The sequence below is a fragment of the Myotis daubentonii genome, chromosome 4, assembly GCF_963259705.1.
Source record: "Myotis daubentonii chromosome 4, mMyoDau2.1, whole genome shotgun sequence".
Lineage (NCBI taxonomy): Eukaryota > Metazoa > Chordata > Mammalia > Chiroptera > Vespertilionidae > Myotis > Myotis daubentonii.
This window is the reverse complement of record NC_081843.1, coordinates 102,501,925-102,646,103: the sequence shown is the minus strand read 5'-3', so window position 1 is coordinate 102,646,103 and position 144,179 is coordinate 102,501,925.

Here is a 144,179-nt window from a genome sequence, read left to right as displayed (position 1 = left end):
ATGATTAAACATAAAACAACTCGTAGTTGGTTCCTGGAGATTTTGGTGGATGGTGTCTTCTTTTAAAAAGTAACTCTTTTGAATAGTAATTTTCTGTCAAATTACCAATTTCGTCTCCTCCCCGCAGAGCAATTTAATAAGAGAGGCAGCACACGGCAGTGTTGACTTAGGTGCTGCAACATAAATTAGCTGTGAATGTCTAACTCACACTCCTGTTTATTAAATCTTTTCTTCAGACATTCCTTTTAGCTGAGATTTAAATAATGGAGAAGAGAAGAAATCCCATGGAAGTTTCATGGTCATCAGCATCCTCATCATCAAATGTTTCTAAGCACATCACAAAATTAAGAAGATAAAATTCCTTCTTCGTAAACGTAGTCTGGAAAGAGGTAAGTCTAAAGACGAAACATCCAGAATAAAGTTTACAAATAAAGTAAAGTTTTAAAGAATAATTTCAGCCCGAGTTGGTTTGGCTCAGTGGCTAGAGCGTCGGCCTGTGGACTGAAGGGTCCCGGGTTCAATTCTGGTCAAGGGCACATGCCCAGGTTGCAGGCTCGATCCCCAGTAGGGGCATTCGGGAGGCAGCCAATCAATGGTTCTCTCTCATCATTGATGTTTCTATCTCTTTCTCCCTCTCCCTTCCTCTCTGAAATCAATACAAATATATATTTTTAAAAAGAATATTTCAGTAAAGAAATATTGTGGAAATGTTTGAAGGTAAACATTACATTCAAGATGTATCAAAGTTGTATAATTGACAAATCAGTAGCAATTTTTAGGAACAGGTTTGACACTTATATTGAGTAAAAATAAATAAAACTATAGATAGTAGCAAAGACTAGATTTTATTTTCCCCTGAGGATCAGTCACACATATTGCATCTCCTGGATTTTTAAAGTAAGGTGCACAAAGGCTAAAAATGATCTTTTTGTTTTTCTTTCCATATCTTTGAGAAGGAGGTTTGTTAGGAAATATTACTTCAATTTTTGGTGTTAGTATGTTGATGTCATCACAAGATATATAGTGACATAAAACTAGATCACAAATTTGGGATTTTCAATTTGAAGGAATGAGTCACTCATGTGGGGATCCAAATGTAGTAAAAGCTTCAACAGCTAGAATTTACATCATACCAAAATATGATGTCATTTAGAACATTGGTCTTCAAGGACTTTTCCCATCTTAATTCCAATAAGCAGGAGGAAAACAAAGATAATTTATATATTTCCTAGTACCCTTGAATATTAATTTTGAAAAACTGTCCAATTTATGACTCTCATGTTCATATCTATTTAACCCATTATTCAAAAACACCTCCATAACTCATATTAAACAATAAGATTAGTGTTATCAATTCTGGCCAGTTTTGTTATTGCTTAGCTATGTGCACATTTTATTTCTTCATGTCGTGATTACCTCTTAATTCCTCTGGATTTGACTCTATTTCATGAAGCAAAATTAAGTTATTCCAGGCACAAGAGTTAATGGGGTCATTCTTCCACAAAGTCTGGAAAACTTAGTTAATATACAGGTTTCTGTATGTAGCACTGCCCTCTACTGGGTAAAGAAAAATCTGATGTCATTAATGGATTTCTAATTACTTAAGAGTAGGTTGGTAGAGAATATATGGAAAAAATAATCCAAATTTAACTACCCTGACATTTTTTAAGTTGAAGGAGCTGGAAAATATTATCAAAAAATATTAGAATCTTTGACATCTTTGTATAGACATTTTTACTTCTTTATATTCTTGTTTTGAACAAATAGATTCTTTGGTTTGACTGAGATCCTTAGATCCCTTTGGGGCTTAAACATATGAAAGATAACTGGTGCCTTGTATTATAAACTACCTATGTAATGATTAAATTAAAGCCAGTTTGGCATTAATTTCAAGAATTATTTATTTGAGCTGGTGCTCAGGAGGCAGGGAGAGAATACCTTTTGTTTATAACTTTATTTTGTGCAGAACTTCAGTTCTATTATGATCAGCATACTGGTACATTTGGATGGTGATAAAATATTGGTTGCTTTTAGATATCCTTTCTGTAAGATATCAGTGAGGGCCTGTGGAATATATTTCTTTTTTTCTCCTTATTCTGTTTCAATGTAGGGCAGAAGTATTAGAAATTAATACCATACCTGATTATGTTAATTACCTTTCAATCCAAAAGACAAATGCTCAATACCAGTATCAGTGTGCTCATAAACATAAATTCTAAGTAATATTGAATAACTAAGTTTTCCAGACTTTGTGGAAGAATGACCCCATTAACTCTTGTGCCTGAAATAACTTAATTTTGCTTCATGACATAGAATCATGAAGAAATAGTTGCATCAATAAGTTTTAAAACATGATTTGGACCAAACTGGGAGAAATTATGGTCAGCATTTTATGGGAGAACATTGAAAGGTGGCATGTAACACTTATGCAAGATATTTTTCTATATACTTTTAGTGATGTAAAATCTAATGAAGTTCATGTCTTTATCAATATCACATATAATATTCATATATGGTTGTCTCAACCAAACTTTCTGAAGATACAGAATGGCAGTCAGTTCTATATCATATTCCCTTTACAGGCACCTAAAATGATATTCTATGGTAATTGATAGGTATACAACACATTTTTAAAAACTAGTTGAACTAAGATAGAATTGACACCCTCTTGTGAAAACTGAGGATACAACATAGATATCCTCCATCTAAGAGCAAAGGAGCACCTTAGGGCGTGGCCAAGATTCTTGAATTTTAACAAGAATCATTATAAATAACTAGAATGAGGAGCACCTTTTGAAAGAATTACAGTTATATCATCTGGTCAGGAGTTGTGAAAGTATCACCCTTTGGAGGACAATGAGATGTTTGTTTAAACTCTTGCATTTTGAAATCTCATCGCATGGCTTTCTGTTGTCATTGAGAAATGAAAGTGAAACTTAGCTCAAATATGTTTGTCTAAATTTTATGGCAAGTGATTTATGAATGGCAATGCATTGATGTATTTATCTTTTCCTCTAAATTCTCAGTAAGTCTTTTACTCTCCACCCATATATTTAAAGATTCATTGTCTGATCCAGCTGGATTTTCCTAGAAATTATCTTAGTACATAAAAAAGTATTCAGCAATATTCCTGAATAAATGAATATCAGCAACTGCCATTATAATATGCTGATTTAGATGAGAAAAGGAATATTGATTCAGTATTAACAAGAAATCTCATGAATAAACTTGTAATCTATGAGATTTAGCTTTCTAAATTTAAATTGTATTTATGTGAATGATTATCATCCAAAACTCTTAAAAGTAATTACATCAATTCTTCTCAGAAAGAAAATATCATTATTATTGAGAGATACCATCAAAATAATCTCTTCTAAAATTGTAATTTGTATTTTAATTTGTTATATAAATAAAGGATAGCAGAATTAATTAACTTTTTTGAATAGAAAAATAAATAGTGTAGGCACAATGGCACATCGTCTAGTAGCTTGGACTTAGAAGACAGACACTCTGGAATCCAATCTCGGCAAGTGTAATAACCATGTGACTTCAGACAAGCAAATTAAACTTCTCAAATTTCAATTTCTCAACTGAAAACAGGGATACTAATATTGCCTACTTCATAGTATCATTGTGAACTCATATATCAAGTACTTAGACTAGCAACTAGCAAATGCTATCTATTATCTACAATAATAATATAATTATCATTACTGGTACAGTAGACTGCCTTCCCAGTAGTGAGAATTTAGCATTAATTGGCTTAGTAGGCACTTCTTTGTGGCACATATGTCTATCTGGTATAAATAACAGTTTGTTTCATTATTAACTAGATATGAATTATGAAGAATGTATCCCAGGGCTTTAATGACATCATTTACGCTTCTAATTAAGAAAAGTTGTATTGTAGCTTTTCAAGCATCTAAATTTTTATTGCTGTGTTTCTCCTTTGTCAAGCTTCTGTTCAGTGCATCTCAGGATTTTGAAATTCTCAACAATGATGTTTCACTGCCTCCCATTATGACTGACATTACCCATGGCCAAATGGAAAATCTGGAAGAACCAACTACTTGTGCACTATTAATACTTAAATAAAAACTTTTCCATAACATTATAAAGTACAATTAAACTGAAGTAATGTTTAAGATAGACTTAGATACATATTAGAGAACAAATTTTAAGGTTGACATTATATAAAGACCTCATATGAAATCATACATTAAATTATATTTATTCAAATAGTAATGATCTTCAATTTGATATTTTTAATTATCACCCAAGGATATGCTTATTTATTTATATATAGAGAGAGATAGGGGACACACAGAGAGAGAAACATGGATGTGAGAGAGAAACATCCACCTGTTGCCTCTTACGTGCGCCCCAGCCAAGGACCTAACCCAAAATCTAGTTATGTGCCCTGACTGGGAATGGAACAGCAACCTTTTGGTGTACAGGATGCTACTCCAACCACCCAGCCAGGACTTGAGATTTTTTTTTTTAAAAAAATTACTAACCTTATTTATATCAAATGCAAACTTTATCAATTCTTAAAAAAATTAAAGTTTTTCTAAGAACCAAGAACCTAACATTCCATTGTATGTACTTAGAGAAACCTGAGGGGGTGACTTTGTTTGTCCCATGCAAGCATACAGGTATCTTTCTCCTGATAGAAGGCAGCTGTTAGCTGATATGGCGAATGAGAGTTCACCCCTGAGGCTCACTGCGCTGGGCCTGCTGAATCTGGATTCTAATGCCTGGACCTCCACCCTCTGCACTGAGTCTGCACCGAGAACACTCCACAGCCATGTCTTCCTTTCACATTCTCAACCTTTCCTTTGCTTTTCCATTCCTTCTCTTTGCTTCTTATTGTGTTTCTTGGCAAATTGCAGCTACCTTCCTAGTCCCAATATGTTGAGACTTTGGCCATTTCACTGGTTGATTATGTAAGTCGGCAGGATGAATTCTCCTCAGCCAGCAAAGCCCAGGGAACTGGACTTCTGGCTGAGAGGCCTGTGAGGTGGTGCGTCCTCACAGGGAATGGCCAGTCACCTAGATGGCATTTTCTGTCTCATTGCAGCTTTCACCAGAAAGGTGGTCCCCTGGAAGGAAGATCCCTTGGCTATTGTTACAGAAAAATGGAGGTGGAGGGCAAGGGGTAAGTTCTTTATTCTCTTCATCTTCCCCCACATGATTTAATTTTCCACATTGTTCTGAGGCATAGGTATTGCAGATGCGTTTGCATTTTAGACTCCACATATGGGATTTTTGGAAGAAAGTAGTTTGAGGATGTGAAGCCTGATAAAAAGAGACCCAGGGACTTGTAGAAAGCTGGAGTAGATGTAAAAATGGGTGCAGGAGCCTGTGGTTTCCCAACACTCACCTTACAACTGCGTAGGCATCTGCTTCAGACATCCCAGCAGGTTCTATCTCTCAACAGTGGTACCTATGTTATTTCTTGTTCTCACTCTTCATATTGTCCTAATTTATATGCTTCTTTAAAAATATATATTTGTTTTGATTTCAGAAAGAAAGGGAGAGGGAGAGGGAAAGACAGATAGAAACATCAATGATGAGAGAAAATCATTGATTGGCTGCCTCCTACATGTCCCACACTGGGGACCGAGCCTGCAACCTGGGCTTGTGCCCTGACTGGGAATTGAACTGTGACCTCTTGGTTCATAGGTCGATGCTCAACCACTGAGCCATGCGGCTGGGCTACATGCTTCTTGATAGGAAATTACTCTTTTCTTTCTCTACGGCCTAATAGTATAGATTTCATAAGCTGTCAGCTCAATATTTTGTTGGTAGCATTTCATCTGGAAAACTTAAAATATCATTCCCCTCCCCCCAAAAAGAATAATTTATTTTGAAGTGGAGAATAAATATGTATCTTTGTGAAGTTGTTACAGAAATCAATATTAATAAATAAAATACAGCAATCGAAGGCATGTTCCTTCAAGAAACTGAATGATAATTCTCTAACTTTATTTCCTCAAGCCTTTCTCTACTACACAAATTGGAGAGCATATAAAATTTAGGTCAATTTACCTTCTGCTCACCAGGAATACAATTGCAAAGTTCTGTAACTTACAGAAAAAAACACACTTTCATATTTTCTTTAGGAATCTCTCAATTATAAACTTTTATACTTTCCAATTTGTGGTTGGAATCTCATTTTCTTTTTGTGTGATTTGAATATTTCCTCTGCTCTACAATTTATTTTCAAAAAAAGTTTTGGAAACAAAAGTTATATAAATATTTATAAGTAACATTACCAGTTTAAAGTATGTCTAACTAAGTAGTCACTACTTATCTCTCTATACAAAAGAGTAAAATGCAAATTGGCGGAACAACCAGAATGACTGCTTCACCAGTTGCTATGAGGCACACTGACCACCTTTTGGTCCTTCCCTCTGGCCAGCAGGCTCTGATCCCCCGATGGCGAAGGGGGACCTAGGGGTGGGTGGCGGTGGCTGCTGGCAGCTGGGGAAGATGGCCCTGATGATAGGCCAGGCCTAGGGACCATACCCGCGCACAAATTTCGTGCGCCAGGCCTCTAGTAAAAGTAATAAGAAAAGACAACTGTCACTTAGAAAAATACTAATATTTACAGCTTCATTATTATTAAATAAATTTTATTGGTTTAGACACCTCACATTTTCATTCAGCTACTCCTACAAAATGTTTTTGATTCAAACCATAGAAAGTGGAATTATTGTTCCAGTTTCATTGTATCATATTTTCAGACAAAAAAGAAGGAATATATTTGAAACACATCTAATTTTTTTAAAATACATTTTTATTGATTTCATTGAGGAAGGAAGAGGGAGAGAGAGAGAAGCATTCATGATGAGAGAGAATCATGGATTGGCTGCCTCCTGCAAGAGCTCCATTGGGGATTGAGCCCACAACCTGGACATGTGCCCTTGACCAGAATCGAACCTGGGACCTTTCAGTTCACAGGCTGATGCTCTATCCACTGAGATAAACTGACTAGGGCAAAACACATCTAATTTTATGTCTCCATTTATAAGATTAAAATGTCCATAAATATTAAAGCTTTTATATCCTGATATGGAATCTTATTTATTTTTTTGGTAATAAATACAGGTATTAAATGTTTTTAACAATAATGTTGGCTATTTTATACTAAAATGACTTTCTTAGCTGAAAAATAAGAACTCAGGTTAAACAATAATAAAGCTGTGAGCAATATAGAGTGACTGCTTGGGTATTCTAACTTTACAGCTTGTTTTGAATATGTTGGTGGGAAAGGTGTAATAAGTTTGAGATGTAATTTTTAATTTTGAGCAAGAAAGTGACAAATTACATGACCAGCTATGTCTCAGGCTTTTGCAAGAACATCCATTAAATAACACCAATAATTTTGATCTTAGAGCATTTTCTCATGAAATTGGAAGTTACGTTTAAAGTTTTCTTAAGTATAAATTTCATTCAAGTTATTATTTTGTTATTTCACCAAGAAAAATTGATTAAAAGAATGATCGATGGGATAAAAACGCAGTTTCACTTTAAGTTTTTTTAAAAATTGGGCAAGTATAAATGTGCTCTAATTGGCTACTCTGCAACTTCTCATTTATTTAGAGGACATGAAACGATAAACACATTTTCATTATTTACACCAAACCAAGATTTGCTCTACGTACCTTTAAATATTTAATCACAATGTTACTCTTCCTTGTGATATAATTGTGGACAATTTACAGAAATAGAAAGATTATCTTGTAAAAAATGACTTTTCCGAATTTTGGACAGTCAGGTTTAATTTAGGTATAATAATGATAATGTTTAGATTTATTAAACCTGCATTTAAAAAGTAATGTTAATAGGTATTTAAGGAAAATATAATTTTTACAATATATTTGGTGAACATTCAATTCAACAAAAGTAAGTCCTGGCTGGTGTGGCTCAGTTGGTGGGCTTCATCCCGTGCATGAAAGGTTGCTGGTTTGATTCCTGGTCAGGGCACATGCCTGGGTTTCAGGCTCCATCCCCAGTAGGGGGTATGTAGGAGGCAACCTATGTTTCACTCTCACATCAATGTTTCTCTCTCCCTCTCTCTCTCTCCCTTTCCTCTTCCTCTCTCTCCAGAAGAATCAATAAAAATATTTCAAAAACATTCAACAAAAGCTAACCAGCTTATTTACTGCATATATTTGTTTCACATATATTGCAGTGGAGCAAATTATTTCAAAGGTAGTTTAAAACAATACAAACTTGGTATTTTACATTTCTGGAGGTCGGAGGTTCTGCACGGGTCTCACTGGGCTAAAATCAAAGTGTCAGCAGGGCTATGTTCCTTCTGGAGGCTCCAAGGGAGAATTCACTCTGTGTTCCCAAGCTTCCTGGCATCCCACCTGCATTTTAGGGCACCTGCCTCTTCCTTCATCGTTAAAGGCAGGGTAGCAGGCAGGGAATCTTTTTCCAACGTCAAACCCCTTTCTACTTTCGCCTCTGCTTTAAAGGATCTTTGTGATTACCTTCAGCCCACCTGGGCAAGCCAGGACAATCTCTTTATTTTATGCTCAGCTGATTAGCAAGTCTAATGTTATCTACAACTGCAATTTCCCTTGCTCTCCAAGTAGCGTTCTCATAAACTCCAGGAATTAGTGTGTGGATATTTTATAGGGCCTTTACTAGTAAACAATTAGCTATTTTAATATGTTGTAATGATTTTTGTGCATTTTTGTGGGATGATTAGGTTATGTAATGCTTTTTTAAAAATTAAATTTATTGGGATGGCATTGGTCAACATGGACATGTTGGTTTCAGGTGTGGGTTTCTATGTTACAAGATTGGAATATTGCACCCTGTGCCTACCACCCAAAGTCAAATCTTCTCTTGTCTCCTTATATTAGGATCTCCTTCCCCCTCATCGCCTTCCCTCTGGCAACCACCACACCGCTGTTTGTGTCCATGTTTCATATCCCACATATGAGTGAAATCATAGGATTCTTGGGTTTTTCTGACCGACTTATTTTACTTAGCATAATGCTCTCAAGGTTCAGAGAGGACTGGATAAAGATGTGATACATGTAATGTTTATTAAGAATGTTTAACAAGAAAAGCTGACTTTTTCCCCTTCTCCTTTCTATACTTTTCTCCTTTTTCAAAAATAGTGTTGCCTTTTGAGACTTTCAGAAAAGTTGAGTCAAATCAATGTATCCTGTGTTCCAGATTTTCATCTGCTTTGTAGAAGAAAGCCCGCCGCCTTCATGAACAGGGCTCGCTGGGCAATTCCTCCCTAGTCATTCACTCACAAGATTTTCTCTGAACGCTGCTCTAGTCCAGCTTCCCTAGAAGCAGAGCTTGAGATGCTGATTCTCTTCTAAGTGATGTTCTGAGGGAGCGCTCTCAGAGGGCGGATGAGGGCAGTGCAACAGCTTAGCCAGAGGAGCTAGGCAAGAATGTGGTCTCAGCTGGAGGCTGGCTTCGCTCTAATCCCACAGAGCTCTGAACCTGACCGAAGGGCTCCTTATCCTACCTTGGTTGGTGCAGGGTGAGCAGATATGTGTACTGCGTGTCAGTCACCATTGGCCAAGCTCTACATGTGATGAGTGTGCAGCCTCTGAGGTGAGGGAGAGAAACCCCTTAGGTAAGGCGGCTGTTATCAGCCAACACTCACTGCAGGGAAATAACCTAATCAGTTCCATTGGATTCGACGCGGAAGGCTGGGGTGGAACAGATTTGGTGAGCTGGGCTGGGGACACAGTAGGTGTCACAGTATACTAGTACTTAAGCTCCTATCTAAAATATGCAGATTCAATTTAATACATTTGATGAACTGCAAATATGTACATATGTGTAATTGACAGAGAAACTACTGGGGTTATATTAAGTTTCCTAGGAAATGAAAAACAAAAGCAGATATCATAAAAAAAGAATTCCTACTTTAGATTTTTGGATTACCTAAGCTGTTTACCCTTGACATCAAGATACTGCATCTTGTGGAGAATCAATTTAAGGCCCTGAAAAGCACCAGCTACATTAAAAATTAAAAGTATCAGCATTCTAAGATTTTACCACTCCTTCCTGCTCACCCAGAAAGTTAATGAAATGTGGCAGCCTAGACATCTCAATAATGAATTAATTCTACATTAAGGATTAGCTGCGCGTGTTTCTAAAATTTATCAAACAAGGAGCAATTTGATAAAGGGGAAAAACATTTCATCTGAAGTTCAAAGGACCGAGTTTGAGCTCTGTTTCTGGAATTTATAAACTTGGCAAGTGAGTAAGCCTTGGTTTCTTCATCATTAATTAGAGGTAAGAATAACTGTGTTATCTTGCTCAATGTCCAATACTTTATAATAGTAGACATGATAAAAATGATTCTTCTAGACCAGTGATGGCGAACCTTTTGAGCTCGGCGTGTCAGCATTTTGAAAAACCCTAACTTAACTCTGGTGCCGTGTGACATACAGAAATTTTTTGACATTTGCAATCATAGTAAAACAAAGACTTATATTTTTGATATTTATTTTATATATTTAAATGCCATTTAACAAAGAAAAATCAACCAAAAAAATGAGTTCGCGTGTCATAGGTTCGCCATCGCTGTAGACCATATAAATTGATTTTTAAGAGAGAGGAAGGGAGAGGAAAAGAGAAAGAGAAACATTGATGTGAGAGTGAAACATGGATAGGCTGCCTCCTGGATGCCTTCTGCATGGAGTCGAAACCAGGCGTGTGCCCTAACTGGCAATCAAACAGGTGACCTCTAGGTGCCAGGGGAGATGCTCAACCAACTGAGCCACAGCAGGCAGGGCAGAAATGTTTCATTTTAACATATTTACTTTCCACAAAATGCCAAAGCATTTTATTTAAATATAGTACTTTTTAGTTACTAAAATATTGAGAACTCATTCATTTATTTGAATTTTATCTGAACTTTAGCAAGTACTGTTTGCAAGGTTGGCCCTTGACTGACATGTGAGAATTTGTATTTCTGGAGGGTTCTCACAATTCTCTAATAAGAATGATTCACTGGCCTAAACTGTTTATACAAATAATTGATTTATGCCAAAGGCCTGCTTTCTTTCTCAGAGTGTAATCATTTCATACATGCTGGGAAGATCATGTCTACAGGAACAACTCAAATACAAACCATGGGCACTGAGTTTGCCATGCACTTCCCTGGCAGGCAGCATTCCACATGTATCCTCAGAACTTGCTGTTGGGGGAATGAATCTCATCCTGTGAGACTCCACTGACTGAGGACTCTTGAAAGATTTGCCTGGTTTCCTCTAGACATCGCTGTATGCACCTTTTCTCTTTGCTGATTTTGCTTTATATCTTTTTGCTGTAATAAGTTACTGTTGTGAGTATGACTATATTCTGAGTCCTGGGGTCCTCCAAGAAAACCATTAACCTGGGAGGAGGGTTGGTCTTGGGGACCCCTGGCACAGCCCAAAATAATTTTTTATCTTAATAGCAGTGGGGTTGCCCAGCCAGTGTGGTTCAGTGATTGAGTGTTGACCAATGAACCAGGAGGTATGGTTCCATTCCCAGTCAGGGCACAAGCCTAGGCTGGTGTGGGCTCGATCCCCTCTGGGCATGCAGGAGGCAGCCTATCAAGGATTCTCTCTCATCATGGATGTTTCTATCTCTCTCCTTTCCCTTCCTCTCTCTGAAATTAATAAAGACATAAAAAAATAGGAGGGTGGTTTATGTGAGTGTATTAATTTATCAAAACTGATTGAATGGAAAACTCAAGAGCTGTGTATTACACTCTAAATTATCATGTGGAGAAAATGATCAATAAAAATATGATATTATGTTGGATGTTAATTTTTAGTTGTGTGCTCCATCAAAGGAAGAACTGTGGTGACATGACAAGGACAGCGCAACTGCGAAGAATTACAAAGACAGGTCATTGCTTCCTCTGTAGAATAACTGAAGTAGCTCTGGAAGGGACCTCTGCCATTTTTCAACCCAACCAAAGCATGGAAACGATAGCATTCTGGCAGTCCCCAGAGACTTGCGATTCTATGCGGCCCTGTGATTATTCAGAAAAACACTTAGCGCTACATTTGATTAAAAGGAATTTTCAAACTTTTTAGTTTTTAGGTGAAGAGAAGAGGGCTTAGGGATTGAAAGACATGGCCTGATTTGATTCAGACTTTCCCACTACTTTTCCAGCTGCCAGATGTTGGCATGTTGTCCCAGGCAAGCCAACCTTTCAAGTGGACTGGGCCTTGGTATCCCATGGGGAGCTATTTAGCTTTGTGGCATGAGATTCTTCTTCACAAATACTAAATTAAACTAAGAGACTATTTAGGATAGGCTGCACAAGAGTTTATACTAATAGGGATTTCAGTGGGACACAAAAAGGTTCTATCATCAAAGAAAACGGGAGTCTTTGCTGCAGCAATTCTCAGAGACAGCAGTGTGTTGGTATGAAACATGACCATTCAAGACAGAGAAAATAATTTAGTGTTTACCAAACCTTATTTGTAGATAAAACATTTCCCCCCCAGGAAATATTTCTCAAGTACAGAGTTATGTGGGTCCTGTTTGGACTATTTTTCTTGAAGAAAGATAACACATTCTGAAAGGAAAAAATAATTGGCCTTATTTCTGGTGTTATTAAAACTCAAAGCCTAAAATACATCATGTACATTTGAATAAAATGTTATATACTGAACTTAACAGTTACATAATAAAATTAGTATGCAAATTATTATGGTGAATTTTGTGCATTAAAAATTAGAAAGTTGAGTTAGTGCTCAATTAGAAAATTTATATTTATTGTTGAAAGTAAAACAGGTGTCCCCTTTTTCTCCCCATTGACTCCTTCTAGCCTGTTCCCTTCCCCTACCCCAGGCCTTCACCACACTATTGTCTATGTCCATGGGTTATACATATATGCATATATAAGTTATTTGGTTAGTCTCCTCCCACACACCCACCACCCACCTCTGCATTCCCTCTGAGATTCATTAGTGCTAACTTAAAAAAAATTTTTTTTTAGTACTCACCAGAGGACACATTTTTATTGATTTTAGAGAGAGATAGAGGAAGGGAGGGAGGGAGAGAGAGAGAGAGAGAGAGAAACATTGATCAGTTGCCTCCTGTACTCTCCCTGATCAGGGATCAAACCTGCAAACTGGTTATGTGCCCTAACCAGGAATCAAACCCGTGACACTTCAGTAAATAGGACAAAGCTGAGCCACACTGGCCAGGGCAAGTGCTAACTTTTAAAGTTAAGCAAAGGAATTGAGACTCTAAATTGTAATACAGAGTTGATTTTTCATTTTACTGATTTGTCTTAGGTTTAACAGTGAAGGGTAGAGGTAGGTTTTGGTAGTCCTGGAAACTTCTCTTTGGTGTGTATGGTTTAATGAGGAATATGCAGGTGTCAAATGGGTAACAATTAAGAGGTCTTTTCCTGCTGTCTTTGCTTAATTAGGCTGGTACATCCAGATGTTATCTACTGGTATGTAAGGAGTTTTACACACTACTGAGGAAGAACATGAATTTTACAGCATTTCTTAAGTGATGATTTTAATTTAAACCAGCTCCCTCCAACCCCACCAAATTGTTGTATAGAACATTGTTTCAGTATTTTACCAAATGGAAACCTCTAGAACCCAATCATTTTGTATAAACCCACATAAAAATTTATTAATCTAAAAACCAGCTCATCATCCATTATATCAATGGATGTTTGAACAAGACTCATGAAAATTCAGAGTTAGTGTTGTATATTAGACAAACAGAATAAATCGAGAAAAATAATTTTTTCTTCCTCAGAAAGCATCAAAAGTTAGTAAGAAATGACAGTACAGTCTACATTAGAAATGTAGTAACTTAGAGATGTCCTGCAAAGTAATGGCTGTAAACTACCATGTCTTAACATCATATGTTAGTCTTATGATCTTCGATGATCCCATGATAAAAGGAAACGGACCACATAACTTTTAAGCACATTGCTTATTTATGACACAGTGTATATTTTGAGCATAGTATTATCACAAATCTACTTTAATAATCATATTTATGTAATTCCTAAAGTTTCAAAGATGTATAGTTTTCATATTTTATTACTGCTTTTTAACTTTCAAAAAATAAGTTTACATAAATTTTCATGAAGGCGAGAGCTGTGGATTTCCAGGGATTTATAGAATGATTATGTCAGTGGATTTTAATGATCACAAAAAGGGGACGTGATGTGTAAAATTACCAAAATGTACCAATTTGGAGCTCACAGAAAACCATGCAATCTATGATATATGTTCAATTTACTAGTTCTTTCTAGAAACATGCAGATGCGTGTGACACAGTCATTGGCTTCATCTTTTTTTTTTTTTTTTTTTTTTTTTTAAATATATTTTATTGATTTTTTACAGAGAGGAAGGGAGAGAGATAGGGAGTTAGAAACATCGATGAGAGAGAATCATCGATCAGCTGCCTCCTGCACATCTCCTACTGGGGATGTGCCCGCAACCCAGGTACATGCCCTTGACCGGAATCGAACCTGGGACCTTTCAGTCCGCAGGCCAACGCTCTATCCACTGAGCCAAACCGGTTTCGGCGGCTTCATCTTTAAGGAATTGAAATACCTGAAGCTGATGATCCAGACACTGCCTAGGCAATGCTTAACTCCATTTAATAATTATGCATTGAGAAGTGATTATGTAATTTAGCAATTATGGAAATTAAGCTATCTTAATGATGAGACAGGTGATAGATGACTTTGGGTGACAGACTCATTACTGCCTAGCTTATAACTGCCTGTAGACAGCACAAATTTTCAACATGATACTCATCAGCTTCTTTTCCAAGCAATGAAACTTGCAATATACTTCTGCAGTTGGTTAGACATAAATTGAAACCCCACATGAGAAGGTAGACATAATCTCTCATTGCTTCTCAATACGGAAATAAGCTTGTATTCTTGTGAGAGAAACTCTTTCATCCAACATTCCATTTATTTGATAAGTTACAGTGATATCTATGGGCCTGCGATAGCCTGTCTGCTGCTTGGTGAAAACATCTCTACTACCTATTGGATGTGTAAGTCCTGGAGGTACTAGTCACTGCATGGGAAATGTACAAGATTACTGCTACCCAATAACCAGATTAGAGTTCTCTTCTGCCTAATACCTATGATGAATATTAATTCAGTCAAAAGATCCTAACCTAAAGAAGGAAAACGATTATGTTCGGAATAACTTCATATTAATCAACTGCACAATGTGGTTACAGGCACATAAAAATATTTTAAAAGAATGATGTAGTTAGGCAAACGTGTTGTGTTTAAATAAGAGTTTAAGACAATGCATCAGTCTTTTAACATCAGCAAAGTAGATCATAAAATCTTTACTCAAAATCTATGTAGCTATTCTTATCAGGGACAGTGACACATTGAAATGCATTATTGTGCACACATGCAATTGGATGATTACAGATGGGTCAAGAGCCAACTCCTCTGTAAAGGTGCATTTTCCTCTGTGCTCACATATTATGTGATGTATAATTTAAAATGTAGGACTTATTACACCAATTTTTGATTATTGGTTTGGCTGTTTTCCTCCATAATTACATTGTGAATTACTTAGAGAAAGCCATACTTCTAATATTTTGTTTGTTTGTTTGTATTTCAGCAACTAAAACAGTGCCTGGCACATAGAAGGTGGTATTTATTTATGTAAATAGAAAAATGGAAAGACAGATGGATAGTGATAAAAGGGTCAACTGTCCATTGCAATCATAAATATAGAAGCACCTAATAATAAGATTTTAAAAAATGTCTGGCCAAAGCGAAAGGGTTAAAGGTGTAGGTAGATGATAGATTGAAAGTTATTCAGCAAAACATTAGCAGATTGAATTCAGCAATATGTAAAAAGTTAATAGCATAATGATCAAGTCAATATTGTTTATCACTGAAATACAAGTTTGATATAAAATTTGAAAGTCAATGCAATTTACTTTGTTAAGAAAATAAAGAGGAGACATTGTAAAAATCATTTCCATAAATGTACAAAAGCATTTGAAAAAAACACTCATACTTCTTCATAATAATAAAACTCTCAGTTAACTACTGAAAACAGCAAACTTTCTGAATATAATAAAGGCCATAAGACATCCCAACGTCTAACATGATTAACAATAGTGGAGTATTTACCACTTGCTCTTAAAATAATAAACAAGGTAAATGCTTCCTCTTACCACTTAATGACCAATATTGTACTGGGTCTTAGCTATTACAATTCGGTAAGTAAACAAAATAAATGTTATAATGAGGAAAAGGGAAAAAAATAAAACTGTTTGTTTGCATATGACACAATTCTTTATGTAGACATTTCTAAGGAACCTGTAAAATAATTATTAGCACTAACTAGTAAGTTAAGGTATAAAGTTGCAGTATACGAAACTAGTATGTAAAAAATAATTTTTTTTGTAAACTAACAGCAAAAAATAGAATATAGAATTAAATAATCTGTTGCAAATGAAATAGTTTCAAAAACATAAAATGCTTAAGGAATAAAATTAACATTGTAAAATAAAAGTAATATAATACTGCTTATGGGAATTTTAAAAAGACTTAAAAAATTAAATAAGCTGTGTTCACAGATCAGAATATGCAATGTCATTTTTCTGCAATTTGATTCATTCAATGCACTCTCAATCAAAGGAGCAGTGAGGGTTTTTTTAGATATAAATGAGCTAAGTTTAAAGTTAATATGTAAATTCAAAAGGCCTGAATATCTCAAGCAATTTTAAAAATAACAGAGTTGAAGCCTTATACTATTTGACCTCACACTTATTTTGAAGCTGAAGTTATCGAGACTGTATTACTGGCATAATAAATGACAAATAAGTGAAATAGAAAAGAGAACTCAGAAATGGATCCAGACTTGTAATTTCATGGGTGTGTTTTTTGGGGGGTATTGTTTTTAGAATTTTTTAATTTACATATTGTTATTGATTTCAGAGAGGAAGGGAGAGAGTTGGAAAAATCAATGATGAGAATCATTGATAAGCTGCCTCCTGCACATCCCCTACTAGGGATCGAGCCCACAACTAGAGCATGTGCCCTTGACCACAATCGAACCTGGGACCCTTCAGTCCGCAAGCTGATGCTATATCCACTGAGCCAAACTGGCTATGACTAATTTTATGTTTTTAATATGAAAATGCCAAAGGAATTCAATGCGGGAGGGGTGGGGGTATTAAAATCTATTAAACAGCCGAAACTGGTTTGGCTCAGTGGATAGAGCGTCGACCTGCGGACTGAAAGGTCCCAGGTTTGATTCCGGTCAAGGGCATGTACCTGGGTTGCGGGCACATCCCCAATAGGAGATGTGCAGGAGGCAGCTGATCGATGTTTCTCTCTCATCGATGTTTCTAACTCTCTCTATCTCTCTCCCTTCCTCTCTGTAAAAAATCAATAAAATATATTTTTTAAAAAATAAAATCTATTAAACAAATTTGACTGAAAACATTTAGAAAATAAATGAACACTACTTTCCATAATAGATGAAAATACAAAAATAATAACCATTTAAAATGATTCCTAAATCTATCTATCTATTATCCATCTATCTATCTATCCAATCTATGTACATGTTGCTTCCACCAGAATGTTCAATCTATGACTAAAGAGACTTTGTCTCTAATTGAGGGCTGTATCCATACCTCCTAGAAGAGTGCTTGGTATCTAGGAGAAGCTAAATAAAATTTAAGTGGATATTGAATAAATGGTAGTTCACTTTTATATATCTTCATCTCAATGAACAATCTGTTTTCTCAACTCTTCATTTTGTGAAATGTACTAGTAGTTTTCAGCATAATATGAACAGGTAAGCAATACTGGTACATTTAAAAAAATACATGTAAAGAACATCATGCTCAGAAAATAGTAAGTGTACTGAGTATATAACACATTTCAAATTCTATTAGTAGCTATCTCTTGTTCTATAATAACTTTACCAACAACACAGTCAGAATCTCTCCTTGATCACATAAACACAGCTAACTCTAATTATCCAAGATGATGAGATATGAGAGTAGAATGAATTGAAATTCACAAGTGATTCCCTAGTCACATTTAGCTCAGTATATTAAATGTCTCTACTTCCTAACCTTTAACTAGAGCTGTTGGCAGTTAGGAAAGTATACCCACTGCTTTGAGCCCCTTCATCCTCAAGGAGCTGAGAAACTACGGAATGTGTAAATGACAAACAGGAGGAAAAGGTGTAACAGGGGCATTTGGGATCCACAGAAAATCTCTACATAATTAAATATGCAATAGAGTGAAAAAATTCATGTCATAAGACTTATTTTTAACCACCTTGTATTTCTGACACTTTGCTACAAACCTTAGCATTCTATCATTTAATGTTTTCACACTTTTCTACCCAGTTATTGTAAGTACTCTGGAGATTTCATAAAATCACGAGACATGACTCCATATAGATAACGGTGCATTAATTGTGTGAGAGATATTGGGGTATCTTTCAATTTATGGAGTCAAGTCGTCTTTATTTTAGTTTCTTTGAATTATATCATTTGGTCTTATTTATTTTGTATTCTTTAAGGACACAGTTAAGCATATATTGAACCTATTTTATTTGTGTGTTTCTTTGTATTTCACAGACTTTCTTATTCTCCTCTGCCAGGTCTTTTTCAAATGAAGCACCCTTTCTCCTTGTCACTCTTCCAATGTGACTAGAAGTTTTCTGACAGTTTTATATTTTGATTAGACGTCTTTCCTGAGCTCTGGCTTCTTATGTTAAAAATCCCTTTATGTGGTTTTATAATGTCCTACATGAGCCTTTGTTTTGAGCCTTGTTTACCGAGATCATTTTTATTATTGTTTGACTCTATGAGGATTTGATTAAGCAATCTGTCTGGCTCCCTGACAAAGTACACTTTTTCTTTCAAATGTGCCTTGATTTTTATTTTTTCTGTTCGCTATCATTTCTTCCTTACAGAATACCTATACTAAGCTTCAAGTCTAATTTCTGTTTCATTATTTGTATTTAAATGGGAGGGATTCTTATTAGAACAGATATCAAAAAATAAGAATGTACAGGAATGCCTGCAGGAAGGACCCGCGCCTTTCATGAAAACCTAGTATAATGTGAGTGTGTCTGCGTGATTGGTCAGGCTGAGGGCGCATGGGACAGAGAGATCATAGAGGCAGAGATATTGTCTGCTGTGTTCATTCATGACACCCAAAAGACGAATGCTTGGCACATAATGCGCATTCAAATAAGTATGTTTTGAGTGAATAAAGTGAGTTAGCTTTGGTACATTTCAGCTGACCAAGATTAGTAGTGCAGTGCTGTGCACAACCACCTGGGGTCTTCCTTGCCTTGTGGTTTGCAAAGTTGACTCATCCAGAGATTTCTAGACTCATACTCGCCTCCCTAAATATGCCATGCTATCCAACATGGTTCAGGGTAGGTCACATAGCATTCTCTCTATTCAGGTCTTGTCTCAAACAACGGTTCTTTGCTATTATCCTTCGGATGAGGATGAGGCCACCTACGGGGGAGCTCTCTGCTCTGAGATTTTACTGGATTCTCTAAGCCAGGGATCCTCTCTTTTGTCCTCTACTCCTTGCCCACATATTCAACACCCTCGGCAGTTCCCCAGAGATACTGTAGTTTTGGTTATAGGTTTCTCTCTTTTCCATTCCTTCTTAGTTTTCATTGTTTGCAGACAGGGGAAGGGTAAATATATTTTCTTTATTATCTTAAAGTTGTAACAACACCCATCTCTCCTACATTCTTTTTGGCATGTATCTCTATCATTTGAAAATGGTTTGAGATTATGTGGTTGTACATCCCAGTATCATAGGTATTGGAATTATAAATCTGATTGTATATATTGATAAGAGAGGAATGGCCTCAATAGCTAACTTGATTTAAATATTTTCAGCAAGTGTGTATTGAAATGAACGAACCCCAAAGGAACAGCATTGGAAACGTTGCCCCACATTACACTGCTGACTTACTCTTCCAGCCATCCTGAGCAAAATCAGAACTTAAATGAGATCATTAATGAGATTGCTCTAGTACCAAGTCTCTTGACAGCTTTTGCCTGCTGGGAAGTTTTCCAGGCTCAAATGCTCTAAGTAGTGGTGTCAGGTGTGAAACCATTGGGATTTCAGGCATTTGCTTAGTTTCTATGGGCCCAGAAAGGTCATTTGTCTATCTCACTACTGAAGATGTGTAGAGGATCATCTACTTATCTGAAAATCACAGTTATGATTGTTAATTGTTGTTGAAATAATTCCAACCTTATTGACTATACTTCTTTGTGACATTAAACAGCGGAGGAATTATCCTTAACCAGCAACACTGATGGTCTTTACTTCATACCGCTGAATGGAAACATGATTTTTAAGCTGTACTCTAACTTCTATCAAGTTGTATTTTAAAATGTTGAAAAAATTACTGGTTATGTGTGTTTGTGAAAACATTTAGCAAACGTAAGAAGTCAGATTATAAAGAGCCATGTGTAATAGAGGTTAAGTATTTTCTGATGACAATAAAAAAGTTAATAGTTTGAGGCTGGTCTCTACAATGACAGATTGGAAACTTGGAAAAAGATTGAACTCAAAGCAGTTTGTAGGATAGATAATTATAGAGTGGAAGATAAAATGAAGGTAAAAAGCTACTGTGGTCACATAACATATTCTGGCTCTGAGTTAAGCAGTGGCAATAGTCATCATGAAGAAAAAGAATAATGATGAGATCACTGGACAAGAAGGAAAATGCTGAGGGTTTGGTGGTGAAGTGAACAAAGGAGGTTAGAAAGTGAAGACTAAAATAATGTCCAAGTTTTGGGCTTGGTTACTAAAAATATAGTGGCACCACCAACAGCAGATATCACAATGGCAGAAGAATGGTGAACTCAGACTTAGGCTAATTAAGTTAGTGTTTCCAGGGGCACATTAGGTTGAAACTCTGCAACAACGAAGCACACATGTAGATGTGGGCTCTTGGGAAATACCGGGGTTGACTAAGAGATAGGTCACTTTGGGGTCAATGAAAACCAGAGGGGACTGCTGAGAGTGAGAAGAAAATGATCTAATGATGTAAGTGAAAGGAACTTGAGTATCTTTGTGGGGAAATAAAGCTCTTAATTCATATGAATATTTTCTAAAATAAAATTTAAGCATATATCTACTATTTACTAAAATTTGAACTCAAGTAGTTTGCAAGTAAGTAACCCTGATAAAATTGGTTAATAAATGTTCATAAATGCAATGTATTTTCAGAGGACAATATGACATTTGGGTAAACCCTGTCTGGCAAACATTGGGAAAAAGAAAATTATTTTTGGTGAAGGGAAGAATGGAAGCAAATAAACACAGACAGGAATTTATTGGAAATTGTTCCAGGATGATAAAATTTAATTGACTGTAGGTTTGCTAGAATAAAAGGGAAAAGGAAATAAAGATGGAAAAACAGATTTGGACAAAAAAAATGGAATTTAAACTTTGTTATTTAGACATTAATTAAACAATATATATTTTTGTTAAATATTATAAATTTAAATAATTGTGTAATTTATTCTGAAAATTATTTAACATTGTTTCACATGTAGGAGCAGAAAACCCTTTCTAGCATGCTATTTCATTCCATTTTAATACCACTATTTTAAAATCTTAGAATTGAGTTATAATCTAAATTCACTTACATAGAAATCTTACTTTGGCCAATATCATCATATTTATATTGAAAGGAGAATTCTGAATAGAGTTTTATTCCCCAGACATGGATTGGTTTAGTAGGGTAGATGGTATCATCAAGACCACTGAAGCGTCTCAAAAGCAATTTAACATGTTTAAGACACTGATGTTTTATCATGCAGAATAGAATACATCTTGGCTAGTTGTTCATTGTTTAACATTGAAATGCTGCATCACTTTTAGGAACTCCTCACACATTGTGTTTTAAAAACGCAATTCTATGTGAGCATATTTGAATAAATTGCTTATGTACTGTACTTCTGGAAAGAATAGTTATAATTCAAAGGGTGTCACATTTCCGTTCTGGAAGCAATGAAATGGGAGTCTTGATAGCATAGGTTGTTGCCCCATAGGCTCTTTTTGTCTACAGGTTGTCACTGTAGTTCTATAATTAGGTAATCTGAAAAAGCATGTCATTTTAGCACAGAGTATTAGACAGGCTGTATATTTGTTTGCACATTAAATCTTACATGATCTGAACAAAGCCTAAGGCACAACACTTGTGGGAAAAATACAATTGAACTCAATCAATGAAATGTTCTAAATGAATATAGACATGCATTTTTGAGTAGAATTAACATTTTACTTTAGATAACATCTATAAAATGAATAGAAAAAAATGTAAGCAGTTTGTTACTTAAGGTGTGTGATACAAGCTTCTTATTGCAGTGTATATAGGGTGTCCCAAACAAATGTATACACACTTTAATAGCTGATAACTCACTTAACTTTTATTCCTTTTCAATATTAATAAACACTAACTTTATAATCATTCAAGGTGTGTATACATTCTTTGGGATACTATATATATGTATATACATACATATATACATATCCCACATTCAAAGACTGTTAAGTCACATTGTTTACCCATATCTTCAGAAAAAAATCACTTCTACTGTTGTGGTAAACAACCTGCTTCCCTATTTATAATGGTCTGGTTCTCTAGCAACTTCAGCATGAAATTATAGCTAATTTGCCTACAAATGTAAGGTGGTCATAATAATCTGGCCACTCAGTGTATATATGTATACTAGAGGCCTGGTGCACAAAAATTTGTGCACTCGGGGAGGTGGGTGTCCTTCAGCCTGGCCTGTGTCCTCTTGCAGTCTGGGAACCCTTGGGGGATGACCACCTGCTGGCTTAGGCCTGCTTCCTGGGGGATTGGGCCTAAGCTGGCAATCAGAGATCCCTCTGGCAGCCAGGCAGCCCTTGGGGGATGTCCACTTGCCAGCGGGGAGCAGACCTAAGCTGCAGTCAGACATCCTTAGCGCTGCTGAGGAGGCAGGAGAGGCTCCTACCACCACCGCTGTACTGGCAGCCATCAGCCTGGCTTGTGGCTGAGCAGAGGTCCGCCATGTGGGAGTGCATGACCACCAGGGGGCAGCTCCTGCATTGAGCGTCTGCCCCCTGGTGGTCAGTGTGTGTCATAGTGACCAGTCATTCCCAGTCTTTCTGCTGTTAGGGTGAGTTTGCATATTACCCTTTTACTATACAGGATAGAGGCTTGGTGCATGGGTGGGGGCTGGCTGGTTTGCCTTGAAGGGTGTCCCGGATCAGGGTGGGGGTCCTGCTGGGGTGCCTGGCCAGCCTGGATGAGGGGCTGATGGCTGTTTTCAGGTCAACCACACCCCCTTTAGGGTGGGGGTCCCCACTGGGGTGCCTGGCCAGTCAGGGTGAGGGGCTGAGGGCTGTTTTCAGGCTGGCCAGCAATTCCTTTTTTTCTATTTTTTTTAATTCTGGGATTTATTTATCTTCTATAATTGAAACTTAGTTGCTTTCAGAGCTCAGAGCCAGGCCGCGGCAGGTGGGGAACCTTGGCTTCCTCCATCACTAGAGCAAGCAAGCCTCATGTTCGCTTCAGCTTCATGGCTGTTAGCAGCCATCTTTGTTGGCAGTTAATTTGCATATCACCCCGATTAGCCAATGGGAAGCATAGCGGAGGTATGTTTAATTACCCTTTTTGTCTTTTATTAGATAGGAGATATATATATATATATTCAAAAAAGAAAAAAAATATAAATAATTCTGATAATTTTCAAAAAATAATGCCATAATATTCTCAAGATGACTGTGTGCTATATGATAAACTTGTGCTGAAAAACACAAACATGTTCATTAAAGTCAGAAACAGAAAACTTTGCTTAATATCTAATAGTTAATAATATATTTATTTTACATTATTAAACATTAATCCATTATTTAAATTATTAAAATATTAGCAGCGAAATTTTGTTAGAAAAATAGGAGGTAAAATATTAAAATGGAATTATAAATGATATAAAATTCAAGAAATTGTACAAAATACTAACAAGTGATTTCAATGAATATATGGAAACAGATAACAAATAAAAATTATTAATATTTTTATCCCAGAACTAATCATTGGAAAGTGCCATAATGTTTTTCTATTTAAGCATCTTCTCGAGAGCAGCACAAAGTGAGCGTATGTCTCACAGTATGTGTAAAACATTTGTATAAGTGCTTTATGCTGAAAATAGATAATGCTATTAAAGTCTTTAAGCAATATGGGAGGATGCACCATCAGCAGAGAGAATCATCTACCACTCTCTGGGGATTTGGCTTACTAAAGTCATTAAAGATGCCATCATTTTTGAATGAGTCAGATAATTGTGTTTGGAGGAGTCCAATTTAGTTAATTTCATAATCATGAAAAACTTCCTTCCCTTCCCTTCTCTTTCTTCCCCCTTCTGGTCTTCCTCCTCCTCCCCTTCTCCTCTTTCTCTTCTTCCTCTTCTTTTAAACATCTATGATTGTTTAGTTGACTGGACCTCAGTTCTACCACATGCAGTTGTTTTGCAGGTGCTGGGACAGGTCCATGCACAGAGAAGTTAGAATAATAATTTATACTGAGTTTGCATCTGTAAATGTGAACTTCTTATCTAATTGGGGAAAAGGTCAATGTGTCTTGCTAAAGCTGTGCCGGCATGAGAAAGTGATGAGGTGTAGCAAATTTAAGCAAAAAACAAACAAACAAACAAACAACTATTTAAAACAGTTATGTTTCTCTTGAATAAATTATATTTACCAAAAAGCTTAACTTGTTATGTAATTTCTGAACTATTCAAATAGTTGCTTTACTTTGGAGTATATAAGTCTATGGAATAAATGCCTTTTATCTCTCACCCATTCACATGATCGAATATTATAATTAGGTGATACTTTAATTTTAAAAAAGCAAAATAATCAGGCATCTACCATTGATCTATTTATCCAAAGCCTAGATTATCGCTCAATCTTTGTTATAACTTGGCTATTTTTGCCCAGTATTTAGGGCTTATTATTTCATTAGGGGATGGTTACATGCCAATAATAATGCAGTAATGAATAGCTTCAAGGATCAATGTTAGCATTCTCTTAATGTAGTTAAAAGTCCCTCTCAAAGGCTTGTCTAGGAAAAGATTCACAGATAAATTATCTATTTTCTGGACAAAACTTGTTTCTTGTGATGGTACAGATTCAATAAATTATTGACATCACCTAAGGTAAGATTTCCAACATCAATCCTATTGATGACTGCTGGTGACAAAGAGGGTTAATGTCTTACTAGTCTAGAGATTTAAGGAAAGTCTAACTGCATTTGCTAACCTGTTCATCAGGAATAATCCCAGCATTTCCATGGAAGACTAAATGATAGCCCCAAAGACATCCACATCCTAATCTCTGGAACCTGTTACCCTCTACCACAAAAGGGATGTGACTAAGTATCTTGAGATGGGAAGATTATCCTTGATTATCCAAATGCAATAAAAAGTATCCTTAAAAGAGAGAGCCAGAGGTAGATTTGACTACAGCAGAGTAGGAGGCAGTGTAACTATAGCAACAGAAATTGTAGTGATGCAGCCAGGAGCCAAGGAATGTGGGCAGTTCTAGAAATGGAAGAAACCAGACCAGATTCTCCTCCAGAGCCTCTATTTGGACAGAACAAGCCTCATTAAGACCTTTATTTTAACCCAGTGAAACTGACTGCAGTCTTCTGGCCTTGGGAACTGTAACACAGAAATGTGTGTGTTTTAAACCACCAAGTTTTTGGTAATCTGTTAATGCATCTTTAGGAAACTAATATGATATCATTTTAAACTTCTTTCCCATTAAAAGTTGACAAAAGCCACTCTAAACTGGTGCAACTGGAAACACCCATGTGTAAAACACATGTGGTTATTCATATGTCTATAATTCATTTATTTTGATAATTTTGGCTTGGTGCTTGTTTAGTGCACTTAGGTTTTTTTAAACTTGTGTTTATTTCCTTTGTAATTTTCACGATGCAATCACCAACGTTACTTTATTGATCTGCAAGGCAAACAACTCACCTGGTTTTAAGCACAATTTGTTTTTTAAGTGACTCTGTACAGTTAAAATTATTTTAGTAATGCATTTATACTTAAGACATTATGCTCCAGAACAATGAAACCTCTTCTGCTTTTCAGAATACTTAAAAATTCAGAGAGGAGAGATCTCTGTTTTAAAATATGATTGACATTACACCATCCATATACGACTGGGAAAGTTTTACAAGGTTTGAAAGAAAGTACAATTCTTATATACCATTTTGGTAGCAGATTGCAGAGTAAATCTCTAATCACACTTATAGAAAATTCAGTGTATGTACATCAAAAACATTCACAAAACAATTTAGTAATTATGCAGAGCATAGAAATGCGTATGAATCAGCCTAAATGTGTACTTATTCTTGTTTTATAGACATTGCTGACTATGGAAAAGAATGTCAGCTAGCCTAGATTTAATTCCAGTTGAATTGAGTCACCTCAGTCTCTGAGCTACAGTTTTTCCCATAAAGTGGGAAGATTGGGCTGTATTATTCCGCTTGGCTGTAAAGATTCTGTGGATTTTATGGTCAAATTAATGATAAAATCTCTCTTTGGGATTGTTATCTCTAAACCCTACTGCCAGCTACAGACGGCTGGTTAGAATCAGCAAGGAACTACTCATTTGCATCCACAACCAAAACATACAACCCGACTGTTATTCTCAGTAACATGGATTAATAGTGTCTTTTCTTCTTTATAATTATACAACTAGTTAGTTATTGTCAAAGATGTTTAATGAATTTTAAAAGTTACATAAGAAAAAGAAGAAAATCTTTCTAAATGGGATTGTCTATATAAATGGCTTGCAATTATAATTGTTGAGAAAAACACACATACTCTTAATGACCCATGCATGTCTTTATGGGGTTATGGAGATACTTGTGATTTATCCATGTACAACCCAGAAATGAGAGAGCAATGGCAAGCTACCTGGCATGTATTATGTGATCTTTAGTGCTTTCAGCTCCTAAATAAAATACAAGTAAGTTTCCTGTGTGTACACATGTGCACATGATTATCTATGTGTGTGTGCAGAGATGTGTGTGCATGCAGGGGGTGGGAAGTAGAGGTGGTTAGCTTGTCTATAAAGGAATGTATGGGAAACTGGCCTCATATCCACATATGTCTGACAGGAGCTCTGATCTACATTTTCTCTTAGGGCTATGTATTGGATTTTATTTCTGATTACATGGAAATTTCAGTTCAAAGTAGAGTTGTTGTTGTTTTTTTTTTTTGGGGGGGGGGTGTTATTTTATACACATAATGCAAATCAACATTTTCACCGAATTTTAAAAGATGGAGGTTAGGCAGAGGGCTAGGGCATGCAGATGGAAAGAGAGAAGAGCCTTTATAGGAAATTAAATTTCAGTAATTAAGGAAACCTGAAAAGATAAGCTGCTGACAATTTCCCCACATAGAGGCACCTGAAAACATTAGACAGTTTAGTGTGGGCCCTTCACTATGCCAGCTGATAAGCTGCCCCTGCATGTTCACTGGCCCTGGTGGAATCAGATCTCCTGAAAAGTTGCACCAACAGTATATTAGAGTTTCCAATGCTATTTATTGAATAGACTGTCCTTTCCCCTATTGTGTATTCTTGGCAGTGTTGTCAAAGATTAGTTGATGGCAAATGTGTGGGTTAACCTTTTAAGCAGGAGGATACAATAATCAAATCTATGGTCAGGAAAGTTAATGTGGCTGCAATGTTGAAAGATGAGCACACATACACACACACCTACACTCACAGACACATACACATAATTAGGCTATCGAGCTTTGTAAAGGAAAGAAACAATATGTAATTTGACTTCATTTTACCAAACTTTGTTTGGATATAAGTGTAACTATGCATTGAGAATATTTGTTAAAATATTAAATGGTTGGATTGAGATAGAATGCCTTGAAACAAGTCAGTTAAAAACAATTCTAACAGTTCAGGAGAGACATAATAAAATCTGGAAATGGAATAGAGAGATATTTTAAATATACACTGTTTATGAATTAGTAGCTAAATATACATCAAAAGAAAGGCACACTTCCTCAAAGTGGATCAGAATTCTCCAACTTCATGTATTTATGAAATTATTCTGAGAAAAGGACGGCTCTACTCAGATTTCAAGGGGTGTAAGTTTTACCACTGTTTACACATTCATGGGATGAGTTTGAGGTCATGCTAGAAAAACAGTGGGCCTACAAGGTCAGACAACAGACAGATAAGATGGGATGACAAGGTAAAATAAGACCATGTTGAGGATTGTGTTTCCACGGAACTGGAGTGGGGTCAGGGTGAAGGGTCTCACAGATAAGTTTTCTTTGTGTAGCATTGTCTTCATCAGGATTGGTACTAAGAATAGCAATAAGAGGGGAGTCTAGATATGTTCCAGGCTTTTGTTAGGAAAAATCAATCATTTTTTGAAGTGATAAGGAACCAAGCACTGGTATTTAAAGTTCTTTTTTGAGCAAGAGAGAGCCATGATAGATGGAGGGAGACTTGGCTAAGAGAAAAATAAAACGAATAGAACTAATACTGGGTGGCAGGAAGAAATGCAAAGGGGTGAAGTCTGAACACACTGTAGAAGAGCAGGCATCATTTTTTCCCCCTGCTCTGATCCTGACAAAGAATGGAAGGATTGACAGTGTTATAGTCCAAAAAGACAGAGAGGCAGGTGAACATATTCTTAGCAGATGAGAAAATATCCCTTTAATAAATGGGGCAAAAGTAAGTACAATTTAAAAATTCATAAAACATGGAGGGCACTTTATTTTTAGATCATTCCAACAGCCATTCCAATATGGTAGACAGCATTGTGTACCAAAAGCTCAGATAAGATTCTGTGCCTGTCCCAGCATCACACGTAGTCAGGGGCACAGGTCCTGAGGGCAGAATACCTGGGATCCATTCTAACCACTTATGTGACCTGGTGGTGAATGACCCAATCTCTCTGCTCCTCACGATTCTAATTTACAAAATGGGGATATAGCGGTGTCTACCTCAAAAAGGGATAATCATGGTTGTTATACATAAAGCCCTTAGAACAGTGCCTATGTAGTCCTTGTCAAATAAGCATAAATAAAATGCATTGTGGAGACATTTTTATTCCAAATTCAAAGAATAAATTTATTTATTTTTTTTTTATAAGTAAAATCTATGTGCATTTTTTTTTTATTGCTTAAAGTATTACAAAGGGTATTACATATGTATCCATTTTATCCCCCCGCCCTAGACAGTCCCCTAGCCTCCCCTATCACCCAGTGTCTTATGTCCATTGGTTATGCTTATATGCATGCATACAAGTCCTTTAGTTGATCTCTTACCCCCCTACCTCCTGCCCCCCAACCCTCCCCGGCCTTCCCGCTGCAGTTTGACAATCTGTTTGAGGCAGCTCTGCCTCTGTATCTATTATTGTTCAAAAGTTTAGAATGGTCTCTATTGTCCATGAATGAGTGAGATCATGTGGTATTTTTCCTTTATTGACTGGCTTATTTCACTTAGCATAATGCTCTCCAGTTCCATCCATGACGTTGCAAATGGTAAGAGTTCCTTCCTTTTTACAGCAGCATAGTATTCCATCGTGTAGATGTACCACAGTTTTCTAATCCATTCATCTACTGATGGGCACTTAGGCTGTTTCCAGATCTTAGCTATGGTGAATTGTGCTGCTATGAACATAGGGGTGCATATATCCTTTCTGATTGGTGTTTCTGGTTTCTTGGGATATATTCCTAGAAGTGGGATCACAGGGTCAAATGGGAGTTCCATTTTCAGTTTTTTAAGGAAACTCCATACTGTCTTCCATAGTGGCTGCACCAGTCTGCATTCCCACCAGCAGTGCACAAGTGTTCCTTTTTCTCCACATCCTCTCCAGCACTTGTCGTTTGTTGATTTGTTGATGATAGCCAGTCTGACAGGTGTGAGATGGTACCTCATTGCTGTTTTGATTTGCATCTCTCGGATGATTAGTGACTTTGAGCATGTTTTCATATGTCTCTTGGCTTTCTGAATGTCCTCTTTTGAAAGGTGTCTATTTAGGTCCTTTGCCCATTTTTTGATTGGATTGTTTATCTTCCTTTTGTTAAGTTGTATGAGTTCCCTATAAATTTTGGAGATTAGGCCCTTATCAGATATGTCATTGGCAAATATGTTTTCCCACACAGTGGGTTTTCTCGTTGTTTTGTTGATGGTTTCTTTTGCTGTGCAGAAGCTTTTTATTTTGATGTAGTCCCATTTGTTCATTTTTTCTTTAGTTTCAAGTGCCCTAGGAGCTGTATCAGTGAAGAAATTGCTTCGGCATATGTCTGAGATTTTCTTGCCTTTGGATTCTTCTAGAATTTTTATGGTTTCCTGTCGTACATTTAAGTCCTTTATCCATTTTGAGTTTATTTTTGTGTATGGTGTAAGTTGGTGGTCTAGTTTCATTTTCTTGCATATATCTGTCCAATTTTCCCAACACCATTTATTGAAGAGACTATCTTGGCTCCATTGTATGTTCTTGCCTCCTTTGTCAAATATTAATTGAGCATATTGGTTCGGGCCGATTTCTGGGCTCTCTATTCTATTCCATTGATCTATATGCCTATTCTTGTGCCAGTACCAGGCAGTTTTGAGAACAGTGGCTTTGTAATACAACTTGATATCTGGTATTGAGATCCCACCTACTTTGTTCTTTTTCAGGATTGCTGCAGCTATTCGGGGTCTTCTTTTATTCCAGATGAATTTTTGGAAAGTTCGTTCTAGATCTCTGAAGTATGCTGTTGGTACTTTAATGGGAAGTGCGTTGAATTTATAGATTGCTTTGGGTAGTATGGACATTTTAATGATGTTGATTCTACCAATCCATGAACACGGTATGTTCTTCCATCTGTTTATGTCTTCCTCTATGTCTTTTTTCAACGTCCTGTAGTTTTCTGAGTAGAGGTCTTTTACCTCTTTAGTTAAGTTTATTCCTAGGTAGCTTAGTTTTTTCGGTGCAATGGTAAACGGGATTGTTTTTATAATCTCTCTTTCTGAAAGTTCACTATTGGTGTATAGAAATGCCTCAGATTTCTTGGGGTTAATTTTGTATCCTGCTACATTGCCAAATTCATGTATTAAGTCTAGTAGCTTTTTGATGGAATCTCTAGGGTTTTGTATGTATAATATCATGTCGTCTGCAAATAAGGACAGTTTTACTTCCTCTTTTCCAATTTGGATGCCTTTTATTTCTTCTTCTTGCCGAATTGCAATGGCTAACACTTCCAGTACTATGTTGAACAGGAGTGGTGAGAGGGGGCATCCCTGTCTTGTTCCTGTTCTTAGGGGAAATGGTGTTAGTTTTTGTCCGTTGAGTATGATGTTGGCTGTGGGCCTGTCATATATGGCTTTTATTATGTTGAGGTATGATCCTTCTACTCCCACCTTGCTGAGAGTTTTTATCAAAAATGGGTGTTGAATTTTGTCAAATGCTTTTTCTGCATCAATTGATATGACCATGTGGTTTTTTTCTTTCAATTTGTTTATGTGATGTATCACGTTTATTGATTTGCGGATATTGTACCATCCTTGCATCCCTGGGATAAATCCTACTTGGTCATGGTGTATGATCTTTCTGATGTACTGCTGGATCCGATTTGCTAAGATTTTGTTGAGGATTTTGGCATCTATGTTCATGAGGGATATTGGCCTGTAATTCTCTTTCATTGTGTTGTCTTTACCTGGTTTTGGTATTAGGGTGATGCTGGCTTCATAGAATGAGCTTGGAAGTGTTCCTTCCTCTTGAATTTTTTGTAGTAGTCTGAGGAGGATAGGTTTTAGTTCTTCCTTGAATGTTTGGTAAAACTCCCCTGTGAAGCCGTCTGGTCCTGGGCTTTTGTTTGATGGAAGCTTTTTGATGACTGCTTCAATTTCTTCCATAGTTATTGGCCTGTTGAGATTTTTAGATTCTTCCTGATTGAGTTTTGGAATGCTGTATTTTTCTAGGAATTTGTCCATTTCCTCCAGGTTGTCTAGTTTGTTGGAGTAAAGCTGTCCATAGTATTTTTTAACAATCATTTGTATTTCTGTGGGGTCTGTTGTTATTTCGCCTCTATCGTTTCTGATTTTATTTATTTGAGTCCTCTCTCTCTGCTTCTTGGTGAGTCTGGCTAGAGGTTTATCAATCTTGTTTATCCTTTCAAAGAACCAGCTCTTGGTTTCATTGATTTTCTGTATTGTTTTTTTGGTCTCTATGTCATTTATTTCTGCTCTAATCTTTATTATCTCCTTCCTTCTGCTCACTCTGGGGTTTTCTTGTTGCTCTCTTTCTAATTCTTTGAGTTGTAGAGTTAGATGATTTACTACCATTTTTTCTTGTTTTTTGAGATAGGCCTGTAGAGCTATAAACTTCCCTCTCAGGACTGCTTTCAATGTGTCCCATAGGTTTTGGATTGTTGTGTTTTCATTGTCATTAGTTTCCAGGATGTTTTTAATTTCTTCTTTGATCTCATTGGTAACCCAATCAATATTTAATAGCATGCTATTCAGCTTCCAGGTGTTTGAGTATTTTGGGTTGTTTTTATTGTAGTTTATTTCTAATATTATGCCATCGTGGTCTGCGAAGACGCTTTTTATGATTTCAATCTTCTTGAATTTGGGGATACTTTGCTTGTGACCCAATATGTGGTCTATTTTTGAATATGTCCCATGAGCACCTGAGAAGAACGTATATTCCCTGGCTTTGGGGTGAAGTGTTCTGAAGATGTCTATTAAGTCCATCTGATCTAGTGAGTCATTTAGGATTGCTGTATCTTTGCTGATTGTTTGTCTATAGGACTTATCCAGTTCTGTCAATGGTGTATTAAAGTCCCCTACTATGATTGTATTGTTGTCGATCTCTCCTTTGATATTTTCCAGGAGTTTTTTTATGAATTTGGGTGCTCCTACATTGGGTGCATATATGTTTACCAGGGTTATATCTTCTTGTTGTATTGATCCCTCTAGTATTATGAAGTGGCCTTCCTTATCTCTTGTTAAGGCCTTCACTTTGAGGTCTATTTTGTCCGATATAAGTATTGCTACCCCAGCTTTCTTTTCCTTTCCATTTGCCTGAAAGATATTTTTCCATCCTTTCACTTTCAGTCTGTGTGAGTCCCTTCTCATGAGGTGGGTTTCTTGTAGACAGCAGATGTATGGGTCATGTTTTTTTATCCATTCAGCCACTCGATGTCTTTTGGTTGGAGCATTTAGTCCGTTTACGTTTAAAGTTATTATTGAAAGGTACTTGTTTGTAGCCATTTCTTTTTTTGTGTGGCTGTTTTCTTTCTGAGCTTTTTGTTTCTTATTTTTATACCAGTCCCTTTAGCATTCCTTGCATTGCTGGCTTGGTGGTGACAAACTCCCTTAGTCTTTTTTTGTCTGTGAAGCTTCTTATTTCCCCTTCAAGTTTGAATGATAGCCTTGCTGGATAGAGTATTCTTGGATTCAGTCCTTTGCTTTGCATCACTTTGTAAATTTCAGTCCATTCTTTTCTGGCCTGATGTGTTTCTGTTGAGAAGTCATTTGACAATCTAATGGGAGATCCCTTATATGTAACTTTCCGTCTCTCTCTTGCAGCCTGTAAGATTCTCTCTTTGTCCTGAACATTTGCCATGGTGATTATGATGTGTCTTGGTGTGGGTCTTTTCGGGTTCACCTTGTTTGGGACTCTCTGGGCTTGTGTGACTTTTTTCTTCCCCACCTCAGGAAAGTTTTCTGATATTATTTCTTCGAGTAGGTTTTCTAATCCTTGTTCATCTTTCTGTTGTTCTGGTACTCCTATTATTCGTATGTTGTTTCGTTTCATGTTGTCCCAAAGCTCCCTTAGGCTCTCCTCCTGTCTTTTAATTTTTTTCTCCAATTGCAGTACATTTTGGGTGTGTTTTGCTTCCTTGTCTTCTAATTCACTAATTCGGTCCTCCGCTTCTCCTAGTCTACTGTTGATACTTTCAATGGAGTTTTTCATTGCAGCTATATCACTCTTCATTTCTTCTTGGGTCTTACTTAGGTTGTTGATTTTTCCATCTGTTTCTTCTAGCTTCTTCCATATGTTATCGATTTTTTCATCTGTTTCTTCTAGCTTCTTCCATATGTTATCGATTTTTTCATCTGTTTCTTCTTGCTTCTTGCAGAGGTTGTCGATTTTTTCCTCCATCCGGTTTATGCACTCTAGGATCCTTATTCTGAATTCTTTATCTGTCATGTTGCATGCCTCTGTATTACTTAGCTGCTTTTCTGGAGAGTCCTCCTTCTCTTTCCTTTGGGGGTTTCTTTGTCTACCCATGTTTGATCTCACTGACATATCTAGACGTTGAGTTGTTCAGTGGTTGCTCCCTTGGTGGCAGTGACTCCGTGGTCTGTGGTTGCTCTTCGGGCGGTTGCGGTAGCAGCTGCTCTTCAGTTGTCAGCAGCTCCTCTGGTGGGTGCTGTTCACAGCTGTGGTGGCTCTTCCGGCTGGTGGGGCGAGGTTTCACGTACAGCTGCTGTTCCTCAGCAGAGGATGAGGTGCTCAGGAGGTTGCTGTTGCTTGGATCTGCTGCGTTGATTTAAAGGCACAAAATACAACACAACAAGGCACCACGTACCAGGCACTATACACAAATATATTCACGATATTAATAACCCCAATTAAAGGTGACCACCTGAATTAAGAGAATTAGGGGATAAGGAAGAAGGAAGAGAAAAAGATAAAAGAGAAAAAGGAAAAGAAAAGTAGGGACCAAAAAAAGGGAGTGCAAAAATGAAATTGGGAAAAAGGAAGGGGGAAAATAAAAGCGAGAAAAGAAAAGAAAAAAAAAAAAAAGAGCGAAAAGAGAGAATGAAGTGGAAGAGGGAAGAGACTTTTTATATGAGGAGAATACTCCTATAGAACAGCCATTAATCCCAACAAATTCCAGCAACAGCTCCCTGGATATGAGTGCAAACTAGAAACAACCAATAATATAACGATGAAAATAGAATGGTGAACACCAATCCCAAAATAAAATAAAGAAAAAATAAAATGGCACTTTAAAAAAAATGGTAAAATGGTAGCAGTAATAATACTGGTTAAAAATAAGAAGGTAGTAATTAAAAGGGTAAAATCAGGTGATGGAAAAAGAAGAAAAGAAAGAAAAAAAAAAGAAAAAAAAAGAATGAAAAAAAAATTGGTTTCTTAGTTAAAAAGTGAAAAAAGAAAAAAAATTGCAGTAGTGAAGGTCCTTCGTTTCTTCTATTCTTCAGTGTGGCTTGCCTTAGACCTTCCAGGTATTCAGGAGAGTGTTGAGTTTCCCTGCGATATACTGTTCCTCTGTGTTGTAAACCACAGTCCTTATTTTAAAGCATGCTGCATTTATTTCCCAGACTGCCTTATTTTGTGTTTAGCAAAGAGTCAGTTTGTGGGTCAGCCTCTGGGTGGCAGTGTTCTGGGGTTGGCCTCTGAGGCTATAGGGCCTCTCTGTCCAGTGGAAGTTCACTGCCCAGAGCTGACTGCGTAATAGTTAGTTACCGGCGCTATGTTGTTGCTGGGATTGAAAATCCCCCTATAGGCCAGACCCTGTTAACTCCCAGGGACTGATCAGGTTATCTTAATCCTTGATCTCGTACAGGGTGGAATCTGGGTGTGGCTGTGCTCCTTGCCTGGGGACTGGGGGGAGGAGACTCCCTCTCAGGAGCGGGTGGCTGCCCCAGTCCAGGGCTCTGGGGTGTCTCAGCACTCAATTCACTACCACCTCTCCCGGCTCCCCCTCTTTCCCCAGTCTCTCCCCAGATTCCACTCCTCAGCACACTCTCCCTCTCTTCAGCACAGGTGAGTGTCTGTATCCGAAATGTCCCATGAACAGGGTTCAGTGAAAACAAACAAACAAATGCCGGCCGCGGAAACGGGGAAGGCTTGGTTTCTGTAAGCTTCTTCTCTTACCGGGACTGCATGGTCAGGTCAGCTCTTCAGGCTGCCCCCTTTAGGCTCAGTCCTCCGCGGTCACAGAACCCAGCTCTCAATTTCCCTGGCGGCGCCAGGAATCCCGCGGTTCTCCTTTCCCCCCCCGTCAGGGGCTGTGCCTGTCCCAAGGGACTCGGCTGTCTGCCACGCGGTCTCCCTCCGACTCTCTGGGCTCAGAGGTCTGGCAAACTTTCCTGCCCAAATCCCTGTTTTTTTTTTACCTTACCAGGGGAGTTCTGCTCTTCCGGGCTGTAAACCCTCTCACCAGCTGAGCAATTTCGCCTATTCGGTGTGAGTGTTACTAGCTTCAGCTGCTTGCTCCATTTGCTCCGGGACACGACCTGGGACACGTCTGCCTATATCGCCACCATCTTCTTAATCTCTCGAATAAATTTAAATATAAAGAGGAATCAACAAGGACTTCCCTTCTGTTCTAGAAATAACTTCAGTCCTGAGAAACCCCCAAATGTACTGACTTTTATTAGATCCTCCATCTTCTTGAGAATTACTGAAATCAGGATTGAACCTCGGGAACAGGATGGGTTCCGTATGTTAATTCTACTTTTTTCAAGATCCTTGAAATGGCATCCGGGTCCCATTCCTTCTTAAAACAAAAGAAATACTAGATGAGAGGATTGAGAAAGAACTGAGAAATAAAAACTGAAATACTATTTTGGCATGTTCTACCATGATTACTTTATTTCAAAACTCTTTCCATATCTCTATTAGAAGCGAAGAAGACTTCAGTTTAAATTAGATCCTAAGGGTTACGTAAAAATCAATAAAGAACTTCAGTGTGCAGAGAGCTTAAATTACTAATATTCTCTGGGACATGAAATTCATCACGATGTCTGCCCTACAGCAGAATTTGTTTGCTTAGAAATTATCAAAAACATATAAATTATGAAGATCTACTCCACAGAGACATACTGATCTTATCTTCAAAAATTCAAAGATTCTTGGAAGCAAAACACAAGGCAAAAAGTTCTTAACATACAGACATGAAATGAGCTATGGTGACTTAGGAAGATGTATAATTTTACAAGTGTTAAGGGCATATATTTTTACAAAGGAAAGCTTAAGATCACATTCAGTGATTAAAGTATATATAATACATTTAATCATTTGGGATTTCCCCTAGTACTAGGTATTCAGTGTAGTTCTAGGCCAAGTGTCTTTCATCTAACCTCGATGCTCTCACACCTCAGTACTTATGCATATATACATTTTAATTTTTTATTTATATAACTTAGAGCTAGTTTTATGATTCAAGACTTATTAGAGGACAAAATAATTTATCGTTTATCACAGTCTTTTATTTTCTAAGTGTAATTCCTCCACCAGCCACATCTCCAAAGAAACATTTATAGGGAGGAAAAAACGAAAGAGAGGAAAAATGATGAGGAAGTGGGTAAGACAAATTAGATGGTACTAAATAATCACGACATGGAAACATTGCTTTAATTTAAGGGCTCCTATGGGAGGCGAGTAAAGAAGGCTCCAGTCTAACTGCAGACTGTCTGCTTCGCCTGGGAGTTGGCTGACTTTCTCTGGTTGTCATTAGATTATTATCATTATTGTGTGCTTTAAAGTTCTCATTTTTGAAAACTGCTTTTATTTTCTTTACACAAAACGCATCTATGCCAATGCATTCAACACACTAAAGCAAGGGTTCTCAACTTGTGGGTCGCGGCCCCTTTGGGGGTCGAACGACCCTTTCACAGGGGTTGCCTAAGACCATCGGCGAAAATAACAATAAATCATTATTTTGAATTTGTTGGTTTGTTTAGCATTGCATACATAAGGTGCCCCCATGCCTTTTGTCCTCAGAGGGAGTCACTGCCATAAAATAGTGCTAGTAATTCCTGGCTATCATTTTGTAATTTGTATTACTATTAGCAACTTATAGTATTTTTCTGTGCCTTTAAAATTTACATGCAGTATGACAATGTACATAACCTTTTGCAATTTCTGAACTTAACTTCACATTTTAGTTATTTTTCCATGTTAGTACATATAGGTACAATTTATTTCCTTTTTGCTGTTACAGAATACTTCAGTGTTTGAAAATAATTATAACTAATACCTGAGAAGGAACTCTGCAGGTTCCCTCACTTGCTATAAAAAGCAAGCCTACCCCTAGACGGTTTTGCTCAGTGGACAGAGCCTTGGACCGTGGAATGAAGGGTCCTGGGAACGATTTTGGTCAAGGGCATATACCTCAGTTACAGGCTCAATCCCTGGTCGGGCCTGTGTGGGAGACAACCAATATGTGTGTCTTTCTCACATCAGTGTTTCTGTCTGTGGGTCTCTCCCTCTCCCTTCCACTTTCTCTAAAACAATCAATGGAAAAATATCCTCAGATGAGGATTAACAACAGCAATAAAAAATGCAGGGCTACAGTGAAGATGCGAGGATGAGTGTCCTCAGGCAAATGTAGTTTCTTTAGTCACACCACTGGATTGCTGAGTCTCAGAGTGTTTGCATTTTCAACGTTACTAAGAGTTGGCAAATGGCTCCAGGAGGTTTTATCAATTAATATTAGTGTTCTCATTTTCACCCTCACCAATTATAAGTTAGGTGTTGGATGTTAGTAAATGATGGGATAGCTCCTTTTCCTATTAATTTGCCTTTCTCTAATTACTAGTGAAGATCAAGAACTGTTTCTGTAACAGTTGGTGATTCAGGTTTTCCGTGTTCATTTCAGTGAGTGACATCACCATCCATCTCGAGTACCAGCTAGAAATCCAGAAGCCATTCTTGGCCCTTCTACCTCCCTCATTGATCTTCACTCTCTTGATTCTGTTTCTCAGACGTGTTTCTTATCTGCTCACTGACTGGTATCTCCATCAACATCCTTTTCAAGTCAACACCCTTGATCTATATACAACTAGTGGTCTCCCAGCCCCCAATATTACCTCCGTACTTTCTATTATCCATCCACACGTCATCTCATGGAAAAAATCACTTTTACTCAGGAAGAGTTTGCAATACAGTTTATCTAGGCCCGTGGTCGGCAAATCGCGGCTCAAGAGCCACATGCGGCTTTTTGGCCCCTTGGGTGTGGCTCTTCCACAAAATACCACGTGCGGGAACGCAAGCACAGTGCGATTGAAACTTCCTGGCCCAAGTGCGGAAGTCGGTTTTCGGCCTGGGCGAGTCTGTTTTGCAGAAGTACTGTTGATATTTGGTTCTGTTGACTAATGAGTTTGCTGAACACTGATTCTAGGCCAAAAGTCAGCTCATCTGGGCCAGAGGTTCTCATATAAAATTAATAGATTATTCTAATGGATTGTGAACAAACACTTTAGTTATCAAACAATCAGATTTGTTGTAAGAATGTAGTGTCACTATGGTTACCAATCCTATATGATTAGATCACAAATAATGACAGTCTGCTCCCCACCTTGAAAATCCTGCCTTAAACTGCTTAACCAGTCCCCCAAGATATAAAAATAACTCCACTTATGTTCCCCTAACAGACACTACTGATATCTGTTAATAAGATGCTGCAGTGTCTAATGAACTTGATTTTATAAGTTACACACATATCAAGATACGCATATGTATTTATATATATGTATATTATTTTGGAGTTCTTTTTGATGAGTCATGAGTGAAAAATCATATCTGGGTCAGAAGCTCATATTAGCAGTCCTCTATATGCAATCTATATGTCCATTTTAGACAGCTCCTTTCTTTTGCCTATCAAAATGTTTAAGAAATTCTCTTCATTAATGTTACCCTGAAAAATAAAAAAAATTAGATAACGTTCATAGACAAAATAAACTTCTTAAGAATTTGATGGGATCATTGTAGTACAAGGTAGAGCTTTCCTTGAGAGGTGTGTAGGGTTTATAGAAGTGCCACTGGAGAAGAGCAGCGATGGCTGCTGGTGACCTTCTTTTCTACTTTTACTCTGTCTTCACTTGCCGCCTATTATTAAGAAGGTCTGACCACATAAAGGCACATGGGGAGACTAGTACCCCCAAAGGAGACTTCGGTAGCCTGCTCAGGTCTTAAATTATAAAGGTGAGGAGGCATTTGGTATTCATAGAAGATTATCAGAGGTGACTAGGCTGCCTGCCAGCAGTGTGCTTTGTACTGTTCCCTTCAGTACCTGAGGATGACTAAGAATTCTTGATCATAGCCACCAATTCAAGGGAGTGGCACCAAGGCTTTGATTGATTTCATGTGAAGTGCCAGTTACTTGACAAGTCATGGTAAATAGGAGTGAACTTTCAAACTTTTAAATTATTCAAGTGTAGGAAATTATAAGTTCTCAAATTATAACTAATCCAAATATTTTATTCTACTCAGAGGAACCTTTCTGCATGGAAGGGCTATTACTCACTGTGGTCGCATAAGGTAGGCTTTAGCAGGTACTTGTGTATGTTCAGAAGAACCATTTGAAAGGAAATTTCAGAAGATGTCTTATCCTTGAGGCAAACATAAGAGAGCCTACACCAGAGGTTCTCAACCTGTGGGTCGCGACCCCTTTGGCGGTTGAACTTTCATAGGGGTCGCCTAAGACCATCCTGTATATCAGATATTTACATTACGATTCATAACAGTATCAACATTACAGTTATGAAGTAGCAACGAAAATAATTTTATGGTTGGGTCACAACATGAGGAACTGTATTTAAAGGGCCAGAAGGTTGAGAACCACTGGCCTACACAGTCACCGCTTTTCACAATTAAATTGGTGATCTTTTCGGGGCTGACAATTCTGATAATCTAAAGGGCATCACAACAGGAACTCCTTTAACACCCGTGAGACTGTTGTGAGTTGAGCATCATAAAATTCAGCTATAGTCAGTTGAATTACTAACAGCAACTTCTAAAAATAGGATGTGATGTTATATTTATTCAAAATCTGTCATTTTGATTTTCAATTCTGTCTGAAGACCCAGATTTTAAATCTATATGAACATTAGACATTAGGCACTTACAATTTGTTCTTTTTTCACTAGATTAATGATTTATTACAAAGGGTATGAAAGGACACTAATCAATAGCCAAATGAAGAGATACAGAGGGCAAGGTCCTGAACTAGGAAGCGTCTGTCCTCATGGAGCTTGGGGCCTGGAACACAGGCATGTGAAAGCATACTGGGTCCCCAGCATGGCAGGTCTCTGAAAAAGCATGTATTCTTTCTAATCTAATAGAATTTCCAGACGATTGTGGCATCTTTTGACTTATCCCAAAAGAAATAATACACAGGCAAAAAGTAAGTTCGAGATCATTTTGAATCTATTTACAGATCATATCTTGACCTAAATATAAAGTCTGTTTTGATATACTATCACATACACTTCTTAAGATAATAAAGAAACTTTATTTCCTAACTAATACAAAATTAAAATTTCTTTTAAGACATGAGGACTATGTAATGCTTATAACTGGGGACTTTATCTCAAGTGGAATATTTAGAAGGACATAAATAGCATATGCCCTCATTCAAATAGCAAAATTTCCACAAAATGATGATGATGATGATGGAGATAAAGATGATAAGAATTAATTATTCTCCTCAGGGACTATATAAGGGTGTAAAAGGTCTCAGACTGATTGTTCAGTTACAACCCTCCACCAAGGCACCTGGCAAGCCTATGCAGTCAGAGGGAGCTGAAATCCACCACACAATCTTCAGACCAAACCAAGGGACTCAGCTCCAGGGGCATCACCCAGGAAGAAGGGACTCCCCTGTGAAACTGCAGTAGTGGCCCTGGGGGTGAGCATTAACCTACCCATCCATGGGCAATTGGCCTTGAACTAGAGCAGGAGAGGTGAGGTTAGGGCTGCAATTTATGGCGTAAGGGGAAAGCACAAAATCATTAGAGTGTTTTATTACACTCTTTGAAATGCTTCTCTTTCATTTCTCTATTAAAAAATAATGTCCTAATATATGTGATATGCATCAAAGGACATATTATTGAATACTGAACGGCAGCTGTTCACAAATAAATTACAGTCCAGCTAAGATAACAGTACACTTGTTCACAGTTTAGGTGAATCTCCTTAAGCCCTGAATTTAGGGGTATAAATTCAGGGCTTAGGGAGTACACGACAAGGGAACAGCCTTCTGAGGTGCTGCAGATATTCCTGAAGGTGGCATAGGGAATCAAAGTGTTCAGGAGATGAGTTGTAGAATTAAATGGAAAGATCTTCTGAAACAAGCAGAATAAGTAAAATCTGGATACCGTGGTGAACAAGGGCCACGGGAGAAATCCTGATTGGTGTTCTGGGTAGGTAATCATTGTTGGAGCAGGAGCTGGTGCAGGCAGGAAGTACTGGATGACTTTTCCAGTTACACACTCAATGTGTTAGATAAATTCCCTATTTTTATAGGCACAGGTTTAAAAATGTCAAATATCTTACTATTAGATAAGTTAACAAATGGAACATGAAGCACATGGTAGGAATTTAGAAAAGTTTCCTTGACTTTCATCTAAAACACGATGCTTCCCCAAAATGTTGCTCACTGGGAGACATTTGCAAAAGACTGGAAACATTCTGTTTGTCTCAACTGGGGAAGGGGCACTACTGGCATCTACTAGGTAGAAGGTAAAGGTGACAGTGTTTCCTGAATTCAACAAAATCCCAGTTGGAGATATCTATGAATTCTGTGAAGTCTTTCTTCCTTTTAATGGAGAAAGACTTCACAGAGTTCTTTATCCATTAATATTCTGCAATTTAGTGGTAACCTTTCTGACTTTGTAATCATTATACAGAAAAGCCCTTAACATTTAGATAAAATATTCAACAATTGCTTAATAGTGACTACATATATAGGTTTTTACTCTGATTCATCATTTCCTGATCAGTGTTTTTTTTTTTCATGATTGAAGTACCAACATTTCATTAGCTAAATGTTAGCTAATCATATGGAACTGGTCTTTGAAAAACATGCATATCAGTGATCTTTGCCTTTCTATAATATTGCTGGAAATTCCTAGTGACGAAACCCAAGTTCAACAGATAGTTCATGCTTTTAAAGTGATGTCCAAACATGAAAAATTTATTTAGATCAATATAATATAATTAAGTTAACCAGGCACACAAAATCTAAAAACTTAGCATACATATAAAAAATGTTGTTATTTGAAAATAATGAATAAATTGTATTCCAATTTAGATTCACTATTTTGGATTAACAGTGACTTACTATGAAAACAATTTTGGAAATGAAGTATATATTTTTATGCTCACCTGAAAAAATATATAAGGACTCAAGAAAGAGTCCTCCCTAAATTCTACTAAGCACTGTGATCCTCCATTTTGGTAGAACTTTGATTTAACCCAATAATAACTTGATTATTGTGAAAAACCTATGTGTGGTAAACTAGGAAGAATAGCTTGGACAATCCATTTAAATTACATCAGTTTTAGAATATGACCCTCAAGTGACAGAAATGATAAAAAAAAAAAGTCATTTAGAAAAGGAAAACTATAAGAGAATCAGTGTGGACAGTTCTCAGCTGTAGGTCGATGTGCCAAATATGATAATTGCAGTTATTGTAGTGAAATAAATGGTTTAGAAAATAATCGCTCTTAGGGAAATTCTGGAAACTGTCCTAAAGCTGGCAATGGGAGATATCAAAAGATTCAGAGAAGCTAAGAATTTAGAAGAAAAAAAGTTTAGATATAAGATATATAGGTAGTAAGTATACCATAATATTGTTATTACTATGCATTAGTTTAATATTCACTTATCGGACCTGCTATTCATTATGGAGGAAAGCCCAGAATTGAATAGTTGAGTGGATCTTTAAAACTTACATTAGAGCCAAGTCCTGTCTCTGTAATTATTTTCTTCATATTTGGCAAAAAATTGGCCAACATATTTATAATATATAAATGTGTTAATAAATCATCTTTAACAAATGTCTCCTCTTTGCATTTAAGTGAAACACACGTTGAGGTTACTCCACTGTACATTGACAATTTCACCTGCTCTCACGTGTCCTTTATATCAGAGAAGCTAGAGCTTCTGGTGGAATTCTCAGAAAACTTTAAAATGTTGAGACACACAATGACAGAGTGCTCCCGACACACACCAGCGTGCTGAGGATACAGAGGAACACCACTGCATCAGCACACTCACATCCCGCCCTTCCCAGGCAAATGGTTGGTGACAAACACCCTTCAGTCATTTGGGTATTTCATATGGTAATTGTTTTCTAATCAGAGACTTCAGCTATAGTTGCCTCGAAGGCACATGAGGATGGTTCATATTTAATTAAAGTAATGATCAAAAATGACCAGAATTTGTAATAAACACATGACACAGAAAAACATTCATTTAAATATATCTGGCTGATTTAACTTGAGGAAATCTTTAATACATTTCATTTGAGAGAAGCCTTGACTAGGGATAATAATTGTTAACATAAATAATACAAGGCTTTGCTGAAAACCTTTTCATAAATGAGATAAAGAGGAGTCGAAAACATATATGATCTGGTGTCCGGAGAACAGCAGTGAATTAAAGTGCTGTTAGAAATCAGCTGGGTGGGCTAAGAGTATCTTTTAGATTTGTCCGTGTATCACGGCTTTGGGTTGATCTCTAATTTATTGAAAACAGGATACATTCTCACCAAAAATTAACTAAGAAGCTTTTTTTACTCCCCCCAATAATAAAAAAACAATAAAAGAATCTAGAGTCTAGAGCAGGGGTGGGCAACCCCTGGCACGCGTGCCAAACATGGCACGCCAGTAACTTTTGCTGGCACACGAAACCCTCTCTTGTAATCTTCCATTTACAATTTTTTTCTTAATATCGACTTTTTTATTTTTCAGATAAATTCAGTGTAGGTGTATCTTAGATAAATAAATTATTTTACATAACAAGTTATCTTAAAGACCATAGACATGGATTGACGAGAGAGGGGAAGAGCAATTTCTATGCCTCTGCCTTAACTCTCCCTGCCTTCCTAGATCCGACCAGTGTTTTGGTTTCATCCACATACGCTTGTGAATCTTGGTTCTCAGTGATGAATTTTAAGTCTCGTAATAGGAGTAGCCTGACGGATGAAAGTAGTAGCTCGTGCATATCTCTGAAGGTCACGAAATATAAACCTGATGTAAAATCTCTGTCATCATGATGCAGCAGCAACAGTCCCACTGATAATATCAAATAGTCATAAAGTTTTCTGTCGGACAATCAGTGTACATGTATACATTAAAAAATAAATGTATTTTTCATCATCATATACTGTGTTTTTGTCCCTCAGATGAATTTTATTATTTCTTCAAGGTTCTTCACATACGTACACCTGAAGAGATATTAGGCGTAACATGTTCTCAAAAATTTAGGGTTGGCATGCAGAAGAATTTTGAGTCAGAGATTTTGCTGGTTTTGGCACGCACTCACAAAAAGGTTGCCCACCCCTGGTCTAGAGTAAGGAACAAAGATTGGTAAGGAAGAAAGTAAAATGCTATTCTTTCTTCTACTCTCTTTGTCATCTCCATTACAACTATATCTAAAAATATCCACTATATTTATTCATTATATTTAACTAGAGGCACTGGTGGGGTCTGGCTGGCCGGCCCTGATTGGAGCTGATTGGGCTGGGCTGGTGGGGGGGTGGGTGGAGGGGGAGAAGGGTTGGCAGGAAGGGTTGGCAGGCCGGCCCCACCCCCTGATCAAACTTCCGGTGGAACTCAGGTTGAGGGGACAATTTGCATATTACTCTTTTATTATATAGGATAAGCTAGATACCTTTTTGATTTTAGAGAAATAATTATACCATAAATATGCCTTTTATGTAGCCATATTTCATGGTCATGAATACAAAAATTAAGTACTTTCCTTCACATTAGCACTGAAAATCCTTAGTGTACAAATTGCAACCTCATTTATTTCAATATCATGTTAGTTATTCGACTAATGTATTTCTTTTTTTTCAAATTCATAAAAGCTTTGTTGTTTTTTTAATCTTTATTGTTGAGAGTATTACTGATGTCCCTTTTTTTTCTCCCCAGTGCCTCCCTCCACCCAGTTCCCACCCACTCCAGGCCTTCACCATCCTATTGTCTGTGGCCATGGGCAATGCATATATGCATATAAGTTCTTTGGTTAATCTCTTCTCGCCCCATTCCCCCCCACCCCCTACCCCGCCCCCGAGATTCCTCCATCTGTTCCATGTTTTCATGCCTCTGGTTCTATTTTATTCATCAGTTTATTTTGTTCATTAGATTTCACATATAATTTCTTATATAATCTGTAATTCTGGAGTGACTGAAAAAATTGTGTTTTAAAAAAGTATCTCTCTCTCTCTCTCTCTCTCTCTCTCTCTCTCTCTCACCCTTCCTCACTCTTTCTCACCCTCCCTCTCTCTTTCTCCTTTCCCTCACACTTTGCTGATTAAAAAACGGCTGCCTTTCCTGACAGATTGGCAAGGTGTCAGAGTCCTGATGAATTGTTGAAGTCCTCAATATGGTTGCAATGTAAGTGGGAGGAAACATAGAAACCCTTGGGAAAACTGAATGGAATACAAAGTAAGTAATGCTGCATCCATGTTATAAAAATGGAATAGAAAGAGAATATATGAAATCTTTTTTAATAGAAGTAATTACTTGAAATAGCAATCATAGTGGAAACTGGTAGAAATGAATACTTTATATGCAATACACAGTCCTCCACATCATGTGTGTAGTCAACCAAAGATCGCTAAAACAGTTCACAAATTGAAATATAGGCACTTCTGGGGTAGAATTGAGATGGGATCTGATGCTAGTATATCTAATAAATCTTTCAAGGTGAAGGGTAAATCTCTTTAACTTTGAAATTACTGTAATAGTTGAGTTTATAAAGTTACTACTGCACTGAATACTGGGGCAACCCATCTACTCCCATGTATATCCTTTATTTTAAGAAAAAAAAAAGAGAAAGAAATGATTTATTGCTTTAAAATTGGTTCAAAGTTCATAGTCAATTTCTCCCTTAAATTTGAATGCAGCAATATACTAGGGAGTTCTTTGTAATTGCTAAGGTACAATGCTAACATTTGATGGCAGTTATTATAATTATATCTGATTCTGGAATGTGAGAGAATTTTTATTGCCAGTGAAAATTATTGTAACAGTTTGCAAATGTAAGAGAATATCAAATAATTACATTGTTATACATAACCTTGATATCCTTTATGTCTTTTGGTGGCAAATATGTATTATTTCACCTTTTCAGGTCTATCAATGCATGTATAATTGATAAAGCAATTTTAGAAGCCTTATGTGGAAAACTGAACATCTATAAAATGTATGTTTCTCTACTTTCTGCATCTCTTTTCTTCCTTTTTTTTTCCAATATTCAACCTTGCTTAGAAATTGGGTTGGCCAGGCACCAGTGAGTAAAGGTTTCCTCTATTGCAAGAGCACTGCTCTCAGGACATCCTTGAGCTGTGTCCCCTTCTGTGTCCAGTCAGGCAGTGGCCTAGGCCCTCATGTGCTACCAAGGCAGGTCTATTCTTCACAGGCAAACCTCAGGCTGTATTGTGAGAAGGCAGAGGCTTTTTAGAGAGGAAAAAATGTAATTCTCAGGTGGCTATCATGCTCTTCAGATATGTTTGAACTCTTATTTGCAAGGCAGCAAGATTAAATACCTCTAGATAAGCCCGGCCTGCGTAGCTCAGTGGTTGAGCATTGATTTATGAACTAGAAGGTCATTGTTCGATTCCCGGTCAGGGCACATGCCTGGGTTGTGGGCTTGATCTCCAGTGTGGGGTATGCAGGAGGTGGCCAATCAACAATTCTCTCTCATCATTGATGTTTCTATTTATCTCTCCCTATCCCTTCCTCTCTGAAATCAATAAAAAATATATTTTTTAAAAATAGCTAGAGAGAAGGCTCCCTAAAATAATCCACTAGCAGGGTCACATCCTCACTCTTATCTTCACCCAAAAGGGTTAACTCTCATGAGTTACCTTCAGTACTGGATTCAGAGGTGAAGCAGAATAATCATTATACAGGCTGCTTGCCCGGAGCCAGGCTCCACAATTTCTATTTTAATTAAACTGTTCATCCATTTATTCAACTTCTATAGTTTTTTGGGGTATGCTACTGATCCAAGAAAAATAACTTGATCCAGTGCATTGCATTCTACCTTGGAAAGATAGGAAAAATACAATAAGCAAAATAAACAAGAAAAACATATAGCGAATCAGAAGGGATATGTGCCAAGGGAAATAGAGAACAAGAGACATGGGAGGAACTATTTATAAATGGGATGGTCGGTGTAAGCCTCATTGAGAAGAAGACATTTGAGTTTTTCCCTAGTTCTGTTTTGACCCTGTCTGGTGACCTCTGTAGTAACTCCCTTATTCAGGAGAGGATATAGTTAATCTGTGCTAACAGAATATACCTGTTATAAAGGAATCTGTGTAAAATATGTTTATTTCATAGCTTTTTCTTTTCTTTCATTCATTTTTCATAAGAATATTTGTGTTCAGTTAAACCCATAGGTTTGCAAATGGAAAATATCATTGAGCATTTATATTGGGGGAAATGGTATCATACTAATGGGTAAATTACATACGTGTTGCCTAAGAGTTTGATCCAGAGACTGGATTTATATTAAGTATAAATTATATCCCCCCCTTAAAACTTGTTAGATGACTATAACAAAAATTCTTTCTACATGCAATGCATTTCAATTTTAAGGACCTTCTTTTATTTGAAGTTATTGGTAGCAACTCAGAACAGCTTTAGGAATGAAGAAAATGAAAATAACGCACCCCCCCACCCCCCCAAAAAAACAACCAAAAGCTGGGTCAGTCCTTTCCTTTGTTCTATCTGTTTAAAAGCACGTCTGTTATATTTTTCTGTAAATGCTTATCACTCCTTATGCCAACGCTTGTCTAATCCACAAAGTTTATATTCATATACATCATTCCCCAATGCTCCTTCCCTGTTTTAGTTACCCTTGGCCTATACCTTGGCCTTCTGCTGCCTGTCTCAATAAATTCTGAACGTAAGCATTTACCTGCAGCAAATGCAAATGGTTCCCCCAGAAATATGGCATCCAATAAAAACCAAAGCCAAGGGAAATAAAAAGGTGAGGTTGGGCATAATTTTCTCATCACAGCCTCCCTCACTTTTTCCTTTGGCCTTAGATACTATTGATCTCTGTCTGTTTTTATAGCTAGATTAATTCTGCTATTTCAATGAGTCTGAATTTTCAGAATCAGATCATTAGGATGAATTTAAGAAATGCTAACCTCTACAAAGATTGTGAGGGGGGAAATGTTAAAAAGATGGGAAAAAATTGAGGATGGCAGACCAAGAAAATGCCTTAGAGACAGGAGGATCTTAATAAGCCTTCTAATTTTGTAAAGAGGAAGGTGGAGAAAGAACAGTTAAGCTTGTATCTGTCCAATGTTGGCTGTCAAATCCTCTGTTTCCCTTCAACAGAACTGCAGGTCCAAGGCCAATTGTATCCCAAGTCAGCAGAAGAATGAGAAATCCTAGACTAAGCACTGAATAATTCAGATTAAAATCAGAATTTCTAATGTTGAAACTTTGACTATCCATCCACCAGCAGCTGAGTGTTAGAATTCTAACCTTTGCCAATTCCCTGCTTTTAAAATAGTGAATGCGTGACTTTTGTCCCTATTACCTAAATCATTTCCATGTGTCCCCACATAATGCCCTTTAGAACATGGGCCCTGACTTTCTCACAAATTTGCATGGCCTGTAGAAGGACCCTTGGTTCTCATTTCCCATAACTGAATCATACCACTTCCCTAGACTCTCAAATGTTGGCAATCTAACCATCTGGTTTGGGAGTTCACTCCTCTAAGAAAGACTTCCCACTTCTGTGGATCTCCCTCTGGCCAGCACTAGCCCTCCCAGAAGTGGGTGTGGCTCTGCACTACCAGCTAAGGAAATGCCGTAAATGACATATAGCCTACAGACAGTTATCATAGAGAAATATATCTTTGAGTTTGAAGATCCTCCTGAAAGGTGTTGTCTATAATTGCCTAACTTAATGATCATGTTCTGCCTATATCATGTTCAAATTCAACCTCAAAGTCATATGTAGTTGATTGTGAGGGAGAAGCAGGGGGTGTGAAAAGCCAGGATGTGAAACTGACATTTTCAAAAGGCAGAAAAAGAATGAAAGATATTGTGAAAACAGGACCATTGCATCCTTCATATTTGACTAATTGCTTCTCTTACTTCTCCAGACCTGCCTTCCTCATATTCAGGTCCCAAAATGGTTTTCCTTAAGATCATAATTGTGATAGCAAGTCTTATTTTGTAGATGATATTTATTTTTTAAAATATTCCACCACAGTATTGTACAAGAGTTAGTCATATAACTGCTCTTTCTAAGTTACATGAAATATAAATGGGGGAAAAAACCTATTATCTCAAGCATCATGCAAACGTAAAATATAAAATCTCATTATATTGAAGAACATAGATGTAATGCAAACCAACTTACATATTTGAAATGTAATTATTTTGGATAGAGCAATTTTAATATTTACTGTGGAGATGGTAACCTATATTTTCTACTTTTCCTTTCTTGCTACATTTCTTCCATATTTCTCCTTAGCAAATCAAAAGGCAAAGGTGCCGGGAGCCGGTCCATGCTTGCTGTTTCAAGGGACCTGGCATATATGGCATACTGTTCTTAATATGTTTGCTCACCTTCTTGGCACTATGTGTTTTAACCAAGGTCTCTGAGAAAGGTTGTTTTCCCCAGGTAGGGATTTTCCCCTGAAGTTAGGGAGGGAATAAAACCCCTCAACTAAGTGCCAGGCGGGTAATTAATCCCTTTAACTACGAACAATCATGCTTAAACTACATAATCTTTTCTCCCTGGAATGGAGATAAGAAACGCCCTAACCTTTGTAATAGAGATTGATAGGATTGAATCAACTGGTATAAATACAGTTGTAACAAGACAAAAACACTCAGAACTTAGAACAGAATCAAGAAGACAGAACCTACACGGAGCCTAGAGACAGAAGAACTTCGCTGGAGAGAGCATGCCGGAGGATCCTGGAGAGGGACTGGCCTCGGAGCCTAGAGACAGAGCCTAGCGGGAGAACATGGCAAGGGATCCTGGACTGAACCTGACTACAGAGATTGGCAGGAGAACCTGACTGGAACCTGGACACTGAACCTGACTGGAGAGCCTGGACAGAACCAGTCTGGAGAACCTAGCTACAGAACCTGGCTATGATGATCACCTGAACGCTGCCTCCATGTCATTCCTTCTTCACCGACTCCGTCCACGCCTTTGGGGACCCCTGGACCTGCTGGGGTTGGACCCCGGCACAAAGGGAAAACATTATAGGAAACAGTGGCACTGTTTTAAAATAATGCCAACATTTTAAAATATTGGAAAATGCAATAATTATTTTTATTTTAAAAACTTGAAAATTGGCAGATATCATTATTGTCATAGAATATACCCATGTAGAACAAAATATATGTATTATATATAAACTATATTGATTTTTCAACTCTTTAAAGCTTGCATAATTAAAATACTAATTAGCAATGGGAATGTACTGCAACTATATACACCAAGATAGATAAATATTTTAAACTTAATATTGAACAAAAGAAGCTAAGCCCAAAAGTGAACCTATCATACGCCATTTATAAGAAGGTAAAAAACATGCAAAAGGTACTTAGGGTCTAGAAGTTAAGATAATTGTTGCCTTGTGGGTAGGAGTAATGCCCAGAAGTGTAGGTGTGTGTCTGGTATTATGATAATTTTTCATTTCTTGATCTGGGTGCTGGTATCATGGGTCTGTTTACTCTGGGAAAGTTGGTTGAGCCATATTCAAGTGATACACACACAGATGCTCCAAAGGCTATAAATGCAGGAGTTGCTTTATATAAAATACAACTGACAATCACCTAGCTATGGCTTTAATTTCATCAAAATTATGGCATAAATTCTGTTCATTGAATGTCTCATGAATTTATTTGGATTACTGGGAAAAAGGAAAACAATTATTTTTATTTCTTTTTCTCCCTACCTATCAAAAGCAATAACAAAGAGAAGAGAAAAGAAAAAGTAAAAAATAAAAATGACTTTTTTAATTGTTATGATTTTATAGAGAAACAAAATTAGTAAGCATAGCAGCCAACAGCATTTTCATTGTTTGAAATGCCTTTTAGTCTTATAAAATGTGGCTTAGTGCTCAAGAAAATGAAAGAGTCAAAGCAATGACTAATCCAGAATTTTTTCTCAGGCAGTTATTCTGTTACCACAGAGGAGTATTGCCTGGCTCTTGAAAGCTTATATATTGCAACTTTATGGTGAAGCATTGCAAACTTTTTATATTTAAATGAACATTATCTCAGCCCCCAAGCCTAAAATATGTGTGGGCCATAAGTCAGCTTTCAAAGTGCTGACAGGAAACATAATGCCTCAATTACTGCTTTCTCTCTAAAAGTTTAAGTAAAAATAGATTTCTCAGAAAGACTTTAATTATTTACACAAAATTTTATGATTTAGGTTTATATTGGCCAATCACTACCGTGTTAATATAATGATTTAGGCATGTAGAGAAGAACGACATTTCAGCAGGTTAATTCTGCTAGTGAAACTTACGAGACTAATAATACTTATTGAGGGAAACAATAAGACAGTGGATGTACATAGCAAGGAACCTTCTTAATTTTTACCTAAGTGGATGGAATACATTCCGTAGGCAGTATATTATTTATATACTCTTTTGGGGGAAGATGACTGATACAGTATTTAATTAAACAATAAATTGTGCAGAAAAAAACCACACACTCAAAAACAGAACTCTGGTCTGTGTTTACAGTGGGCGATATGAATGCTATTTCCAACTGCTCACTGTGTGGGCGTTTAGAGCTCAGGTGATTTCCTGGACCCCGGCTGCGCACCTGAGATATTAGGAATATGTACCAAATTGTCTGCAAGTTTCCCTCCAGTTCCTATCTCCCAGCCCTTGGTAACCACCACTCTACTCTCTGTCTGTACAAGTTTGGATTTTTTAGATTCAACATATATGTGATATTATTATAGTCTTCAGCAATATGCTCTATGATCCTGTGATTGAAGCCTTGAGCATAAATTAAGTGCATTGTAAAATTTTCTACATTTCCACATTTTTTCTTTCATACATGGCTCTGAATTTTCCAATGTGTATAAACTACACATTTATTAAACACAAATATCTAGTTTGAAGTCCTTAGACTTTAAAACCCTTAATCTTAAAACTTTGGAGAGGCCCTTGAATTACTCTCCTGACTCTTTAGGACAAAGAAGAAACAATGCATTATGATTCATTTTAAAAACAAGAAGACTTATGCACAAAATTAATCAAATCAATATTGAAATCCCCATACAGAATAAGGTAAATGTGATTTCTTTTGGTCTGTGAGATAAAAAGCATGATTCAAATGGAACTATGTTCTTCATTATATGTATGGTGACATTTACCTACAAGATATATATTTTTCCAAACCTTTATTGATAGACAGTAGTTATTTAATAGAAAGATTATTAATCTTTATATAAATACTCCAGATAATGAAATAGCTTAATAAATCATGATATTGATAAAAATCAGTCATTCATCCAAGAGATTAAAAAGGAAAAATGGAATGAAGTAGAATGAAATTAATGTTTCAGTTTCTCCATCTTAGTGATGGCAAAGCTAGGCAATCAAATAAGAAGGATGTATTTTCAATCACTTTTTTGTTAGTCGAAATATATAACTTACAAGAATATTAGATTCCAGACAGCAATATAGTAATAGGAATTGATATAAATATTCATGTTCTTTATGAATACAATTATTTTATTATGACACTATTATTTTATGTGAATATAAAAACCTGAGCTAGTGATAACTTTTTCGCAAAGTAATCTGACAAAAATGTTCCTATGAAAAAGGATAATTGTAATACAATATTTAATCTAGTTTAGATACTGGTTTGTACAGATTCATTTATCTGTTATTCTATGTAAAATATTTAAATATTTATCATTTTGATCTTAGCTGCATTTGTCTGCTCCCTATTCTAAGGTAAGGGGATATTTTTCTTCTTTTAAAATTATGTGTTGTTTTGTGTCAGTTAACTATTGTTGAATAATTGACTACCCCCCCCCCCAAACTTAGAAGCTCCAAACAGTAAAAAGTTATTATTTCATATGTATCTACTGGTATATTGCTGTGATGGTCTTATGATTGGGCTGAGTTGTCATGCTTCCGTGTTGGTTTTCTGGGATCTAGCTGGTCTGGGAGACCTAGACTGGGTCTACTTGACTGTGCCCAGCTCCACATGGTCCCTCAGGTTCAGGAGGTCAGCCCAGCTTGCTTCTCATATGGGCGGGGCTTTACGAAAAATAGCAGAATCATCATCTAAGGCCTAAGGCAGGTCACAGAGTTGGCCCAGATTCAAAGGGAAGAATTCCAAAGTCATGTTACCAATGGTGAGAGGGCAGAGGAAGCATCACTTTTTGCTAGCAAGCTAACACTTTCTGTATGTCTTATTTATGTAACCAATTACAAATTGTTCAAAAGGAATTTCTTGAAAGATAATCGCCATTGGTACTGGAGAAGACTTAAACCATTATTTTACTATTTTACTTATTGTTGATTCTTGCAGTTGCCAATTAGACAATGTCTTTTAAGCATTTTATATTACAACTAGGGGCCCGGTGCACGAAATTCGTGCACTGGGTGTGTGTGTGTGTGTGTGTGTGTGTGGGGGGGGGGTGTCCCTCAGCCCAGCCTGCCCCCTCTCACATACTGGGAGCCCTCAGGCGTTGACCCCCATCACCCTCCAATCGCAGGATCGGCCCCTTGCCCAGGCCTGACGCCTCTGCCAGAGGCGTAGACCCCCATCACCCTCCGATTGCCTGATCGGCCCCTTGCCCAGGCCTGACGCCTCCGCCAGAGGTGTCAGGCTTGGACAGGGGACCCCCATCTCCCCCCGATCACTGGCTCTGGCCCCCGCCCAGGCCTGAGGCTTCTGGCCCAGGAATCATGCCTGGGCAGGGGACCCCCATCTCCCTCTGATCACTTGCTCCACCCCCTGACCAAGCCTGACGCCTCTGACCCAGGCTTCAGGCCTGGGCAAGGGGACCATCATATCCCCCCAATCCCCGGCTCCGCCCCCCACCCAGGCCTGATGCCTCGGCCAGAGGAGTTGACCCTCATCACCCTCTGATCACCCATCACCGGATCGGCCCCTTGACCAGGCCTGAGGCCTCCGGCAGAGGTGTCAGGCCTGGGCAGGGGACCCCCAGCTCCCCGCAATCTCCTGCTCCGCCCCTGCCCAGGCCTAACACCTCTGGCTGAGGCGTCCGGCCCGGGCAGCGGGGACCCGCAGCTGCAGCGGCCCCGCGATCGTGGGCTCCGCTTTAGGCCCAGGCAAGGGACCCCTAGCTCCCGGGACTGCCAGCTTCGACTGCGTCCAGCTCCCATCGCTGGCTCCACCCCTACTTCCTGCTATCACTGGCCAGGGCGGCAAAGGCGCCTGATTCTCCGATCATGGCTGGGGGGCAGGGCAAAGGCGGCCCCAGGGCCGCCTTTGCCCTGCCCCCCAGCTCTTAGCTCCCCCCTGGGTTTCTGATCACTGTCAGTGCAGGGGGCTTCTTCCTGCTTTCCCTTTCGCCTCCCTGCATTGTGCCTACATATGCAAGTTAACCGCCATCTTGTTGACAGTTAACTGCCAATCTTAGTTTGCAGTTAATTTGCATATAGCCCTGATTAGCCAATGAAAAGGGTATCGTCGTACGCCAATTACCATTTTTCTCTTTTATTAGTGTAGATTATGTATATGTTATTTTTTAGCAGCTGTAACCTAATACACTATATGGACACAGATGACACCTCATCTAGTTTACATTCAGTGTGTTCAGTTTACCAGGGAGACATAAAGATACAAGAAAGAAATACATCATGGTTTTCTAAATGCTTTGTAAAATCCACTATGAAAACCATGGATGAAGGGTCATTGAGGTCTTTCAGTGTGAGTTAGGGAACACCTCCTATAGACGGGGAGGCCTGAAGAGATGGCCACGACTTCGTCATCCAGAAGGGGAAGTATAGGTAGGTGTGCCAAGTCCGGGAGGCAGGAGGATGTTTTGCATGGGACCTGTAAATAAATTAGTAGAGCCAGGAGAGGTTAGAGTTGCAGAGTTAGCAGGGTGTAGATGGTGGAGGACCTTGTAGGCCCTAGTCAGGTGTATGGACTTCTGTTAAGAGAGTTGTTAAATCCATAAGTCACTCAAACTCCAATTGTGGCTTCACAGATTCCTAAGTGCATCAGGAAATCTTGTCATTTCATATTCCATCATGCCTCATTTTTTTTTCTTTCTGCCAAAGTATTTGCTAATCTGACTTCAGATTCTAAGAAAGTGATTGGGCCATTTTCCCTTCTTTTGTTTTGTTTTCTCTTTTCTCTTCCCTCTTTCCTTAGCTTCCTCCCTCCATCTCTCATCAGCAAATTTGTGTTTTGAGAGAAGTAGGAGAGTGCATTAGATAATACAGTCAGAGACAGATAAAAAGAAGTGATGGCATCAGTTTTTCACTTTCCAATTCCAGATTCACATAGCTTGGATTACATATTTTCTAGTTCTACAATATTATAAAATCATCTATCTGTTTAAACAATATATATGTGTGTGTGTGTGTGTGTGTGTGTGTGTGTGTGTGTTTTCCTGAATGAGCTAATTTAGTCATAAGCCAACCCATACATATATTAGCATTTTAGCTTTAGAAGCTTCTGCTTTAAGTCTACCAGTAGGAATACCATTTCTGAAATGTTTCCCCCAAAATATTTCCTTTTAAATTATTTTCTACATTCTTTGGTAGCTATGATCAGTACTACTGGATATGACTTCCTTCAAGCCATTCTATTTTTCAGTTCTTAATATGACCTTTGGTTACAAGGGCACCTGCTCCACAGACTGACATATTGGTAAGGAGCACTGTAGCAGGTGAAACACCAAGCATAACTACGCCACGTTTTGAACACAAGCTTCCTGCTCAGCTTTCCATTCTGCAAACACATGTTTGGTCTAAAGGTCAAAAATGGTACCACAGGGATTTTTGATTATATTACCCTGATTCCCTGGCAATGAATCACTGTCTTTCCAAAGCTACAGAAGCAGAGGCTCTAAAATAAATTTAGTCATTACTCTTTATGATATTACCTTCACTTTTTTGCCTGTCTGGCAAAATGCCTGATATTGGCTGACATTGGAAAAGAGCTTTTCAATTCTGCCTTGGAAGAAAAGGGAGAGGGAGAAATCAAATAAAATAAACAAACTGCAATGGGTTTCAAAATACTTCTTTCTATTTTCTATTATTTGCCAATGACTGATTTTCTAGAGCACTGATCATGCCTCCTTAAAAAGCTCAAATCAGTGTTCCTATACAATTTCGTTTGTTAATCAACCCATTTATTCATTTGTTGAGAAAGATGGCATTGACATACTTCTTCATTTCTTCAGGATAAATCATTTATTTGCTTTAAGAAATATTTTAGCCAGAGAGAAGCAACTCCCAGCATCACAGTTCATCTGTTTTTAAAATGCTTATCTTTAAGAAATCTAAGTGTGGCAAATTTTTTGAGAACATGTGAGGGATTGGCACATAATGCAGTATCTAAAAAAATCATATTATGTGAAGTGTGTGTATTTACTACATTTATGCTTAGAAGAGCAGTTTTGTTTTATTTTTGTGTTTCTTTATCATTTGAACTTGTAAATTTAGTTTATTAATATAATTGCAAAATGACTTTATTATCTACAGATAGAAGAATAGTTACTTACAATACTCAGAGTATTCCTGCATGAGCTAATTTAGTCATAAGCCAAACAGATCTTTATAAATGTATTTGTTCATTCTCTCATAATTCAAATGAGTTATTTTCATGGATAGTACCTTTTTGGCATTAATATTAAGCTAAATATTAACCTTTTATGATACTTAAAATATTTTTTAAAAATATATTCTATTGATTTTTCACAGAGAGGAAGGGAGAAGGATAGAGAGTTAGAAACATCGATGAGAGAGAAACATCGATCAGCTGCCTCCTGCACACCCCCCACTGGGGATGTGCCCGCAACCAAGGTACATGCCCTTGACCGGAATCGAACCTAACCCTTGAGTCCGCAGGCCAACGCTCTATCCACTGAGCCAAACCGGTTAGGGCGATACTTAAAATACTTTAAAATAATACACTGATATAAAACTATTTCTTGTAAATATTTATATCACATTTCAATTGTATACTTTATTTGACTATATTGCCATTATTAAGAAAATGACAAAGCAAAATTAATGTTTCCCTTTGTCTTAGCCACTTGGATTATATTAGCATATTATCTAACCCAGAAAAATTTCTAACAGCCTTGCATTCTGATGTGTCACAAGTAACACGAGTTTTTGAAGGTTTGGATAACAGGAGTATCTGAAAAGCTGTTTTGAAATATGCCATGATAAGTAGTAAGGACTGGTTTTTAATGAAACTGGCATTATCCAGTCAAAATTTTCAACCGCCATGGAATGACTTCAATTATAGGTGACAACTTCCTTTTACATTCTGGATGCCAGTAGCTCTTTAAAATTGGACTCCCCCTCTACATGCATTATACCTGCGAGTAGAGATTTCTCTTATTTTTACACTATTTTTTTCTCTTATAGAATACTTGGAGATCCCACCAAGAATTCACCCACCTGACCTGACTCACATGCGATTTGGATATGATCACACAGAGGCATGTGCCTTCCACTGGCTCCCTGAAATTAGGTTGCAGAATTAAGCAGCTCTGACCGACATTGATGCCTGGCTTGATAAAGCAGTTTATTACCACCGACCCTTGAACAACACTGAGGTTAGGGGCACCTCACCGTCAAAAATCCCCGTGCACCATTGGACTCATCCAAACCTAATTATAGTCAGCCCTGTCGTATTCGCGGATTTGTGAAAGCAGTATTATCAACCTGTGGCTGGGAGTCCACGGCTTAGAAACTGCAGCTGCGAAACCCAAAATACGGTTTTTGATCCGCGGTTTGTGGAATCTAGCGATGCGAATCCCAGGGATGCACGGGCAGCTCTGCTGGCTGGAAACCAATCCGCCTATATGCCGACCTGCACCGTTCAAACCTGTGTTGTTCAACTCAAGCGTAGTTTCCTTCCAAAAAGCGGCCTCCATCGGGAGGGCAAGGAGACGATGGAGAAAGAGGACGACAAAGACTCCAGACTGGTAGGTGGCAGGGTTGATAAGCAACGGACTGAAGTGGGAGGCTTGTCTTGGGAGCGCCCAGAGGGTAGCTTTCTGCACCCACCCGCCAAACGTGAACTGTTACACACCCTGCCTATTGTGAGGAACACCGCGGTGAACGTGCGGGTGCATGTGTCTTCCATTCAGAGTGTGGGGTTTCTCTGGCTCCATATGGAGGCCGTAGCAGGATTGCGTCACATAGACCGTCAGGTGATCCCAGTAGCACCTGGTTCTCTCAGGCTGCAGCTTTGAAAGCTGCTGCCTCTGTGGGGACAGTGGATAGAATGCACCTTCCAAGGACAGGGGAGGGAGGGAGGCGCCCCCTTTCCTAGGGCTCAGCTCAGCTCAGCGTCATCAGGAGTTCAGACCTCCGCCAGGATGTCCTCAAGCCCTCCTCCTGTTTCCTTCGCTTCTCGAGTGAAAGAAACCGCCTTTCCAGCAATTAGTCACAATGCAAAATCGGTACATTCCCTCTGAAAACTGCTGTTTCAGTGACTGTGTTACTCTGAAACTTCAAAGTATAATTTCCAACATTTTGGATTAAAAATTGATTAAACTTTGATTATTTGGAACCAAAGTAATTAGTCACAAAGCAACATTTTGCTTATTTTTCTTGTCTCTTTAAAAACATAGTAAATTGTAAATAAGAGGGTAATGTGATATGTTAGTTATATATGTTGAATATCCTATATAATGAAAGGCTAATATGCAAATTGACCAAACAGTGGAACCATTGGTCGCTATGACATGCACTGACCACTAGGGGGGCAGATGCTCAATGCAGGAGCTGCCCCTTGTGGTCAGTGCGCTCCCACAGGGGGAGTGCTGCTCAGCCAGAAGCTGGGCTCACAGCAGCTGTGGCGGGAGCCTCTCCGGCCTCCATGGCAGTGCTAAGGAACCCTTGGGGGATGTCCGCCCACTGGCTTAGAGGGCGCAGGCCCAGCTGAGCTCCCCCTCCCCCAGTGCATGAATGTTGTGCACCAGGCCTCTAGTAATATATATTGAATAATGTGATATATTAGTTATAGTATGTTAAGTTAGAATATTTTAAAGCTAATGTTATATTACATGTTTATGTAACTTAACATGCATATGCATATCATAATTAACAAAAATTAAGTAAATAATTAAAAATACATAATAACAAAGAGGAATGAAATACTCAGGAGGGAATTGTTCTTAGACAGAAACAGTGCATATCATCAGTGTATCCTTCCTAGACAACAAATATTTTTAGTGGAACACTCTTATTTCCTAAGAACCCATTAACTTATTGTGCTTTTGGTTTGGATTTTGTTATGGCCTTGAGTTGTTTTTAATAAAAGTTCTAACTTTAATCACAGATAAAATTTGTAATAATGCTGGTTTTCTTCAGATGAAGAGTGCTAACATTAACAATGTAAACAAGACTGCACCTCTTGCTTGTCTGAGATACCTATGACTGTACTCAACTATTGACATAATAGTAACTCTCCTCTGATAACGCTTGTTGTTATTGCCTTTCTAAAATCCCTGTTTTACAAGTGGCTGCTGGGTGGTGCCTCCTCAAGACACTTGTTACTGGGAGTCATGGCACTCTTAAGGAGGGATGCTAAATTAAGTAGCTATGTAGAACATTTTTATTTTTCTGTATTTTGAATTAGCTCAATAAGGCAAGGAAATTTATTTTCACCACTGCCATAATTTTAATACAAATGTTTCAGCTATATTATATTTTATAATTGACATAAATATATCCTCATCATAATGCATGTGCACACTCTAGCACAGTATTTGTTAGTGATTTGATTTTTAAGAAAATTTTGTTTCTACAAATAAAATACACGTGTAAGTGTTGAAAATCTTAACACATACTTCATAAAAGTTTGGAAAGTTTGGGAAACTTAGAAAATGCCTTCACTGGTCTTAATATCTTCTCCTCAGGGTACCTGACTCCATATAGTTTGGTTGTGTTTCATGTGACAATAAGGAATTATATTTTCCCCCATTCTTTTTTTTTAATATATGTTTTTTATTGATATTTTACAGAGAGGAAGGGAGAGGGATAGAGAGTTAGAAACATTGATGAGAGAGAAACATCCATCAGCTGCCTCCTGCACACCCCCTGCTGGGAATGTGCCCGCAACTAAGGTACATGCCTTTGACCAGAATCGAACCTGGCACCCTTCAGTCCGCAGGCCGACGCTCTATCCACTGAGCCAAACCGGTTAAGGCTAGTTTCCTCCATTCTGATCTTGTCTTATCTCAATAGGTTGTCAACATTATTCTTTTGTTATTGCTTTAAAAATCCTGCTACAGCTTATAAATCAGAAATTAAATCTCATGGGAGAAACAACAAAAAAGACCAGTTTCTCAGAATGTTATCAGGAAAGGTTGTGACAGGTTGATGGTTGGGATAGGAAGTAGGACCGTGGGCTCAGGCTCAGGCTCAGATGACATTGCCTCTGAAGCAGAAGACATCTCATGTTCTGAGATGACTGAGCCATGGCTTCCAGATTTCTGCTGAAACAGATGGTTTCTTAAGATGAACTGCTGAATCAAAAGATCAGGGGAATAAGAATTAGTTATGTAGGTCAAGATGAAACTAAAGAGGAAAAGTTTAACTGCACTTATTTGCCTTGAAATATTGCTGATATTGTTTTAATGTTCTATTTTCTGGTAGGACTGTGAAAAAAACTTAAAAAAAAAATCTAGCCTTCAGCTTTAAAGGATTTACTTGGGAAAATGGGAATGACACACTTTTTAAAGGTGACTTTTCTAACTGATCACTCAGAATTCATGAAAACTTACCTTAGGGAAATTGTATATGTAGTATAAATGAACAAATAATTGCTAAAAGGTATAATTCTTTTGAAAATACGAATTAGATCCATAATTATTATCTAACAACTGTTAACTATTCATCTAAGTGATTTTTTGATTCCTTTAATTTTATGACAAAATACTTATTTGCATAGGGAAACAACAATCAAATTTTCAACCATGGCCATGCCAGAGATGTAATATTCAAAATAAAATGCCATTTGATTAGATATGACATCCCACAATTGAGGAAATAAAGGCTGGGTTTCATACATGGAAATTATGTCTGCAAGTTCCTCCTATTAAAAGGGTGTGTTGCTACTCTGGATTTACAGAATTCAGCCCCACAGGAAATAGAGAATGCCATTTCTTGGCAAGTACATCATTGAACTTGGAGATTCAGGTTTCCATCCTTGGAATGATGACAAGAAAAGGACAATGAAGTTATATTTTGCAGGAAAAACATGCTGAGTAAATAACTCTAATGCTTTAAAAGTGTCTAGATTATTTTATAGTTCTAGTTTTGTTAACTGTACCACAAGAATAATGTTTTATATTAATCATTACCATAGGTGACCCTATACAAATAAAATAGGCAAAATAGAACATATTATCAACTTAATATTTCTGAATTAAAAAACAACAACACTATTTAATGAAGTCTATTTCATAATGTTTGGCCACTACAAGGTCCTAGGAAATAAATCTGCTATCTGGCATTCTGCCTCACCACACATTTTGGCTGTAGAAGCACAAAAGTAGGCAAAAAAGAGCTTATATTTTTCAAAATCAGAGATAATCAATTATAGAAACTTCTTGTAGGCCATGAAAATTAGAGCCTTCACACAGCCCTAAATTTTGAGATTTACCTTCTAAGATAGAAACATCTTTTTCATTAAAGAAAAAAACTCATTATATTATCACATACCTGGTAGAAGCTGGCAAACATCTGAGATAAACCATAGAATTTTCAATCCTACCAAAACTTTTAAACCTGCAAAAATCGTATGCCTAGTGGAAGGATTATCATTTATGACTTCATTTTATTATGCCTGTTAGAGGCTTAATTTAACTTGATAGAGTTAAATTGGGCACTGATTATATTTCATTATCTGTTATTCAATGAAGAGGGTGGAGGGAGAAACTTCTGTTTTATTAAGTAGGAGATTCAAGGATAACACTATTTTTTCCTCTTCATTCAAGAGAGTCCATTGATAGCTACATATTTATATCTGATAGTGAATATTCTTGACTTACTTTTAAATGGATATTTGCATTTAACAGTGTACCTACATATAAACTTCACTGCATTTTGATTACTCAGCAATTTTTTCCTAAGTGTCAGTTATGGCTCCACACTGTCTTGGGGATTGTGAAATGCCAGTGAACCAAGCAAACACATATCCCCACTCTAAAGGAACTTGAATTTTAGCAGCAGGGAATGAACGGAAGCAACAAACAAAGAACTATACTTATAATAAACATGCAAACAATCTGGTATGTTATTTGGTGAAATGATACTGAGGAAAGGAGATGAGGAGCAGCACAGATGGGACATGAGTGCAGTGGCATAGGAGGGTGGAATGTGACGCTATTAAATCGAGTGATCTGGGTAAGCTTTGTTGACAAGTAATACTTGAACAAAAATTGAAGGAGAGGAGGGCTTTCACCATGTGGCTACCTGGGTGCAGAATAATTCAGGAAAAAGAAATAGCTGGTTATAAATGAGGAACATGATAGGACTTTTAAATGCAAAGCATGGTCAACAGTGTGGATGGAGTAATGTGAGCAAGAGGATCGTAACTGGAAGAGGAGATCAGAGACATCTCAGAAAGCAAAAACTCTGAGGGAAACTGAGGGTCACAGTTCACTGTCTTCTTAAAGGTATCTTTCCTGCTGACTTAAGAAAATACCGGTGACGCCCTAGCTGGTTTAGCTCAGTGGATAGAGCATCGGCCTGTGGACTGAAAAGTACTGGGTTCAATTCCGGCCAAGGGCACATGCCTGGATTGCAAGCTGATCCCCAGTAGGGGCTGTGCAGAAGGCAGCCAATCACTGATTCTCTCTCATCATTGATGTTCCTATCTCTTCCTCCCTCTCCCTTCCTCTCTTAAATCAATAAAGAAATATATTTTAAAAAAAGAAAAAAGAAAAAAGAAAATACCGGTGGGGCCCAGCCGGTGTGGCTCAGTGGTTGAGCTTCAACCTATGAACCAGGAGATCAAGGTTTGATTCCAATTCAGGGTACATGCCTGGGTTGCAGGCTCCATCCCCAGTAGAAGGAGTGTAGGAGGCAGCCAATCAATGATTCTCATCATTGATGTTTCTATTTCTTTCTTCCTTTCCCTCTCCCTTCCTCTCTGAAATCAATAAAAATAGATCTAAAGAAAATATGTTAGGGCAGAGCAGGAAGAACTTTTAGGAAACAATTACAGTAATCCAGGTGTTGAGTGATGTGGTATGAACCAAGATGGTAGCACTGCAAAAAAAAAAAAAAGGTCATATGTGAGGGAAAAGTCCTTGGGAGCACAGACTGTGTGACAATTTTTCTTTAGCATCAGTACAGGGTTATTTTCTACATCCTGTATTAATGGTCTGAAGGAAGGCATCACATATGCAGCTTCATATATTTTACATTTTTGAAACTATCCATATAGAGTTAGCATGTCTCCACTAGATAAATTCTCTTATTTTACTTTGATTATGAACAATGTACCTAATTTAAACTTCAAGTTTCTAATCATCTCAGTGATTTCTACTATCATTGAAGTTTTTAAAGAAGGCAATTAGGGACAAATACAAGAAAGTATGCTGTGAATGGTTACATGATGAAAAGTATAGAGAACTTCAAGTGGGAAACCATTTGATTTGTGGAAGTGAGGCAGTTACAGTGTGTCTGGAAAGATGTGAACATTTGGCTAGGTGAATTCCAATCCTTTAGTCCAGATCCTGCTTAAGGTATTCCAAAAGAAGGAAGATTTCTTTATAATTAAAATATCCTCACATGAAGATATTTTTTCCATTGATTTTTAGAGAGAGTAGAAGGGAGAGGGAGAGACAGAGAGAAACATCGATGTGAGATTGACACATCGATTGTTTGCCTCCTGCATGTCCCCAACCAAGGCTGGGAGTCTGCAATCAAGGTAGGTGCCTTTGACTGGAATCTAACCCGGGACCCTTCAGTTTGCAGGTATCCACTGAGCCAAACTGGGTAGGGTGGGATTCTATTTTCAAATGACTATTGTGATAACTGATTTTTTATTAACGATGTAATATTGGGCTCCAAGAAATTAACTGCTAATTTTTATATTAATTTATTTTAAATGCTTGGGACTTGTTACTATTGAATTGTATTTTATATATAAAGACTAATCTCCTTACTGCCACTCCTCCATTAGTTAAAGAAATATATTTTTTGAGCTCTGTCAAAATGTAGAGATGATCTAGTTCATCCAGCTCATGTTTGTAGAAGAAAAGAGCTTTCAAGAAGAGGGTGGGTGGCTCTCAGCCTAGTTTCCAGTTGATTGAGTCAGAGCTGAGCATAGAACCAATGGTCTCTGAATTCCTGAGTCCTCCCCTCATTCAGCCTTCCATTTAGGCCCACCCTTGGTGTTCCTTCAGAGATTTTAAAATGTGAACATAACTGAACAAACTCTAAAGTAGTGTAAAAACCACAAATTATTTTTTTAACTAATAACTGTGCCTTAGCAGAGATTTATATTTGGCACAAGGTTGGCATTAAAAAATACACTTTGAAACCTAATTTTATTCTTTTTAAATATGGCTTTTGTTGGGCCTTGTTTTAATGAATAAATAGTTCGTAACTATTTATTGATGGTTTAAGTAGTGCTTCCTAGACAATATTAATGTGAAATTGCATGTGAAACTTTTAAGGAGCTTGAAAACTTATTGTTTGAATTATAAATAGTACTTTTCAATAAACATTTAAAATATAATTGTAACTAGAGTCTTACTGACACTTGAAATTTTCCTACAAAGATGGCATTATCAAGCTTCATTTTCATGAAAAAACAATTAAAGTCAAAGTAATCGTGTACATTTTGCAAAGTAATATAGTCCAGTAGATTAGACCTATATTGTAGACCCACTTGTTGTGGCTCAGATAAGCATTGTCCTCCTTAATACTCCCCTGCCCCCACTTTAAATTAAATCTCACCTTTTGCTTTTCTGTAGACTGATATTTAAGTACAGCTTGCCTTTGTCTTAATAAAGTAAAAATATCAAATCAATGAAAACTCAATTGATAAACTAGGTTACTTTTTAAAGTTATGTGTTCTAAATTTTCCAGCTCTAGGAATGAGTAGGTACAGGATACATTAGGGAGATGATGAAAACAATGCAAACAAATGATAATTCCATTTATTTGCAAGGCCATTGCCCCAAAATCTGAATCACAATGAACTTTTCAAGGTAAAAACTTATTTTCTCAAAATTTTCAATTCAGTGTTTTCTATGGAGTTGAAGATAAGATTTTCATTTTTATTTTAACAAAGCTTTGCATCGTTTTACTACAGCAAAAGTTGAAATATTATCAGCACTATAACAATGAAAATATTACTATTTTCAATACACTCTAGCAGTTGTCTGGATATATCACTTGTATGGTTGAATAATTTTAAAATAGGATGTTAAAAATTCATTTAGATGTCTTCAATAAAACATCTCGGCGATTCACTTAGAGAATGGAAAATTCATATAATTACAATTTTAATCAATCAACAGTTACTAGTTGAGCCTCACAATAAAAATAACCTCCATTTCTATAATTTTTGACAGTCAAGATAGATACTTTCTCGTTAAATCATACCAATTCTTGGGATTAGCAAGATGAGCACTACATTTTATAGATAAAAGCATCCTTAGAATGAACAATGTTACATATACATTTCAAACCAATTAGGGGTTTTTACCTGCTATTAACCCATTGTGTAATTCAGCACTAGAATAATCCTTATGTAAATCACTAATTTCAAGATTAATATATATATATATATATATATATATATATATATATATATATATATATATATATAATTGATTTCAGAGAGGAAGGGAGAGGGAAAGATAGAAACATCAACGATGAGAGAGAATCATTGATCCAGCTGCCTTCTGCACACCCCACACTGGGGATTCAGCCCGCAACTGGGCATGTGCCTGACTGGGAATCTAACCTTGACCTCCTGGTTCATAGGTTGATGCTCAACCACTGAGCAATATTGGCCAGACAACATTTTTTTTTTAATCCAATGACTGAGTTGACACTACCACACATGAAGCAATCATATAAAAAGAATAGATTTCACTAGTGGTTTTACTGACCAGGGAAGGCTTAACACAAGATGCAAAGCTTTAGGCTGTGTATGCCCTACACATTCTCAAAGGAACCTTTGGGTATTTGTCTAGCTCACATTGATCTCACTCTCCACCACATTACTTGAACTTTAACATTGCAGTCATCACCTTCTTTGTTATATATGTGATTGAGTCTGAACTCAAGTTGTTAAGGTTCTAGAAGGCCAGAGTTGTTATCTATTTCAGCCCTATATCTCCTATAATACCTATCAAGTGGTCCTCAACAAATGTTTGCTGAATTTTAAAAAATATATAGGAGTTGGATAGGCGGGGTCTGTCCTGATTTCAATGGGGGGACAGAAGTAATATATTCGAGCACCTATTGTGTGTCAGGCACTTGGCAAAGCACTTTTCAATCCTTTAAGATAAAAATCATTTAAGATATATATTATAATCATTCATATATTTACAAATGAGTAATTTGAAACTCTGCAACATTAAGGAGATTTTCTGTAGATTATACGTGACAGAATCAGAAAGCAGTCCAGTTTTATCCATTTCCAAACCACCTGCTGTTTTGCAGTTCCTAGCAATGCCTTCCTAGTTATCTTTCAGTAACAAATGGTAACTCATATTCCAAGTGGGAACATTGTATTTGTGATTCTAGTTAGAAGTGTAGGGATCTCATGTCAACTGTTTTCACACAATTCTGGGCTTGACTCAGGTTTTCACTTAGAACTTCACACCAAGTTCAGCAACAAATCATCCTGTCTTTATGAATATATTTCCTTCCATGCATTTACCACAGTCTAGTTCTTGCTCTCAGAATTAAGGAATGATATCGTGAGTGCCCTGAGCATAGTCTTCAAGTTTAACTCTCATTTATCAATTAACTAGATAAAGAATGGCAAGTCAACTTCCCTCCCTCCCTCCCTCCCTCCCTCCCTCCCTCCCTCCCTCCCTCCCTCCCTTCCTTCCTTCCTTCCTTCCTTCCTTCCTTCCTTCCTTCCTTCCTTCCTTCTTTTCTCCCTTCTTTTTTTCTTTCCTTCCTTCTTTATTTTAGTGAGAGATATATTTTCCAGGCAGTCACCTACCTAGTGCTCCAAATACAGTACAAAATCTTGAGAAGTCAATGATTTAGAAGGAAACTTGATTAAAACTATAACTTAGAATTTTTCATATATTTATTCATAGACATTTAGTTTTTACAATATTCCAGGCAAGTTACTTATACATGTAGCTATAAGCTGTGAGATGATGACTGCTCTGGGCAACTAGTAATATTGTGAAGTTGCTATTGTGTAGATATACAAGTATTTACAATAGAATTATAGCAAAAAGAAGAGACTTATACAATATTTAATGAAATCAAGTTTTGATTGCCTGAAATATCCCCCCCTTCCTCCACAACCATATTCAAAAAATACTCCCGCATCATGCCCTGACTGGTGTGGCTCAGTGCACCAAAAGGTTGCAGTTCGAATCCAGGTCAGAGCACATGCCAGGGTTGCAGGCCGATTCCCAGTAGAGGCCATGCAGCAGGCAGCCTATTAATGTTTCTCTCTCACATCAATGTTTCTCTTTCTCTTCCTCTCTCTCTCAAATCAATAAAAACATATTTTAAAAAATACTACCCTATCAGTTTCTTTGTGACTGTGATGTCACTGTGCTTCTATTTATAACCAGCAACTCTTGCATTTGAAAGGTGTCTTCTGATATGTGGCAGATGTTCAGTAAGCATATGTTCACCAGATCTGATATGGATGACAGATGTACTTGAAGGAGTTTGAAGGATTTAAAGAAAGTAGCTTAATTTGAATAACAAAGGAGATTGCACTGAGGCTAAAGGAAATGTAAACAATTCTTGCTTTACTCAGCTTTATCACAATGCAAACTACAACACAACATACTTCTCACAACCTTTGCATACTCATCAAAGTTTTCAAGTTCTGAACCAAAAAGTGCATATAACCTAATTTCTGCAAATGCATATATTAAATAATTTCTCTAATGGATTCATGTTATTTTAGCAGTAAAAATGGTTAACTTTCTGCCGAAACCGGTTTGGCTCAGTGGATAGAGCGTCGGCCTGCGGACTGAAAGGTCCCAGGTTCGATTCCGGTCAAGGGCATGTACCTGGGTTGCGGGCATATCCCCAGTAGGAGATGTGCAGGAGGCAGCTGATCGATGTTTCTCTCTCATCGATGTTTCTAACTCTCTATCTCTCTCCCTTCCTCTCTGTAAAAAATCAATACAATATATTAAAAAAATGGTTAACTTTCTACTTAAATAATAAGTGGATGCCATTTAGGGGAAAACTTTGATTTTCTTTTAGTAGGGAATCCAAATATAAATGATAATGAAAAGTGAGGAAATTTTCATGTTTCTCTCTAGTGATCACATGAGAGAGAAAGATGGGTGATAGAGGATTTCATTCTGTAAAAGCTGGCAGACAGATAAGTGTGAAAGTATAATCTTTGGCTTTAAGATTCTCAAGACTATATATCTTTTATTTTTTTCTTCCTCTTTAAAAAAAGTATTCCAAGCCACTTTATATCTTGTTGCATATTCTACCCACTCAAGAACAAAATTAAAGTTTGTGAAGACAAATAAAAAGGTATTATTTGACATCTTGGATTTTTGATGTTAATTATTGATAACAGCAAATTATTGATGTTATTTGATATATCATTGCATTCCTCCTGGAATCCTCTAGAAACAAAGCAATATTTCTTTTGGTGTTTGAATGGAACAAAACATTATGCATAGAGCTGTGCCTCTAATTGCAGGATGTTTACCATCCCTGGGACTTCTGCAAACTCCACCCCCTGAAACACCTGCCTCCCATAATTGCAGGCACAATAAAAAATGCTGCTCCCCTCCTTCAAACACCCCTAGAAACTCAGTCTTTCTCCAGGTTGAAAACTACTTGAATAGAAAAAGGGGTTGTATGTAAAGAAAATGACTGATTCCCATCTCAATTAAGGTTTTCTGGTTGGAAGTGGTAGGTGGTGTTTGTTTGTTTGTTTTGCTTTCCCATTCAAGCAACAAAACCCAAATCAGGCTACCTGAGGGGTGAGATAATGAAAATGTATTTATCAGAACTACTGGAACTCTCCTAAAAGACTGAAGCAGGGTTAGACATGAATAATTCCCTAGAGTTTTGGGGCCTTCTTACTATATTTGTTGATGCTTCATAAGATGATCTGTCCCCAAAGTAGTTACCTGGGTTTCCCTTATATTTCAACTCCCCAGCAGAGAGTGTGGTTGGTTCGGTTTTGGCCATGAGCATCTCACTTAGTTCTCTGAGCTGGAGAACCAGGGGCGAGTTCAGGTTGGGCCACTGACGAAGTATTGCAGTATGTTGCCTTATAACTACTTCAAGTCTACTGCAACCAGACATATTTTACTGAGCTTTCCCAACATTTTAAATTGTTTGACCTGGGTATCAATATTTAAAAAACAGAAGGTTCTAAGTAAGCAGTTGAATCCCACTTGGAAAACTCACTAATCAATCAATATTATCTTTTTCTTCTCACGTGTCCACAAATGACTTAAGTCAAGAGAAGTTGGCCTTTTGATGGGGTAACCCCTTCAAGTGTGCCAGATAATGAACTCCAGTCTTTTAAGTTACTTACCTGGTCCTGCCAACATGTGCTACTTCTACCTGTGTTAGTGAAGAGGTTCTTAGAAGTATCATTCTCCTGGGATGGACAAAGGAGTTCTTTACGAGGAACTCGTTATACATTTCATATATAAAGAACAATGCAAATTAAGAAAAGTAAAAAAGAAAGTGCAAATGCGATGTATGCAATGTGTAGTTTTAAGCTTTTCCTGTTTTTATTATGTCTCTAGATTTTAAAAATTAACAACCTATTCTACATGTAGAAGGGAAAGGAAAATACATTGATTTTGAAGCTATAGCCACGTGCTTTTTAAAATGCAAGTGGATTTCTGGAATGTGCTGACTACCCTGGTTTGGGCAACTTCTCTTCTGCTCATTAGCTATTTTACATAAAGTAACATGAGAGTCCCGGCTGTACCTATTAATTCATTAGAGAACTGATTGCATTTTCATTTTCACCATTTTAAGGTGCCACATGCATATTTATTCCTCATAAACATGCCTTCACTTGCTTGCTACACTTCAGCTTTCATTTTAAACAAAAATACTGATTTTTTTCTCCCTTTTGGATATATTTAAACTTGCTGTTTGCTAGAATCACCAACGTAGAATGATTTTTGCTGCTATTGCTTTTTCCACCAAATTTGAACAGTTAATGAAGATATTTTTTGATAAACGGATCTTTTGGATATATCTATTTCTAAATGAAATAGAAATTCTTGAAAATTTACCCTGCAATTCAGAAGAATTAGTGGTAAGTTTCTATCAATTCAGTAACAGTTATATTCAATAAAGATTTTCCTGCCTGGCTGGCGTGGGTCAGTGAGTGGTTGAGCATCACTCTATGAACCAGGAGGTTATGGTTCTATTCCCAATTGGGGTACATGCTCAGGTTGCAGGCTCGAACCCCTGTGGGGGGCATGCAGGAGGCAGCCCATCAATGATTCTCTCTCATCATTGATTTTCTGTCTCTCTCTCCCTCTCCCTTCCTCTGCGAAATCAATAATATATATTAAAAATATTTTCCTAAGGATAGAAAGATATGAAGACATGTTCCCATTAGGGTTAAGAAAAGGGAGTTAAAACTGACACCTAAATTTGGTATATCCCACTGAAAATCTGAATAAGCTTACCATTTAAAAGTTTCCTCTTACTGATGCATAGTGCTAATACTCCTTTACATATCTCAAAACAGTGTTTAAGTTGTAGCATATACTAAACCCATGAAGTATTCTATTGGTTAAGCAAGTTAGTAGAAATATGGTTTAAAATAATAGCACAATCATAGTCCCAGAATTAATTCTGAGGAGTGGAATAATGGGCAGCATGCATGCAACCTTTGTTTTCTTCTTTACCATTTATAGGCACAGAATTGATTATGCCCATAAAATTGTTTTGTCTACTCCTAATAAACATTAATAATTCACCTCGTAATATACACTGAGTCCTTGAGTTAACCTCAGATGTGAGGTGAGCAGGGAAAGATACCAAACATGCCAGGACCTAGAAACAGTGCTGACTGTGATCTCTAGCTGGTAAGAGGTCCTTTTCCATGGAATCTTGCAATGAGTCTCTATTCATCTTTCAACCACTGAAGTGGCATAAACAGTATAATGATGAACATAAAATGAGCTTTCCATTTGTATTAGTTATCTATTGTTGTATAACAAACATCTTTACAATAAATACGTATATTACACCATGGAGAAGGGGCCTTTCACTTGTGAACATACCTAGCAAAGAAGGCAGAATTTATGTCTAATTTCATGCCCATATTTAACCTTGCAAGCTAGATGTTTGGCTGAAACTTGATAAATGCAAGGTACTGTTTTGGTAGTGTCAGCCTTGGCTGACTTCTCCACGTGGCCTGAATAGCCTTCCTGTCCTCTGGCAGGGAGACATTCAGGGTCATGACCTGACTTAAATAAAAAGATTTCTCTTATAATTCAATCTGTATGTGTAAGATTCGAGTCTGACTACCCAGATCGCATGTAAATACATTGTAAAATACATTTACCTTTTCAAGACTGATTAATACATTTTTTTCAAATTTCAGATACACCTAGTTTACTGCGATTCAGGGAAATAATATAGGCTGAGCAATGCAGTTATTAAAAAATGCAGATAAAGCACTACCACTTAACACCTTCCTACACTGGTTAAACTTTGAAATATTAATCAAAGCACATTAAGCACTGAATCTGGAGTGTATGGAGGAACAAAAGAGATCTCTGCAGTTGATTGAAAGAAAAAGAGTCTAGCACTAGGGACCTGTAATCACAGTGGCTCAGGCTGTAAGATGCTGATCATTGCCATAGCAACAGCCCGTGTTTTGTTACATCATGGAAATAAGGAGTGTGAGAGTTATGAGTGCAAAATCCCATCTAGAGGATAAATACAAAGCTATTATAGGAAAGGGAAATAAAAGATGTAGTCACAGGTAAAGATGAGCATTTTGTAAAGGGTGATAACGAAAGTGCATGAAGATAAATGAGCAGCTCATGAAAATTTGATTCTATTTTTATATCAAGGCTTTCATTTATAATGATTTTTAATCACTGTCTTCTTTTTTTTCTATTTCTTTCTTTCAATAAGGCACAATAGAATGTAACTTCAAAAGTTCAACTTTTTACCTATTTTATTTTCTTAGACATAATATGTACTACAGCCAATTTAAAGAAAAAATATTACATGTTTAATTCTTTATATTATAAAAATTGCACTATTATCCAAATATTTGTCTGCATTTATAATGTGGGGAAATATAATATATGTTCAATGTATGTGTTCTAATTATATGTACATGTATCCCAATATTATGAAGCATATGATAAACTTAAGTATGTTGATACATTATTAAGCACAGAGCTCATTTTCATAGCAGACCTACATTTGCTCAAAGCCTTAGTACATTCAGAATGGTACTTTCCATAATGACTGAGCAGGTCCAGGTGGACAAATGTTGCCACAGAGAGCAATGATAAAATCTGAACGTGATATAATACACAGCTGTCTGAACAGAAGCAGGCCAGTGTGGAGCGCGGATTCTGAGAGACATTGTGCAGTGAGTTTGTTTCCATTGTTTCTTGTCCAGGAGTAGTGGGCTCACATGGAGCTGGGAAATGGGCATGGTAGAAGGCCAGCATCTTTCTCGCCTCAGGGTCACATTTAGAGGTCAGGGTAATTCAGTCACATTGAATATGGGGCAAGATACTTAGCACAACGACTGGTAATTTCTCTGAAAGGCCAGAGAAGGGATCTCAGATTTCTGTCTGACTACATTATGGTTGATCTTTGAACCACACCTGAGTGGAGCAGACTCAGAGACAACAGGTCAGAACTGAGGCCAGAGCTACTGTCCAAGAAACAATTTCCATTTTGTGGTGAACCAAGTTAATTGCCTGCTAAAAAAAAAAAAGAAACATTACTTATAGAGAATAGTAATAGATTTCAGAGTTTCCACATCTTAACATTCATAATATCTAGGACACTGTCAAAGATAATTTTCAAAAAAGAAAAAGGTAAAATTATGAGCCTTATACAGGTACAAAAATGAACATATGTAAAATATTTTATTTTATTCACTCGTCAAGGAAGGGACCAGGTAGATGTTACAACTAGTTCCAAAGATATATATCAGGAATATTGTAATGAGTGTTCCCAAATGGAGGCAACACTTTTTTCTTTCTACAGCAAGGAAGAAAGTCAATTGAACTCTCAACAGATAGAATAGAATTTGTAGATCTATAAATTACCCCAAATTTGCAGAATTATAAAATAGCTCAATGACGAAAAACTAGAGTCAGAATATAACCTGGAGAATGTCTTCTAGACAATTTGTAGTTTTCCATTGAAATACAATTTTTTTTCTAAACATAGGAAACAATTTCCTAACATGAAAAGGGTCAAGAAATTACGTAGCATTCTCAATTGAAAATACAATGAAATGAAATCAGTCTGGAGATGGCCCAAAGGTGGAATTAGAAAATCAGGATTTTGAGAGCTGTGATTAATTACTCAGAAAGGTAAAGGAAACTTAGCTTTCAAGAAAATGTATGAAAACAGGAAGTCTCTTATCAGAGAATTAGAAACAATAAAAAAAGGAACAAAAATTCTAGGACTGAAAATTTAAGTAACTGAAATAAAGTAAAAATAATTGGATGGATTTAACAGGTGAAGGGAAACAGGAGAGAAAAAAATTCAAGGTATGTGCTCTGAATATAGAGGAATTAAATTAGAGATCAAGTAATCTCTATGAACACAAAAATATCTGGAAAATAAAAATACACTTTTGAATAATGAAAAGTTCAATTAAAATATTTCCAAGTAATTGAAAATAAAAAGATTTGTGGTATTTGGCTAACAGAGTGGTTAGAGGTGAAATGAATTTTTTGGACTGGAACCCAGATTCTTTGTCCGCTGGAGTAGAAGAATGAATCCACTGACAGAGATGGTATAGCAAAGGTGGAGATTTATTAAAGAACAAGTACAGACTCCCACATAGGGAGGGGGAAGAGTCTCATAGAATGGACTCCCTTGTGGGGAGGGGGAAAGGGTCCCACTGAGTTATTTTTCCCTATGGCTTATAAAGGCTGCAGATCCTGGTGCCTTGATATTGAAAGGGCAAGGGCTATGCCCTCCATCTTACCCCGGATCTTCCATTTTTGGGCAGCAGCCTTAGCCATGTGCTGGGCAAGGAGCTTTTTCCCAGAAGCCCAAGCCTCTGCTAGCCACACCCAGGATTTCTTTAAACTAACCAATGACAATCAAGGGACGTGCGAGCCATAGATATGACCACATCCTGTGTAACAAGACACCGACTTGCGCCCGGCCAATTGGCAGGGCCCACAGTCCTCTCTCCTCCCCTTACTCCAACCCGCCTATTAAACCCCTCTTCCCACGGGCTCTCTCGGCCGCTTGCCACTGCGTCGGCGAGTCTGGCTGACGCGGGGGAGGGGGGGGGGCAAACTAGTTTGAATAAAGACTCTCTGCTTCTTTTGCGTCAGACTCGGCTGGCTCCCTGGTGGTCTATTGGGGACCTTGAAATCTGGGCATAACAATATCTCTCTGATTGGTCACTATTCCCTTGGACTATAGTAACTCCCCTTCCTTCCTTATTGTTTTCCTATTCCCTTTGGGATTTCTTCTCCTTCTGGATGAAGGGCTTCCTTCCCTTTATTTTGTAAATGTAGACCATTGGCTGTTCCCAGCTTCCTCATTCTATGGAAATGTACCTGTTGCAGCTTTCCAGCTCCCCTTTTCTATGGAAATATACCTTCTGTTGCTCTGCAGCCCTGTGCTTCTTCCATGGTCCCCTTAATTTCCAAAATTTCCTAAAACCTGTCTTTTTCACCCCCAAAAGTTCCTGTTTCAGAGGTAAATTTATAACTTTAAATATTTATATTAAAAAAACAAGAGAAATCTCATATAATGATCTAATCTTTTATCTCCAGAAACTAGAAAAAGGACTAATTAATTCTCAAGAAAGCTGAAAGAAGGAAATAATAAATATATTAGCTAAAGCAAAAAAAAAAGTGAGCAATTAGGAAAACCCAAGAAATACAAAGTTATGAAAGATCAATAAAATTGATAAAATTATAGCTGAACTGACTATGAAGAAAACACAAATTATATCTAATTCATGTATGTTATAACATCAGTTAAATTCCTACAGATATTAAAATGATAACAAGGTAATATTATCAAAATATTATGATAACAAATTTGACAACTTTGGACATATTCTTTGAAACATAAAAATTACCACAACAAAACCTTGAAAAAGTGAATATATGAATTGACCTGCATCAAATTTAGAAATAGAATATATAACTAAACACCTTCCACAAAGAAACTTCAGGTTCAGGTGGCTCTAAGGATAAATTCTACCAATGGTTAAAGAATAAATAGTACCAAACCTACATGAAATCTTGAAAAACAGGAGGAATAAATACAACTGGCTAATAAAAAAATTTTAAAAATACAGATTGGAAGGGAAGAGGTAAAATTGCCTTTATTAGTAGATGACTTCTATAGTAATAAAAGCCTAATATGCTAACTAGACCGGCTGTCCTTCCAGATGAAGCTTGGGCTGTGAGGGAAGCCTGGGCCCCGGGTGCCAGAGGGAAGCCGGTGCTGGCAGCTGGGGCAAGAAAGGCCTACTATTGCACGGATTTTGTTCATCAGGCCTCTAGTGATTATATAAAAACCTAAAGGACCTACAAAGAAAATGTACCGTAGGTCCTCAGGTTACGTCTGAGATATGTTCCTACATAATGCGATTTTTGCTGTAAGTCGGAACCCACCTACATAGGCACCTACGTCACTCATGTGGAGCACATACACAGCAGTAATGAAGTGAATTCAGAACAGTCTACATTTATCAAAACTCAACAAACAGCACACATTCTAAGGGTGTGTTGTCTAGTAATTATACTTCAATAAACTGGATTTTTAGAAATCTTTGCATTTTTATGATGTGGATGCTGAAACATATATAATTAATTGTAACATTAAACACCAAAATTTATGCCTTACATTATGGAAATTGTTGAGAGAAGTTGAATTTGTACTAAATGATTATAAATGAGAAGATCTAAAACTTATTTCAAAATGACTACTTAATATATGAAATCACTTTTAACATTCATTCCACCATTTTAATTATGTTTATCTGAAAGCAAACATTCTGCATAAATTACAAGTATACCAAAAAGTGGTACCAGTATATTTCATAGATAACATTTTGATTCTACCACATTCAATCCAGAAATGCATATTAATCATCATAACATACTAAAACTCATTTATTTGCTGTTCTCTGTTTTACTTAAAATGAATAAAGTTAATGCGGAAAAATATTTCAGTACCAAACGCAGAGTCCAGTTTTCATACAACTGTCTTGTGGGAATGACTGTCATAATTCAGCAAATCTAATAAAAGTTGCATAGGGTTTATTGTCAGAAAAATCTTATCTGGATCCTGACTCTATTTACATATTGATCTAAGAAGAATTGTTTTCATGCATAAAAACTGAGTTTGTAACAGTAAAATCCCCAAAAATTATTTATTGAGGAATTAACTTTCGCTACTATAAGAAATTATGTTATAACTTAAAACAACAAAAATTATTATCTTAGAGTTCTGGACAGCAGAAATTTAAAATCAGTCTCACCACACTATAGTCAGTGTGTCAGTAGGGCTGGAGGCTCTAGGGAAGAATACTTTTCCTGTCTTTTCAGCTTTAAGAGTCCACCTGTGCTGTGGCTGACCAGCAGACCCTGAGCAACGGATGAATGGACTACTCTGATACATGATTCTGTGAAAGAGAGGGCTAAGGGACTGCTTGGCTATAGCAATCAAGCAGCCCCATTCACCTGCCTCCTTAGGCTTTTATTGTAACAACAGCTTGAACTAAAATTAACTATTAGATACTATCAGTAGGGTAAGCATCCTTGAGAAAGCAGATGTTTCTACAAGATCGTGTCTAAAGACTAAACATAGAGATTCCAGTAAAACACCCAGGGGCTCAAACTTGCTTGTAGAAGTCAAGGCAGGGCTGCTGCCTTCAGCAAGGTCCCCCTAGAGCAGTGGTTCTCAACCTTCTAGCCCTTTAAATACAGTTCCTCATATTGTGACCCAACCATAAAATTATTTTCGTTGCTACTTCATAACTGTAATGTTGCTACTGTTATGAATCGTAATGTAAATATCTGACATGCAAGATGGTCTTAGGCGACCCCTATGAAAGGGTCGTTCGACTGCCAAAGGGGTTGTGACCCACAGGTTGAGAACCACTGCCCTAGAGGCCCCTGACCTTTTGGAGAACCTCCTTACAGACTTTCCAAACAAGTCCCGTGCTTTCCCACACACCTGCCTTCCTGCTGGCCTCTTCCTCCATTTTCAAATCAGGGGCATAGCCTCTTCAGATCTCTTACTCTGACCTTCCTCCTATAAAATCCCAGGGGGTCACACAGAGCTCAGTGGGATAATCCAGGATCATCTCCCCAGCCCCAAATCCTTAACTATCTGATATACAATTTTTTTTTGTGTGTGTCATATAGGACATATTCACAAGTTCTGAAAAGTGGGACACGAGCATTTTTGGAGGGGCTGTCATTCATCCTGCCACAATTGGCAACCCTGAATTTGTGCTATCAACTGGGCTTTCCATGGTAACTAAGAAAGGCTGGGCTCCCTGACTGGACTTCAAGTCTAGTAGGAATTTTGATAAATGTTAGCAAGGTGATATAGGACAAAATGCAATTTATATGAAAAAAAATACACACTTAAATAGTTACTAATATTTTCACAAAGGAAAATGAATGAAGTATAATAAATATATTTTAGATAGTTCACATTAAGAAGTTAGTAGTAATTAGGAAATTGAAAATTATTATTAAAGTATTTCAGTAAAAATTATATGACAAGTTGTGATCAACAGCAAAGGAGGAATGCCATGTCAGTAGCAATTTTTGTACTTTTAAAAATTGACATTGAAGAAGAGAAGTAAGTGCACCAAAATTAATGTATTTGATAGGTTTTTTAGCACTTTCTTTCTGGCCATATTTATTTTATTCTTCACTCAAAAATTGATGTATGAACATAGATCCACACTTTGATGGATAATTGTGCTGGGAGAGAAGCAGATTTGTTATTTAGTACCCTGGACTTTTAGCATGAGATTGACCAGGGTCAAGGCCTTTTATTGCTGTGATCTTTCTAGAGCGAAAGTCCTTTCTGATGTTCTCAGTGAAGAACATGGAACAAGATGTTAAAACCCAATGAAGTATCAATTAGCTGATGAGTACATGTAATTGAGGTTGTCATGGTGATGGTACTGGCAAAGAGGAAAGCTGAGTCCCCGGAAGTGCCACTGCCACAGCCCATCAGCATTTTAGTTAAGCCATGATCTGAAGACCTTGCCTTCAGTATTGTGCATGGCGGTTTCCTTTGCCAGATATATATTTTTTGGACAGGATCCATGTTTTCAGTTAACATTATAAAATATATAGGATAGGGATAATACTGTTTTCTTATGTTGTGATTTCTCTTAAGAGAAAAACTAAATAAATCCACGAAATTTAAGGGTTATTTTAACAAGTTATTTTCAAAATATTTTTGTAACCAATGACGAATTTTACAACTATTATTTTGGAAAAGTTGATGATATATGAAATTTATTCTACTTTTCCAGTTGGTTTTGAATATATTAAGCAGCCTAATAACATTGTACTATGATGTCTGATAGCCCAAGTAAGAATTCAAGTATACTTTTTCCTATAACTTATGCTAAAAATTTCAAATATACAGAAAAGTTGAATGAATAGTTTAATGAGCATCCTTGGATCCTTTATACCAAAATTATTTAAATTTCATATTATTTCTTGTTCTTTTAGATAAATATATGTAATCATATTTTTCTCTGATGAACCATTTGAGAATGTTGTAGACATAATACACTTCACTGCTAAGTACTATAGTATGAGTTTTCAAAGAACAAGGATGCTCTCTGATATTACAATAGTATAATGAACACATTAAAAGAATTTAGCACTGATAACATTTTCAAATTGCTCAATTTCCTGATAGGTTTTATAGCATTGTTTTAATACAAAATTCGTTTTAAATATGCACTATATTAAGGTTTCATCTTTCTTTAACTTTTTAAAATCTAGAGTAATGCTCCAGGCCTCTTTATTTTCCCCATAGCATTGATAATTTGGAAGAACCTAGGTCAGTTGTCAGACAATTGCTTTTGTCTGTTTCCTCGTGATTAGATTCACATGATGTGCGTTTGTGCCAACACTTGGTGATAATCAGTTGGATCACATGGTTTTCTTTATTGTTTAAGTCCACTTTGTGATGAATAATCTACAGGTTTTATTGATGGTAGCCAGTCTGGCAGGTGTGAGGTGTTACCTCATTGTGGTTTTAATTTGCATTTCTGATGAATAGTGACCTGAGCATCTTTAGTTCTTTCTTCCTTACCCTGTTTTCCACAGAGTATCTCCTTGCCCCATCTGCCCCCAAATGGACTCTCAAGCTGGCTTTGCTGGATTTGGGTGTTTGGAGTGTTCTCTGCCTCCTGCTTAACGTTATTGTGTTACCCGAATGATGGCCGATGTTCTTCCATGGATTGTGTCTCACGAAATTGAAGAATAAAAATCACAGACCAGAAGATTTGAGCAAAAGTGTGGACATTTACTGTAAGTGGATACAAACTCCCCACACAGGGATGGGTCCCATTAATGGGTTGCCACTAAGGCTCACTGGTCTAGGGGTTTTATATTTACCCAAAGCCTGTTCTTTATCTACCCGGGTCACTTTCTGATTGGTTCCTCTATCTTCTTTGTCCAGCAACAATTTTAAGATCCAGCTGGTGCTCCCCCTCTTTTTTCCCTCTTCCTCCCTATCTCTTGCAACCTTTTGCACGTGTAAGATAAACATTCTTGTCTTGTGGCATTCTGCTTTTCCGCAAGACCAGCATTTCTGTGGTTCTGCTACAGGCACCTCCCCCCGACACCAGAGGAGAGTTACTGGACAGGACAGCCCCCTGAGCCAGTGGGGGAGGGCTGTCCCCAGCCTTGCTCTTTGTCTTCTCATATAAATGAATTTATATGAGAGACCCTGACTGTGTTGTGAAAATCCAATTTATTAAAGCAATTAAAGCATGCATCTTTATTGAAAAAGCAAAGCAAAGCAAGCAATTTGTATTGTGGCTCAAGAAGCACAGACGGGCTCTCGGCTAATCTGAAGAGCGGGCTGGGTGGGGGTCGGAGGCATCATACACCCTCCTGTCCATAGGCTTCAAAATTCCTCTGCTGACTGTTTTGATACAGATTCATGCTCAAGGTTCCTTTTTTACTTTGTTGTGGCTTTCCCAGAATTCACGAAAAAACACCTGGCAACTTTATCTTGCCAAGCCTTGAGACTGCTGGCTTCTCTGCTTAGGGCAGTGGTTCTCAACCTTGGCTGCACATTAGAATCACCTGGAAATCTTTTTTAAATCCTGATTTCTGGGCCTCTTCCTCCGGAAATTCTGTTTCTTTGTGATGGGGTGAGGCCACAACATTAGTAACAGAGAAACAGAATTTCCGGAGGATGAGACCCAGAAATCAGAATTTTAAAAAGATTCCCAGGTGATTCTAATGTGCAGCCAAGGTTGAGAACTACTGGCTTAGGGGGTAAAAAGGTCCGGTTTCCTTTCCTTTTTCCCCTCCCTTTCTGCATTCTCTCATCAAGTAGGTTTTGGTTTTTTTTAACCATTTGCTCTGGTGTCCTTGGCTGGGGAAGATAATGGTTTGTTAGTTACAAGCTGGCTGCAAATTGCCCACGTTGTTTGGTCTTGTTTTAACTTTCCTGTCTCAGTTTCCCTATTCTTCCTGCAACAGTTTTAGCTGGCTCCAAAGGTCACGCCCTTATTTCCTCCTTCCTTTCACCCCTTGCCCTGCTTGCCTAATCCTGTTTCTAACGCCTCTCAATTGGACTTGATTAAAACAAATTTTAATTAGTTTCGTTGGGTGGATCATCTTTATTTGTTCTGGATAATTTTTTGGAGTTGAGAGATTTTTATTTAGGCTATTTGATTGGGGTGAGTTACGTATGTTCTTAACACCTTATTTATAATTACTATGATTTTTAATAGTAATTAGTGCTTTATGTAACAGAAAAAAAAACATTTTCAGTTCATTATCTTATTTAATACCCATAAGAAAACTTTGATAGTCTTTATTTTATTGTTATTTCTTTCATTCCTTACCCGAGGATATTTTTCCATTGATTTTTCCAAGGGTGGAAGAGAGAGGGAATGACAGAGAGAAATATTGCTGTGAGAGAAACACATTGATTGGTTCCCTCTTTCACCAGCCCTGATCAGGACCCGGGCTGGGGAGGAGCCTGCAACCAAGGAAAGTGCCTTTGATCAGAATCAAACCCAGGACTCTTTGGTATGCAGGCCGATGCTTGATCCACTGAGCCAAACCGGCTAGGGCTAATATTCTTAATATTTTTTAAAAAATGAGGAACTTGTGAATCAATAAGCTTAAATGACTTGCCCTAAGAGGCAGTTACTGAGGGAAACTCAGTAATTCAGAGTTTATTGTCGAAGGGATTATAGTGGTCTAGCTCTGAGTTATACATAAAGCCACATGTAACTCAGGTCCTGCATCCAGAGGTGAAGCATTTTGATTAGTGGCTCTGATTTAAGTAAATTTATGTAAAACTCTCTAGTTAGTTTAAAACAGTAAATCAATTCATTATTTCAAGTATTTACTGAGTTTATATTATGGGTTTAATCACATTTTATGATATTTCTGAATTTTTCAATATAGTATTATTAAAGAGAAAATCACAGACCCTACAGGGCCTCAGTTGAGTTAAAGCTCATGATCCCAAACCAGATTTAGTACCTGATCCAATTGCTTGCTGTTTCAGCCTTTCCTAGAAACATAATCTTAACCAACCAGTGTGGAATTTTCTGAACACCTAAGAGGTAATCTGTCACTTGGGCCCTCTCCATCCCGCTAGAAATAAGAGGCTATTTGCATGGTAAAACCCCCTACCCTTTTCCTTCCTCGCAAAAGACATCCTGATCTAAAAACAATCCTTTCTTATCTTTGGTTAATAGCTCCCTTGCCCCACTCTCCTTTCTATAAAACCTCCCATTTTATACAACCTCTCTGAATGTCCTTCTAGTTGCTAAGTGGGATGAAGCTTGATTCATGACTTGTTTAAAAAAGCCAATTAGATCTTCAGTTACTAAGCTGAATTGTGTTACTTAAAAAAAAAATTTAAATATATTTTTATTGATTTCAGAGAGGAAGGGAAGAGGGAGAGAGAGATAGAAACATCAATGATGAGAGAGATTCACTGATCTGCTGCCTCCTGCATGCCCCCTACTGGGGATCGAGCCTGCAACCTAGGCATATGCCCTTGATCAGAATCGAACCTGGGACCCTTCAGTCGGCAGGCAGACGCTTTAGCCACTGAGCCAAACCAGGTAGGGCTGAATTGTGTTCTTTAACAGTCATCTGGCCCCACATACTCTTTAAAAAAAAGTCTTATTAGAAAGGCTTCTATTTAATTTGGCTTAATTTTGTAATATGATTGGAATTCTTGTTGCACTGTTTCTTCCTACAAATTTCTTAGCTGCACCCTGGTAAGAATATATTAGTTCTATGAAGTATTTATAAGATTATTTTACCTAAATGGAATTTCTGTTTTTTTATATATCCAGTCATTGAAATTGTTGGTATTATTAATCAAACTCTATAATTATGTTTTAATTTAATATGTTCTTATGATTGTTACAGTAACAAAGAGATTTTAATCCTCACACTAAAACCCAATATTTTCAGCCAACTTTATGATTATTGTAGATAAAAGTTGAACTCAGTTTTAGATATAATCTTGGCTTAATTGAAATTGGTGAGTACTGTTGTTGTTCTTTAAATTATAAAGGCACAAAACATTTATTTGCATTGTTTTCTGCTATGTATTTCAACAGGGTTGGCTTTATATAAATGTAAGACAAAGAAACATTTATCTTTACATATTTATTTTCCCCTTCCATCAGATCTTTCTATGTAGTACTGCAGTGCCTACTACAGTTTTCTAAGAATTCCCCATTTTATAGATTCTTGTTGAAATGTTGCTAAACTACTAATCACTGGGGCAGGGGTGGAGGCGATCTTTCCCTACATCTCCAAAAAACAATGCTCTGAGACACCAACTGGTTCTCCTAAATTCAACTCAATTATGACACTGTTTATCTGGAGATAGAGTCAGATCCGACATGCTAAGGGTTCAGCCCGACAAGCCTGTGCACCCACTCCACCCCAGCACTTCAGACTGACTGGCCAGGAATCCAAGTTTCCTGTGACTCCCTCCTTTGGTTTGATGAATTTGCTAGAGCTGCTCATGGAACTCAGAAACATTTACCTAGTAGAGTACCAGTGTATTATCAAAGGGTGTTATTCAGAAACAGCCAGATGGAAGCGATGACTATGGCAAAGTATAGGGAAAGAGTTTGGAACATCCATACTTTTATGAGCAAGCCACCCTCTCCAAATCTCCACATGTTACCAGAGGCAACATCATGACATAAACATGATTGTTTAAATCATTGTTCATTTGCAGTTGATCTACCACTAGCCCCCCTCCCCTGATTGGTTTTTCTGGCAACCTTCCCCCTTTCGTAGGTGCATTACAAAAGTCACCTCATAAATAATAATAATAAAAAAATACTCCTTTATGACTCACTTCACTTAGGAAATTCCAAGGGTTTCAGACGCTCTGAGATAGAACTGGGAATGAGGAGCAAATATCTATTTCTTATTACTAATCACAATATCATAGTGCAAAATAGGCAAATCTTAATGACTGAAAGTATTGAAAGCCTAAACATAAATTGTGAAGCTTTCCCACTGCTTTTCTTATGGGTGGATGAATGAAAAGGAGTGTTTTCCAGGGCCACTCTACTATTAGACAGTGAATGTCGGAAGTTCAGAAACAGGAGCTTTGACTAAACTTAGGACTAATGCTGCAGACTGGGCTGTTGGATGAGATTGTCGAGTAAATGAGTAGATTAATCTAGTCTGCTTCTTTATTGAGTGGGACTGTCTTCTAATATTTCATGAGAAAATGATACTTTTTTCTGTTTTAACAGTCTCAATAATACTAATGAGACCTGAAATCTGCCAACTTTTCATGTGGAATTCAACGTAAATTAATAGTAATGACTCTATTTCCATTTTATTCACTTGTTAATTATCCTTTCAATCACAGTTTTGAAATAATTTTTTTCTTTTCTAACAGATGGCTGAAACATCTGTATTTGACCATTTTATTGTATCTGATATGCAGTGTAAAGTGTGTATGCTATCCAAATTGAATGTTACCACTCAATAAAAAAGTTTTCTATTAACAAATTTCTTTGAGTGTTATGAAAAGGATCCTATTAAGTTTCAATAACCTTCAGTTTGCTTCGACTTTTCTTTATATGATTTTATATACTGATATTTTCATTAATCTAAAAATATGGCTTAGTTTTGAATTCCAAATCTCCATATATCTGAAAGAATATTTATTTTATTTGGGGGGGTATACAAGGAATGTATTTTCATTTTGTTTAGGAAATTAAATTCAACAGAATCAATAACAAAATGTGGGATATGTCCCAAGAATGAATGACTGAAAGTGTATAGAGGGTACAATCTCTCAAGGAACTATTCTGAAAGGTTCATAGACTGAAATGATCATGAATCAAGTCAAAATTTTTGTCAGAGACCAAGTGAATCAGGTGATAAAATCTTCATCAAAACAGCTGATTAGGAGATGATGCAGCAGAGTGGGCAGCTGACATAACATTCAAAGCTGGGGACAAAGTTTAGGAAAAAGTAAGGGAGAAGGGTTTGGAAATGGCAATGAAGAGAAACAGAGATATCTACTTTACCTCTATGCCAAATAGAAGGAGGTATGGAAGACAAAACATCTCTTGCTTGAGGGGACTGCAGGGGACTCAGTGGCTGTGGAGACGAGTCCAATTTTAGTTAAACATGAAGCCAAAGAGAAGCAGTTGAGAATAGAGAATGTTTTGTTGATGATAAACAGTGAGTTTCAGAGGACACTTTGGAAGGGTTTTGGGACCTATATGGAAAGATAGGCTAAGGAAAGTGAAACAGAAAAGTGTAGAAGCATAGGAGAATTGCAGTGTAGGAGATGAGAGCTTATCTGGTGTCCTGGACTTATCATCATGATGCCCATGTGATTATGATAAATCTGCAAGGTCTGTTTATGACACATGAGATGAAGAGACTGTGATTGTTGAGGAAAGTGTGCAATGGGGATTTTCCTGGACCATGGAAAATACCATTGCTTTCTTATTCTTCCTGCCAGTAATGCAAACCTCGGAAAACGGCATATTTAGAGCTCTTGAATCTAGAATATGTGGTCTCTGCACCACCAGCAACATCAGCAGCAACACCTGGAAACATCTTAGAAATGTAAATTCTTGAGTTTCAAACCAGACCTACTATATAAGAAGCTCTGGGGTGAGGCCAAGTCATCTGTGTCTTAAAAGTACTTTAGGTGATACTGGTGCCCGCAAAGAGTTGTTTGAGAACAGGTATCTTAAAGCACAAGTTCCTAAAGCGACAGTTCTCTTATACTTGATTTATACCAATGGTGGTCTGGAGGCCAGTGTTCATGGCAGAACAGTCTGATTCTAGTAGCTCTATTCTTAGCCAACATACAGTATTTCCTCACAACTTAGTTTGTTATACAATACTAGAGGCCCAGTGCATGAAATTTGTGCACTCAGGGCGGTGGGGGGGCGGTGGGTAGAGGGGCCTTCAGCTCAGTCTGGGCCCTCTTGCAGTCCGGGAGCCCTCAGGGGATGTCCAACTGATGGCTTAGGTCTGCTCCCCGCAGGGACCCCACCAGTGCATGATCAGGGCCAGGGAGGGATGCGGGAGTTTGGCCAGCTGGAGGGACTGCAGGAGGGCTCCAGGGTGTGTCCAACCCATCTTGCTCAGTCCCTATCGGCTGGACCCCAGCAGCAAGCTAACCTACCAGTCGGAGTGTCTGCCCCCTGGTGGTCAGTGCACATCATAGCGAGCAGTTGAGTGGCCTTAGCATATCATTAGCATATTACACTTCGATTGGTAGAACGGCCAACTGAACAACCGGACACTTAGTATATTAGACTTTTATTATATAGGACTAGGGGCCCGGTGCACAAAATTCGTGCACTGGGTGTGTGTGTGGGGGGAGTGTCCCTCAGCCCAGCCTGCCCCCTCTCACATACTGGGAGCCCTCAGGCGTTGACCCCCATCACCCTCTGATTGCCTGATCGGCCCCTTGCCCAGGCCGGACGCCTCTGGCTGAGGCGTCCGGCCCGGGCAGGGGACCCACAGCTGCAGCGGCCCCGCGATCGTGGGCTTCGCTTTAGGCCCAGGCAAGGGACCCTTAGCTCCTGGGACTGCCAGCTTCGACCTTGCCCAGCTCCCATTGCTGGCTCCACCCCTACTTCCTGCTATCTCTGGCCAGGGCGGCAAAGGCGCCTGATTCTCCGATCATGGCTGGGGGGCAGGGCAAAGGCGGCCCCAGGGCCGCCTTTGCCCTGCCCCCCAGCTCTTAGCTCCCCCCTGGGTTTCTGATCACTGTCAGTGGCAGGGGGCTTCTTCCTGCTTTCCCTTTCGCCTCCCTGCATTGTGCCTACATATGCAAATTAACCGCCATCTTGTTGGCAGTTAACTGCCAATGTTAGTTGGCAGTTAATTTGCATATAGCCCTGATTAGCCAATGAAAAGGGTAGCTCGTACGCCAATTACCATTTTTCTCTTTTATTAGTGTTGATAGTAAAGATTTTCAATGATACTCCTACAGGAACAGGGTCAAAACTCAGGAAATTCATCCAGAAAATAAACAATGGAAATTAAATTCAACATATTTCCCTTACCTCATTTTCAATAATCTTATTTATTACTACTATTATTTTAATTTTATATATACTGAACTTTTTCCTGTCTCAGGAAGTTCTTTCATTTGCTATTAATTTTGCCTAAAAATTCATAGTCTGCTCTTTTCCACTTTCATGTATTAGTTTAAAATTTACCTCCTCAGGCATGTTTCTGTTGGCCATTTAAAAATGCCCCTTTAATTTTCACCCAAGCACCCCATTAATTTTCTTTACCATTTGTATTATCAGGTGTAATGAATTATGTTGTTTAACTATTGTGGCATCATGGAGAAAATGTCTTCTATTTTTTTCTACACAGGGTTTTTGAACTAATTTTGCTGAAATGGGCTCCTGGGCTAAGAATAAGTTTCTAATTATTTCTCCTGAAAATAAAAAAATAATTTACAACTCTAGAAATTGGGAAAACTCCCACCTTTCAAGGAGGAATGACAACAGGGATATTGGAGATACATGATTTACTGAACTCTTGGAGAGTTGTATTCCTATTCTAAAGAACTGGAGGGAGGACCCAGCCCCATTACATTTCCAAGGAGACCCCAATAGGAGAGGAAAAGAGCCGCTGTCTCCCTCCCCATTGTGAGTGGAGATAACTCATTTCACCCCATCCCTTGCTTATGGTACAGACATCAGATTTTTATGCATAGGACATTTGACCTTGCTTTTATTGTGTTACCCAGGATAAGAATGTCAGTGTGGGGAAACATGTGGTCATTTTTTAAAGTAAATAATTATCTGTGTCGATTCAGAGCACTTCACATGCACAACAGGCCAAAATTAATAGATATGCATATTAAAAGCCCAACACATATATGGCTGGTTAATGCTGGGAAATATCAAAGTGTGTATGTGTCCATGATTCTCTGGGTGTATTTGAATGTGCATGTGTGTTCATATGAACTTGGAGACTTAGTCATTATTTCTCTCTGGTGATACATATCATTATCCAGGGTATTTTTTTTTTTTACCAGTTTTTGCCCCTTGTTGCCAAATAAATTGCTTGATTTTCATCCTGTTTGTTTTTTTGTTCATTTATTTGTCATAAAGCTGCAATGTCTGCATGTCCGTGTGTTTCTTAGCCCCAGATCTGCAATTATGAATGGCAGGCTCCTGCATAGGAAAGCAGTCACATGTGCATTTTCCATTACTTTGCCCTTCAGCATAATGTTCAGCACCATTAGACTACTGGCATATATTTAGCCAATAAATACCCTTCCAGAAATGAAAATGTTGGCCAATTAAGTAAGGGCAATCAAGATTTTGCAGCTTTCCACAACATCTTTTAAGTATGTCCTCCCACTACATCTGTGTTACTATTGTTACGTGCTATGAGTAGAGTCAACTATAGATTCAGTGATGTCCACATGTCCTGTCCTCTCCTTCCCTGCTCAGTTCTTTTATGGAGTCAATCCATCTCATATTTGGTCCTTTTCTGTTCCTGCTGACTTCTATTTTTCCAGCATTATGTCTTTTCCAAGGAACCGGACTTTTCATGATGTGCCCAAAGTAGGACAGCTTCACTTCCATCATTTTTACCACCAGCAAAGTTTGGGGCTAAAGTACACCGATAGACACCTGTTAATTATATCTACCTACTTGCACTTACAAACTAACTCTATAAATCCATGAAAAGTCATTGATGGATATTTAGAATGTTTGTAGTTTAGCCTTACATTTGTGAGGCTTTTGGTTATTAATCCCATTCAATATATACTTGATGGTATTTCAGATTGAGATCAATTAGGCAAATGAAAGATACATCTGATTCTATGTGGAATTTACAATATCCTAATGATTCCTAAGGCAAAAAAAATAATAATAATAATAAAACTGTCTACACTCTGTAGTTACTGGCAAATTTTTATATCTCATCATTTTTTGGCAAAATTGTTTTCACCTCCTTTGAGACTTAACTCATATAGCACATTACAACACCACATCTCATTATTCACTTAAATTTATAGTACTTTTTTTTTTTTTACCAAGATTATATAATTATTTTCATATATTTTTCACTTTATGGATAATAGATTTTTCCCCCTCATAGTGATGCCTATCTCATGGCAATTGCTGTTGGATTTGTGTTCCATTTTTCATGTGTTTTATTGGCAAACACTTTAAAATTGTTTCATCAAATATAAATTACAATGATTAATTTAATGCAGCATACAAAGTGAAGACAGAATAATCATTTGCATTAAAAACCTACCATTTTAGTAATTCAACACATGGGCATCATAATTTGATGAGTATTCACATTGTTTTTAATCTTATTGTGGGAAAATTCCTTGTACAAAACAAAAGTAAGATAATTCTGCCATTATAAAAGAATAAATGAAAAACTTACCCAGATCCAGAGAACACAAAAGAAATGGAGCAAAGTAAAATAGGCCATGTTCAATTCAAGTTAAAAATAATCATAAAAATATTCACTTAGTATTTTTGAAAACACTAGTTTTAGATGAATAAAAATTTAAGGAAATGAACCTAAAACTAAGATTTTTTAAATCTGTTAGTTTTCCAGATACATACTAAATGTAGATTAGATTTTTTTCCTTAAAAGAAAAACAATCAGATGATGGATTTTATGTAATTATATTTATTTCCTATAAATTATCATTATTACCTATAATTTGGAAATAATAACTATAAAATGAAGCTACTGCATCAAAGTATTAGTCAGTTTCTTCCTAGAAACAGCATCAGTTGTGTACTAATATGTTAAGAGATTTAAGGACTGTGAATAGGAGAGACCAAAATTCACAGGGCAAACTGTCAGGTGGAAGATGTAGGTAAGAGCTGAAGTTTTGAGTCTGAAAACTGGAAACTGTAGCAGAATTTCTATTTTGCAATGTGGAGGCCACATTTCTTTTTCAAGAAGCCTTCACTTTTGCTCTTAAGGCCTCAGCTGATTGGATGAGGCCCATGGACATTATGGAAGGCAATATGCTTTATTTTATTTATTTTTAAATATAATTTTTATTGATTTTAGAGAGGAAGGGAGAGGGAGAGAAATAGAAACATCAATGATGAAAGAGAATCATTGATTGGCTGACTTATGCATGCTCCACACTTGGGATCAAGCCCATAGCCGGGGCATATGCCCTGACCGGTAATCGAACCATGGCCTCCTGCTTCATAGGTCAACGCTCAACCACTGAACCACGCCAGCTGGGCAATAATATGCTTTATTTCAGGGGTCCTTAAACTATGGCCCGCGGGCCACATGCAAATACAGATATTGTATTTGTTCCCGTTTTGTTTTTTTACTTCAAAATAAGATATGTGCAGTGTGCATAGGAATTTGTTCATAGCTTTTTTTTTTAACTATAGTCCGGCCCTCCAACAGTCTGAGGAACAGTGAACTGGCCCCCTGTTTAAAAAGTTTGAGGACCCCTGCTTTATTTAAAGTTAACTGATTGTATATGTTAATCATGTCTAAAAAAAATCTTTATAAAAACATGTAGACAAATGTTTGATCAAACATTTTGTCACCACAATTTAGTCAAGTTAACACAAAATTAACTATCACTACCAGTAACTAAGATTTCACGTGACAGAAGCCCTAAATTCAAATGACTTGAATAGTAAGTGCTGGGGTCCAACCCCAGCAGGTCCAGGGGTCCCCAAAGGTGTGGACGGAGTCAGCAAAGAAGGAATGACACGGAGGCAGCCTTCAGGTGATCATCATAGCCGGGTTCTCTTGTCAGGGTCTCCAGCCAAGTTCTGTTCAGGATCTCCAGTGAAGTTCTGGTTCGGATCTCCAGAGAGGTTCTGTGTCCATGTTCTCTTGCTAGGTTCTCCAGGTTCTCCAGCCAGGTTCTGTAGCCATGTTCCCTCGCTAGGTTCTCCAGCCAGGTTCTGTCCCAGTTCTCCAGCCAGGTTCAGTCACCAGGTTCTAGTTAGGTTCTCTTGCCAATTTCTGTAGTCAGGTTCAGTCCAGGATCTTTTGCCAGGTTCTCTCGCTAGGTTCTGTCTCTAGGTTCTGAGGCCAGTTTCTGTCCAGAATCTTTTGCCATGTTCTCTCCAGCGAAGTTCTTCTGTCTCTAGAGAACGTTCTGTGTAGGTTCTGTGCCTAGGTTCTGTCTCTCTTGGTTCTGTCTTCTAAGTTCTGTCTATTTCTGTCTTGTTACATGTGTATTTATACCAGTTGATTCAATCCTATCCATCTCTATTACAAAGGTTAGGGCGTTTCTTATCTCCATTCCAGGGAGTAAAGATTATGTAGCTTAAGCATGATTGTTCTTAGTTAAAGTGATTAATTACCCGCCTGGCACTTAGTTGAGGGGTTTTATTCCCTCCCTAACTTCAGGGGAAAATCCCTACCTGGGGAAACAACCTTTCTCAGAGAGGAGACCTTGGTTAAAACACATAGTGCCAAGAAGGTGATCAAACATTTTAAGAACAGTATGCCATATATGCCAGGTCCTTTGAAACAGCAAGGATGGACCGGTTCCCGGCAAGTAAGAAAACTTATTACCTCACATCAAGAAAATCCAACGTGACCCCAGTGTTGATAGAACCAGATTCTTTCTGTCCCTTCAATCTGTTGTTTTCCATGCTGATGTTATTCTCAAACCTACAGTAATGTAGCTACAGCACTTTGAAGCCTTGCATCCCAGAGACAGAAGAGAAAAACTGTTTCTTTTTGTCTCTTTCTTAAGGTAAAGAAATGCTTTTCCAAAAATCCTACCATCTAACTTCTCCACACAGCTCAGTAGACAGAATAAAATCACTTCTTCATTTCTGGTCTACACTCTCAAGTCTAAACCTTGCTTAGACTGACCATGCTGAGAAATAGAGATTTTTGAGTCAACCACAAAATTTGCCACAACCAATTATACTTTATCTACGAGTATTTCTTCATATTTCTATGGGGTTATGCCTATTCTATTTGCAGATCTTGCTGCTGCTAAAAAAAAGTTCCTGGTAACTGTACAGATATGCATTTAGAATCTTGCACTTTCTCCTGCTTACAGATCATTTTTACCAGGAAGTGACATAGCTTCCTGAAATTCAGCATTTGTAAGACAAGCTCTTAATCCTCTCTCTCTTATTATAACTTTTATTTAGTGACTAGAGCATTCATCCACTGAATCTACAGAGAAAACTTACAGTCAACACAGGTATCCTATTTTCCCATACCTACATCCAATTGCCTACAAAATTTAGGTTGTTTTACTACATACTCTTGGCTGAGACTCCTCTTCTCCATTCCAGTGGTCACATCACTGATACAGACTTTTTGATTCAAACCTTGAATAGGTATCATTTTTCCAGCATCTGTCTAACCAGAGGCCTTCCATGTTTGAACTACACTACTGCCAAAGCTACTCTTCTAAAATTCAAATGTGGTCATCATGATAACCTACGCCAAACTCCTCAACAGAAACTTTAGCTGATGGATTAAAATTTTAAATACTTTATATATAGTACATATAGTATATGTTATATATACTATATAACATATATATGTATGTATACTATATAACTATATATATGTATGTATATATTCTTTGCAGTCTTTTAACATTACCAACTCTTTTACATAAAATGGTGCCCGGTACACAGAAAATGCTACTTATCATTTGTTAACAAGCATGATTTGTCCTAGCTCTTGACTCTTTCCTACACAAATCTTCATTCCAATATTGTTTCTCATGTCTCCTAGCTGCCAATCATTCGAAGTCCCTTCTTGATCTTGGTTTGTTGACATGGTCGAATGGATATAATTCTAGCTTAGTCCCTCCTCTAAAAGACTCCTAACCTGCTTTGTATGACTATGAATGCACTAACATACATTTGAGGTGATTCTGTTTTTTAATGTTTTAAATAGTTTTGTTATACACGGAAGCGATATCTTATTTCTGATGAAATGATCACGGTTGCGATGATAAAGGAGGTTGTAATTTAAGCAGTTTGAATGTCCTTAGCAAATGATTTCTCCGACTCTCTCCTTCATCCAGCTGCAGCCAAGCGTCCCATTGCACTCTGCCCTTGGCCTTCGGAGGATGCTTTGCTCCAGGTGATTATCGTTTGGCTTCCTACAAGCTGTGTCCCTTTGCAGTCAGAGGCTGTGACGCACAAACCTGAATGGCTAACGTTGGCAATTGGGGTCCCAGGAGATGCTGGAAAAATGAGCAATGGATAACAATAGTTAAAACCTCTCTTTCTCTTCAGGGTGTGGGCAATTTTTTCTAATAATTCTAGTGCCCTACTCAATCCCAAAGGGAAAGGCACTTCCTTACTTAAATATGTAGCATTGCAATATAAAGAAACAGAGAATAGATATTTGCAACACAATAAATAGCAGATGGGTATCAGAACATAGAATAGCTAATTCTTAAATAAGTGATGTATGTGGTGATTTGAAATATGTATTCAAGAGACAGAGGAATAAAAGCCTCTTTTATAGAGCTACTTTCTCAATTATATGGCCAGTTGTAAATTCCTTTTTCATCTTCACCAATCTCCTAATTGAATATAGAATTCGTTGAGAAACAGAATTATGCGAAGTTTGTGATTACTCTCACAATTAATACATTTTTGCAAAGATACTTTAAATATTGCTCTATTACTTAAGACAAAATTAGTTGCTTTCATGAGAGAATTGGGAAAAAATTGGACCATTTTCATTATTGATTTATTACATGTAATTTTGGGGCTATTGACAAAATATGCTGTTTATGATTGGACCAGAATATGATCTTCACCTTTTAATTCATGCTGTTGCAGGTTTGAAAAAAACGGAATTGTGATTTGTGATTTTGCTGAGTATATACAATTTTTTGCTTAATGTAAAAACTTAAAAATACACTAGAAGATTTTCTATTGTTTATCCCTGAAAATAGCCTTTGGTAATTAGGTGTATAATATATATGGTATTCTATATATTTTTAGCAATTACAGTTTTTCCTTTAATAGGGAGCAATTTTCAGTGTCAGAATGCATATGTCTGCCTTGTAATTTCAGTGGCTACTAAGTGTTCCATTGGATGAAGCACTGAATTCCAAACCAGCTCCCAGCTCTGGAATGCTCAGGCTGTTTTGAATTTTTTATGTTTTAAATTAAGTTTCATCACATGTCCTTAAAAGTACGTGCCCTGAGGCAGATATTCTGAAAATTATATTGTGAAATCAAAGCATCTGCACATTTCCAAATTTTATACATCCCCGATTATTCTCTGGATAGGTTTTGCCTTTTACACATTTCTCCAAGGAGCAACTTGAAATTCAGACCTGCACACATTGCAACCAACATGATACATGCAGACAAAAATCCCTTTGAACACTTCATGTTTACTTTGAAATAACTGTATTTTAGTACCGTATATAGGTTGTCCCTAATTTACATAGAATTTTTAAAAAGGTCACTGTAAAGTGCTATTTGGGGAGGAAGGGGTGAAATTAATAATTAATTTGTTCATATAATGCACTTAACCTAATGTTCTCTGCTTATGTTTTTATATCATTCTGCAGAACCTATTTTTACTCATATCTAAGCCAGTGTATTCAAAGTAGACTGAATTTTGCAAAAGTGAATAATAGAAGGTGGGTAAATCTCTCTTCTATGGCTATCCATATGCATTATGACACTGAAAATTGCTCCCTATTAAAGGAAAAACTGTAATTGCTAAAAATATATAGAATACCATATATATTATACACCTAATTACCAAAGGCTATTTTCAGGGATAAACAATTTTAAATGCACAACTTCCTAGGTCATTTCTGTAATTCTTTCTGTGATTCTGTTTTACTCTTCTAAAATCTCAAATACCACAGCTGGTTTCATGCTGAACATATATTGTTCTGCTCATTGACCGTAAAACAGTAACTAATTTGTTGATGTCAGTTTGCTGATGGAGGGAAAACAAGGCACTTGAACTCAAGTCCACTAAAGAGTAAATGACTTATGCAGGACTAAGTCTGTTGGGAGAGTTACTTTTGACAACAAGTGACTTAAATATATCTGAGAACTGGAACAAACTGAAGAATATTGAATTGAGTCACAAATAACCCATGTTAGACTATTCGGATAAATTATTTTTAATACTTTTAAATTAAGGGATAACAGACCTGCGGTAGAGTATATTCAGTATGCTAATCTGAAGTGTACAGTCCATGATTATGTACACAGGTAACTACTAACCAGATTAAGATACAGAACACATTGCTCTGGCCAGTGTGGTGTGGCTCAGTTGGTTGGGCATCATCCTGGCCTGTGCATCAAGAGGTTGCTGGTTCGATTGGATGTTGATGTATTGCTCTTACATTGATGTTTCTCTCTCTCCCTATCCCTTCCTCTCTCTCTAATAAGGAATATAAAAACCTTAAAAATAAATAAATAGATAGATAGGTGCCTGTTATTTATAGTTGTCATAGCTTCTGTGCAATGATAAACTCAGCCTCTGGGGTTCATATAGTCATCTCTTCAGTTGCAGTTAAGTAAACTTCATGCCATGAGTTTAATTGCCTTTTGAAATATATTCCAAAGACAACACTATGACTCGGTACTAAAGAAAAATTATTATGTACAGAAAGAGAGCCGTGGACAAATATTTCTCAGTGACAAATATTCTTTGGAGGAAGAATATCCATTGTGGTGGTTCTTTTTTATTTGGTATTTTTAATTTTTGTCTATGAATGACATAGATAAGTGATAAAAATCACTGTCTAAATAATTATGAAAGAGCTCTTTTAATAAGAACAAAACTAAAGCTAAATTATCAGGAAACATTGTGGCCATAGTTTGTCTTAGATTTTTTTCTCCTTAATGCTACATAAAATAATGATGCTCTGTAAAATATATGGCGTCTTAAATTCAATGAGTTACAGTGTTGCTCTCTGTTCTTTTAAGTTGTTTATGCGTTTTAGTGCTTTGTACATTTCCCCACCCTACTCCCTCAGGACCAGTTGGGCTGTTGTCTTTGTAAAGAAATGTGGGCTCTCCGTTTGGGAATGCGAGTGTCTCTGTTCTCTAGATAGAGGTCATTTAGCAAGCTGAGGACTGTCTGTAAGCAGCATTTATAGAATGAAAAATTGGAGGAAATGGGAAACGTAATGACAATCTTCCCCATTTGCTGTTTTTCTGGATTCACCTTGCCCATTTTCAGTAATTGTTTCAGTTACTATCGCAAACTTTTTTTGCTGACTTCAACTATATGTCATTCATTTTCTGCAGTCAGTACTTAACAACTGCAAAGGATCAAAGTTCATGTTTTGGGCTTATATTTCCCTGATGTATTTTAAAGTCACGTTGCTGTTTTTCTACTTTTACAGCAGGCCTCATGATTTTTCTCCTTATGTTGGGCCATGGAGTGTGTCCTCCCCACATGGTCTGCACAGCTGGCAACCACTGTCGGAAATGTCTTCCTAATGTTTACCTACATCAGACCCAGTGTGCTCATCAAGTAGACTTTTATTAATACCTCCCCTATATTTTTTAATGTAAATCATAAAAACAGTTTGACTTGCTGAACTCTATATAAAACTATTGAGAACACATATCCAGTTTTCGCACTTAATTATTTTTCTGTAAAGAAATTGACACTTCAGCCAAGCCGGTGTGGCTCAGTGGTTGACCATCGACCTATGAACCAGGAGGTCACAGTTCGATTCCTGGTCAGGGCACATGCCTGAGTTGAGGGCTCAGTCTCCAGTGTGGGATGTACAGAAGGCAGCTGATCAATGATTCTCATCACTGATGTTTCTATCTCTCTGTCACTCTCCCTTCTTCTCTAAAATCAGTAAAAATATATTTAAAAATAAGAAATTGCCCGAACCAATATGCTCAATTAATATTTGACAAAGGAGGAAAGAACATACAATGGAGCCAAGATAGTCTCTTCAATAAATGGTGTTGGGAAAATTGGACAGATATATGCAAGAAAATGAAACTAGACCACCAACTTACACCATACACAAAAATAAACTCAAAATGGATAAAGGACTTAAATGTACGACAGGAAACCATAAAAATTCTAGAAGAATCCAAAGGCAACAGAATCTCAGACATATGCCGAAGCAATTTCTTCACTGATACAGCTCCTAGGGCACTTGAAACGAAAGAGAAAATGAACAAATGGGACTACATCAAAATAAAAAGCTTCTGCACAGCAAAAGAAACCATCAACAAAACAACGAGAAAACCCACTGTGTGGGAAAACATATTTGCCAATGACATATCTGATAAGGGCCTAATCTCCAAAATTTATAGGGAACTCATACAACTTAACAAAAGGAAGATAAACAATCCAATCAAAAAATGGGCAAAGGACCTAAATAGACACCTTTCAAAAGAGGACATTCAGAAAGCCAAGAGACATATGAAAACATGCTCAAAGTCACTAATCATCCGAGAGATGCAAATCAAAACAACAATGAGGTACCATCTCACACCTGTCAGACTGGCTATCATCAACAAATCAACAAACGACAAGTGCTGGAGAGGATGTGGAGAAAAAGGAACACTTGTGCACTGCTGGTGGGAATGCAGACTGGTGCAGCCACGATGGAAGACAGTATGGAGTTTCCTCAAAAAACTGAAAATGGAACTCCCATTTGACCCTGTGATCCCACTTCTAGGAATATATCCCAAGAAACCAGAAACACCAATCAGAAAGGATATATGCACCCCTATGTTCATAGCAGCACAATTCACCATGGCTAAGATCTGGAAACAGCCTAAGTGCCCATCAGTAGATGAATGGATTAGAAAACTGTGGTACATCTACACGATGGAATACTATGCTGCTCTAAAAAGGAAGGAACTCTTACCATTGCAACGGCATGGATGGAACTGGAGAGCATTATGCTAAGTGAAATAAGCCAGTCAATGAAGGAAAAATACCACATGATCTCACTCATTCATGGATAATAGAGACCATTATAAACTTTTGAACAATAATAGATACAGAGGCAGAGCTGCCTCAAACAGATTGTCAAACTGCAGCGGGAAGGCCGGGGAGGGTGGGTGCAGGAGGTAGGGGGGTAAGAGATCAACTAAAGGACTTGTATGCATGCATATAAGCATAACCAATGGACATAAGACACCGGGGGATAGGGGAGGCTAGGGGACTGTCTAGGGCAGGGGGGAAAAATGGACACATATGTAATACCCTTTGTAATACTTTAAGCAATAAATAAAAAAAATAAAAAAAAGAAATTGACACTTCAGCCCAGAAACTATATTTCAGTATATTTCCTGAGAAGACAAAGATACTTTTCATGTTCAAAAAAGTAAACTAGCATACATTGGGCCTCATTATTGTTCTTTGGTGGGTGTTTTGTAATAGAAGATATTTAGCTCTTTAATAATTATATGTTGAGGGATGTATGTTATCCCTAACCTTTATAATTGATCTACACATAAGATGCAGATTTGGGGTGAAAGCAGATGCAAAATTATAATGAGAAATTATCTCTCTGTCCATTCTCTTCTCCTGCACAGTGTCACCTAAATGAAGTATTTTATGCTAAGATGTCTAACTTTTGTATACTCCATATAATCTTATTATTACTATTAGCTTGAATCATTATCAATTGCAGTTTATGTCGGTTAAGGATGATCACAAATGACAATTTCACATGGTTCAACATAATACTTAGGAATAAAAATTAAATTGTATAAAAAGTACCATAAAGAAATGATAAAACCAATGTTTTAATTATCACAGTGAACCAGAAAGCAAATAAGGGACACTTTGTTGTTCATATTGATGCATTATTATTATTGGATTTTATACCCATAACATAAAATGGCAATATATTTACATATATAAATAACTTATTAGTAATTAGTTAATGCCCCTAAACTAAATGTCTATATAACCAAATATTTCCTGCCAGAGTTGAGTATCTCTGACACTGGAAAATTCCCTTACTCTCGAGTGCTAAAATGTGATAATAAGACCCTACTTTACTTACTGGGTGTTGAGAGTGGATAATGGGGGTCACAAAAGGAAATAAATCTAAGAAATATTATGTAACTCAGTGGACTATTATATTATACTTTACAGTTTGTTTAAAGACATTTGAAAAAAATCAAGTATGTGATTTTTTTTATTTTTCAAAAAAGTTTGAGGCTGGAAGAAAAAGCAACCCCATCAAAACTGCTCGATGTGTCCACAACACCCAGGCAGACTCAGGGGACACAGGGGCACTTCTCTAAGAACTGAGTAAGCTTGTGAAGGGCCGTTTTTAGCCTGGTTTTGTGTGCAGGAGAAATTGTCAAGAAGAGTGTATCTGAACAATGTGAGTTCACTAGGGGTTAAGACCTGGCAGATTTCAAAGCAGAGAGGGGCAGGCATGGTGAGAGAGACATTTTCCCAACCTATGCATAACTGAGAAGTACCACTTCCATCAGCTGTGGAAATTGAAGTGAGTGAAGTTGTGTCATTCTGGCAGATCTCAAATATGTATCAGGTTTGTGTTGGCGAAACCTGCACTGGATTCATAGAGCAAAATACCTGGACTCTCTTGATACAACTGCACTGGAGAGTTGGTCTAGAACAACCAGAGTTTGGCATCTATTCTTCCAGATTACAGGACAAAAGCAACCTCTGTGATGAGGGGAAATACACTCAAAAGCGGGGGATAAAGGTACCTGCTGTGGAGGCTTGACGGACGTATCGCTGCAGAGATGCTGGACCTGGTAATGTTTCCCCTTGGACAATCTATAATGATAAAAGCGCAATATGCTAATTAGACCGGACAGCCAAATGACCTTCCAGACAAAGCCGGGGCTGCGAGGGCCTAGGCAACCCGCCGTGGCTGCGAGGGTCAAGCCCCCTTGCACGAATTTTGTGCATGGGGCCTCTAGTTGTAATTATAATTAGTCTTGATCACTGTGTATGTCCCAGGTTTTGCTAAAAGTTGTTTCACTGTTTTATGTTCTTTAATCCTCACAACAATTCGATCATCATCATGATTTTGGTGCTTTGATGTCCCTTCGATAAACGAGTAACTTGTATTTCAGAGCAGTGAGTAAACTTCTTAAGACCACACAGCATGGTAAGCACCAGAATGTGGTTTCAAACCTGGGCAATCTGACTCCAGAGGCAGGACCCTCAACCCTGGTGTCAGACTTCTCCTTTCTGACTTCCCGTACCAGTTCCATCCACATATTCTAACGGTAGCATACCATCTAAAATTGTTCTTTTCTTAGTGTTTCCTTCCTTTTCTATGAACACTAATGGCTCATGATTATCACCAAGGCAAGCAAGGGAGGCTGGGAGAAGTCTCCCACAACCACTGTACCAAGTCATTTGCTGAGATTTGTGGTGAAGAGTAGTGTTCACTTAGGACACCGTGTCCCTGTGACCCCCAGTGTTGACCACCAGCACAGTGTGGCACATGGTGGGAGAAGATACGACAGACAGAACAGATTGGAGGGTGAGTGACGTCTTGGGAATGTTCTTGAAACAAGCTGTCCCTCACCCCCACCAATGCCTGAAACAGACAAGTAGCTTTACATGGCTTGAAAGTTTCCTAATGAAAAAAAAAGGACAGGTACAATGTCAAACTACCAAAAATACAGTCATGTATGTATCTTAATTTACTTCTTCAGTTTAAATTACTTGATAGCGTGTGAACTAAGCTGACATATAATGCATATTTAGTGACTAAAAACAAGTTTTTTCAGTTCTTAATAGTCCTCAGGACAAACTATACATAGCAGAATATCAAATTTGTTATTAAATTTCACATCTTGTAATGCATACTCCTTCCTCCAGCAGCTTAACAAGAGATTTTTATAGTTTCCTTCTGCATGTGAAGCTTATCCAGTATAACAAAAGCAACTCTCTTACTTGACAATCCACAAAAGGGCATTCCAAGACTGAGATCCCGTGTGTGAGAATGTCTCAGCGTGTGTGAAAGAAGAATGAATTTCTTGGCTGCACTAGGTGTTCTCAGGAACTATCACTTTTCTTGGCTGTTAAATGCTTCTAACTGATTCGTGTCACCAGTGTAAGTCATCCAAAGCCGTAACAGCGATCTTAGCACATGGCATGCCTGGGAGATATTTTTAACCTGACACCCCCCACTACCCCCACCACAGGAACAATCCAATAACAGGTGCCTGTTCCTTCAACATTTTCAACAGCCCCCTGATACCAGTAAGGCTTTTCATTTTAGTTTTTGTGTAATTTTTTAGTTGGAAGGATTTGATTCCTAATCTGCCAGACACTCAGGAATGTTACTCAGGTTGTCTTTTAGATTTTTTTGTCTCCAGTGACTCACTCAGGTCCTCTGGAGCCTGTGTTGTGCTTCTTTATGCATTGTGTAACTTTTATATTATAGGGTACTATTTTATAGGAACAGCTCCCTGTGCCAATTTATGTCTATATTTACTCTCCTATTAATTCATTTTTTTCTAACACTATACTCTTAATTGGTGGTGGAGAGATTGCCTAAATTCAAGGGTTAGATATTAACTACATGAGTATTATCTAGGTAAACTAGTTAAACTTCCCCTCAGTTTCTATCCAATGCTAAATGCAGCTGTGTTGGTAAACTTCCTTTGGGTTATCATCTAAGGATATTATAAAGCTAAAATAGTTATTAAGCCAACTTAGATATTGTATATTGATATTGGCAAGATCCAGACTCTTCTTTTTTTCTTTTTTTTCTTTATTAAATTTTTGATCCTTAAAGAGAGAGGAGGGATGGGAGGGAGGGAGAGGGAGAGAGAGAAAGATAGAAACATTCTCTTATTTATGCATTCACTGGTTGCTCCTTGCATGTGCCCCAACCAGGGATTGAACCCACAACCTTGATGTATTAAGACGATGCTCTAACCAGCTGGGCTACTGGTCAGGGCTCCTTTCTTTTTAATAGCTGTAAGAAATCAATTTTGACTATATGAATACTGTGATTAAATTCAACTATTTTTTAACATACAAAAAAGATTAGTGAGCAAAGCCTATGCCCCAGTCGCCTGTCTGGGAGAATCAGAATTCAGCAGTAAGCCCAAGAGATGAAAACACTTGCCTTCACGCAGTTCAGTAACAGAAATTTTCTTTCCTACAAGTAAAGGGACTGTGTTAAATGTTTGTAATATGCCTGCCCATAGGCAAATATTGATAAATAATATAATTAAATTTCTGGAGGGAAACAAAATAATCAGACGTATAAAGATTACAGAAGCTATCAAGAAATATCATTACTTACCTAAGAGTATCACCATATGGCAGGTTTGTAGCCATCCATATTGAGAGTAAGTTTATTTTTGTTAAGAATTAATTTTAATCATAGATAGGATGCTTGTCCATTTTTAAAGTTGCAGTAAAACAGAGGAATGTAATGACTGCTGGATAATATTTTGAAATAATATTTAATAGGTTTGCATTCTCAGTAATTACTTTTAAAGCACAAATCCTCTTCTATTATAATTAGGTAAGAAAATTTTAGGTTTCTCAAAAAGTGCTGACTACCTAAACCTTGCACCAAATTTATGGCAGAGCACATACATGACTATGGGTTTACCTGGCTGCAGTAGTGCCTGCTGAATGTATTTGGCAAGATGGCTGAGTTATGTTCACTGATTCATGTAGTACCAAGGAAACTATATCCAGATATAAAAATTACTAATGAGACTTACTAGATAGTTGGTAGCTGTATTACAAGGCTAACCCTCTTGTGGCTGAGGATGAGTGTGTGTGTGTGTGTGTGTGTATGTGTGTGTGTGTTGTGTGAGTGTGTGTGTATGTGGCAGGGTGGGGGGGACGGAGGGGGAAGAGGTGGTACAGTCTGGAACTTACACCTGATATTTTTCACAAACTTGCGATGAAACTATTATTTGGGTGTGTGCTCTTTTTCTGCTTTGCATCTTTTACTGTTAAATAAAGTGATTTGTAGAGCACATTATATCACATAAAACCTTTCTAATTTCAAACCAAGGTCCAATGGCTAATGTCAGTGGATATGTAGCTGGCAAGAAGCCCCCCTCCACCCCAACTAACCAGAGCCATTTTACTGATCTAGGAAAATAAGATGCTACAACGCAAATAGAAATTAGCAGATGGTATCTACAATAAGAAAACAATAGGCTATGAGAATTAAAACCCAGCTAATCAAAAATTCTCTACAAACACTAATCACAATAAAGAAAAAATTTTGACAAACTCTCTGAACCTGAATTAATTATCCTTAACTAAGCAATTGCAGGCATGATAAAATTCCCTATTTAGAAGTGTTAAGAAACTAGGGAATTAAATGAAAACAACAAAATAAATAAAATATCAGAAAAAACATAAAATGAAAATTAAACCAATAAATTAATTGAAGAAAGATTGATTTAATAATAGAATAACAAAGTGGAGTAAAATTAAAATATGTATATTATTTTGGACAAAAATACAAAATTACTAAAGGGAAATTAGATTTCACCAAAAATAATAATAATGGCACTGAAAAAATAAAGAAAACAAAAATTTTTAAAGATTTAAAATGGATCAGAAAAGAAATTCTATCTCTAGAAGATAGGACAAGAATTCATTATATTTTAATGAAACTTTGATGATGAAAAAACAATGCTACATAAAAACTTTTAATACTCTAATCCAAAAATTATTTCTGGAAATAAAAGAAGACCTGAATTTTTAAAGGGTCACTATGTACCTGGAAAAATTGACCTAAAGCTTTCAAAATCAAGACATACTATGAAAAAATGTTAATAACAAATGTAAATACTCAAGGCCTTAGGCAAAAAAAAACCAAGTCAGCTACAGTGGAATGAAAATCTATTTGGCATTGGACTTAAATATACAAATCAGAGAAACGTCAGCATTTTCAATAAAATAAAGGAAAGAAAGTGTGAAGAGAGATTTTATATCCAGCCAAGCTGTAATCCAAAATTCAAGGCTAGAAAAGTTTTCAATATGCAAAAAAATCAGAGAACATTCATTTATGAAAAATACCACATAACTCACTCAGAGATTGGTTTATCCAATCAAAAATTAAAATGGATAATTTCCAAAAGTATTGATGGAGAGAATTGAATATATAAAATTGTAGATCTCATACTTAGACAAACATGGATTCATTTGTGAAAAGACAATATGCATAACAACACAGAAATATTACAGTGTAAAAACTGTGATGAGTAAAGTAAACAAAAAGAAAAATTAATGTAAATTTATTCATTGTCACAGTTTTAGTAAGTGGGAGTCAAATAAATCACATGGTACTGAAACACAATATTAGATGCCACAGTAAGGGAAAAGGGACTGAAGTCTTTGTAACTGCATTGGTATACATACAGAACCTTTGAACAAAATACAGACATCCCTTAAGACTCAATAGAAAGCAGAATAGCTAAGTAAATTCAAGGCTTGATTATTAAAAAAAAATCACATGAACAAAAATATCTTGTTAGAGTAAGAACAATCAAATTAATTATAGAAATAAATGTGGATGAGCTTCATCCAAGCATTAAAATATCAGAAATTTCCAATCAGCCTGCAAAACACAACCTCTAAAATGCTGTATATAAGAGATAACCCTAAAATGAAGGGGATCAGAAAGGGAAAAAGAATAAGGGGATACAAAGAAAACTGGAAATAGACAGCAGGGATTTTAATTCTCATATCAGGAAAAATTCAGACTGACACGCATTAAATGCTACAAGATTCAGAAGCCATCTTGTTATTGGAAAAATGCGTGGATTGCCTTTCTCCTTTGCTAGTGGGAGTGGATTCTTGGGGTACCGCTAAAATGATTTCTGGAGGTCCCCATGGGAGGTTGTGATGTGGTATAAAGCTTTGTTTGCATGGAATTATATCCCTTGGTTTGCAATGTCCCGTTTCCCTTAAAATCCAGTCCTGGAAGATGCATAGCTGGGGATTCAGTAGAGCTAGAAGCACAGCCAGAGCTTCCGTTCCATGTTGGAGCGGGGTCCCGCATAGCATTAGGCTAGTTGCAGTCTAGGCTCCGAGGCCAGTCCCTCTCCAGGATCCTCCGGCATGTTCTCTCCAGCAAAGTTCTTCTGTCTCTAGGCTCCGTGTAGGTTCTGTCTTCTTGATTCTGTTCTAAGTTCTGAGTGTTTCTGTCTTGTTACAACTGTATTTATACCAGTTGATTCAATCCTATCAATCTCTATTACAAAGGTTAGGGCGTGTCTTATCTCCATTCCAGGGAGAAAAGATTATGTAGTTTAAGCATGATTGTTCGTAGTTAAATGGATTAATTACCCACCTGGCACTTAGTTGAGGGGTTTTATTCCCTCCCTAACTTCAGGGGAAAATCCCTACCTGGGGAAAACAACCTTTCTCAGAGACCTTGGTTAAAACACATAGTGCCAAGAAGGTGAGCAAACATATTAAGAACAGTATGCCATATATGCCAGGTCCCTTGAAACAGCAAGCATGGACCGGCTCCCGGCATGAGATCATTGTGTGTGAGGTCCACATGGCTGCCATGTGGATGAAGGCAGGAGCCTGAGAGCCCTGTAAGTCAGGAGTCGAGGGTGAGCAAGCAAGAGCAAACCAGGGGAGCCAGCTCCTTGTTTAGAAGATTAAATATCTTAAATCTTCCTGTGCTTGCAGTGGCCAGGCCTACTCTGGCCAATGACCTGTTTCCAGAATATACCTTCCCTGTGTCACCCCAGATTTTACTGGGCATGCCCCTAAAACTGTAGTTTCCCAGAGAGTTAAACTGCAGCTTCCTGGCAATGCTGCACAAATGGCATGCCTAGGAAAACTCAGCTTTCTTGCACCTTCTTGACAGGAAGTAGCTTTGCAACTTGGAAAGTTGGGTTCTTACCCACCCATAGAGACCTACAGGTAGGAGCCCTATCTCCTTGATGATTACATTTCAAAGGGTCTGTGATAAAGACATTCCTGGGATGTAGAAGAGGAAGACTTTATAATTATGATTTTTCTAAAGTTAAGTACTAAGGAAAGGGAGGTCAGGCTGGCTGCGGGGAACATTAAGGCAGGCTTAGTTACCACTTAGATATCTATCAAATTGATTTGCATACAGAAGGCAAAGGGTCATCCAGGAACCTTTTAATCTCAGTGGGGTGTATTCTAAGCATGAAAACAATTGCAAAGTAATATTGAATTTTTCTTAGCTGCTTTGTTATTAGTACTGTTATGGAAATAGTGATTTTGATACAAATTTGGGTTCACTGTAAGATTGAGAAAGTGGTAACTAACTGCAAAACGTGTGTAGTAGGTGGCAGTTGAATCCTGGGGTGAGATGAGGCAGTAATCAAGGATATCATTGGGAAAATTGGGGAAGTTTTGACAATATATCAGTGTTAAGTTCCTTGTACTTGATGACTGTATTTTGGTTATGTAAAAGGAAGTCCTTGTTTTTTTTAAAACATCTTGAAATATTTATTTGTGAAATGACATGGTCTGAAGAATATATTCTTCAATTTTCAGAATTGTGAATGAGAGAGAGAGAACATAAATTTGCCAATGCTAATAATGCTAATAATCCGGTAAATCTAGGTAAAATGGTAGCCATTTTACTATTCTTTTAACTCCTTTGTAACATTGAAATTTTTCAAAACCATAAGTAGAGAAAATAAGTTAGCACATTACAGACAAAACTGCTGAAATAATTATTTTCTAAAGTAAAATGACAAAAACAGCTTATTTAGATACTGTTCTTCCAGGTTTAGTAAAACAGATACATAACCAAAAAATGGAACTCAAGTCTTTTGAGTTGTAAAATAGGCTCTTAAAACTCATAGCGGAGATGTTGGTCTTAAAGAAAAAGGCTCTCTTGCTGGAGAGAATATTTTGATTTTGGGAAACTCCTCATTGAGTTTTCACTATATTTGATTCCTAAATGCTATGATTTTGATACATACATGTTGTGCCCTAAAGCACAAGTGTCATATTTTGGGTTGCCCAACTTTATTGATGCTTGGAGCACCAATACTAATGTAGATATACACTTATCTATAAACAATACGCATATTTCATAGTATTATATTATTTACATTGACATTTTCATACCAAAAATACAATTATAAAGAAAATAATAGAAAAATTGGAGTAAAAGTTCACATGGGGTTCATTTTCAGTGTCCTGTTTTGGAGACTAAATGCTAGCTTTGGAAATACTATGCAACAATGAGGGACTTTGGTTCACAGCTCCAAGTGAGGAAAACTTAAGAGGCTGGCAAAGTATAGAGAACTGGGAGAAGCAGCCATAGATTTAATTACTGATGGGAGTTTCTGAAGGCACTCACTCAGGACAGAACTTTGAGGGGGCAGATTAGACAAAGAAACACCAAGTTCTTTTGGCGGAATAACAGAGTGCTCAGTCTCCTGCCTCTCTTCAGCTGGTATAACCAACAGGCAACAAGGGGTAATTCCCAGAAGCCCCAAGTCCCATCCTGAGCCAGAAAGTATAATAACTATGAAGAAGTCAGCAATATGGCGGCAGTGGCTTAGGGGATCCATGTGGATGGATGAAACACAGTGCCCAGGGTCCAAGGATTGCAGCCAACAGTCCAATAAATGTGAACAGGGACTCACAGAGGAGTTTACTAGTCAGTTTTCATTTTCTTTTTTTTTTTTTAATATATTTTATTGATTTTTTACAGAGAAGAAGGGAGAGAGAGAGTTAGAAACATCGATGAGAGAGAAACATCGATCAGCTGCCTCCTGCACATCTCCTACTGGGGATGTGCCCGCAACCCAGGTACATGCCCTTGACCGGAATCGAACCTGGGACCTTTCGGTCTGCAGGCCGACGCTCTATCCACTGAGCCAAACCGGTTTCGGCCAGTTTTCATTTTCAATGGAAAGAATTTCACTATCAAAGAACAATTCACCAAGTTTTCCTGGAGTCAAAGAAGTAATTTTTCTGTTAGCAGGCAGAACAAAATTAGAAGTTAATATTAAATTTTTATAATATAGTTACATTGTGGATGATTAAAATTGTGAAAAATCCCCATCTGCTACCCAAAGAAAATTAATATTTTCTTTACTCCTACAACCAGAAAAAATCATCAGTGATTTCATGAGAACATTCCTCCACTTGTTGGAATAATAAAAACAAATGTCTTACATATATACATCAAAAACATAGTATTTGATAAATATTTACAAGTGCCTACTTGTTCATGACTCTGTTCTAAGTGTTGGAGATCCTGTGGTAACAAGATTAGAAAAATAATTCCTGCCCTGTGTTCTAGCAGATTTGTTAAGCAAACTTCAAGAGTACTGCTTCAATTCAATTGTTAAATATGTTTTGACAAATGAAGGGCAGCACATATTTAAACTTCTTAGTCTCAGGCAATTTCTTATTAATATTGGGACTATATTGCTTCTCTAAGCAGAATATTATGGTACATCTCCTGCATTCTCTTCATCCATCTTAAGAAAAAAAATTCCGGGATGTTCAGGAATTGCTCCTGTCAGAGGATACTGCAGATAGGTGGAGGTGGGAAGGGTACCAGCATGGAGTTGGCAATCCAAGCTTTGGCCAGTTTAATACCATGTTCAATTAAATACCATGTTTAAGTACATGATTACTCTGGTTACCATGGACATGGAATGCCTTGGTTTGTTGACATTTTATTTAAACATTTTAAATGTACTATGTTTGACCTACATTCTGATTTTCCAAATGGTTGAACTTATGTTAAAAATCACGGATAAAAAATTAGATTTAAATAATTCTTAAAGTGACTAATTATCAAAAAAAATAAATAACAAGGCTTTTATATAATTCTATAGTAAAGCTTCTGATTTATACAAGATGAACTTGAAGAATCAAATTAAAAGAAAATATATTTAAGTACAGATTATATTGAATAACCAAGGAAAATCACCAACTTATCTATATATATAAAATCCTAATATGCAAATAGACCAAACAGCAGAACAACCAAACAACCAGTCGCTGTGACGTGCACTGACCACCAGGGGGCATATGCAGAACATGGCGGGCGTCAACAGTAGGTGGCAGAGAGTGGAATATGGTGGCGTTGGCTGTGGCAGAATGGTGGAGCAGGTGAGTGGGGGCGCCAGACCAAGGTGGGGCGACGGTCGCTGTCATTGGGGTGAGCCAGTGCTGGTTACTGAAAATTCTTTGCTCCTGTGCACCGCTGTCCCGCCTGATGCTTACACCTGCTGCAGGTGCTGGCCCCACTTGCACCCATTGCTGGCACCTGGCACCAACCCCAATAGCTCGGCATCATCAGCGGGTGTGAGCAGTAGCTGCTGCCCCAATTGCCCCTGAGAGCTTCTCCACCTCCCCCTGCTCCTGAGGGGCGATTGGGGCAGCAGCCGCAGCTTGCACCTGCTGATGGCGCTGGCTCTGCTTGTACCCGCTGCTGGCGCCAGCCCCAATCACTCTGCACTATTAGCGGGTAAGAGGGCTGGTGCCATCAGTGAGTGGGAGTGGCGGCAGGAGCAGGGCTGCTGGCAGAGAGGGGACCTGGGGCCGCAGTGGGAGGGGCCAGGTGGGGGTGTGGGGGATGGGCTGAGACCCACCCCTGTGCCCACTGCAGCCTTTCGGTCCACAGTTCCTTCCAAGGTGCACAAATTCATGCACTAGGCCCCTAGTATTATATAAATAGACATCTTGAATAATTCACATAAGGCTTCTTTAAGACAACAATAATATGAAAAGAGGAAAAGGGCTAAATGCAAATAGATCATCTATGTGTTCTCATGGAGGAATTATGTTCAACAGTGGAATATATCAAGTTCTAAATGTCTGTCAGTTTCAGGCAGAAATTACACACTAGCTATAAGCAACCCTTTGGAGACCTGTCAAATTAATTCAAAGTAATTTTAATATTATGTTGATTCAAGTTCCTTTCAAATTTGTATATCCTGTTCTTTGCTGCTCCTAATTTATTTTATGGATTTTTAATGTGAGTTATTAACTATTTTTCTTGGCAAACAATATCCTTTTGCTCACATTCCATTGTTTTATCATAATTTTAAGTTCTTGGTTTATTGATTTATTGCTTTATATTTTTATTAAGTTCTATTTTAAAAAGACTTAAGGGAGTTTTCTTCTGTTTCTTGAAGTTAACTTTCAGATTTTGTTACTTATCAGACATTTGCATCCTATGTTCCTTTGAAAAATTGGTACCCATGTGTGCATATGTATGGAGGAATGTATTTATCGTAAGGTTATATGGCTGATTACCACCTTTTCTTTATATTTCAATCATGCTTAATTTGGGCAGCTTGTAAACCTCCTAATTTGTTCTGACATAGTTTGAGTGAATTCTACTTAGTAGCTTTCCAATCTTAACTTTATTTTATTTCTTTTTATTAATTAATTCAATTATTCATTAAAGAGAATGGATTTGAGACATTCTTACTCTGCTTTGAGTGTCAGTCAGTGCTAACTCTGGAGAATCAGTGATGACACAGAAGAAAAAAACAAGTTAAATAGATCATATATTAGCTAGTGAAAAGACCAAAGGGAAAAGTAAAGAAAGAAAATGAGACTTAATTTTATTTGATTTTTGAAATGATAAATTTCCTATGAAACATCAGAAAACATCTAACATTTGCCTCAAATTAGGTCTTATTTTGAAAATTATTATTTTGGCACAAGATTTGCAATGTAGAAATAGATTTCCCTTTACAGGTATATGCAGCGAAAAAATTTTACTTCAAAATGGAAGAATACGTGGTCCCACTGAAACTTCCTCACACAGCTTTATCTAATCTTAATTAAATATACAAATATAACATAAATTTATTGAATATTTTATCAGTTATACAATGGAAAAAATGAAGCAAAAGATTAATTTTTAGTAATTTTTGAGCTTATTTTGCTACAAAAGGGAAGATTTTTTTTTAAAATCCCTCAGCCATCTGAGTCAATATTCTAAATAGATGAAAGTTGAACTTTCAGTAAATTTGGTACATTTATTTGCATGTCGGGTTTTCAAAGCATGAGGTGACTTTTTTTTTTTTTTTTTAACAAAGATCAGCTGTTCTTCAACTTCTGTTACTATTATCAATGTGTCCCATCATAGAGCCAATGCGTTTTTTTTCAAGGTACATTGCCACTGTACTCTAAATTCTTCTTAAAGATTATTTCTGGTCCAACCATCTCTGCACACAGTATGAATCCCTACTATGTGAAAGGAACTCTATTGAGTGTTGATTTAGCAAACGGACATACATAGAGAGCATCTCTCAGTACTCTGCTGGATGTTTAAATACGATGTTGGGAATGGAAACTTAGTTCCTGCCTCATAGAATGTACAGAGTACTTTGGTAGATAGACACTCAGACATAATGCCTAACAAATTAAAGGCTATGAAAATTAAAAGGTGTCCTAATTCAGTCAATAATGCCAAACAGAAGTAAGATAAATCCCTGAACTCAACAATCGCATCCATCGTTGGAAATATTTCTAAAGAAGACTTGTTTATAGAAATGTTGGTGCCATTTAGAGAGACAGAAAGTACAAGAAGATGACAGGGGAATGTTGTATGGAAAATTACCTAGTACCCTCTCATATATACTAAGCAAGCTATTCTAGAGATCATGGAACAGACTAGAGTAAGATGCTAACAATACATGCTTTATTTAATTCATTTCTTAGAGCAAAGCGAGGAGAAGAAGATGGGGTGAGTTAACAACCTTACCCTAGGGTGTAAGAAAATGGAAAGATTATGTTACCTGAATTCCATGTTATGAAATATTCTTAGGTCCTGTCTCTCTTGGTGCACCAATTATTCCTCAATGATGTTGAGATGATAAGGAACATAATTAAGGTTAAAGAAGGGATTTTGTAGGCAAATTGCATCTGGAGCCCATCTGTTTTCCACCATGCACATTTACCAAAGTTGCTGCTCAGTGAGCCTAATGAATAGCTCTAAGTGTCATCTGAGCTTCTTGGCAGAACATGAGGCATGAGAGAGACTATGCCAGATTAAAAATATTGTGAAGGCAGGATACTGGGTCACTGGGATGTGGGAAAGCAGCATACAGAAGGTGGAGTTGGCTTTTTCGTAGTACATAGAGAGGATCTTATTATATTATCTTATGGAGAGAGAAATGATGGGGATGATGCATTTTAATTTTTTTATATTTGGTAAGAAACAGTTGAGGAAATATCAATCTGATTATTTGTGTTTTCTTTGACGTAGAATGCCAAGAGTTTTGTTTCCCTGCCTGTAAAATGTATTGATTAGTGGTGAGGGTCCTGCTCAGAATAGTGATTATGAATTTAGGTATTACCATTCATTCTGTGAGTGTGTGAGAATCACAATTGTATAAAATTTTATTGTATAAAACTGGGTGTGAGAATCGATTCAATCACTGGCTTTTCTAGAATGGAAATATTGTCAGAAAACATGAATGAATACAGATGAATTAAATTATCCTCAACAGAGTGATGAGATTATAGCTATGGAATCTAAGTTAGAGACTAAAATTAATAGGGTAAAAAGATTTGTAAAAATTGAATGGGTTAATTGGCTCATGGTCTTAAAAATTTCAAATCCAAAATAGTTTAGAGGATGAAAATTTTCAGAAAGTAACTAAAAATAGGTTCTGAATTCAGTGCAGTAGAAAGTCATTAGAGATTAGGATAATATAAAAGTGATAAATCAGTGTGCTGGTGAGTCATGCAGGTAGAATCCATGCAGGATATGGCATGCTTTGTGATAGGGATTGATTTTTGGAAGTGAAAATAACCTTGAATTCTTTGGAATAACTTATTAGGTCATGATGTACTGTACTCCTAAAAGTCGCTTCTTTTTATTATTGGAGGATTGCACGGGTGAAATTACTCCATTGCTGGTGGGAGTGGGGTTCTTACGATATCTTGAGAAAAATAATTTTCTAAGACTTGCACGGTAGAATGAGATGTGGTAGGAAGGTTTATTCCCATGAAATTATATCTCTTGGGTTGCAAAGTTCCATTTCCCTTAAACCAGACCTGGAAAATATACAGCCGGGGCTTTAGTAGAGCTAAAAGCAAAACCACTGTCCAAAGTTTCTGTTCCATGACCAAAGCATCAGGCTGGTTGTAATCCATTAGTCCAGTGTGTGTGAGTCCCAGATGGTCATGAGCCATGTGGGTGAATGCAGGGGAGCAGGCCCCTTACAAGAGAACCAGGAGGGCAAGAGGGCTAAGAGGGAGAACTCCCTTTGTTCAGGAGTTTCTGTGTCTCAGATTCTGTGACCTTGCAGTGGCCACACCTACTCTGGCCAGTGCCCTGCTCCCGAAGATATGACTGCCAGCCAAGCACCTTCCCATGTTACCCAGACCTTACTGGGCATGCAGCTGTTGTCCAGTCCCTTCCCACAGAGATCTGCTGGGAACAGACCTGGAGAGTGTTAAACTGCAGCTTCCTGGCAAAGCTGTAAAAATGGCATGCCTATTTTATCTGGCCTTCCATTACTCCTTTCCTGTTAATTAATAAACAGGTTATTGACTATTGAGATATATATACTGATATTGATATACCCAAATATTGGTATATATTAGTATACCAAATATTGTGTTTTTCCTTTTTTTTTCATAAATGATACTGGTTTGTAATCAGTTAATACTTTATTTGTATTTCTTTTCTTTTTTGAAATGTCTAGTGTCAGTTCTATATTGGCTCCATAAAGTGAAATGGTTTCCCTCCTCTTCCTATTCAGTTTGCATAAATTGGTCTTATTTCTTTTTTTAAATGCTTTACAGAATTCACAATTGCAATCATATGTGCCTGTAGTTTCATTTGTAGGAAATTTTAAAAAAATCAAATTCAATTAAAAAAAAGGGTAAGGCTATTCTTATCTTTTGCTCATCTTCTGTCTGCTTTCATGAGCTGTTTTTTAAACACGTTTGTCCATTTCGTCCAGCTTGTTCATCAAGTTTGGTATCATAATGTTATTTATAATTATTCTTTCCATGTCTGTGGTATCTATGGTAGTAACCTCCTCTTTTATTTCTAATATTTATAATTTATTCTATCTCTCTTGATTAGTCTAGCTAGGATTTTTATAGACTTTATTGGTCTTTTCAAACTGTTTTTTAAAAAATTTATGTATTTTTTTCTAACTTACTGGTCTTTGCTCTTACTTTTCTTTCCTCTACTTAATTTGGGTTTATTTTGCTCCACTTTTCTATGTTCTTAAGATGGAAGCTTAGATAACTTATTTAAGACTTTCAGTTCTAATTTAAGTATTTAAAGTGATCAATACCCTAAAAAGTATGGTTTTAGCTGAATTCAACATCTTTCTGAAAGGTTAACATGGTTGGCTAGCAGGGTGGTGCATGTGGGTAGGTTAAATAGCCATCTCAGAGGATGATGAAGAACATTTTAAATTATTTAAAGAAAGGGGTTGGGGGAAGGGATATCCAAAGAGAAGGGCTACACAGCACCAGGCCAAGGGGACATTGGATCGATGATGGCAGCACCCAGAAGCTGAAGTTTCACCCTTATATGCAGTCCCTGGTGGGAAACTGTTGTTGTCAGTGGGTCTGGGGGCCAAGCTGGTGGGCTTGGAATGTGGAGGGAATGCAGATGTGCGATCAGGTGTCTTTAGGATCATTTCCATTCCTTACATGGTCTGACTCCTGGTGTCCAGCAAATCTTTCCTGGTCTTTTGTTCTCTGGTGGCGGGTAGCTTACAAATGGCCATTAAGGATTGTATTGCCCTACAGTCCTAACACTTTCTGTATGTTACATTTGAATTGTCATTGAGTTTGTAACATTTTCTAACCCCTTGTTTTATGTCTTCACCAATGATGCATTATTTAGAAATGCATTTTAAAATTTCCAATTATTTGAGGTTTTTCTAAATATCTTCAATATTTTTGTTCAGAGAACATACTGTTTTAACCCTAATATTTTTTTAAAATTCTTATTTTATGGCTCATTGTGTGGTCCATCTTTGTGAACATACCATATAAATATGAAAAGTGACTGTATTCTACAATTGGGAGGTGCAGTGTTTCATAAACATTTCTCTCACATTCCTGTCTCAGCATTCAGTAAGAATACACCACCAACAGGGATAACTCTAGGTAATGGTTTTCTTTATCAGAAGGTGTGGGCGAAGTATTAGAGAACATTTTTGCATGGCACAAGTATTATCGTAAATTTTACTGCTGAAACCAAATGATTACTTACATTAAAATTCTGTTTTAATAGGTGTAAATTATTCTTTTTCATTAGAAAAATCGTATAATTAAGAGCAATTAAAGTGATGAAAATATCAATCAAACCTATGAGGGTCAAAGGAAAAATGCCCAATGCAGGTTAATCCTCTAGGTTGCTCTTGTCCTCTATATGTCTCTCCTGAACCATCACAGGCTCACGGGGAGGGTGAGAACACACACAGAACCGAAAGGAGACCAGTCTGCTTTCCTCTGAGAGTAAGACATTTGTGACAGGTCTGCAAAGTTTTATTTTACTATCAAATTTCAACTTTATCTACTTTTGCCACACCCTGTATTGGTTGAATGAATGAACTCAGGGTAGTTGATTGAAGGACACAATTTTTCATCATCATGAAGTTGTGTGTATACTGAAGCTTTTTGGAAATATTTTTTCCTGTTAAGTAAAGGCAAAAAATAATCAGCCCATTTTAAATTTACATTTTACCAAATAATATAATTCAAAGCATACACCGAATTTAGATGATGAAAGTAATTTAGTCATTCTAATCTTAGTCTCTATAAAATAAAGTTTTCATTCTGAGTTGGGCTCTGCATGTATATGAAGGAAAAGATGATCAGATACCATAAATTAAAATCACATTCCAGCAGAACATTCTATTTTGGAATCACATCATATTTCTTTCTGAAATGGTTTTTAGAGTTGTCATTGAATATGTATGTTACACAACCGGAATAGCCTCTTTATGATTTAGCGGAACAAAAGCTTGCTATGGATCAACTTGTTGTTTATTTAATGTTTTATTGTGATCTTAGTTTATTATAACACTCTATAAAATGTATTTATTTTCTAACTGTTGTAAATAAAAGGTAGTTTGTGCTTGCATCTCACATACAGATAAGTTACAATTGGAATCTCACTCAAAGACATTTTGTGCATATAAGTAGGAAATTATTAAAACTTATTGGAAACTTCAGCTTTAACTGTTAACATAATCAGAAATCTATATATATAAAAGGCTAAGCAACCAGCTGACTGGCTGACTGGCTGACCAACTGGTAGCTATGATGTGCATTGACCACCAGGGGGCAGATGCTCAACACAGCAATTGCTAACAGTAAAAACTACATCTATATGTTTTTTTTCTATTTGGTTAAAAAGAATACATTTCATTAAATGACAATTCCCCTTGCATTTATGTTTTAGGAAAGAGCATCTAGTCTCTGACCCCAAGAGAAAACAGTTTGTCTTCTTCCTGTAGCCTCAGGGAAAACCTTTTCTCAGAGGTATTAGGTCCACCGTAAATTCACTCAAACATCCCAAAGATTATCTCATCAAATATTGCATGCAAGTATCCAAGTTACAGTTCCTATATCTCCTGAGATAGTCAGTCATATTCTATCCCTAATTTAATTTAACTTACATTGCTTATACTCTGTCATGTATGGGAACATCCTATATAATAAAAGCCTAATATGCTAAGTGTCCAGTCAACCAGTCAGCCATTCAACCAATCAAAGCATAATATGCTAATGATATGCTAAAGCTGCTCAGCCACTCACTGTGAGTGCACTGACCACCAAGGGGCAGACAGTTGACCAGTCGACCAGTCACTATGATGTACACTGACCACTAGGGGGTAGACGCTCCGACTAGTAGGTTAGCTTGCTGCTGGGGTCTGACTGATCAGGATTGAGTAAGATGTGCTGGACACTCCTTGGAGCCCTCCTGCAGTCCTTTCCCTACTGGCCAACTTCCTGCATCCCTTCCCGACCCCAATCATGCACCGGTGGGGCCCCTTGGCCTGGCCTGTGCCCTCTCACAATCTGGGACCCCTTGGGATGTGTCGGAGAGGTGGTTTCGGCCCAATCCCATAGGCCAAGCTAAGGGATGAATTCGTGCACCAGTTGTCTAGTCTTTAATAATAAGAGACAATAATGAAATAACAATCAGTAAACATCTACTATCTAGTCAAATTGCAGCCTTTATTCAGCACCTCATAAATGTTATTGTATTTACTTTCACTAAAATATGTGGGCAATAGTAACTGATAAGTAGGGATAAAGGAATTAAGTAATTCAAAGGGCAAGCAGTTCTTAAGTGCTTAATTGAATCTAATTGCTCTCCTTCACTATGCTAATGAACCCCCCCTGCTCTGCCCCTGAAGTTCACTCAATCAACACAAATCTGAATGCCTCACCCTTGCTGAGCTCACATGCTAATGAGCTGCCCCAAGAATCAGAAGAGTTGATCCATGTAAATTGGCAACCCAGTTGTGGATGAGAATTAGTATGAACTTTGGGTTTCAATCCACTTCATCATTGGAAAGAGAAAAGATGGTGGAACACCTGCCCAAGTGTACTTCGCTCCTTTTGAGAGATTTAGGGAGAACAAAGCAAGTCTAAGTGTCTTGCCTTTCTTATAAGCATTGGTTCCACTCATCTGTACTGGTTCCAAATGGATGCCTTCTGTCATCCAGCTTCAATGGAAAGTGAAAAGCTATGAGGAAATCTAAAGAACATGAAAACTCCAAATTGAACTAGTAAGAAGAGAGAAAGTATTCATTTAGAAGATTTTCTACCTGAGAGCAGACTTTTAGCAAACTCTTGCTTTTCTTTTTCGTCTTGACAAAACAGCAGTTGCATCACAGCAAAAAAGTTTAGCTCAGCTGTTGTCGCTGGGGAGTCCTTTGCTTCACCACTTGTGGGTGGAAGTGAGCTTCTTGGGGTGCCACAGGAACAAGAACTTCCTGAGGGCCCGATGGGAGGATGGAAAGCTTTATTTTTGTGGAATTCAACCCCTGAGTTTCCAAGATCCGAGCTCCCTCCGTCCTGCCATGGGAAAAGTCCCATTTTTTCTTCAGCGGCGGTAGGGTTAAAACCATTGCCTAGAGTTTCCACTCCATATTTGCACAGTCCAGTCCAGCATGTGGTCAGGTTAGCTTGTGTTCCCAGCTGCAGTACAATGCATGTATGGTCCAGGTGGCCATGGGCCATGTGGCTTCTAGGGCCACATTGCTATGGGGGAGCACAGGTGAGTACAAGGAAGCAGGGGGAAAGCAAAAGGAACAAAAAAAAATTCCTTTGTCTGGAGACTATGTATTCCCAATGTTTGTGGGCTTGTCTGGGGGTCCACCCTTCTAGCCAATGATCTTTGTTCCAGGTTAGACTGACAGACAAACACAGTCCCTAAGTCACCCCAACTTCACTGTGCATTTGCCCGTCTCCCTTCCCCAGTGATCTGCAGGGAATGGATTCGTGGTTTCCCAGGGAGTGTGAAACTTCAGCTTCCTGGTGAAGCTGCCCAGATAACCAGGCTTATAATGTCTGGCCTCACTTATGCTCTCTTTCTATTTTGATATTTGCTAGCTAGTTACGATGGAAACAAACCAGTTCTTTGTGTGATATCTCCAGGTAATTTTTTTCAATTGTTTTCTTCTTTGGATACCACAAATTTGGGAAGTAGTCAGTACTTTGTATCATTTACAAAAATAATCATCTAAAGGAAGATTTTAAATACTCTAAAGGTCCAAAAAATAAGGGGTTACTACCTTATGGATATATTAGAGCAGCATTTTGGTTAAAATGAAAGAAAGAAATTCATATTCTAGTTTCTTTAACAAGCCTACATTTTGTAAGTTGGAAGAGTTTGAATAATTTACTTTCTTACAGCCCAAATATTCATAAATATATATCATTAATAAAACTGTCTTATTAAATTAACCTTTTGATTATTTATTCCATCTTTAGAATGTTTTACATAAATAAGTTTAAATGTGAGAATTACGTAGCCTAATTTGATTTGTAATTTGAGTTTGCTGATAAATTCAACAGTTTTTACTTATTGCTGTGTGTTTATTTTCATGTTAGATCCTGAAAAACAAAACAAAACGGTAGTAAGAAAAGTTCCCTAAACTAAAAATGCTTGAATTATAGTGAGAGAGGTGAAACTCAATAGGCAAAATACAATGTTCTGGGTGTATATAAGATGGGTTTTAAGTTTTACATCAAGCATATTCAAGTAATTTAGGACCTTATAAAAATCCATCATAGAATACATTTTTTTTGGGGGGGGTATCACATTTTTTTGGCTAGAAGAATTATGTTGAGAGGTAGGTTTTATATGGGGGCCATTCTTCAATTGCTAACAATGGCAAGCACAGACTCTTCCAACTTGTGTTACTATCCAGAGATTCAGTCTTGAAGAGAGTGTGGTTGTGAAGAATGTAGAGCGTGAGTGTTCTTCAATAGCTACATGCCATTAACTGAAACTTCACAACAATTACTGCTAATATATAGAGAAAGAGGATTTAGAACCCCCAGTTTCACTCCAGTTTCACTCGAATTTGATAGAGCGAGACCCCCATGCCACTCCATCTGCACTACTTGGTGTGTGTTGTGTGGGAAAGCTCATTGTAGCAATGTCTCTGCTCCTTATCACAGTGAATAATGAGATGAAAGTGAAGACAGAGACGACATAAAAGGAAAAATAACATGAAGTTACTGAAAACAATGTGAAAAATGACAGAAGATCAATTCTAGGGAGAATTAAAGAGGTGTAGGGTCTGTAGCTACCACAGGGTGGGATTAAAATTGTATACAATTTGGCTTTGGTGGATTATGCATGTTGTGAGGCTTCTGTGGCACTTGCATAACAGTTGGACATGGTCACAGACAATACACGGAGTTCTACTTGTGTTGATAGGGACTCCTGGTCCTCACATTCAGAACACAGGACTCGAAATTCTTTATAGCATTCTACAGAGCCTTAAATCAGCTTCAGTTCAACCAGGGGGTAATAAGAACGTTTAAAGACCAATATCATTCATACAATAAATTGTGGCACTTTCATTCAAAGAAATACTATTGCAACTATTGATAATGATATGGTAGAGCATGTTTATTTAATAACTAGAGGCCCAGCGTGCACGAAATTGTGCGCGGTTAGGGTCCCTAGGCCTAGCCTGGCCTCCGTTGCATGGCCTCTGCTGCCCTGCGATGCTATGTGAAGCTCCCCACCCCAGGATGCTCCGCAATGCTCACAGCCCCTCGACTGCTCCATGAGGCTCCCCCCGCCCTTTGACTGCTCCACGAAGCTTGCTTCTGCCCCGTGAAGCTCGCCACTGGATGCTATGCTAAACTTCCCCCACCCTGCTGCTACTCCGTGAAGCTTCCCCCACCCTGCAACTGCTTTGTGAAACTCGCTGCTGCCCCGGCGACTGCTCTGCTAAGCTCACCGCCACCCCATGAAGCAGCCGCCACCACCGCTCAACAGTCCCCAGTCCTGCCCCGCTGCCAGCCCCCCTCATGGTGAGAGGCTCAGGGGCCGGGGGACCGAGAGGTGCTCCATGCACTTCATGGTGGCCGGTCACCCATTTGGTCATGACGACACCTAGCCCTTTATATATATTAGGATGATAGTACTTAGAAAATGAGCATAAATTATTATGATGTCAAAAAAGGAAGACAATGTGAAACGTGTGTTGTTTTGTTTCATTGGCATACCATGTGTGCACATATAACATGAAAGACCATGCCCCAAAAGGAAAGCCGTACTGATCTCTGTATGGGAGGTCACAGGTTCTTTTCACTTTATTTATGTTCATAGGTGTTTTGTAATGTTTTTACAATGAGCATCTATTACGTCAAGAGAAAGAATAATGGAAACAACAACAAGGGTGAAGAGAATCAGTTCTGCTGTGTCTGTCAGTTTTTTAACTTCTGATCTGAGGTTTCCAAGAGAGAAAAGCTAGTCACTTTCTCTTTAACAGCCAAGTAGCAAAGTGGCATTAGTGTCAGCAGCCAAATTAAGGTGTGAAAATAGCAGCCTTCCCCCTTCCCTTTTCCCTCTTTAATTATACTGCTCAAGTTTGGTGCTGCTCATATCCTCTGTACCCTCCCACCCTCACTTGGAATCGCATATACCAGTCCATGATGCTAAGCATCATTCAGTAGCTACCAAAGGAGAAACAGTTTCTCATTGTTGCCTCTGGAATGCTGACATCCAGGAAGAATGATCATGCAGGCTAGTGGCCTATATATGGCTGTAGGTGTGCCATTCAGGTCCAGAATAGTAAGGAGAAAGCAAGCACTTTAAATGCTATTAAAGATTTTGGGAAAATTTTAAGAGCTAACTTGTCTATAGAAATATTTAATTTATCGTGGGAGAACAAGTGAAATTAAGAAAACAATCTAAAGTGGAATTAAAAATTAAGAATCCTGCCCTGACTGGTTTGGCTCAATGGATAGAGCATCGGCCTGCGGACTGAAGGGTCCCGGGTTTTATTCCGGTCAGGGGCATTTACCTTGGTTGCGGCACAACCCCAGTGGGGGGCGTGCAGGAGGCAGCTGATCGATGTTTCTCTCTTATCGATGTTTCTAACTCTCTATCCTTTTCCCTTCCTCTCGGTGAAAAATCAATAAAATATATTTTTTTAAAATTAAGAATCCCTGTGGGGTAAACACTAATGTAGATATAGGGATATTGCATTTAGTTTTCTTCTTTGTTTTAATTAAACTCATCCAGGCTTTATCCCCAATGAACCCAGCATTTTAAAAAACTGAGGGTAAAATATCAAGTTTAGAAGTTATCACTTTTTGATTAGACACTAAATAAATTTTCTGTATTTTCTGACACTGTGTGATATTTTCTTTTGAAAAATAGTAAGTTATTTTTTAAGACATATGAAAGCTGTTGCACTGATAAATTAGGAATCTGTTTTGAAAAGATGAATGATGTAATTTTTTCTAAGTTGTGCTTATATAAATCTTTGATTTCATTGATTTATGTTCATGGAGACGTTTCTTGGGAATAAAATTCCTCAACTAAGTACTGGTAGCATTTGAAGTATCTTGAGGATCCTAAATGAGATTTTAGTAAAGACTGTGAGGGAAGTTCCCACATTTGGGGAAGAAATGGAGAGATGATTATTACAGCAATGTTCTGGTTGTCTGGCTCTATGTGTCTGTCATAGTATTGTTGAATATGAATTGAAGAGGGACATCCTATTACATTAAAGTGTTACACAATTCTTTATCTCACTTGAGGTTTATGTAGTCTTAATTCAGTATTTATTTTCTAATTTATTTCATTAACGTATTAGTTAATTAAAACATGCAGATAATGGATTATTCACACCCCCCTACATAATTGTGGCTATCATTTATAGTATCTCATTTAATCTTTATGTCCATTTAGAGTTTTATAAAGAGAAATTGGTGAAATTAATTTATTTGCAATTTTGCACAGCTAGTTAATGGACGAATTAAAACTACAGTTCACATTAGTCTGATCTTGAGCCACATCTACTGTCTGTGGACTGTTGAAATTTTAAAATTTTTGATCTATGTAATATTCTTGGAATACAAAACATTTTGAAATCATTAGTGGAAATTTAGAAAAGCCTCTTCCACATTCTAATTATTTATGTTTCTCGTTTTTTTAATACCCTGTATGGACTGTTATCTGTTCTCCAGGTGATAATGAACAGAAACTCTCTTAACCCTCAACAAAAGAAAAATCCCCTGTGTATGTGTATCTATCTGTATCTGTTCATCTATCTATTCATCTATTTATGTATACACACACACACACACTCTCACGCGCATGCAAGTATATACTGATACCCACGCATCTATACTAATAAAAGGGTAGGTAATATGCAAATTGGTCAGGACGCCCTCACAGTAACAACCGAACAGCAGGCTGTGTGGGGCGACAAGGCCGGCAGGGGGGTTAGTGAGGGACGACCAAATGACTGAACAGCAGGCTGCGTGGGTGACCAGGCCAGCAGGGAGGGGCAGTGAGGGACAACCAGGCTGGCAGAGGGGGGCAGTTAGGGGTGACCAAACGACTGAACAGCAGGCTGTGTGGGGCAACCATGCTGGCAGGGGGGCTGTGAGGGGCAACCAGGCCAGCAGGGAGGGCAGTTGGGTGTGACCAGGCCAGAAGGGGGGGCATTTGGGGCAACCAGGCCGGCAGGGGGGCCAGTTAGGGGTGATCAGGCTGGCAGCGGGGGCAGTAAGAGGCAACCAGGTCGGCGGACCCTTTAATACAGTTCCTCATGTTGTGGTGACCCCCAATTTCATTGTTATAAATTGAACGTAATTAAAGCATAGTGATTAATCACAGAAACAATATGTAATTATATATGTGTTTTCCGATGGTCTTAGGCGACCCCTGTGAAAGGGTCGTTGGAGTCCCAAAGGGGTCGCGACCCACAGGTTGAGAACCGCTGCTTTAGCTGCATCCTCAGAAGTCATATAGTATTACTTCTGCACTGTAGTTATAAGAGCACCCAGATTTAAGGGGCGAGTGATGCCATCTGGGTGGTGAAGTGCTTGCAAGTAAAATTAGAGCTTTTGCCACTTGTTCTGATTGAGCTTTAAGTAAGGCAATAAAAGCAGCTGTTTCCACAGACAACCTAAGATTGACTTTATGTTCAACTGGATCAGTCTGGTAAAAATCAAGTTCTCCCTGGGTACACATCTAGAAGTGTATATATTTTAAAGGTAAGTAGTTGAAAGTTGCATCTTTATCCTCCTAACAGTATATGTTGTACTTCTTTAAGGAACATACCTGGTGGGCTATAAGAATTTTATTTCTGCAAATGTGAGTTAATTTTTTTTTTTTTGAGACAACATTGAACTGATTTCAAACTGGTTTCATTATGCTCTGCTTGGCGCCTGACACACTGCCTTGCACACCTGGGTGCTTAATAATGTGATTCGATTATGAATTCCTATTAGAAACCCTTTATGTGATTCAAAATATTTCACTGTATGATTTTGGTGCAGCATTTGAGTAAAGTCTTTTTATTTTCTTTTATTCACTTAATAAATATTTATTGGGGATTCCCAAGGTCAGAGTTTTAAATTATGAGCTTTGGTAGCTGAACAGCAGGAATCTAAAAAATACCTAATCATTTAAAAATTATATAAGGTCCAGGATAGGTGATATAATGTGAAACTGTTTATTCAACTTAAGTATATGCAAGGCTGTGCATACAGGCCCTGCCCTTGTCCTTCGAGAGAAGGAACTGGTTGTTTATGTCACTTTGGAATGTACAGTGGTCACTTCTGCAGGCACTGCTGCGCAGATGGCCAGATGTCTCCTGTGAATGTCCTCCCTGCTCAGGGAGTCAGTCTATGGAGATTCTCTGGTCACTTTTATGATTTATATGTGCATTGTAATAATCTGAAATACATGGTTAGAATACAAAATGATTGCAATCCCTGGGACAACTTTAATTTTTCTTTCATTTACCTATTTAAAATGGATTTGGGCAGCAAAGTGGAACTAAGAAGACTATGAGAGAAGCTTTTTGTAGTTAAATAACCACTTCCCATGCTCTTTTAAATACACACTTCTCCAGGATCACACAGAGACCGGTTCCGCTGAGGTCCTTGGCAGTGGCAGGACTGCTGTCCATGATTCTCCATTCGGTGGTTACTTTTCTAAACACCTAGAGCATGAACCTGAGAGCGATAAGGTTACCTTTCTTTAACTATAGAATGACCATTTCCATTTTCACGGTCTCACTCAGAGGCTCAGTCTCTCTCCACTCCCCCTAGTGTGATGTTGAATTCTTAGTACAATGTCAACCTCTCCTCTTCCTCCAAAGGTCGCTAAGTTGTCAGCATCTGCGCATATAGACAGTCTCCTCTTGGTGAACAGCGTCCTGCTGCCCTGGCCTCAGGACAGGGGCTATGGGAAGGGCTATTCGGCCATGTGATGCCAGGTGTACTGGCCATTTATTTTACCTAAGCTGATATGCGAAAAACGGTGTTCACTCCTTCTACCATCCTATTCTCTGTTTTTTCCAACTACAAAACTATATTTTTTGCTTGTTTTCTTCATAATTTATTGTCCTAGAAGAACATTATTGTGGATAGCTGAGAGTATAGGTACTGCTTTGAAGCAATTCTGTGTCCTCCTTTGAAGTGTACATTGCTTTTTAAATGACCTATATGTTTTTTAGTGGTAGAATATTGATACCACTGGAAATTAAGTGACATTATTAGTATTCCTTTTCCTGGGTTGAAATGATTTCTCCCATTAATTTAAATATACTTTCTTTTTATTGCCACTCGCTTGAATTGCTTTTTGGGTACAAGCAAAGTTCAAATCTGTTTGATTTTGTAATGATTCACTTCAACCTGAATTTATAGGATTAGAACCTGGATTTTATAGTTTAATTAATTTGTAAAAAGTGAAACTTGAGCTGTTGTTCCCGTGTGTTGAATTCTCTATTGATGTAGTAAGCAACGTGCATAACCTGACAAGATATCCAGCCTTTGATGGGAACATATAGTCTTTGGAGAAATTAACCAGACTAAAGGGTTGGTATTAGAATAATGATAAACTTGGGGGGAAATGGGTGTACTGACATTTAAGACATGAAAAAGAGGCTATAGTAATATTTATCTCTTGCACTTAATAAATTATCATAATATGAAAAATTATCTGTAGCACAGGAATTTGCTCATTCCTTTCATCATTTTCTGGGTCCACCTGTCCACCTGTTTTTAATCCTTCCAATGGACAAGCCAATTGTTTCTAATTGGTTTTAGCCTTTCAGACTATATTGAAGCAAACATATGCCACTGACCTCCATACAGAATTCTTTACACTTATTACAGAATATTTTGAAATAATTTGCAATAAATATAACAGAGATCTAAATTACTTTTTAATGGTTTAGAATTGGAAAGGAAACTGTATTGACTCATTGACTATGTATAACTCCCAGAGATGGTTGGTTGTTGTGGGGGGAGCAGTGTTGAGGACAGTGGAGGGATTGAACAAAAAGAGAGAGAGAGACCTCATGGACATGGACACCAGTGTGGTGATTGTGAAATAAGATTTTTTAGGGGTGAAATAGGCAGGTTTAGGAATTTTTAAAATTAAGGTGGTCCGTGGAAGAAACACAGGGCTACAGAGTTGCAAAAGGTTACATTTCCATAAGGCAGGGAAGTTGGGAGAGGCAGAAGTTACATTTCCATGAGATAAGGGAACTGGGGAATAGCAAAAGGTACACATTTACAGAATAAAGGGAAGGAGAAGGAAAGCCCAGAGGGAATAGGAGAACAATGAGGGAGGAGGGCCTCACGTGTCCCATGTGAGGTTTTGACCTTTGATCTCAGGAGTTACTATAGTGACCAAATCAAAGGAGAATAGCGACCAATGAGAGGGGATAGCAAGGAACAAAAAAACTGCAGCCTTTATAAACCTTGGAAAAAGGAGCTCGGTGGGACTCTTTCTCCTTCCCCATGTGGGAGTCTGTGCTTGTCCTTCAATAAACTTCCACCTTTGCTATACCATCTTCTGTCTGTGGTTTCATTCTTGACTTCAATGGACAAAGAGCCTGGGGAAGCCATCCTGCCCAGGGGGAACGCCGCGTGTTCCAGTCCAAAATTCTCATATCAATTGTGAGGCGGGAGTAGGCAGGGAGGTGGAAGAGGGCATAGATGTGATAAATGGTGATGGAAAAAAATAAAATAAAATAAAATAAAATAAAATAAAATAATAATAATTCACTCTTAAGAGGTAATGTCAGCCCTAGCTGGTTTGGCTCAGTGGATAGATAGTTGGCCTATGGACTGAAGGGTCCTGGGTTTGATTCTGGTCAAGGGCACATGTTGGGTTGTTGGCTCGATCCCCACTAGGGGGCCTGCAGGAGGCAGCTGATCAATGATTCTCATCATTGATATTTCTATCTCTCCCTCTCCCTTCCTTTCTCAAATCAATAAAAAATATATTTTTTAAAAAAGAGGTAATGTGAGACAAAACAAGTCATCCCAAAATAAAAAAATTAAATCTAACCCAAAATAAAAAATTAAATCTAAAATCCTACTGTTGTGGCAATGGCCCAGGAGAAGGACAGCCAGGACCCAGAGGAATCAGGAAAGTAAACCTTTATTACATAGCTCTTCTAGTTCAGGGAACTCTGATCCCAAGCCTGAACTGCCAGTGTGGGAGGTTTTGATATGTATATCTTCTTGTGGCAGGCCCCTGGCAGTAGGCTTTGCAGCTCCACCCAAGTCAATCAGAATGGGGCAGTAAGATTACTGTTTAACTAGATACTGAACGAGGCTATAAGCCCCCAAAGTTGCCCTCCTATTTTCCTTTTCACTACCCTTCTCCCCAAAGAGAAATTAATGTGCCAGAGTGTAAACTGATATTTTTCCCCACACAGTCTGTTTTCTTTAAACTGTTTAATGTTGTTTTATAAATAGTCATAACTGCTAGGAAATATGCTAAGAAATTTTGTGCATGTATACATTATGTGTAAATAATTTATTAAGTTAATTTTCCCAATGCCAACTTTTAGACAACAGTAACAGTTTTAAACTGTTCTAAAAGGTATTGAACAATCCAATAACCTGGAAAGTTTCCTGCAGCTTTTATTTTACCCTTAGCTTCCATGTATGAGAGAGTAACTTGTTTATGCCCAAGGAATATCGGAGAACAACAGTGTTCTCTTGTCCCTTAGTTAACTCAAAATCAGCAACTTCTGTGAAAGGTGCAAGTAAGTAAATTGCAGCAATTAGGGTTGCCATGAGGTGTGAAGTTGAAGGAAATGTTCAAATTTGATCTTAAAGAGTGGATAACAAGTCAAGCAACATTTTAGGATGTTATGGTTCATCGTTTTTATCTCTACTCCAAAATTAGAATAAAATCTACAAAGCGATGGCAGAAAATATGTCCAATAGCTTTTTTTTTAATATTGTAAAATATCTTTTTAACATTATGAAGTTTCCTAAGAAATATTAATTAGGTAAATTAAGCCCACTGTATAAGGACTGAATGACTGATTTTATTCTTTCTACTTTTTTTTTTAACATCACAAACCAAAACATGATACCACATAGCAAAATGAGATTTAGAAAGAAGTAGCATGTGTTTTAGAGGGGCATCGTAGCATCTTTGAATTAATGTCCTTCTTTATCCTGAATTGGGTGTTGTCTTCATTGGTGTGGATTTATACTTGAAATAACAATAAATATTAGTGTTATACTAATATTAAATAAACAACATTACATATTAGTATTTATATAAGATATAAGATCTGCATTTTAAGTAAGTTTGCATACATTAACTTTGTTATATTCAGAGTGTGAGCACTGAACTTAATAATAAAATATATATTTTAACTTGACCCATAATAGCATAGTGATTGTCGTTTTGTTTCCTTTAGGCTAACTTGTGTCAGGTATGGTTCTGAGCACATTAACTCCTCAAACCCACTGAGCACTGTGAGAAGCAGACCGTGGCAATCACCTCATTAGAAATGAAACTGATCCAGTCCCAGAAAGATAAGTATCACATGATCTCACTCATTTGTGGCATATAATGAACAACATAAACTGTTGAACAAAAATAGATCCAAAGACAGAGAAGCATCGAATAGACCTTCAAACCTCAGAGGGAGGGCAGGGAAAGGTGGGAGAGGAGGTAAGAGATCAACCAAAAGACTTGTATGCATGTACATAAGCATAACCAATGGACACAGTCAGTATGGGGATGAGGGCTTGCGCTGGAGGTGGGCGTGGGCAGGGAGAGGTTAATGGGGGGAAAAGGAGACTTATATAATATTTTCAACAATAAATAACTAAAATAAAAAGAAATGAAACAGAGGCAGAGAAAGACATTTATTTGCTTGCTTAAAGCCACACAAATCAGTGGCAAAACTGTGATCTGAACCCAGGCTACCCCGCTCCGGGGTCTCTGCTCTTTACACTAAACAGGGCCGCATCTCAGATTGTAGGATAGTTATAGCTACAATTTTGTAGTTCCTATTAGAAGTGAGAAAATGTGATTTCTCTGCAATATCTCACTTAATCCTCACAGAAAACATGCAAGATAAGGAAAGTAGTTTACCCTCCTTGAAGATGAGAAATTGCTGTTTCGGAATGCTGAATAACTTTCCCACTTGCCCACTGGTAACAAGTGTAGATGAGGATGTGGAGAAATTAGATCCTTTGTACACTGTTGGTGGAAATGTATTGGTGTAGCTGCTTATGGACAGCATATGGAGGTTCCCCAGAAAACCGAAAAAGGAACTCCCATATGAGCCAGGGAGCAATCCCACTCTTGTATATGCATCTGAAGGAGTCTCTATCTTGAAGAAATATCTGCATCCCATGTTCATTGTAGCTGTGGAAGCTAAAAAAATATTAATACTTTTTCTCCCAACTTCTACATTATTCTAGGCTGGGCTGTTAATCAAATTAACAGAATCAGATTAACAGGAGAAAATCAGTATAATACATGCACATGGGGAATTCACATAGACACGAAAATTCCAAAGCAGCATTGGGTATATCAGATGTTTTTAGACAAAGGAGAAAACGGGGAAATGGAATATTAGATTTCAGAAGTAAGATTGGGCTGTTTAGTTTAGTGAGAGGGCAACATACATGGCAAGGCCACTCTTGCTAGGGGACTCAGAAACAGTGGGACCAAACTTACCAGACTTAATTCAAATCAGGCTGAAGTGACATCCTAAGATCTCCTTCTAGAAGCACGTATCTCTGTCTAAATCTCTTGGGCAGGAAGGAGGGGAAGGGTCAAAGGTTCTCTCTGAGTCCTGTTTCTTAACAAACAACTTAAAATTAATAATACCCCCAAAAAGGCAGCTTTGGGGTGGCAAATCTTTGGTTCCATTCACAGCATTACGTCCATTGACAGGAGAATTTGATGAAATGTAAGTCAGCCTCAAAAAGAAGGAAATTCTACCTTTTGTGACAACATGAATGGATCTGGAAGATATTACACTACGTAAAATAAGTTAGTCACAGAATGACAAGCACTGCACGGTTCTGCTTACATGAGCAATCTAAATTACTCAAACTTATACAAGCAGAAAATAGAACGGTGGTTACCAGGGAATCTGAGCGGGGTGAAATGGGGAGTTGTTCAATGAGTATAAAGTTACCATTATTCAAGGTGAATACTTTCTAGAGATCTGTACAACAGAGCGCCTATAGATAACAATATGGTCATATGCACTTATACTTTTGTTAAGAGGGTAGATCTCATGTTCAATGTTCTTAACACACACATACACACACAGACAAAAAGAAAATAAACAGCAAAAAACAAAACCAAAATGGACACAAGTGAACTTTCAGAGCCAATGGATGTTTATTGCCTTGATTGTGGTGATGGCATCATGGATATATACATATGTCCAAATTCATAAAGTTGTATACATATATAAATTATACCTCAATAAAGCAGTAAAATGGAAAAGCTGTAAACTGCTTTTAAATAAATTTTCAGTTCCAAAATATCCTATATAATAAAAACCTAATATGCAAATCAACTGAATGGCCTAACAACTGGTGGAACGACCAGTTGCTATGATGCGCACTGACCACCAGGGGGGCAGACACTCATTGCAGGGGCTGCACCCAGCCCACAGGCCCCAGGCCAACCAAGGCAGGTGCCAGCAGGGGACCCCACAGAGGAAGGCGACTGGTGGCACCGGGGATGGGGCCGGTTAATAGGTGGCACCAGGCTGGCCTAGGTGGGTGCCAGCAGGGGCCCCCTGATCATCCTGCCAGTTGCCCCACAGATTGGCCCTGATTGCTGGCCAGGCCTAGGGACCCTACCTGTGCATGAATTTTGTGCACTGAGCCTCCAGTTAAAATATAAACAAGTGTTTAAGTTTGTCCGAGCTGGTGGTCAGGGAAAGACACAGCAGACTGACTCTTGTTTATCTTTTCAAACATCTGCCATCCATGTCTATGAAGACTGACAGATGAGAGATACATAAAAGGAGAAAGAGGTCAACATACTGCAGTGCAAACTTACAACCTAGCCAAGCCGATAGCTCAATGTTTGAGCATTGAGCCCGGAACCAAGAGGCCACTGGTTTGATTCCTGGTCAGAGCACATGCCTGGATTGAGGGCTCGATCCCCTGTGGGGGAGGGGGTGCGGGAGGCGGCCGTCTGATGATAATGTTTCTCTCTCTATCCCTCTCCCTCTTCTCTCTCTAAAAAATCAATTTAAAAAATATATTTTTTTGAAAAACGACCACCATACACATTTTGCAATGAGCAATACAGATTGCTTAAATATCCCACACTAAACATAAAGGGTGTAAGCTAAAGGAAAGAGTTTTGGTAAGTTGTTCAGGACAGCAAAACAGAATTTTAATTGATGGCTGCTCAGTTTCATTTCCCAAGACCATTCCCATGTGTTTGTTTGCTTGTTTCCAATCAAAGTTGAATGTGTGTCAGAGAAGAAACTGTCATGCTTATTCATATCTGCTCTGAAGATCCAAAGCAAAGTGAGGAAAACAGTGTAAGCAAAAGGCCAGTGAAAAAATTCTCAGGAGGGGACTTTCACTAAGATGCGCGTAAGGACTTACGTATAGAGAAATATTGCTTCATAATTTTAGTGAAATGACAAACAACATATTTTTCTTAAAACAAAAACAAGAGAGATCTGATTCAGATGAAAGAGTTCAAAAAAACACATAGAACAACAGAAGGAGAGAAAAATTGAGCACTGACTTAAAATAGAAAGAGATAGTAAATCCTTCACAAAGTGAAAGCTCTCCTGAAACAACATAAGGGCATAATCATGACAGATGACACTGTCAGCGATATGATAACAAGGGAAATGAAATTCTATTTCTTGTAGAAAGAACAAGAATATGAGGCAATTGTGCAGAGCTCGGTGACTATGGGCCAAAAGAAAAGGGGTCCAAATGGTGATACTGAACTCCAAGCATTAGAAAATGTCATCATATATCATCATATATTCAAACCTATAATGGGGAAAAACCTTCCTGAAATAGGGCAGACTTTAATGTGAAGATCAGAAGTCTTATCATGTGGCAGGAGGTGTGGGTGGTTGATTGAGGGATGGGAAGGTATGTTCTGAAACAGACCTTCAATAAGAAGCCATATCGCCCGGCCAGCATGGCTCAGTGGATGAGCATCTATCTATGAGGCAGGAGGTTCCTGGTCGATTCCCAGTTAGAGCACATGCCTAGGTTGCAGGCTCGATCCCCAGTAGGGGGTGTGCAGGAGGCCGCCAATCAATGATTCTCTCTCATCATTGATGTTTCTGTCTCTCTCTCCCTCTCCCTTCCTCTCTGAAATCAATAAAAATATATTAAAAATAAAAAGAAGCCATATCATGGCTAGACTGTAAGGAATCCAAACTTTTAGAGAAATATTGGTATGGCCTCAGATTTTTTCAAAATAGCTTTTAATACTAAAAGATTAGAGATATGTGTACAAGTTTTGAAGAAAGTATGTCCAAAGAGGTTTATATTCTTAACTATAAAGTCAAAAGATATATCCTGAACTTTTTAAAATTTTAGAGGACACTTAATAAAGAATATTTTTAAAATTTATCTTCAGTATTATAGGTATCCCCACATGTCCCCCCATTGACCCCCTCCACCCCAATCCTACACCTCTGCCCTCCCCCCTCCAGCTTCACTGCCCTGTTGTCTGTATCCATTGCCTGTGCATGTATGCATGTAACTTCTTTGGTTAATATTTTCCTACCTCCCACCTCCTTCCCTCTGAGGTTTGTCAGTCTGTCCCATTTTTCCATGTCTCTGGATCTATTTTGTTTGTGAGTTTATTTTGTTCATTAGATTCTACATATAAATGATAAAATGTGATACTTGTTTTTCTCTGATTGGCTTATTTTACTTGGCTTAATACTTTCCAGGTCCCTCCAGGCTGTCTCAAAGGGTAAGAGATCTTTCTTTTTTTCTTTTTCTTTTTCTTTTTTTACAACTGCATCGTATTCCATTGTGTGAATGTACCACAGCTTTTTTATCCACTCATCTACTGTTGGGCACTCGGGCTATTTCCAGATATTAGCAATTATAAATAACACTGCTATGAACATGATGGTGCATATATTGTTTCTAATTAATTTAAGTTATAAATTATAAAATGACTAATGAAAAACATTACATTTTTATATAGAGAATTACAGTTAAATAATTATAAGAAATATTTTTATATAGTAAAATATTAAGGCTGCAAATAATGACAATAAACTAATGACATAAAGTTTTGAAGTAAAAAAAATCTCAAAAGAAATATAATTGCAAACAGGGAGCTGGTCACTAAACAGTGCCTAAATTAAAGTCAGAAAAGATTCCCGTCTCTTGATGTTTTTCATAATTGATTTTTCCCTTGACTCTAAAGCAGTGGTTCTCAACCTTCTGGCCCTTTAAATACAGTTCCTCATGTTGTGACCCAACCATAAAATTATTTTCATTGCTACTTCATAACTGTAATGTTTCTACTGTTATGAATCATAATGTAAATATCTGATATGCAGGATGGTCTTAGGTGACCCCTGTGAAAGGGTCGTTCAACCGCCAAAGGAGTCGCGACCCACAGGTTGAGAACCACTGCTTTAAAGGGATCTCCTCATAACTAACATTACATTTTATTAAGACTAAGAAACTATTAATTATGAGCTGCATCATTATTTTATATAGTATGAATAAATAAATAAAGATTGTGAATAAACTATGACACATGAATAAGATGTCTGTGATGGTATGAGGCATTCTGATTTCAAAGAGCTTAGACTGGGGAAACTCAGATACCTTTAATTGTTGCAACATAATGTGTCTTTTGTTTAAGAAGCATTTATTGAAGTTCAAACATTCCTTAATTTACCATAATATCTACATATTATATTATACTAGAGGCCCGGTGCATGAAATTCGTGCACAGGGGGGCAGGGTGTGTCCCTCAGCTCAGCCTGCACCCTCTCCAATCTGGAACCCCAGTGGGATCAGGACTAAACGGGCAGTCAGACATCCCTCTCACAATCCAGTGGTTGCTGGCTCCCAACCACTTGCCTGCCTGCCTGATCACTCCCTACCCACTCCACTGCCAGCCTGATTGATGCCTAACTGCTACCCTGACGTCCAATTGCCTCTAACTGCCCTCCCCTACTGGCCTGGTCACACCTAACTGCCCTGCCTTGCCAGACTGGTCACCCTTAACTGCCCTCCCTTGCCAGCCTGGTCATCCCTAAATGCCCTACCCTGCTGGCCTGGTCACCCCCAACTGCCCTCCCCTGTTCCCCTGGCCACCCCTAAATGCTCTCCCTTGCCAGCCTGGTCGCCCCCAACTGCCCTCTCCTGCTGGCCTGATTGCCCACAACTGCCTCCCTTGCCAGCCATCATGTGGTGGCCATCTTTGACCACAGGGGGGTGGGCCATCTAGTGTGTTGGAATGATGTTCAATTTGCATATTGCATATTACCCTTTTATTAGATAGGATTTATGTAACCTTTAAGTTTAAGGTCTTTATTTTAAAACTAGAGGCCAATGCACAAATTTTGTGCAAGAGTAGGCCTTCCTTCCCCCAGCTGCTAGCACTGGCTTCCCCCTGGCACCCAGGACCCGGGCTTCCCTTGTAGCCCTGGCTTCATCCAGAAGGTTTCTGGAAGGATGTCTGATCTAATTAGCATATTACACTTTTATTATTATAGATGATATATACTTTTATTTTAATGTAATAAATATTACATTTATTCATATATTTAAATGTTTAAATATACCTTTATATTTCTCTTTCACTGTGTCTTTTTCTCCTTTGTGTATTCATTCTTCTATCCATCTATCCCCACATATATCTCTATCGATAGAAGTATTTAATTGGTTTCATCACATAGTAACTAAGATTTATTGTGATTATATTTAATGCGTGTGTGTGCGTGTGTGTGTGTGTGTGTGTGTGTGTGTGTGTGTGTCCTTTTCTCTTTGGTCCTATTCTTGAAATTTTTGTATAGACATCTATCAAATTTGCAAACTATCATTATTCTGAGAGAAATTGCTTTCTATCTAGGAATAACAATGCAAAAAATTTCTTGTTATTTTTCTAAGAAGAAATTGTTGCATTATCTACCAATTGCAGAGAGTTACTCTGATTTCAATAGCTGTGATCCTGCATATTTGGTTTGGTTTCCAGGCAATTTCTTTACCTCTTTTTGCCTCATAGCATTTTTGAGAAGTCAAATATATAGATATATGTGTTATATAACACACATAAATATACACACATACACATACACAAATATATAAATAAACATTTCTTTTACTGTACTATATTTGGGAAATTGCTTCAGAATAATTTACAGAAAACTGAAAAGAAGTAGCTGAGTATATAGTATTTTCAGGCAGCTGAAATCCTGGTGGGTATTTTTATTGGTTTTTCTTCTTGCCAATAGATTGAGTTGCTCAGTCACATGGTAGATATGAGGGTTTCTGGTCCAGGCTAATCAATCCATTTCTTGCTTAAAGAAATACTTGTCATGTGATTGTTTTCATTGATAGGTGACTTATACTGATTCTATAAGTAATAATAAAGTTTTGATCACAAGTAAATAAACCAATGATCAAGTAATCCTTAGTCTACATAATTAAATTAAAAATTGAACCAAACCAAGGGTAGCTTGGAGGAGCATAGAAATCTAACTCCGCCAATTTTTAAAAGTGTGTTACTGGAGAATGTATTTAACTTCTCAAAACTGTATTCTTTTCATTTATGAAGAATAGTTTTTGTGATGAATAAATGATAAAGTGTATGAAGGCATTAGCAACATTATATGTCTGATCTATAAATACTTAAAAAGCACTATGTATTATATAGCATATGTTATGCATATACCAACTTCTGTCTAAATGAATCAACAACAATATACATTCTCCATTAAAGTAGCACTATGAACAGAAAGAAAGGAAGGACAACAAAACTACTCTGGGAGAGGACCTTTGTGAGATGCCAGGGACTGCAATAGAGTCCTCACCTTGAAAATAATGGAGTTGTAGAAGGAGTAGAGACTGCCCCAGCCGGCGACTGGACCCAAGGTATCACTGTGTTAGGGACACAGTTCAACCAGCCCTGTAGAATTTGTAGCACCCAAGTTTCTAACTTAGAACCACCCCTGAACTGTGGGACTCATACAAGCTGGAGAATATAACTATGAAACAATCAGAGTAGAAATAGCATCCTCAAAGTTATCTTCAAATATAAATAAAAAACCTCTCCCTTCATATTTGTATGTACACAGAAAACTAACAATATGTAACACAGACAACAAACAGCCTAATTTTGAAAGGAATAAAGAAATTGAATGTATCAGTGAAGACTTGAAATAGGTATATTTATAATCCACAAATAGAAAATGGGGAAAAAATAGTACCTAAAGTGGAATAGAATCTATGAAACAAAACCAGAATAATCTGTTAGGATATCTAGGCAATAATAATGGCAGGAAAAACAAAACAAACAAATAATGACAACTCTGACACTTCATTTTTATTCACTAATCTTCTGATATATAATAAAAACAATGTTCTTTGCACCTGTTGATTATGGCATTGATTTACTTATAAGTGAAGTTCATGGCAGGTGGTCTTCACTTACGTGCCTTAGAAATTTGGGAAATTTACTTAATCTCTACCACTTCAATCACCTAATTTCAATATTTTTAAAAATAGTAACGCAGTGGGGAGCATTGAAGATTAATCAGCTAGTGCAGTTTATTTCATAGTTAACCCACAATATTAACTTTGATTACTGATTGACAATGTTTAGCCTTGAAGTGAGCCCTCTAATTTAGTCCTTCTGTATTTATTATTTTGATGAACAATGAACTCGTTATGGGTAGTTGCATTTTTCTTTGTTTGTGTTTATACCCATCACCAAGACAATTTTTCCCTCATGAAGGAAAATGAAATGATTAAATACCAAGTTCAAATCCCTGAGTGACACCCTCTTCTGTAAGCTAGTATATCTTCCACTGGTTTTAGAAAATATTCTTGATTACACAAGGTAGAAGTTTGCTCAAAGAGTTGTGCAGCTGTTCTTTATATCTGTTGTGTTTTATTTACTCCTAACTGTATTACACTCCTACCTGCTAGCAAAGAAATGGGTGAATAACTTAACTGTTGCTAAATCATGTTGATTTAATTGACAAGTGAAAGGAAAATCATAAAGGAATCCTATATAATAAAAGAGAAATATGCAAATTAGCCGCCCCTCTGCTATGTGCAAGCCACGCCCACCAGCCACGCCCACCAGCCAATCTGAGTGATATGCAAATTAACCCAACAAAGATGGCGGGCCTGTGGGCAGTGCACATGTGCACAGGCGCCTGAGCTGCTGGGGGCAGGTGTCCCACACCACCCTGCCCCAGCCAATCCTGGCCGGTGGGCAGCGCGCACAGGGGCAGAGCGGCTGGGGTTGGGCGGGGCAGGACGCCTGGCTTCCTCCCAGCCCTGGCTGCTCCAAGACTGGTGCATAGCGTGTGGAGGCAAGGAGACCCAGGCCATTCTGAGCCTGTGGGCAGTGCGCAGAGAGCCTCTGGGCATGGGAGGTAGGCTGGTGGAGGGCGACCTGTACTCCCCACATGGCAGCGGTGGCAGCCGTGAGTGCATCAAGTGGGAGTCTGCTGGCCGAGCTGAAGTAGCACCTGCAGGCCATCAGCGCCAAGGAGTGGCTGCACAAGTCCTGCCTCCTGGCCCAGAAGGTGCGGGATCGCAGGGACAGCCACTGTGGCGGGCCAGATTGATGTCCTCCTGGCCATACCACGGGGGTTTGCGGATCTGAGAAGCCACAGGCCTCCAGTGCGCAAATGCTTTCCTCCCCCCATTGCGTGTGAACATCCCCCAGCGAGCTGTCACCCTGGTGTGCCTGCAACAGTCCAGTCACAGACCAAGGTGCGCACAAGTTCCCCCTGCCCCTCAGCCACACTTCCACCAACCCCAGCATGCCTAAGTCCGCCACAGGATGTACACACATCCCCTCCGACACGCTCATGTCCTTTGGAGAGTGTCTGGGTGTTCTGGGTGCTGAGGGTGGGCGCCTGTGAGATGACAGTGAGAGGGCGGGGTGGTGATGTCCTGTTCCCGCGGAGGCCAGTGCAGCGATGAGATCACCTCTGTGAGGCAGGAGCAGGTGCAGACAGACACAGCTGGTGGGTGCAGGTGGCCCTCGCTGAGGTGCCTTTGGTCAGCGTTCAAGATCAAGAACCCAGAGGTGGTGAGGAATTCTGTCCTCTCAGTGAAACAGTGGGATAGTTGGGGCGACTGCAGAGGAGGAATGTGCACTTTGGATGCCAGCACCCATGAGCGAAGGCCGCCCTGACTGAGCCTCGCTTGCTTGGGGCCTTGCACACTCCTGCCGGGAAGCGGGTGACAGGACATGCTTTTCTGAGTTAATGAGAGAAAACATTAATTCTCCCGCTGCCCACAAAGGTGGAAAATGAACTGGGGAGATATGCAGGGAGTGAGCGAGGTTCCCTGTCTAGGGGTTCCAAATCCACTGTTGGTTCCTTTCACCACTGACTAGAGATATACAGAGTGTCTCCCCAAAATGTATACACACTTTGAATGCCTACTAATTCCAATGGTTTTAAGCATGAGAAGAAAGAAACAACAATGGTGCTGTTATCTGTTAAAAGTGTGGGCACAAACAGGCAGTTGGACATTCCCGGAGGAGTCCCGGATTGGAGAGGGTGCAGGCCAGATTGAGGGGCCCCTTCCCCCCCCCCCACCCCAGTGCACAAATTTTGTGCACTGGGCTACTAGTATTGTATAAAAATTTCCCAGAATCTGAAATATTCTAATTTCTTTTATTCTTTCAGTCTACATTTGGAATTTTACATATTTCTTGGGCATAAAAAATGATTAGGACATAGCCCTTGGAAGCCCTACTTACCAGACCATCATTGTGAAATCTAAAAATGTCCAACATATATATAGTATTTTTCATTGTTATTTGATTCAATAGTTCTTTGGACACAGCTTTACAAAATTGAAGCAAATGTATTTGTGGAATGATGTATCTACTTCAAATATTATTTTTATTATTTCATATAAAATAAGTTGCAGCATCTATACAGGGTTTGAGATCTAAACATTTTGCAATAAATATATGCTGTATGCTTTATTTTTTCACACCTATTTTGAATATTCAAGGCAAAAATATAAACAGGAAAATTTTAATTATTTCTCAACAGCAGATTTATGTATTTGACTGCCAATGGGCTGGTTTGGATATATTTTGAATTATTAATTACCATTTACATATTGATGGTCTTTAATATCATAACTAAGAGAGAAAATATAAGTTATATAGATAGATAGATATCATATTATTAGAAAATGTTTATATACTAGTATATATCCTATATAATGAAAGGCTAATATGCAAATTGTCCCCTCGACCAGGAATTCGACCAGGGGTGGGGCTGGCCAGCCAACCACCTGCAGCCCCGCCCCAAAGCCATCCGTGTCCCCTCCCCCCAGCTGGCCCTGCCCCCAATGAGCCCCCCCCCCCCCCCCGATCAGGGGCAGGGCCAGCCAGCCAACCTCCTGCCTCTCCTCCCCCTGGCTGGTCCGGCCCGATTGGACCCCACCTGTGGACGAATTCATGCACCGGCCCTCTAGTATAAATAAGTATATATATAACCCTTACATTCTGCTTAAATATGTGTACTAGTTTGGTAGGGCTGCTTTACCAAAGTAACACACTTGGGGGCTTGAAGCAATAGAAACAATAGAAATTGGAGTCTAGATGTCTAAAATCAAGTGTCAGGAGGGCCGTGCTTCATCTGAGGGTTCCAGGGGAAGAGCCTTTCTTGTCTCTCCAGCTTTTGGTGTTTCCTACATTCTTGGGCATTCCTTGGCTTTAGCTGCATCACTTTCCTAAAATGCTTATCTTCTCCCTGAGTACTTTCATATCATTTTCCTTCTGTGCCTGTTTTTTGTTGTTGTTTTGCCCCATTTTTTCCTTTTTATAAGGACACCATTCATATTGAATTAAGGTCCATACTAATAGCCTCTTTATAACTTGACTAGAGGGCTGGTGCACAAATTCGTGCACAGGTGGGGTCCAGCCAGCCCGTCCCAATTGGGCCAGGCCAGCTCGGGGGAGGGATCGCGAGTGGTTGGCTGGCTGACCCCGCCCCCTGGTCGAACTCCCTGTCAAGGGGACAATTTGCATATTAGCCTTTTATTATATAGGATTACCTCTGTAAAGACCAGCGGTTCTCAACCTTGGCTGCACATTAGAATCACCTGGGAATCTTTTTAAAATCCTGATTTCTGGGCTTCATCCTCTGTAAATTCTGTTTCTTTTTTATGGGGTGAGGCCACAACGTTAGTAACAAAGAAACAGAATTTCCGGAGGATGAGGCTCAGAAATCAGGATTTTAAAAAGATTTCCAGGTGATTCTAGTGTGCAGCCAAGGTTGAGAGCCACTGGTAAAGACGCTGTTTCCAAATAACTACATCCTGAGGTACTGGGGCTTTGGATTTCCACATATCTTTGTGGGGTGACATATTTCAACCCGTAACAGTGTGTTTATTTTAAAAAGTTACCTTTGAGCTGCTGTACAGTGTACTTCCTTGTATAAATGAAGTTCGTAACCAAGATCAATATGTTTCATCTTCTAACCAAATTTAATGTTTAAAGAAATTTTCAGATGTGCCAAAATCTTGAAAACATTCACATTTTTTTAAGAATAGGCTATGGTTTTATTTTTGTTAGTTTCCTCTTTGAAATATGAACTGAACACAAAACTTGTTTTCAGATTAGATTTTTGATGATTGGTTCAGCAGAATAAATTCTGCATACTTTGTAGGAAGGGAACGTATTTATGCTTAAATTTTCATCACGAATGGAAGAGAGTCGATTCCTTCGGGGGACTTTAACATTATGTTAATGTGTCCCAACTACAGCATTGAGAATAGGATGCTTAAAGGACATCTGTTGTCTGGAGGTCTTATTCCCAACGGAGGAGTCATGCCAGCGGGGGACGATATCCATTAAAGTGGAAGGTCTTTTCTCCAAAATGGCCATCCTCACAAAAACCCATAACCTCACTGTAATCATGAGAAGACCTCAGACAAATACATACTGAGAAACATTCCACAAAATACCTGACCAGAAATCTTCAAAGCCATTAAGTGACTCCTCAAAGTCAATAAAACCAGGAAAATGAGAAACTGTCACAGCCAAGAGGAAGCTGAGGAGACATGCAACTAATGCAATGAAGTACGCAGGATGGGGTCCTGGAAGGAAAAGGGACGTGAGGGAAAAACCAGGGACCTCTGAGTCAATTTGTTAATAACAACGCATCAATACCATGCTAATGTAAGCGGCTATCAATAGGGGAAACTGTGTGGTATACAGGAACTCTATACTATCTATACAACTTTTTCACAAATGTAAAGGGATTCTAAGATAAAAAGTTCATTTTAATAAAAAATGGAAGATGACACTGACACCTGGCAATATTCGGCTTCTCATGCTGATAAAAGGGTTACTAAATTGAATACAGAAATAAATCCAATCTTATCAAAGAAAAATATGGTTGCTACTACACAATGAGAGTAAGGAGGCATACGTTGGGAATGTAAGATTTCCTCTGCGACACCTCATAGTTCTCCCATGACTTGGATGACAATCAGTGGAAAATTATCCTATATAGTAAAAGCCTAATATGCAAATCGACCAAATGGCAGAATAACTGGTTGGTGGGAGGCGAGGCTGGTAAGTGGGCTGCACCAGGCCAGAAAAGGCGGGTGGGCAGAGGGAGGGGACAGTAAGAGGGGGGGTGGTGGCGACCCGTGGTGGCAGAGGGGCAATCAAGGGTGGGGTCGGCTGTTCACTGGCCAGTGCCATCCCCCCATTGGCCCGCTGGTTGACTCCTGCAGAGTGAGGCCAGACTTCGGCTTAGGGGAGGGGGCCTAAGCTGTCAATTGGACATCCCTGAGGGCTCCTGGTCTGTGAGAGGGTGCAGGCCTGGCTGAGAGACTCTCTCGAGTGTACAAATTTTTGTGCACTGGGCCTCTAGTCGTTATATAAAAGAGCCAGGGCTGGACTGCTAATGGCTCAAAACTTTTATACATGATGATAATATGGCTCACCCCACCAAAGAACCACAACCAGCCAAGTTGCTTGCAGACGGTGAAGAAATAAAGTATGGACAATGAAAGGACAAAGTAGTAGAAGCTATATCCATGTGACCATTGTGGAAATGAAGATTGTAATAGTTATGCTATAGTTCCTTATTCTGATATGAATATATTAGAATAGGGTTAACACATTTTCCTCCTCCTCCTATACATCTGTCATCTCACTATTCAGAAGTGTGAATAGTCAGTCATCTTATATCTCAGTATTTGGGCTACATCATATTAAAGGTGTATAACTCAGCTAAAAGTGGAGTGAACCTCACATACAGGTGGACAGTGTAGCAGTGTATTCCCTTTGGGGAGCAGTGAGACCGTTTTCCTGTATGAGAAAAAGCAGAACCACTGCAGGTGAAAGCATGATTTTATTTACTTGAAAACTGTGTGCTTAAAAGGAGTGTGCACAGATGCCAAGACAAGAGGTTGACTGTGGTAGCATTGAACTGTGCCAACAGAGCTTTGTTTCCCAGAATTATCTTTATTGTATGTACTGGGTTAGAGAAAGCTGTGCAGGATTTGAAGGCAAAACTGGAGCAGCAGTCCTTATGGTGTGAAGATTACTGTGAGACACAGAGGGGCTGTTACTCACACACATCCTCTGATCTACTGGCTCATTAGTCCAACCAGGTGCTCTGCCTCCAGGTTCTCCACAGCCGGAGCCAGGCACC